This window comes from Manihot esculenta, chromosome 12 (genome assembly GCF_001659605.2).
Source record: "Manihot esculenta cultivar AM560-2 chromosome 12, M.esculenta_v8, whole genome shotgun sequence".
NCBI lineage: Eukaryota > Viridiplantae > Streptophyta > Magnoliopsida > Malpighiales > Euphorbiaceae > Manihot > Manihot esculenta.
In genome coordinates, this window is record NC_035172.2 from 2,337,699 (window position 1) to 2,475,432 (window position 137,734).

Consider the following 137,734-nt stretch of genomic DNA (forward strand, 5'->3'; position numbering starts at 1 on the left):
TTTGAAAACTCTTCCCAATTCATGCTGTCCACTCTCGGGTTCACATAGTTCTTGAACCACTCCCGTGCCTTCTTGCACTTAAGCGTGAACCCGGCCATCTGAATGGCTCTACTGTCGTCAGCCCCTATCTCATCTGTAATTGCCTTGACCCGCTCCAAGTACACGAACGGATCATCACCGGTTTCAAACTGGGGAGCACCCAACTTCATATAATCGGTCATCTTGACCTTGCTCCCTCCAGATGAGGTAGGTTTGGGTACTTGTGTTTCCGGGACAGTAGATACTGGTGGTGGTGGAGGTACAACATCCCCTGGGGTAGGGTTTGCTGTACTGGTATAGGGAGGTGGAGGTGGGTACATGGGATACTGAGAGTATGGTGGGTAGTAAGGTGGGTATGGCATATGTGGAGGATAAGGGCTAAAACTGGGGTAATCCGATGTACCTCCCATCGAATACCCTGGATGGTGTGAATAGGGTGGGTAGTGATGTGGCTGGACATAACTCGAGGCCTGAGTGCCTCCTTCTGATTCTCCCATGCCCTCTTCCGGCATGCTCACACCGAGACTGCCATCCCTCCTCTGGTCTACTTCCATATCCTCAGACATTCCTCCCTGCACTGTTCCCCTTACTGATCTGCTTCTTCCCAGATCTAAAGACCTTCTAGGGTCTCTAGCTACTCTGTCTCTGTTGGACCTACTGGACATTGCCCTAGGCAATGCTGGAGGACGGGCATCAGTGCCCTCGTCCTGAGGTGGCACTCCAGTCAATCGTGCAGATCGACGAGTTCCTCTCATTCTATCTTCTGAAAAACAGCACATAGCATAAACAATCATTAGCATCATATGGTTCATGTGGAAACACATGAACCCTCATCACATACATAGCATCACATCATAGCATTTATGCACATGCATATCATCATGGCATATCATATCATCATATTGACAGGACTCTACATCCTATCCTAGTGGACATGATTTTCCTAGTGTGCTTGACCTTCTAGAACATCTATGAGCCCGACACTCTAGGTCCGATCATATGAACCTAGGGCTCTGATACCACTCTGTAACGACCCGGAAATCCGACCCGTTACCGGCGCTAGGGTCCAGTTCGGCTTAAGGCCGCCGGGACCCGTAGCAAGCCTACATACATCCTGTATACCTGTTTAATCCCATACATGATCAACAAACATACTTAAGAATTAAAACTTTTCTTTTTCTTCATACACCAAACTCAACCTGTGCATGCACTGTATTCATCATATACATAAACATTAATCCCTCTGTGGGATTTCATCAAAGCCTCAATGGCAATATAAAATCTGTGTTGAGTTGGTTCACATACACATCATATAATAAGATCATGTACATACCAAGGGATTAACATATACTATGGTCAAGCACAAATCTATCCTCAATAACATAATTACATAAACATAACTGTTCAAACTTTACATTACATTCTTATCATATGTCATGTCCACATACTCTAGCTATTACATACATATGACTTGACTTCACTCTAGCTGACTTCTTGATCTCTCCTGTACCTGCAACTCTGGGGATAATGGGAGTGGGGTGAGCTAAAAGCCCAGTGAGCAGAAACTAAAAACATTTGTTTTAATTCCTCCATTTTTAGGTATATTATTATTCATTTTATTATTATTATCATATAACTTTTATTTTCATTCTTTTTCTTATTCATGCTTTCATGTATGCGTCATAACACAAACATTTCACAACAAGGATGAACTTGTCACCATTTAGCCCCTATCCTTCTTACTTATACATGCCGGGGGCGTAGAGCCGTAGCAGGCACACCCGGACTTCCATCATCAATCATAGTGCCAGGGGCGTAGAGCCGTAGCAGGCACACCTGGACTCACATAGGCTATCATGTCATACGAGGGCTAATGGATCATTCAATGTTCATCCACATCAACAACAAATTATGCAATGCAACATATTCGTGCATTCTAATGCAAGCAACCTAATATTGCATGGCATAATGATGCATGGGCAATGCTTTATGATTCATTCATTTATTCATTTACTTTAAAACTTAAGGGGTTGTTCCACTCACCTGGTAACTGAAGCTTTGACAACGAACTCTGAACAACTATCTCACAACCGGGGGTCTCGGTTCCTCGGGTCCGAACCTACACAGGCGGACTCAAATGAGGCACCAAACATACATGAACGTGACTCTGAAAAGCTCCCCAAAAACCCCCTAAAACATCCTGAAAACATCACATGAAAACATGCAAGAAATGGCTGAACAGGGCACTTTTGGCGGCAGGTTCGGCGGCCGAAAGTCCCTCTGCAGCCGAAAGTCATGCAGGTTCGGCGGCACTTTCGGCGGCCGAACCTCCCAGACAGAGACGAACCTTGAGTTTCGGGGGCAGGCTTCGGCAGCCGAAACTGCCTCCACAAGGGGGTTCGGCGGCCGAAAGTCACTTCGGCGGCCGAACCTGAGTTTCTGCCGAAGGGCAGAAACTTGGTTCCCTTGTGTCCACAACCTCCAAAACACCTCAAAACCTGCATAAACTTGCTTCTACTCATGCATACACATCATAACAGTTCCTAGGGGCCTCATACAAACATATACCCCAACTACAACACTTCAAGCAAGCCACATTGTTCAAAAAAATCACATAAACCTAACATATGCTCAACTAACTCTAACATGCTTCTCTACCCCTTAAAACTTCATGAAACTCATTTAAAACATACATTGAGCTTAAGATCGGCTCTTACCTCTTGAAGATCAAGGAAGAGACGACTCAACTCGGAGATCCAAGCACGAGAGCTCCTGAGTTTCCAAAGCTCCAAAACTTGCCTTTAAAGCTTAAAACTTGCAATGTGGGTTTAAAACTCAAGAAAGATGGAGGAGATCTAGTGAAAGAACACAAGATTTGAGGAGAGGAAGATCGGAAGCTTGTTGTGGCCGAAAATGGGAGAAAACCTCGCCCATTTCGGCTAAGGGTCCCTTTTATAGTGGCTGGCCAGGCCACGTTCGGGGGCCGAAGGTGCCTCCGCATGCATGCAAGGTTCGGCGGCCGAACTTGGAGTTCGGTGGCCGAACCTGCATTTCCCTCACTCGAAACTTTCGGGCGCCTAAAGTCCCTCCGAAAACATGCATGTTCGGCGGCCGAACCTCAAAGTTCGGCGGCCGAACCTGGGTTTTCCTCCAAAGATTTTTCATGTAAAAAGCTCATTTAATTCTTACTTAAAAACATGAAATACATGAAAACATTTCATAAAATCATGGTTTTACCCTTCTAGAGGTTTCCGACATCCGAGGTCCCACCGGACGGTAGGGATTCCGATACCGGAGTCTAGCCGGGTATTACAACCAGGTTCGGCCGCCGAAAGTCAAGTTCGGCAGCCGAACATGGCATGCATGCGGAAGCACTTTCGGCCCCCGAACGTGGCCTGGCCAGCCACTATATAAAAGGGTCACTTAGCCGAAATGGGCGAGCTTTCCCCCATTTTCGGCCACAGCTAGCTTCCGACCTCCCTCTCCCCAGATCTAGTGTTTTTCCTTCAAATCCCCACCATTTTTCTTGAGTTTTAAGCTTGCATTGAAGATTTTGAACTTTTGAAACAAGTTTTGGAGCTTTGGGAACTCAGGAGCTCATTTTCGTGGACCTCCAAGTTTAGGTCGTCTTCCTCTCGATCTTCAAGAGGTAAGGGCCGATCTTAAGCTCCTTATATGTTTTAAAGAAGTTTTATGAAGTTTTATGGGGTAGAAATGCATGTTTAAGTTAGTTGAGCTATGTTAGGTTTTATGGGATTTTTGAGCAATGTGGCATGTTTGAGTATATTTGAAGTGTTGTAGTTGGGGTATATGCTTGTTTGAGGCCCCTAGGAGCTTGTATGCATGTTTTGGCTGAGTGGTATGCATGATTTGAGCTTGGGAGGCGAAATGTGCATAGGAGAGCTGAGTTTCTGCCATTCTGGGAGAAACCAAGTTCGGCCGCCGAAGGGACTTTCGGCCGCCGAACCCCCTTGTGGAGGCAGGCCTTTCGGCTGCCGAAGTTGCCCCCGAAAGGAGACTTTCGTCTCTGTCTGGGACTTTCGGCCGCCGAAGGTGCCGCCGAACATGCATGAGTTTCGTCTCTGTCTGGGAGTTTCGGCCGCCGAAGGTGCCGCCGAACCTGCCTGACTTTCGGCTCTGGAGGGACTTTCGGCCGCCGAACCTGCCGCCGAAAGTGTCCTGTTCAGCCATTTCTTGCATGTTTTTATGTGACTGTTTCATGATGTTTTAGGGGGTTTTTGGGGAGTATATTAGAGTTATGTTTTTGTATGTTTGGTCCCTCATTGGAGTCCACCTGTGTAGGTTCGGACCCGAGGAACCGAGGACCCCAGCAGTGAGCCAGCTGCTACAGAGTTTGTCAGAGCTAGCCAGAGGTGAGTGGAATAAACCTTAAGTTTTAAAATAAAGGAAATATGAATTTTGAGCATGATTCATGCATCATGAATTTGCCATGAGATATAGTAGGTTGTTGCATTAGTATTCACGAATATGTTGCATTGCATTTATGATGTTGATGTTGATGTGGATTGGTTATTGGATGATCCTTTAGTCCTCATATGATATGATGATGTTATGGCATGATATAGTATGGAAGTCCAGGTTGTACCCATTCTACGTCCCTGGCACGATGTAAGAGGAAGTCCAGGTTGTACCCATTCTACGTCCCTGGCACAGTTGGACTGTATGATATGTTATGTTAAGGGAAAGACCGGTTGACCCATTCTACGTCCCGGCACAGTTGGACCTATGTAGAGGACTATAGGTGACAATACCATCCGAGATGTGATTTGTTGTGATGTGTTGCATTCCATGAAAGCATGAAATTTTAATATATTATTTTCTATTATTCTGCTCACTGGGCTTTGTAGCTCACCCCTCTCCCCTAACCCCAGATGTGCAGGTACAGGGTAGACCAGAAGGTTAGCCAGAGTTTTTGACGTATGTTGATGTAATAGTTAGATTGTGGACATGACAAATGTATTATGATGTAATGTAAGAGATTACAGTATGTTATGTAATGAGGTACATTGAGGTTATAGATGTGCTTGACCCTATGAGTATTGTAATCCCTTTGATACATGATCTATAGAAATGTTTTATAAATGTTTATGTTTAAACCAACTTATCTCATGTTATATCGCCCGTTGGGGCATTGATGAGATCCCACAGAGGGATCATGATTATGATCATGCCTATGTACATGTATGTTCAGGTTGAGTTGGTGTATGAGAAATGAATGAAAGAAAAGCTTTAAAATTTCATGCATGTTGTTGATCATGTAGGGGATTATACAGGTTTACAGGTTATATGACAGGCTTGCTACGGGTCCCGGCGGCCTTAAGTCAACCCGGATCCTAGCGCCGGTAGCGGTCCGATTTTCGAGTCGTTACAGTATAGAAGAAAAGAGAGGTATCGGTTTTGGAGCCCTTGAACCCGAAGTGAAGCAAAGCATCAGTCAATCGTTGATTCCACATACGTGGAGATTGTTTTAAACCATATAAAGAACGCTTTAGATGACAAACATGATTCGGATTATGAGGATCAATGAAGCCTTGTGGTTGGATCATAAAGACATCTTCGTCGAGATTGCCATGAAAAAAGGCGTTAGAAATATCCATTTGTTCAACAAACCAGTCATGTTGTAGAGCCAAAGCTAACATCAATCGAATGGTAGATGGCTTGACAACCGGGCTGTAGGTGTCATCAAAATCAATTCCAGGCCTCTGATGGTAACCCTTTGCTACTAAGCGTGCTTTGTACCGATCAACAGAACCATCGATTTTTAACTTGGTGCGATAAACCCACTTGCACCCAATGACATTTTGAGTTGGAGTTGGTGGAACAAGTTGCCAAGTACCATTCGAAATGAGTGCATTATACTCCTCTTGCATTGCCAATCGCCATCTAGAGTCCTTGCTTGCTTGAGTGAAAGTAGTTGGTGTTGAGGTAGAATCAACCGAAACAGCCAAGGAGAAAGGTTGTCTCGGTTTAAGGTTCCCAGTTTGAATTCTGGTGACCATATGATGGCGTCGAGTAGTAACTGGTTCAGGAGAGGCAGCTTCGACAAGACCAACAGGTAGTGACTCAACCAATTGTAGAGGTGGAGGATTAGATTCGGCTGCTAGGGAAGTCTCGGCAGTTTCTTGAGATGGTGTAGGCGGTTGTGAATGGGCAGCCAAATGTAAATCCATACCATTGGAAAGTACCTCCTGAATTGGGTATTGAACCCGCTCTTGAATAGCAGCCGTAGATAAGGAAAAAACCGGTGCAGAAGCTGATGGTGAAGGGACAGTGGTACGAGTTGCCGATTGACCAATGAATGGGAAAACCTGTTCATCAAAGACAACATGACGTGAGATAAAGAATTTGGAAGAAGACATATCAAGACAAATGTAACCTTTATGTTGTCTACTATAGCCAAGAAAAACACAAGGTTTAGAACGGGGTTCTAATTTAGTTTTGGCATATGGACGTAACCAAGGGTAACACAAACAACCAAAAACTCTAAGACTTTTGAAGTTTGGCCGAACATGAAAAAGTATCTCAAAGGGTGATTTGTGATTAAGATTTGGTGTAGGCAATCGGTTTATGGTATAAACGGCAGTAGCAAAAGCATTTGTCCAATATTTGTGTGGTACGCCGGAATGAGCGAGGAGAGCTCTTCCTGTTTCAACAATATGCCGATGCTTTCTCTCAGCGCATCCATTTTGCTCCGGTGTGTATGGACAAGAGATTCTCTGAGATATACCATTATCACGAAGATAACTTGTCAACGCTTGAAATTCGCCACCCCAGTCTGCCTGAAACATCTGAATAGAACGATCAAAGTGTTTTTCCACTATTGTGCGAAATTGCTGGAATATTGATAGAACTTCAGATTTATGTTGCAAAAAATAAATCCAAGTATATTTGGAATAATGATCATAAAAAATAACATAATATCTGAAATTGTCAGCGGAAGAAACCGGAGCTGGGCCCCATAAGTCAGAACAAATTAACTCCAAAGGTGCTTTCGCCGTAAATTCAGAATTAACAAAAGGAAGCTTATGACTCTTAGACATTGAACAAGCAGAACATAGAGATTTAGGTAACATAGATGACGAAATTAAACTGGACTCGACTGCCTTCCGAATGGTAGGAAAATTGGCATGTCCTAAACGAGCATGCCATGTAGTAAAAGACGCAGCATGGGCTTGAATATTGTTGAGTGTTGTGGCGGATAATGGATAAAGCCCCCCTTTACTCGATCCTTTGTGCAGAATTTCCCTCGTTACCAAATCCTTTATATCAAAAAAGTCAGAGAAAAATTCGACAGATACACGGTTAGAAACACAAAAGGAATAAACTGATAAAAGATTTTGAATGGCATTAGGAACACAAAGAATATCACGTAGATTAAACTTGCGATGAGAAACATTAATGGAGGAATGACCAACATGAGAAATTGGGAGTTTGGAACCATTACCTAAAGCGACTTCCTCGGGACCAGTATATTCAGAGTGAATTGCTAGGTTATCCAAATCATTGGTCAGATGATGTGTAGTACCACTGTCCATTAACCACGGAGCTGAAGGGTGCACTCGGTTAGACGCCATATTGGCTGCTGGCCGAACTTGATTCTTGGTACTGCCATTATCAGTTTTGGGAGAAGGCCATATGCGAGCCACATGGCCAAAACCATTACAATTATAACATTGAAGATTGGAATTGTCTTGAGGAAGTGAATTCAAACCTCCATAAGATTGTTGTCCACGACTATTACCAAAAGAGTATTGGTTCGAATAATTATTGTAAGAGAATGGATAATTATTCGAAGAATACCCTCTGCTAGAATTTTCAGAATAATAACCTCTACCGGAGGAGTTTCTACCACGACCACGTCCTCGGCCTCGCCCTCTCCCTCGGGCATTGTACTGACTTTGCGAAAACTGGGCTGATGGAGCCACAACAGCAACTTTCTCTTCTTTCTTTAATCTGCGTTCTTCAGTCAACAAATGAGCATGTAATTCGTCAAAGGCGATTGTAGCATCACTTTGATCAAGCAAACGAACAAAACTGCTATAAGTTGGGCCAAGCCCATTACAAGCAAATTCAACCAAGTCTTCGTCAGAAACTGACTGTCCTAAAGCAGTCAATCGATCGGACAATAGTTTAATATTCGACATACACTCATCGATAGACAGAGAATCTCGTTGAAGATTATGGAGCTGTCCTCTTAACTCACGAATCTGAGCACGGTTTCCAGACGCATAAACCGTTTGAAGTTTTGTCCAGGCTTCATTGGCAGTTGTAAGTCCAACAATCTTAGAAAGAACTCGTTCGGATAGTGATGACGCTATCCAACTAAACACGAGCCGATCAGTGGTCTCCCATTGGCTGTAATTTGGGTTTGTTGTTCCATCCGAATTTGTTTTCGCTGGAGGTGGAGTACTGAGATCAAGATGATGCTTCAAGCCGCAACCGCTAACCATGAGAAGAAATTGCGTCTTCCATAACAAGTAATTATCTGAGGTAAGCTTAATTGAGATTTGATGATTAAGCTGGGGTGAACTCGCAGAACTAGAACTAGAGCTTGACGCCATGATTAGAAATTCTAAGATCTGAAAAAAATAATGGTGTTTAAACCCTATTGGGCTCTGATACCATAATACATTGGGCAATCAGAAATATCTTTATTGATTACAGAATAGGTATTTATACATACAAGTGTGACTTGGTTAACAAGTATTTGAAATCTATACAAACTAGGAAACCGAATTCTATACAAATTAGGAAAATAGAATCATAATCCTTATCAGAAAAGACTAGGAAAATGCAAGTACTAAATCTCAAAAGAGATTTTGAGTATGAAAGAAAATGAAACCATACAATAATATTCTAACTGCTAATAATGGTGGAGAATAAAATTCGATTATTAGGGGAAGATCTACCTCATAGAGAATCGTGGAGAAAATATTTATAAATTTGACTGAAAGATTTAAGTTAAAAAATTGATACTTTGCAGACACAGACACAGGAACAAAGAAGAGTTATGAGAAAGAAGAGTTATGAGAAAGGGCGAGAATGAACATACAATTGAAGGAGTTTATTTTGTAAAAGATGCAAAAGAAAAAAGGAAAAAATTTTCGGTGTAACCATTGCAAACTCTGGTCATGAAGAAAAAGACGGTTGGGATAAAGGAAAATCACAGTATTTCAACTGTAAAAGATTTAATCATTTACAAAAAATTATAAATTTAAAAATTAAAAAAAAAAAGTAAATTTGATTGAAATAGTTAAAGTAGAAACTTTATTTTGAGTTATTTTGAGTTGATCAGTGAAAAGTGCATTAAGAAATTTTATTTTTTTGAAAGAAGTGCTCAACATATGAGATGCGTTGGGAGAAGTGTTTCAGAAATTAATAGTTGAAGGAAGGTGCTCCATAAAATTTAAATTTTTTAGAAAATTTTAAATTAATAGAAAATGTTGAGATTTAATTCAAAATTTTAAATATTTATTTTGATTCTCGGTTATGATTTTTTATTATTTTAGATTTTTAATTATTATTTTATTAAGATTTTTAAAATTTTAAAAATCTTGTTATAGTCTATATAAAGACATCTGAATTTCAATTTTAATTATTTAGTTAAGTATTCAATTCCTACTTCTCTTTTTCTTTTTATCCCATCTAGAACAGAGGAAAGCCGACCACGACTAACAAAGAGAGACGAAGCCCTAGCAAAAAAAAGAAAAAATAGGTCATTCCCTGTTCATGTCTCTCCCGACGAAACATTTGCAACAATTCATCAACCTATCACAAATGCTTACCCTGTAAGGTTATTCAAGTGTCACGGACAGAATGTTAGCGTCACCTTCAGTACGTAACATAAGGAACTACTGCATATCTCTCTGAATATTGTAATGACTTTTGTTGAAAAATCATCTTCTTAATTATCCTCTTTCGTTAATTAAAAATCGTTATTAAATTATTTTTTCTGGAATTTTTTGGCTTAAAGAAATTACTCTTTCAATTTTTTATTTTTACTTTTTCAAAAAAATTGCACTTGTTAAGACATTTCCTCTGAAGGTGGTTTTTTTTTTTTAATTGTAAAACTTTAGCATGATAATTATCTGAGATATAAATAATAGAACATAGTGAAAGAGACGAACCTTTTAGCTATAGTACCTTAGGTAGACTATTGTATTGGATCTTAGCTAGACCACTGTGTTGTACTGCCGTGGTATCAAAACTTCAAACTTAATATTAGCAAATTTTATTTGCACTTGTCGCCTGACCAAACTCGAGAGTGCTTTATGTAACCAGAGATCTGTCTGAATCAGATAGATGAGTAAATAACAAAGAAAGCAACACATGAAGCAAATTGGCACTAGTCATTTTAGTTGCACCCATTGAAATATGAAACTACGGGAACCTCAGATGGTGAAGTTTTTTACATCTTTCTTAGCATGCCTGTACCTACATAAACAATAAGAATCCAATGTAAGATAATCAAAACATAAATGGGATAAGACTGTGATTGTAATTTAGGTTTTGAGATTAAAACATTCTGCAATAATGCAATGAGAGCATTTATTCCTGGCAGCAGCTGTGTTATGAATACGTACTTTTTCTTGATAAACATGCAATTAGAGAATTCACCATTTTTGTATAACAAAACTTCCCAACTCATAAATTTCTAACACCTATAAATCTCCCTCTCCCCCATGATTCACAAGCACAAAGGCTTCTCTTTCCTTCTATCTCTCACACAATGGCAACGCTGAACCAGCTGTTTGACCTTCCAGAGCAGATTTGCTACGTCCAATGTGGGTTCTGTGACACCATTTTACTGGTAGAGTTTCAAGAAATAAGATTTAGTGGAAATTCATTTGTTTATTATTTTGTGTTTTCTATACCTAACCTTTTCTCTGTTTCAAGTATAGGTTAGTGTCCCATGCAGCAGCCTGTCCATGGTGGTGACTGTGAGATGTGGGCACTGCACCACCCTCCTATCCGTCAACATGATGAAAGTCTCTTTTGTCCCTTTCCAGTTTTTAGCTTCTCTCAGCCATGATCATGTGCGATAGATACTAAGTTCCACGGATCTTTTTTGGTTTTCTTGAGACCTAATTCTATTAATGTGCCAAGTTTAGAATTAATATTACTTATAACTTAAAAGTTTGTGACCCTTTCTGTATCTCCAGCAAGAAGAAGAAACCAGTCCAGAAGAAGTGTATGCGCAAAGAGCCTTGGAAATACAGAGATCATCATCCATGGTGGCCTTTTCGGACAACGAATTAGAGGATGACAAGAACCCAGTGAACCGTGCCATTAATAAACGTAAGCTTAGTTTGGTTATAAGCAATCAAACATATACATCTACATATACATATATATGTAGTGCCCAAGTAATTCTTTGAACTCTCATACCTGGTCTAACAGCTCCAGAGAAAAGGCAAAGAGCACCATCAGCTTACAACCGTTTCATCAAGTAAGGAACTAAAATTATAGTTAATTATTGAATAAAGACAATGTTGGTTTAATGATTTAGCTGTGGGATTCTCATGCACGTGTTTATAGCAGAGAAGAGATCAGAAGGCTCAAAGCTGAAAATCCAAGCATGGCTCACAAGGAAGCCTTCAGTACAGCTGCAAAAAATGTAATAAGTTCTATTTCAAACCATGTTTTTTGAGATTGTATCTGCATGACACAAACAAAGGAAGAAAATAAAGTTTCAATCCTGGACTTGTTTGATTTTCAGTGGGCCAATTTTCCCCCAGTTCATTCCAAAGAAGGTGGAGAAAGTGGTGGCCAGGAAGAAGAGAAGGCAACATGGAGTTGTGAAGCAATTAAGGTAAAATACCATTTTCTCCACCAAGGTTTAGTATTAGTTGTATCATAAAAGTCACTCCTTTATTCCATTCAATCTGAAACTTTTTAAGAAAAATTGTGTTACATTCAATCTGAAACCTTTTAGAATTTTAAAAGCAATTAATTTTTTTATTACTATTTTTCCCTTATTAATATTAGATATCATCAATTATTCACAAAGAGTATAAATGCTCATTAATCAATATTAAAATTATTAAGGTAAATTTATAATTAAAATTTTATAAAAACAAGGTAAAACAATCATTAAAGTTTCATATTGAGTGAAATGGAGAAAGTAATTATAATCATTAAATTCTGTGAATAATAAATTGGTAGTTTCATGGAACTCAGTTCATGAGATGGTGATAATTAATTACTAACCTTAATCACATCCTGAATTGTCATTGGCACTCCTGTAAAATTCAAGATTGAAGATTTGAGCTGAAGTGGGAAGAAATGATTGGTTTTGCTGAAAACCCATTAATGGACAGTGGTGACACAACACAGGAAGGGTTACTGATATTTTGTCTCTCAGTTCTTGATGAATTCCAAAGCCAGTCATTTTCTACCCAAGTTAAAGCCAGTACATTTCAAAATTTATGAAATAACCTATTTAGGGTTTTTGAACACACTGTAAAGACAGCTTTAACTCAATATGTTTTTAGTAATTTATGCCACTGAAGTAGATTCATAATTTTCTGTTTTGATAAGTTTCAGGTCAACACTGGAGGCAAAGGTTTCCATGAAAGGAAGGTTCCAAGGCATTCCATTTGGGCAAACACACCCTTCGAGTGAAGAAGAAGGAGGAGGAGGAGGAGGCTAAAATAAATTGCCATAAGAAGAAAACTGTTCACTTCTAGGGTTAGGGTTGGTGTCTGAATCATATGCCTTGTAGAGGGTAGATGCTCTTGGAAATGAGATTTTCACCGTACTGTGAGTTGTGAAAGATTGACTTTAACATACTTGAAGTTTTTAATGTGTGCTTCATTGTTAGTTGTGCATTCTGTCAGGGGCAACTTTACGTTTGGTCCAAAGGCCTAGCTTCTTTAGCTTTCTTTCTTATTACTGCGTTTTGAGGTCCATATATACAACGGTATATCATAGGTTATAAAATTATTACTTTGATATTACTAAGAAAATAGTTTAACGTTATAAATTCAATTTTTCACTATATATATAATAATAAATTTAATAATTTATTTTATATTTAATAAATTATATATAATATTAACGGTATTTTTTATTCGTTACAAAAAGATAAATATATTATTATTTTATATTATAATAGCTGAAAAACATATATAATAATTTTTAAATTTTGAACTGATCTTAAACTCATTTTTATAGTTATAATTTTGTCCGACTATAATATTTTTGCAATAAAATTTGATAATTTAAAAGAAAAGAAAATGGAGAGAGAGGGAAATTTCTATTTCTAAATGGAAATTAATCATAGGCTAATGCTAATTATCCTAGCTAGAATATCCTAAAGACTATACCAACCTTAATATCCATAATGTATTCTATAGAGGTCTTATTCATCAATCACTTGACTTTGATTACATTCTTATAGCAGAAAACCAACTAGCTAGCTAATTGATCATTCCCTCGTCCAGCACGTATTGGCAAATATAGGAGTCTCATTTACTTCAATTCCACTGTTTCCTTCTATCCAATCTGGAAACCCTTTGAGAAAACCTATCTGAAAATTGCAAAGAAAAAAAAAAAAGAGGTGAACCCATCTTATTAAATAAATAGACAATCAACAAGAAAGACATATATGATCTTGGCACAATATAGATAACATGATCATATATAGCTAACAAACAAAATGCATGGAAAAAGAGAATTGCAAAATTTAATGTCTTACTTGGGAAAGGCCTGGAAGAAGTAGAACGGAAATATGCATGAAAGAAGTCCTTATTTTCTTTTTGTAGTTCTCTCCACACTGCAAAGCACAAAGCACATATAACTCCACTGTTACAGTCTTCCCACAATAGTACCGTTGCTCAAGGATTTTATATATATATATATATATATATATATATAGAAAGAGAGAGAGAGAGAGAGAGAGAGAAACCTGTAAGTGTAACAAGAGGCCGAATATTGGCATGTTCCGCCAGTGCCTTGATGCATTGTTCTCTGCTCATGTTGAGCAGCAAGCATCTCTCTATAAGATGTTGAACCTGTTTTTTATACACACACATGCATGCAAAAACGCAAGTGATCAATGAGTAGCTATGGTGGTAAAGTGTCATTGATGTATTGATATTGAGGACTCACCATTCTAATGTAGCTATGTGGGTGGCAATGCAAACAAGGAAGGAGATGCTGGTGCTGGTGGGTCTGATGCATCTTTTTTCTCCTGAATAGAAATGGACAAATCAAAGAGAAGAGAAGAAAAAAGCAGCAGAAAAATAATAAGACAAAGAACAATAAGCAAAAAGTGCAAGGGAAGGAAAGATATTAGTAGTTTGGACGATACGATTTGTGTGATGGCACAAACAATGTTAAGAAGAGAGAGCGACTATTATCCAGTGGATATCTGAGCGAAGGGCCAAAAAAGCACAAGAAATCCAAATGATAGATTCACCTCATCTTCAGCAGATAAGAGAAGTTATGGCATTTGGGTATTCAAAAAAAATGTGTTTTCACAGATGACATTTCGTGGCCAAGCTCACAGCCACTTGATCTTTTGAAGCTGTAACTAGCAGCATGCCTTGCTCATCTTTCAATTTCCTGCCTATTATGGGTCCTACTCCTGCGAGTGCCTTGAATGAGTCGTGGTCCCTGGCGCAAAATGGTTCATATATAGATGTGTAGAAGCTTGAAGCTTAATCTTGTGAATAATTCTAATCATGGAAACCATAGTGTACAAGCAACTTCCACGTTGTTGTCTTGTCTTGTCTTTTAATTAGAGAATTCCACACAAACTGATAATAACATTGAATTTAAATGGCTTGGAGATTATTCATTTTTCAATTATTGGCAGATAATTGCAATTTTAGATCCAGTCAACTTTGCCCTGTTATAGCCTTACGGTGGAACTGTTATTCCATGTGGGACATAAAATAATAATTCAATAGTAACCTCACACTTAAGGTACAATTTAAAAAAAAATTTAATATTTACATATTTAATTTAATAATAAATATATTTAAATAAATATAATACGGCTTATATTTTTCACTTCAATTCTTAGAAATTGAAAAAAAAGCATTGATCGGAAAATATAGATGTAACTAATTTTATGAGGCCAATTATTAATTACTTATTTGTCAATTGTTTTTTTATATAAATCTATCACAGGTAAATTCACGTGAAATCATAATGCTATAATATAATTTCTCCTTCCCAGACACCTTAGTCAACTTTTGACGAAGTTAATCGTCGGGGTTTTAGGTTTCCGTTTAACAAATTAATTACTTATTCAATAATATATATATATATATATATATATATATATATATATATATATATATATATATATATATATATATATATATATATATATATTAAAATTTATAAATTAATTTAAAATAATAAATGTGATTTTATTATAATTATTTAAAAGTTAATTTTAATTAGTCTAATAAAATAAATATGAAAATATATAATAAAAAAGGAGCGTAAGTATTTTTATTAAAATAAAAGTAATTAATGTTAATATTTTTATTGCACTCACACGTAAATACATTTAAATAAATTTAAAAAATTTTAATTCTATTTCTCTAATTCTATTTTCATTTCAAAACAAAAAATATTAATAATTTATCAAAATAAAAGTAATTAATGTTAATATTTTTATAAAATAAAGGTAATTAATGTTAATATTAAAGAATAAAAAATATATTTTTTAATTTAATAAATATCAAGTCAGTAAAATAATTTAAAAATATATTATTACAGATAAAAGAATATTTTATATTTTTTAATTAGAAGGTAAAAGTGTTTTATATTATATCATGGAATTTGTATATTTTACTATTAAAACTCTAAATTAATTTACCGTTTATGTAAATTACCAAAATTTATTTTGATTGGGGGTAATAAAGCTGCATAGTGGCATGGATAGTTTCTCTCCAAAGGAAATTTAAATATGATCAATCAGCTATGGAGCGAATCGTTTGATCAGTTCGGTTTAAAATTAAATTAAATTAAATTAAATAAATTAAAAATTAAAATTTTAATATTTATAAAAATCAAAATAAATCGATTTTAATCAAGATTTGAATTGAATCTAACCGATTTAATTCAATTTGATTCGATTCGATTTAATTAATTTTATTTTTTAATAAATTTTTTACTTTTTATACTTTATTTTTAATATTTTAAAATTTAATTGAAATATTTTAATTTTAATATAATCTAATATCTTTATATTATTGAAAATAATATATTATTATCACTAATCGGTTTGGTTCAATTTTTTTAATTTCTTCTTATTAAAATCGAACTAAATCGAAATAAATGAAATTTTTAAAATTAAAATTAAAATCAAATTGAAATAAATAAAAAATTAAATTAAAATTTTAAATTAATTTAATTTGATTAATTTATTCTATTTGAACCAAATACCGCGGTAGATATATTGGCCAACCCTATTCCATTTTTGAATGCCTGGGAATTAAAATGTAATTCGTAGTCCTATTTGTTTTTAGAAAATAATTGATCTTAATCAACGTGCAACATTCGTTATAATATAAATAAATTATATATAGATATATATTTATTTTATATATAATTATTATTTAAATATTTTGTATATTACTTTTTATTTTTAATATTATTTAATATCTAAATATGTTATTTTAATATTTATATATAATTTAAAATTTAAATTTTTTTATTAATGTTAAATTAATTTAAATAATGAAATAATTATCTACTTAATTTATCATTTACTATAAATTTAAATTCAATTATAAAGTTATCATCTACTTATAAATTTTAAATTTTATTAACTTTAAATTAATTTAAATAATAAAATCATTATCTACTTAAATTCAAAATTTTACATATTATATATTTATAATTAAAATTTTTAAATGTTAAAATTTATATTAAATTCAATAAATTATTTTTATTATAATAAATAATTTAATTCTACTAACTTTAAAACTAATAACATGAAAAATTAATTTCACTTAATATAATAAACTTATAAACTTATAGTAATTATTACTTATAGCTATATTAATATTTATATTATTTTAATTTATTTATAAAATATTTTTTAATTTTTATTATAAATTATAATTCATCAGTCATTATAATATATATATATTTTTTTAAATTTAATTTATATAATTCATTAATTTTAAATGCAATATTATAAAATATATTTATAATATATTTCTCAATTGTAATATAACTATGTTACAAAATAAACTTGAATATTTTTTTATTTCCTTTTATTTCTGAATATTAATTTTATTTAGATACTTCTTACTTTAAAATTTTTATTAATAAAACTAATTTAAATAATAAAATTATTATTTATTTTAAAATTTTAAATTTTAAATAATAATATTATCAACTATAAATTAATTAAAGACTATTGTAAATAAATAAAAGATCTAAGTGCATTATTGATAATTTTAATATTTATATATATAGTATAGAATAAAAATATATAAATATATAAATAATTATTATATTAAAAGAGATTATTTAACTAATATAATTTTTTTACAATAAAATAAAATGTATACTTACACTATATTATATTATTAAATTGTAAATTAATAATTTTTTAAAATTATGTTTTAATAAAATTTAATTAATTACATATATAATAATTAGTTTAACTTAAATTAATTTAAAAAGTAATTAAATATTACTTAATAATAAAATTTAAATTTAAAAAAGATATTAATCTAATCAATTCAAAATTTAATTTTTATTTTTTTAATTGTTATTTAATCAAAATAAAAGTAAATACATTATAATCATATTGAACTAAGGATAATTTAAAAACAAAAAATTATTCCCCTCCTTCAATTATAAGGTATATTTTATAATTTCATTCTATAATAATATATTAAAATTATAATATTATTTATGAAAAAAATAAATATAAAATTAATTCAATTAATTTTTAATTTATTATTTATATATAATAAATTAATTTATAATAATGAAATTTATAAAAATATAAAAAAAAATTCATAAAAAAAAGAACCAATGAAAATACAATGTTACAAGATGATTTCATTCTTTTTGATCGATGCATAATATATATATTTTATTCTTTTTATATAAAATCACCTGCTTGTAATTCACGTAAATATAATTACTGTATTAATTAATCACAGATTTCATAGTATTTATATACAAAAATAATATAGAGATAATAACTGATATATTTAAAGATAATAATAAAGTTAATTGAGTAATCTAATATAATTTAATCTACAAATTTTAATCGATAAATTTTTTTGTATTTTACTATTAGATTTAATTAAAAATTAATTAAATTAAAATATCAAATAATGGTAAATTTATTTTTAAATTTTTTATTCCATTAATATTTTACTAATTAAATTTAACTTTATATTTTAATTTCTACATAAAAAATATGAATTTATTATTTTCATAATTATTTAATATTTAAACATGTTATTTAGTAATTTTAATTTTAAAATTAATTTAATTTAATTTTTATTAATTTAAATTATTTTATTAATTTAAATTATTCTTTTAAATTTTTTTAATAAAACTCTAAAATTATTTTTTTTTAAAAAGTAAATCTACTAATTTTATTAATAAAATTTCACCATATATAGAAAAATATCATTCCAAATAGATAAAGACAATTATACCTAATAGATTCTTTAATTAAAGTATGAGCAGTTAGATGAACCTTCTAACAGAAATCTCAGTTCTAGAGTCTAACAAAAATTTATAATCATTCAAAATCAAATACCTGCATAAGATAATTTGATAAAAATACTACTCAAGTACATGTCCAAACCCCTATATAAGATAATTTTGAAAAGATACTCCTCGTTCTTTCTCATCTATCGATCATAAATCATTAAAGGTTTTCGGCCACATAGTTGAAATATTTTTCATGTCATACTTTTTATACTGGTCAACAAAATCTCCAACCAATTTAACCAACGTCTCCTTATAATAACCAGAATGAAGGTATTTAATCAGAACACAAAAATCAAAATGAATTAGAGAGATATGGAAAGGATTTTCATTATTTTGTATCTCATCTTAAACAAGCAGAAATCGATTGTACAACCAAAGGCCCATTCCCTATATTTTCAAAATTAACATTATTAAAAAATCGAAACAGATATATTTTTGCCTCTAATTCCATAATAAATATCCCTCTAAAGGATGCTATAAATCTGCCAAAGAGATATGCATATTTTGAAAATTGATTGGATTGCATGAGAGAAACATTCATACCGTACATAAATCATAAGTGACGATCGGAATATCTCTGAAACTCTTAATAGGCACAATAACTAGGGGTGAGCTGTATTCGGTTCAAATCGAAAAAACCCACCGAATCGAATTAATTTTAAAATTCAGTTCAGTTTTTTATTCAATTCGGTTCGGTTTTTAATTTTAAAAATTTCAGTTATTTCATTTCGGTTCGGTTTTGATCAGAAAAAAATCAAAAAAATCGAACCAAACCGATTAGTGATAATAATTATTTTTAATAATATAGAGAAATTAAATTATATTAAGATTAAAATATTTTAATTAAATTTTAAAATATTAAAAATAAAGTGTAAAAAATAAAAAATTTATTAAAAATCGAAACCGATCAAATTGAATCGAATCATACCGGTTCGGTTTGATTTGATTTCTGACTAAAATCAGTTCGGTTCGATTTTTATAAATACTAAAATTTCAATTTTCGGTTTATTCGATTTGGTTCGATTTTGAACCGAATTGACCGAATGCTCACCCCTAACAATAACATTTTTTTTTATCGATATTGACGTTTCCATGAGAAAGAAAAAAAAAAGAAATTAAATTTAAGGATAAGAAAAATACGAAAATATCAAGTCACAAATAGATTACATAGAAAATTTGCATCAAAAATATTCTTTGTGTTAAATTTAACTCTAAAATTAATTTAAATAATATAAAATCATCCTCTAATTTATATTTTTATTTAAAAATTTAGTATTAATATATTTTATATATATCTTTCAAGATTTTCCTAATTAACTATAAAATTAATTCAGATAATAAAATTATTATATATTTTAAATAATAAAATTATTAACTATAAAATAATTAAAAACTATCGTAAATAAATAAAAGAGCTAATGATGTTATTAGAAATCTCAATATTCTCCCAATTCACACATTTATATATAATATAAATATAATTTTGAAAAATATTTTTTATGAAAAATATTTTCATAAAATAATTTATTTTTTATTATTTAATTTTAATTAAAAAAATAAAATTTGAGTTTGGGGTTTTATTATTAAAATTGTTAAAACTTTGTTATCAAGGTTCAAGTTTTTCTTTGTGCTTGATGTGTAAGCAAGCTAACATATTTTTGCTAAAATCAATGGAATTTAGTACACACAACACTCCATTTTATTATTTAGTTTGATTATGCTTATCAATGAAATTTTTTCTTTTTTTATCTATATATATACACACTCAATAAATTTATTTTCATATATACTCAATAAATAATATATTCATAACAGCATAATTTTATTCTGTTATAAATTGGGTTAAAATCCTTCTTTTTAGAAATTAAGTTTGAGTATGTTGAATTGAATTTTTTTTTTTTAAATTACGTTGAATTGAAGTTAATTCAATTGAAAAAAAAAAAAAATCAAGACCCAACAGCCTGTAAACTGCGTGCCTTTTCTTCACAGCAGCCTTCTCAATCATTCCCATTATAATGCAACTTTGGTTGATTTGGTCAACCAACACATTGCCCGTCATTACAAATCACAATTATGGGTTGACGCCTTCATGGGAAAGATTAAATAAATGCATTCATACGTTAATGACTTATTACAATTTAGTAGTCCAATTAACTTGGTGTAAATAAAAACTCGTACTTCATTATGTTTTAAAATTTAAATATTAAGGTGTTTGAATCTATTTGATCGAGTTATTTGAATTAAATATTAAAGTGTATAAATCTATTTAATTGAGTTATTTGAATCGAAAACTAGAATATTAAAATATTTTAATGGTATATGTTTCACTTGATTTTAACGAATTATTAGTAGTAATTTTTTTTCATTTAGTATGAAAGGACCAATACACGCAATTAGTATTTTGTTAGGGCCTGGAATTAGGTACGTGGTGATTAATTAGTAAAATTAGCAGGATTTTGTTTAATATGAAATACAAAGCAATGGATTTATCTCATAAAAGAACCCACCCAAACCTCGTCGTTTTGCTCACCCGCCAAATTTGCCCGCCAACAAACAACGAACAAACCAGGCCCACTAATGAATATGGGACCCACCACACCCCCACTCTTTTCCCGCTTCTTATTAAATTCCTTTTCTCGATGGCCCTCTCACCCACCACTTCCAACTCCTCCTCACGATTCTCACGTTAATTTATTTATTACTAAAATTTTCAAACTGCACAAATTAATTTATTTTATTAATTAAAAAATTTAACAATAAAAATCCAAATTACAAACAAGAAAAGGAAATTTAAATTTAAATTCATAATAATTTGTATATTTCTTAATTTGTTTGTTTGTTAGTTTTTGTTGTGGTGAGAGTTTCCAGAAGAAGAAGAAAACAAAGCACAAGTAGAGAGGGAAAGAAAAGATGCCCTCTCTCTCTCTCTCCTTCCCGCAGAAGATGTGGGACCCTTTCTTCCCTCTGTAATTTAAATTTTAATTTTGAATCTAATAACCTTAAATTAATTTTATATTCAGATTTTTATAAAATTAAATAGGAATATTAACGTAAATATGGAACTTATATATAAAAAATTATATAGTTTTTTTTTTTTTGAAAAATTGGTTTGCGTAACCACAAGGCACAAGCGGAGCAGCGATACCATCATCATCATCATCACCGACTGCACCAGCGTTTCAATTTTCTTTTTCTTCATTTATTCTTCCTTTCAATTATTTCTTCATCTCTCTTTCTATATTCTCTTCTAGCCGTTCATTGTTATTAATCTCTCTTCCGTTACCATCTATGCTCTGATTCCGTTTCTAGATGCTCTTCCCTTTCAGATCCATATGATCGCCTCTTCTTCCTGATTCTGTCTCCGACGAAGGATTTTTTTTTCCTTATTTTCAGGTTTTTTTTTTGTTTATTGACCTTTGTTTCTGACATCTTTGCATTTTTTTTTTCACTTTGATTTTTTTTAAGGTGGTGTTTGTTTTGTATGATCTGCAGGCATTTTTGTGTTCTGGAAGCGGTTTCTCTATCAGTTTTGCTTATTGAGGTTATTTGATCTATTCCTTCTTTGTTTAGTGTTTTTGATGGTTATAAATTATTTTCCTTGTCATGCGTTACCAAGGATTTGTTATTGTTATTATTGTTTTTGGCTGGGGATGTTTGGAGATTCATGTGAATCATGATAGAGATATAAATATTTCTGTTTTGAGTTTGTTAGATTTGTTTTGGATTTTCCTTTTATTTCTGTATATAGTTATCATCTTCTGAAATAGCGCAAATAGCATCAAAATCTTACCTTTTTTACTGTAATTTCTGTTAGGATCGCTTCCAATTGATACTCTTCCTTTTTTTCTCTCAATCGCTTGTCATATATCTAATCTCCTTGTTTTTCTGTATTTCATATTTGGGAAAGGCTATATATTGTTGATTATTTTTCGGTTAATCATTTTGTTTTTTATGTTTTAAATAGAGTGCTTGATCTCATTTTGAATATCGTCATTATCTTCTCCTAGTTACATCCTATGTTAATAGTATGATCCCATAGGTACAATGCCTGTTTCTTTATCATTATGACTTATTGAATATTGTTTGCTATTCAACGGAGAGAAATCTTTTTGGTTAGTTACTTATCATTCTTTGGTTTACTTGCTCTTTAAGGTGGTACATGATTGCCTGCAGACTGTAAATTCTTTTTGAGTTTGTCCTTGAACAGTGGTTAATACATTTTTAGGGTCTTCAGATGCTTGTGGCGTGATTCTGGGAATCAGTTTAACATAGCTAATTGTTAAATCTAAGATTTCTTACAATAGATATGAATAAGCAAGGGTAAGTCTGCATGCCTATATGAGTGATGATACTGCCATTGGAATCTTTTATTGAATAATATGGGCATGCTGCTAATGCTCCATCTTTATGACCAAGAAATTCAATATTTTCAATGTAATGCCACATGCTGGTGGCCTTGAATTTAGTCTTTTTTATTTCTTTTCCATACAGTGAATATTTGATGCCATGTCTCTTGAATTGCCTCTGAAACTTATGAGATGTCCCTCACCTGTCTTTGCTGTAACGTAGCAAGACATTATAATAATTTGAGCAATACATTAACCACCAAACTTCATGTGATTTAACTTTGCATATCACTTTTATATGAGACCTCTTATTTATTCCAAATGTTATTTGTGCTCATTCATTGATGATTATCTCATATCCATTGTTCTACTCTAATTTCTCCATGTCTACAATTTTCTTTTAATCATTACAGGAGAAAGAGAGCATTTTGATTCTTGTTATTCTGCATTAAGTGTGCCACATGGTGAAGTCTGGAATATTTTGTTCTTCGTTGAAAAATTCACATTTTAGTAGGTTGAATTATTTTTCCTATTAGAATTTCATTCTCTTTTTTTTTTTTTCATTTAGCAAAAATATAGTCTTTATTCTTTAGTATTTTGTGTTAATGCTATGTTGTAGTTTCATCTATTGTGGTAGAATTTATATCTGTTTCCTACTTTACTAATAAGAAAGGTTTACAGTTTCTTATTTACTTTTGGTGCCAGTATTAAAGTAACCATATTGTGCTTTGCAATTTAGTGACTTTGCTGAGTTAAAGTATTCTGCTTTTACATTGAGGTTACCCCAAACTTTTGACAAAATTCAATGTATTATGATGTAGTCATCATGAGAATTCAGTTTTGCCATCTTGTTGCTGATGATGATTCTACCTCCAATTTTGCAGGTGAAATATCACTTTATTTTACGATTGTTGGGTCACTATATTTTATGTTAAATTAAAAAATGTTGGGAGGCAACAACAATAATCCTCTACTTCCTGTTTTTGTGGATGATAGTCGTATACCCTATCAGACTAATCCATCAAATCAGCTGCAGCTATTTGGTAACTGTAAGTTCTAATCTATACAAAATAAAGTTCTGCTTATTCTTACTACATGAATGTGGGCTGTATTTGTTACACAAATGTGTATTACAGTTGATGTTTTTATTAGTTACTATACCTTGTAGAATGTTATCTTGTTTATTTAGGAACTTGTATGGTAAGTGCTATCCAGAAGCAATTGTCTTTTCCATCATGCCTTACTAGATAGAAGAATATCTCAAACGTGGTTAAATTCTGAAATAAGGATATCTGATAAAAACTGCAGTGAGAATGAAAAGCTAGGAATTTAAATGTCTGCTTGTGATGTGTTAGCTTTCTGAAATTTTATTTTTCAGTTCCTGCAGCATTGTGATTGCAGTTACCTTTTCTTTTCCTAAAGGAAAATAGTTATCCAATAATTACTGTTGATATCATTGCAGATGTTCTGATTAATTTTATCTGTGCAATAAATGTATGTTTTGTGAATTACCCTAAGTATGTTGAATGAACAAGTAATACCTTGTTCGGGAAATTTTCTAGAGGGAAGGAAAAATAGGTGGAAAATAAAGAAAATTTTCTATTTGTTATTTTTCTTATTTATCTTTTTATAGGTGGAAAAAAACAGGAGGGATTTTTGGAAGGAGATAAAGTCGAAGGAAATAATTATATTTTTATAAATTTACAACAATAGCTTTTTTTGTCTTTTAATTGTTTATATAGGGGTATATATGTAATTCTATACATTTCTTCTTTATTTTGTCTCCAATTAGTGGAAAAATAAAAGTTATTTTCCCTACCTCCTTTATTTTCTCCTTTCTTTCCAAAAAAAGAAACGTGAAAATCTCCCATTATTTTCCTTAGTTATTTTCCTTCCCTCCTTTCCATATATCCAAATATAGTGTAAAGAACATCAAACTTTTGTTTGAATTTCAATTATAACTCATCTTATCAATTTTGTCAGTTATATGAGTAACCTTTCATTTGGTGCGTCAATTGCGGCCAACATTGAAAAACATATCTCGGTATCTAAACAGTGTATACATTGTTTAACAACTCCTCCTTGTCATAACATCTAATATGGTACAATTTAAGTGTAAGACCTGCAGAAACGATTTGTTATCATTACAATCTTAAATAAAAATTGAAACAGCTGTTTCTTCTCTCTCTACTGCTTCCTTTAATGTGCTTTGTGAAATTCGTATAAATATTTGTAGGTTTTGGCTTATGCTTTTTCAAGTTGTGGAAAGGTTTATAATTGACATAATTAAATATTAACTATTATTGCAAATCCATAGTTGCATTCAGTGCAAGGGATCAGAGTTTTAAGTTTATATCTCTGATTGTTGAAGTTCATACAATGCCATGGATAAAAGGTAGGTAAGAAAGGAAACAAAAATTAAGATTGGAAGATAGCGGTTTTCCATTATATCCTCTCTCTCTCTCTCTCTGATTGTTGAAGTTCATACAATGCCATGGATAAAAGGTAGGTAAGAAAGGAAACAAAAATTAAGATTGGAAGATAGCGGTTCTCCATTATATCCTCTCTCTCTCTCTCTCTCTCTCTCTGCATTTATCTAAATACATACGTATGGGCTTGTTTGTCATTACTATTGGAGTTGTTGTTGAGAAAAAGACATCTTTTAATATGTTAGTTAAAGGGTATTGGAAGTTGGTTTAATGTTAAATTTCACATTTTATTTGCAAGAATTACAGAATAACTAAATTGCTTTTTTCAATATCCAAAATGGTGCTTCTCTAAGATTTTTTTTTTGTCTCCCAACTGCAATCCCAAATAGCCATAATTTAGTATGACTTATCTAATATGTTTTTTTTTTCCAGTTCCAGCTGGATGCAGTGTTGATCCAGTGAATTGTTTTGGGAATGAACATATGACCCCTATGCTTCACCCCAATAAGAGAGCCAGGGAAACAGAAGATTTCAGTAGACAGCAAAAACTACAGATTTCCTTAAATTACAACATGTGTCAGGAGGAAGCTGCCCGATCAGCTAGCGTACCAAATCCAAATCCTGTATCAACTGGGTTACGGTTGTCTTATGATGATGATGAACGAAATTCTTCTGTAACTTCTGCAAGTGGAAGTATGACAGTGGCACCATCAGTCATCCTGTCCCTTGGTGAGAATATTAGGACTGAGCTTGATCGGCAGAAAGAAGAATTTGATCAGTATATTAAAATTCAGGTACCAATACTAGTCTCCAGTAATATATTGCATAGGGAGATCTGTGGATGCCGTTGTGTAATGAGTTATGCTGCATGTTAGTGGTTAATGAATTCTTGTGTGCATTGCTTGCTTTTATTCCTCCACATAAACCTCAATTCTGTTCTTCACTTCATTGTTGTTTTTCCTGAATAATCTTTTTGAACCTCAATCCTCTCTTTACCCATTTTGATGTCTTTGAAATTGGAATCGTTTCTCTTCCACAAAAATCCTCTGATACTGGGACATGCAGGTGTTGTTTTGATGAATCCAATAGAGTTAACCCACTTTTTGGTGGGTCACATGGATGTTTATGGTATTGTACTGGGGTACTACTGCTGGTATACACCCCTCTTGATACGCGTCCTCCTATAGTACCTAATGATTTACATAATAATTTATATAATATTTCAATGCTTGCTTTTGGCAGTTAATTAATAGGTAATTGTTTTCAAACAGGCAGAGCATTTGTCTACGGGGGTGAGGGACATGAAGCAGAGGCATATTGCTTCTTTTCTTGCTGCCATTGAGAAGGGTGTAAGCAAGAAGCTGCGGGAAAAAGACGTAGAAATAGAAAATATGAATCGTAAAAACAAGGAGTTAGTTGAGAGAATAAAGCAGGTGGCCATGGAAGCTCAGAATTGGCATTACAGAGCAAAATACAACGAGTCAATTGTGAATGTTCTCAAGAGCAACCTCCAGCAGGCAATTTCACAGGGTGCTGACCAAGGGAAGGAAGGATTTGGAGACAGTGAGGTCGATGATGCTGCTTCTTACATTGCTCCTAGCAACTACCTGAACATTCCAGGTGGGAATGCAAGACCTCTGACCAGGAATTGCCAAGGCTTGATTGAACATGTAACCTGCAGGGCATGCAAGTCAAAGGAGGTAAGCATGTTGTTGATGCCTTGTAGGCATTTATGTTTATGTAGAGATTGCGACATGTTAATCAATGTTTGCCCTGTATGCCAGTTGATCAAAACTTCTAGCGTTCAAGTGTACTTGTCGTAAATTATCAAGTAAATCACTGAAAAGTTACCTGCAATCTTCTTGCTGTGACAGTTTTCTTCCCTGACATGCGAGTTGTACGTGGAGTAAACTCTATTTCATGAAATGTAGTATGGAAAATTATCTTTTGGTACTGCCACCTTCTGTCCTTCTCCCTTCCCCCCTCCCTCTATGCTTCCCCGGCTGATGAGTTTATTATGAGGGTGCTTTTTTTTTTCCCAAGATAATTTCAATGGTTTCATTGGTAAATGACAAAGCCTGATTCTAAACGAGCAATGATGAGACAGGGCCATCATACATAAGGCGTAGAGGGCAAAACAAACCAACCAACCAACCCATCAAAATAGGCCTACAAACCATGGCACTTAGCCCATCGGTAAACCTAAATCCGAATGACACTCAAAATCATATCAATGTGTTTGGATGGGCAAGAAAGTGGTAATTAATGTAAGCATTGAAAAAATGCTTGGGCGCACTTTGAATCCTCACTTCGATAGTTTGCCTAAGTGTTTAAATGATGTTAGCACGGTTAAAAAAAAAAAAAAGCAAGCATTGAAAAATAAAATTTATTAATTCTAAAATTTGTACAATAATATTGCAGTATGAATATAGAATATATTAACAAAAAATAAGTTTTGTGCAAAAGTTGGGGGCAAAAAGTTCAATGTACTAAAGAACAGCATTTAAATAGAATCTGATTATAATTTACATATGTAGCAGGCATGACTCTGAAAGCAATTGCTGTTTAATTGAAATGGTGGCTGATTTTCTCCATTACAAAGTTCCATCAGATTCTTCTTCTATTGTCAACTCGTGATTTCTTGGATGCAGGAGCAGCTTGTAGGTGCTCGGTACTTGATTGAATCTAAAAGATATATAGAAGTTTAGTTATTTTTTTGGTTCAACCCCCCATCCCTTAAGACTCACCAATGAGCTATTGAAAAGACAGTTCGAAGATTAATCACCTTATTGAGCTTTTCTCTGACCAGCCTAACAGTCTGATTCATAGAGTAGGAAGGAAAATATTCCTGGCAAACAATAACAATATTGAGAACTATAAAACAGCCCTAATCAAACTTAATCTCCAGACTGATTACAAATAAAAGAATCACTAATTTCTCATCCTTACAACATCCCATATCTTGTTTAACATCCACATCAAGGGTTAGAACAAGTGCTAAATAATCTGACAAATGATCACAACATGTAGCTTTGAGAATAAAGCATTGGACCTATACAAAATAAACCCCTGATAATCACAAGAGTAAAATAATGGCAAGTTTTGATGCTTTTATCTTATTACACAAGTGTGGACATAAATTTATTCTCAGAATAAGTGCTCCACATTTTCCCCCTATGCATGATCATGTTTCAGGTCTATGACTATCACCATTGATAGATGAATTATCAATGACAATGGCACCATGTAAATGTGCTTGAAGATAGCAATCATCAATTTCCAACATAATAAAATGATTTAGTCAGTTGACATGAACAATGTTTCTAAAATATAAAAGGTTGGATTTGCAACTACGCTCAGTTCCAATCAACCTGTTCAAATTAATTAGATGCATTTAGCAACAGACATCAAGGATATCCTTACGTAGGCAATTTCACGTCAGAAACCAGTTCTGCTATTCAAAATGCAATTGCAGAACACCCAAAGAAAAAAGAAAAAGAAACAGAGTTCCAGGGTGCCGGTAAAAGAGCAGCAACAAACCTGATCAGAGGAAACCTGAGTAATGGGAGGATCATTTATCTGAGACTTATTTTGTGATCCTCCAGCGTTCCTACAGAAAGAAAGACAACTTATCAAATCCAATTGGGCAAAACCTAAACAACCACAACAAAAACACTTTTATAGAGGAATGCAAGTTTAAAGAACCTACCAAAATTGATCGGAGTTTGTATGCTGAGAAATGTAGTTTGTTTGTGATGTAGCTGCAACCGATGAAGCCTCACTTGAAGAACCCGCATTATGAACCCTAGGCCCCGATCTTCCAGCTGAAATGAGAAAGACCACATACATGAGAAGTGTACCACTAACAAAGGCAACCTAACAAACACAAAACAGGATTAGGATTTCTTCATTAGCATGTATATATACAGAAACTCACGGTTCAATCTCGCAAGAACTTCCTTTCTTCTCCCTTCTAACTTGTCTTTGGTATCAGAGGGGCTCTCGAAATGAGGTGCATATGATACCTGCAATCGATTCCCCAGAAAAACAAACTCATCCAATTTTCGCTTTGCAAACCTGTAAACTAACAGAGCTTCAATAACATGTCACGCCCAATAACCACACTGAGGAGAAAGGATTAAATATCCCCATTTCAATCACCTGGCATTGCTGACCAAACGAAATTTGATCCAGTAAACATCTGTAAATTGATCACAGTCTTCTGCATCCATGGGTTTAAAGCTAAAAGCAATTGAAATTAACACCAGCAAAATACACATAAGTTGAAATTAACAGGGAAAGAAAAAAACAGAGGGAAAGAGAACTTACTTACTCTTCAACGTCTCCATAGGAAGCAAAAAGGTTGCACAAATCATCGCCGCAACCCAAAGCGGGAACATTTCTGACAATCAAATATCTAACCCCAGAAACGCATAAAAGAATTAAAAATGAAACTATAGGAATTTGAATGGCATTAGAGACACAAATATACACCTTGATTCATCGCAGACTGTGTAAACGCGAATTGCAGGAGGTTCGTCTTTGTATCGAGGCATTATCTGGCGTTTTCCCCTTCCAAAACGTCAAAATAATTCGTAATTAGCAACAGCCCTTCTTTTGCCTTTGAACTCAGGGAAACAAGCCAATGCACATAAAGACGGACATGGGAGTACAAGATGAAGCTGAAGATGGAGGGTGTGCCCCAAAACGACAGTCCAACGATGTAGCCCATGAACAGAGAGGGAACCCTTTGGATCAAATGGGCCTTTACGGGGCTTGGGTCCATAAATATTAGACCTGAATGGAACCTGTTTTGACTGACTTGAGCTGCATAAATCCACTCAAATTCTTTTAAAATTAAATTAAAATTACATAAATGTACTTTTCGTTCATACTTACTGCAAGCATATTAATTTAATTTAAAATTAAATTGAATTAAATAAATTAAAATTTAAAATTTTAATATTTATAAAAATAAAATAAAATTATTTTAATTAAAAATTAAATCTAAATTTTTAATAAATTTTTCATTTTTTATATTTTTAATATTTTAAAATTTAATTAAAATATTTTAATTTTAAAATAATTTACTTTTTTATGGATTTGATTTTTTTATTTTTTTAATTAAAATGAATTAAATTAAAATAATTAAAATTTTTAAAATTAAAAATAGAATAAATTGAAATGTTTTTTTGTGTTTTTTTTCTGATTTTGGTTGATTATAGTACTTTGATGTTCGAGGGAGTTTCTTGTGCGATATGTTTTTGTTTCTGTGGTCTAGGGCTTTGTTCTCTCTCTGAGGGGCTTTCTATGCGTGGATGACGACAACTCGAAGTTGCCACCGCTGCTTCCAATGAAACTTGTACCTAGCATACTCATTGTGGGCTATGTTGTCTCATCTCTTTAGTTTGTGAGTTCGGTTGCTTCTGCTTGTTTGTATGTCGGCTTGGCTTTTTCTCTGATTTTCTGGCACATATTCTTTCTTGAAGATTATGGATGATCTGTGTAAGTCGTCGTTAAATTTGACTGTCGTGGTTTCGGTTGGCTGTTGATTCGTGCTATGTCTCCAATGGGTTTGCTGGAATGGCCATTGGGGAAGACTCTGGAATTTCTATAGGGCTTGGGTTGTGATTTGGTTGGTTTTGGCTGGGCTGATTAGTTTTTAGTTCTCTAGTTTGAGCTGGCTTTTGTGTATTTGAGATCTTCTTGAAACACTTCTTGTAAATTGCTTTTGTCGGCCTTGAGAAAATGCAATCACAGGTGCATTGGTAAAAAAGGAAAAACTAAATGAGAAATATTTGTTTTTACCAAAAATAAAAATTCATTAAAAAGCCTGAAACGCCCGGTACAAGATCCGGCTTTACCACAGAAGGGTTACAGGCCAGCCTTTCTTTATTTCTTCTTGGCCGGGTGGTGTTAGATGAGAAATGTTCAATAAGATAATGTAGACATCAAATACTCTTCTCTCTGTTTCCTTGATAAGCGTTTATTGCATTGTTGGAGGAACCACAGCTGTATAGGTGTAGCAATTCAAAGTGGGCAGCAAACCAGCAATCCCACAATCCGGCAACATCACGTTAAGTTGATATCGATGTTTAAGTCAATGGTCTTTCTGGCCTTTTCATAATCCCATTCCATACGCCGATTTTAGCTCGCGAGGCTCATAAGCAAATGCAAAGCATCAAATGGCTGCCTCTAGTCCGTACCATAACAACTTTAGCACCGAAGTACCTTCCCATGTCATCGTCAACCAGTACACTACTGTTGGATTCTTACTGTAAATCCAATACCCATGAGGTCGTTTACACTAAAAACAGGAGTATCGATAAGATGATAAGATCTGGGAACTTTGATGTTGCTCATGACATATTCGATGAAATGATTACACGTGATGTTGTTACATATAACTTGCTGATTTCTGGGCATGGTAAATATGGAATCCCCGAACAGGCTCTTTATTTTTACTCTGAAATGGTTTCAGAAGATATCAGAGAAAGCCCATCAACGTTTCCTTCTGTTTTAAGTATATGTAGTGACTTGGGGTTTTACAGAGAAGGGATTCAAGTTCACTGTAGAATTTTAAAAGTTGGGTTTGGTTTCAATTTGTACATTGGCGGTTCACTTGTTGGTCTTTATATGCGTATGGGACTTGATGATTTAGCTTTACGTTTGTTTGGTGAACTGAACGAGAGAAATTTAGCGACATGGAATTTGGTTTTACGCGGCATTTGTGAACTAGGTCGATTTGATGACTTGTTAGGATTGTACAGTGAAATGCAACTGGACAATATGGAGGCAAATGGGCTTAGTTTTTGCTATTTGATCCGTGGATGTTCTAACGGGAGATTTTTCAATGAAGGGAGGCAGCTTCATTGTCATGTGATTAAGCTTGGATGGGCAAACTCAAATATTTTTGTAGCTAATGCTGTGGTGGATTTCTACTCTGCATGTGGGAGTTTAAATGAAGCAAAGAAGTCGTTCCTAGCTATTCCATTTGAGGATGTTATATCGTGGAATTCAATTTTATCTGTGTATGCGGACAATGGATTATTTTCTGAAGCTCTTGACTTATTTTACACGATGCAGTTTTGGGGCAAGAAACCATCAATTCGTTCGTTTGTCGCATTATTAAATCTATCTAGTATTAATGGCAATATTCTATTTGGAAAGCAGATCCACTGTTGTGTCTTGAAGATGGGCTTTGACAATGGGAGTGTGCATGTACAATCTGCATTAATTGACATGTATGGAAAATGTGGAGAAATTACGAATTCGGTATCTGTATATGAAAGTCTTCCAAAAACAACTACTGAGTGTTGTAACTCATTAATGACCTCTTTGTTGCACTGTGGCATTGTTGATGACGTGGTTGAGATGTTTGGTTTGATGGTTGATGAAGGAATTGGAATTGATGAGGTTACATTTTCTACGACATTGAAAGCATTTTCAAAGTCAGTGTTAGCAAGCTTGGCCGGCTGCAGATTGCTGCAGTGTTGTGCAATAAAATTAGGTTTTGAATCTAATGTTTCAGTTTCTTGTTCATTGATTGACGCATATTCAAGGTCTGGTCATGTTCAACTTGCACTGCAGGTTTTTCAACAACTTCCTTCCTCAAATGTTTTCTGTTTCACATCAATCATTAATGGATTTGCCCGGAATGGATTGGGAAGAGAATGCCTTGAGATGCTTGAAGCCATGATCCAAAAGGGTTTAAAACCTGATAAAGTGACTTTCTTGTGTGTGTTGACTGGGTGCAGTCATTCTGGGTTGGTGGAAGAAGGAAGATTGGTTTTCAATTCAATGAAATCTCTACATGGGATTTCCCCAGACACAGAGCACTTTTCATGTATGGTAGATCTGTTAGGACGAGCAGGTCTGTTGGATGAAGCTGAAGAACTGCTGCAACAGGCACCAGAAAGTGGTGACTGTGTGATGTGGAGCTCACTGTTGCAAAGTTGTAGGTTTTATACAAATGAAATTGTGGGAAAAATAGCAGCGAAAGTATTACTGGAACTTGATCCTAACGATTTTGCAGTTCATTTGCAAGTATCTAAATTTTTTTCTGAAATTGGAGAATTTGAAGCCTCAATACAGATTAGAGAGGTTGCTATGGCAAGGAAGATGTCAAAGGAAATTGGTCACAGTTTAATTGATTTGAATATTTGCTATTAATATTTGGTCTTCTGAACAAATAGCAAATCAGCCATCAGTCCTGGGGCATCAGATAGCGCCGGTCCAGTAATACCAAATTTCATTTACATGAGGTGAACCTTTATTGTGAAGTCCACATCTTCTTCATAGATCAGTTGTGGAAAGGTTTCTTTTGCTTGAAGCATATAGTGTGTGCATGTAGTGGACTATGAGGATCTGCTTTTTTGTTGGCCTGTTAGGTCCAATAAGGCAATTGACCTCCTTGCATTTTTAGGATTATGGTCTTATTTCTTATCACATATTGCACATTCCTATGATATTTAATTTTTCATTTTGAAATGAGGTTGCCTGGAAAGCAATTTCTTTTGCATAAAATATTTTACCCCTTTGTCATGTTGAGAGAACACAAATCTCTTCTCTTTGAATGGTTAGCTTCTCTGTAATGGTTGAAGAGTAAAGCAAACAACTTTAAAAAATTTCCTTGTACTTTAAGCGTTGGCATATAGAAAATGTTGTTCCTTAATACACTTTAAAGCCAAGCCATATAGCCCACAAAACCCTTCATTTACAAATCTAATCTGGTCATATAAATTGTTACCCAATGTTTTATGTGTTTATTCAAATCATTCAGTCTTGAAACAGCCAGAGCAGACAAAATCATGGATAAAATATTCATAATTTTCTTTCTTGGTTTGCTGTCAGTGGTTTATACAGTTGCAGGAAACATGGTATATAACAATATTGGCATGCTTGAGGAACTTGAAGGCTTTGAAATAGATGAAGAAAGCGAGGTGGAACTTTTTTATACCCCTTCCTGGACAAGTGAACGTGGAAGCAAGGTACTTGTGAATGTCGATAGCTTTGGTGCAATTGGAGATGGAATTTCTGATGATACCCAGGTGCATATTTATTCCTTAAAGTGATTGAAAAGGTTCCCAGTATTTGTTTCACTTTGTTGATTGAGTTTTATATGTCAAGTAGACATATGAATGCAAGAAGTCCTCCAGTTTTGCAGTTTAGTAGCCAGCCAACGATTTACCATTAGTATGATAGATTATTGCCCTTTTCTCTTCCTTATTCAATCTATCACGGTTAAACTTGGAACTGATGCTTATGCAGCAGTTTTTTCTTGCCAAAATTGAACTTCTAATGAAATTATTACTTGGGTTTTCTTTCTTCTTTGAGATGAAGTTCTCTGATTTGTCATTACAGGCCTTTGTCAAAGCTTGGCAGATGGCCTGTGCTACACCAAAATCAGTTCTTTTGGTTCCTCCAGGTCGCCGCTACTTAGTTAATGCAACAAAATTTAAGGGGCCTTGTGAGGATAGGTTGGTCATCCAGGTAATGTCAATGCAATTTGAAATTTAAGGTACCTAGACTGCAGGACTAGAAGTTGCTTACTGTTAAAAATGCTTTGTTGATTGGCTTATTATTAGCAAGAGTATCTTCAAATTTTTAACATTTCATTTCCATCATGATCATACAGATAGATGGAACTATAGTAGCACCTGATGAACCTATGAACTGGGATCCTAAACTTCCACGTCTGTGGCTTGATTTCTCTAGACTGAATGGAGTTCTTTTCCAAGGGAATGGAGTTATTGATGGGTCAGGCAGCAAATGGTGGGAGTCATCTTGTAAAAAGAATAAGTCTAATGTAATTTATCTTGATTACTCTGTTGCTTTGTCTGTGCTTGAGTATTTCAAATCAACAAATAAAACTTTAATGCATGTTTCTCTTTCTTCATTTCTTTACAGCCTTGCAGAGGAGCACCAACTGTAAGAATATTTTCCCTTAAATATTACTCATTCTCTGAAACAAACACGCAAAGTTTCTAGGACTAGAACTACTACACGTGCATAATGTGAGATTTAACAGATGAGGTTTTGCAGGCAGTAACTATTGATTCAAGCTCATCTGTAAAGGTAAGAGGCTTGACTATCCAAAATAGCCAACAGATGCATTTTGTGATTTCCCGGTGTGCATCAGTGCGAGTATCTGAAGTACTAGTTTCAGCTCCAGAAGATAGCCCTAATACTGATGGAATTCATATTACTGAATCAACCAATGTTGTTCTTCAAGATTGCAAAATTGGAACAGGTTTTTGAACCTAATCTTATTCTTCTATATTTCATTTTCTCTTGCACAAGAGATAAATTCTAAAATGGAAATCAACCAACAGCGTTTTATACATTTAAAAGATTTTGTTTCAAAAAATAAGAGATGAACCTTAAGGTAAGGATTAAGAGGAAACATGAAAAGACTCTAATGACGGAAAATGCATTCATTAGGACTGCATCTGTGAAGTTCCTAGGGGAAAATAATTGCACTATTGGATGGTTTTTGATATCACAGGTAAATATACTGAAAGATAGTCTGGTCATGTTACTTGTGATATTCAGGTGATGATTGCATCTCAATTGTCAATGGTAGCTCTGGCATCAAGATGAAGAGAATTTATTGTGGACCAGGACATGGAGTCAGGTACCATTTGATCATTCTTCTGTCCCACGCGGTATATAAAGAGGTAGAATTGCCATCTCACTTTCGCTATTGACTTTTTCTTTCGGGTGCAAAATTCTGTACTCAGTATTGGAAGCCTTGGGAAGGACAACTCCACTGGCATAGTAACAAAAGTGGTCTTGGATACAGCATTCCTCAAGGAGGCAACCAATGGTCTCAGGATCAAGACTTGGCAGGTAATTATACGGTACATTCTGGTGGGAAGTCATTATGTTTCAAAAACAGTGTAATAAATTTCCGTGCCATTTTTTTTAAAAATTATTTTAGGCAAGTAGTTTAACTGTGCATCTGGAAGCTTCACTAAAACTCATTCTGTTCTACTGCAGGGAGGCAATGGTTATGTTCGTGGAATTCGGTTTGAAAATGTAAGGATGGAAGATGTTGCAAATCCCATCATTATTGATCAATTCTACTGTGATTCTCCAAAAGCCTGCCAAAACCAGGTTGGTAACTTTTTGTAAATTCCCTTTCATGACTTCAGCTATTACCATTTCACATTGTGGTTTCCAAAAACTCACGAGTTAGTGCTCCTAAGTCCTAACTTCATCCAATTAGAAATCCTGACAAGTACCTTCTTATGCTCTACCTTGTTAGACATCTGCTGTAAAAATAAGTGAGATCATGTACCGGAACATTACTGGCACCACAAAGAGTGCAAAGGCCATGAAATTTGCCTGCAGTGATACAGTCCCTTGTAGCAACATAGTCCTCAGTAACATCAACTTGGAGAAGAAAGACGGCACAGTGGAGACTTACTGCAACGCTGCTCAAGGATTTGGATATGGTATTATTCATCCATCAGCCGACTGCCTAACTTCCCAAGACAAAGGCTATTTTGGTGTTGGCCTCACAAGTATTGCTGAAGACAATGTTACTGATCGGACTGACATTGCAGAGCTTGCAGAATCAAGCGGTGACGCTATTGTTCACACTGAACTCTGACACGGCTACTTTCAGAAATTAAAACAACCACATTATAGTAATTAATATAGCAATATACTAAATTGGGCAAGTGGAATGTAGTTGTAGAAATTTCTTGGAGGAGGATACACTGTTCATGTCGAATTTTATGGGAATTTTAAGGAGGATATTTAGCTATACATACAAATTGCTCTCAAAATTATACTTGTAGAAATCAATAATGCAATTGATATTGAAGGGAAAATATAAAGTAAATGAGATTTATACTATTTTGTTCATTAAATGCTGTGTTCTTTCTTCCTCTGTGTGCGCAAAATGTTTCTTCATATTCTATACATTGTTCACACATGCATAGACGCATAGGCCCTCATGTTAATGTTTGGAATCAAGAAATTTGCACAAATTTTTTTTTTTGTCAATTTCATGTTTAGAATGAAAGGATTGCAATTCTTTTTAACTTGCAAAAGAAAATTGTTTCATAAGAAAATAGAATTTATTGATTTTTCATTCTACACATGAAGAAAATCTTGCAGCATCACTATAAAAAACAGTTCTGATATACAAGATTTATCGTCACCTTTTTTTATTTGGAACCACATATTGTCGTTTCAATTGGAATCTTTTATTTGGTATGTTAATTATAAAGAACGACAAACTGATTCTAATCATTAGCTTAACAATCCATTAAAGAGTGATTAATGGGGATTTTCATCATCTTCATTTATATATATGAAAATCGGATTGGAAGTATTGAGAGAGACAGAATCGAAAATTCCAAATAGGAAAACCAAGAAGCCAGCACAGATTTTCTCAGTTTGTAACATCTGGGATTAATTAAGTGGAAGCTTAGGGTTAAAAGGTCATTCTTAATTGGCCAAATTCCAAAGAAGATTATTTTCTGTGTTTGGAATTTGAGCTGCATGCTAAAACAAAGAAACTAGAAGCTGCCACCTAATCTCTAGTACAAGAAAAAAAACAAGTGCATTATTGTGTGTTGATTAGATGATTCTTTTTGAATAGAAGTGGTTAATGATGGCTTTCCCCCTTTTTTTTTTTTTTTTTCTAATGACATATTTTTGAATTTATTAATAATGCAATATAAAATATTTAACTAAAAGAATATATCCCATAAAAAAATATTCTCTCATTCCTATAAAAGAATACACTTTATTATTTTTCCAATAAACAAGAGCAAATAAGGATTCTTACTTGTCCTCTCTCTTCCTCTCTATACACTCTACATTTCTCTCTTTAACTAAGCCTCACTGACTTGGGGCACAGAAAGGAGAGAGAGAGAGGCCTTTCCTTCATGAGGGGAAAACAAGAATTTAGAAAAATGAAGAGATAAAGTGAACACAAGCCAAGAATTTGGGGCTCAAAGCAATCCGTGACATTATTGTTTTGCAAATTAAGGCTTTTAACAGCCATGAATTGAGGGCCTTTGTAATAAAAAAACAAACAAAATGATGAAGACAAAAGTGGGTTTTGTCTTTCTGAATAAATTATTTAAGAAAAATGGGTGTCTTTTCTACTAATTCATAAATTCACATGCATACTATTTTCTGGCAACATGATCACTGAACACCCAGAAAAAAATTATGGGTTTGGTTTATTAGATTCAGATGCATTGTTCTTTGTGAATTGAAAAATTATTATAGTCCTCATCATGTGTCAATTTTCTAGAATGATCCGTGACCTTTCTTTGAAAAAAAGTTTTGATTTTTGAAAATTAACAATTGAACTTTTAGGTTGTATTACATAATTTATTTTTGACTTTCACACAAGCCTGAGGATTGCAATATGGAATTGCCCTGTGGATGCCCTTGTTTCAGGCTCTTATCTATTTAAGCTTTGTGGTCCAAACCTCAAAATTCCTTCTTACATGATTTTTGTTTCTTTCACAATCTCTTCAAATTGATATATATAAAACTTTTTAAATGAAAAAAAAATACAAAAATTATTTCAATATATAGTATTGATGAGATAAGCTATTGTGCTTACTTTCTAAATATATTCTCATCTTTCTTTATAAGAAAAGAAAATAAGTAAATTATTGTGAAAAGCATTGAAATGATATTTAAAAGTAGAAAAGAGTATTAAATCTTTTGCTTTACTTAATAAAAGTTGAAGAATATTTGATTAGTGTAACCCCTTTTCTCATTCTATTAAAATTCTTCTCACTGGTTTCCTTGCAAATTTATTAGTAATTTAAAAAATTAAAATTAATATTATAAAATAATTAATTTAAATTATTTAATAATTTCGTATTAATTATTATATATAATTTTAATTATGTAAACGGTATAAATGCAGCCGAATCTCACAGAAAGACACTGGGATTGCAACATTAATTACCATAAAACTTGTGTCGGTGAAAGTGTTAAAGATAAAAGAAAAATGAAAGGATGGAGTTTGCATGCCTCATTTAGTAAGTGAAGAATTGCCTCATGTAAATTAATAATGCAACAAAAAGAAGAAATCTTAGCTAATCATTATAGAGTAACAAAGTTCACAAGAGGACTCAAAGTTCACGAGCAAATTTGGACAAAAAGACGGCTCTAACAAGGTCCCACATCAATCGTTTTTCTTCATATAAAAATTTAATATTTAATTTCAAAAAAAGGAAAATTATATATTTTTTTAATATAAAATATGTGATATCTAAAATCAATTAATTAAGATTTAGCCGAATAAAGTTACTAAAAAGATCAAAATGCTCCTTCTTTTATATATATATATATAATTTGGATAATTCATAAAAGAGGAAAATATTGTTTGTTATGGTCCAATATTAAAATTTAAATTCGTGCAGAGAATAAGTTTATTTAAAAATTCTTGACTTACTTGTTAGGCAATTCTCCCATATATTAATTTTTTTTTTAATATTAAAATGTACAAGTGTTCTATTTGTGTTGTGATCTAACTACTAAGGTACTGAATGCCAAAAAACATTGATTTTGCCAACTAACTAAATTCAATTTAATTATTTATATTATGATTTCTATTCACTTCTCTCAATTATAAGTTTTTTTTTTTTTACCTGCAAATCATTCTATTATATAACTGCAAAATTTTTTTAAAAAAATTAATTTTAAATTGAAATGTTGCAAAATTTTTATTCTAAAAAAGAGGCTATAGATGGTGAATTGTCGATGTATAATGGGTAGGATAGGAACCAATAAAAATTATGTGGTGAGAAATCTGAAATCTAAAATCTGGAAGTGGAAGGAAAGGGACCAGAGGAAGGGGTCAAAGACTTGCAGATAAACTTGTAGGCTAATGAAAATGAGGTGAGGAGTGGTCTCCAACAAAGGGTGTTTTTGTAAATTCACAGATGTCTTCAGTTATGCATACGTGGCACCAACAGGAACTCTTAAAGTCTAAGCAAGAGATGATTTGTAAGATCTATACTATTATTTTGAGAATGCAGTTGCTGATATGGCAGCTTTTGCAATTTTCAAGATTAGCTGTTTCCCCATGTTTATTTTAAGTGCACACTGCAGAGGGTAACAGATTTGATTCGAATTGATTTTATTTAAAATTATCTCAATCAGAAATGGTTTTGATTTGAAGTGGTTCTGATTTTTTTAAATAGGTTCGATTCAAAACAATGGTCCGGTTCAGCTCAAGATTCAAAGAAGAAAGAGACCCAGATCAATATGAGACAGTTCTGATTTGATTTGATTTGGGTTTTGACCCTACTAATTTCAGACCCCACCGGGATGATGGCCGGAATAAGTACCAATATTGTCTAATGACAGAGGCAAAACCAGGGGCGCATAGAGGTTTCTTTCATAGCTACTATTTTTGTAATTTGGAGTCATCTGCATTCAATCATATGTACTTTTTGCTGCTGCTTCTCCTTCTTCTTCTTCTATTTTTCCAAATAAATAAAATACATTTAATAAAAAACTCAAGGAAAAATGAATTTAAATATTTAATCCATTTCCAATACAGGAAAAGTTTGTGGACACTTGTTGCAATCTGTGAATTCTGATAAGGGGGTGTTAAGAAGTGCAGTTGCAGGGCTTAGAGTTTTGTAGCCATGGTTGAAGGGTTGAAGCAGAGGACAAAGAAGAAAACTGAAGCCCGTGAACGCTGCATGTGACCATAAAAGAGCTGTTATAATCAGTGCCCTTGTAGACCCACTCACGTGTGCTCTTTTGGCTCTTTATTTCAATTCATATACTAGTTTTAAGCTTTGAAGACTTTACAATACCCATTAAAGCTAAATCAATACAACAAAAGCAAGTGTAACTTTGACATTCATAGCAAAATGCTGGTGAGAGCAGCTCTGTTTTTTCCCCTAAGTTCTTTGCTTACACTCTTACTCCAATACAATTCACTCCCATTTGAGTTCCAACTCAAGATTTATAGTCCTGGAGATTACTCAATACTGCTAAAATGCGAAATTTATTAGTAAAAAATTATAAATTTTATCTTTCAATTTAAATTTACTATTGAACAATTATTAAAATACTAAATAAGACTATCGCTTATCAGAATTTAAAGTGTGAATTAATCAATTTAATCTTATTTCAGTTTATTTGATATTTTAATGATAGGTTAGGAGCAAATTTGGATAAAAATATGAATTTTGATATTTTTAACCTTTATAAAGTTTATGGGCAAATTTGACATTTTTGCTGAACAACTTACATTAACTGATTGGATGTGTCACATGCAACAACCTATTGACATGTGGCATAAGGAGAGAGCTAAATTATTCCCAACCAGAATTCACAGAGGGAAAAAGGCACCTATTTAATTAAACAGCCTGAAAGAGGAGAGAATGAACATTAATTCCTATTAATAGTATTATTAGAAGATTCATAATAATTATGTTTTTGTTTAGGCCTGCAATAGCCTTTTAAGCTTTAGAGTGTTTTCCCTATATAAACTCAACCTTCACTTATTTCTGGCAGTCTCAAGAAGTCTCTTGTTTCTCAAACCTCTCTCTCTCTCCCTCTCACATATCTACACTGAAAATGAGTGGCTTTAGTTTTAGAAGACTCTCATTCATGCTCTGCATTGCTTTTCTAGTATGGTGTTCAAGTCTTGATGCTTGCATGGCTAGGAGAGGCAAGCATTGGAGGCAAAACAGAGCTACCTCTGCTTCTCTGTATAAGAAGAAAGGGAAATCTCATGGCAGCAGCCACCACAACCACAATGGAGGATCAAAACCAAAAACAAAACCAAAAATTCCATCACATAAAGCACCATTGCCTCCTCCTCCTTCACCGCCACCAAAAGAAGACGCGCCGCCATCAAGCTCACCAACCAAAGGCTCTGCAACCTTTAATGTGCTTGACTTTGGAGCTAAGGGAGATGGAAAGAGTGATGATACAAAGGTTAACTTCCAATTCCCATTTATAATTTCAAGCTTAAATGTCTGAAGTGCTTGGTAAGAAGAAAATTGCATGAAAAACAATTAACAAGTATAATTCCCACAAATTTGAACTAATCAAATTTTTCTTTAATATTAGGTGCGCAGTTTAATCTTTTTTCGCTTCTTTCTAGTGATAGGACTGTGGACAACTAGATAGAATTTTCTCTATCCATTAACCCAACCCCTTTCCAGTGGCTTGAGTTCGAGACAACAAATTAGAATTTGACATTTTAACCTCTAGAGTGTCCTTTTAGAGGGCCATGGCCCAGCATAGCGCCCATAGTCCCAATGAAAATTACGTACACACTCATAGGGAAAGATCATACCAATAGCATACAGAATTTTTTTTTTTGTCTCGACATGCATGTCAGCTTCAACTGCCTTCATTCACATGCAAACAGAGCATTTCTTCATATTCCTCAAACAAGATGTTTTAACTAAAAAACCATGTATATTCACAAGCAATGTAACTAATTAACACTAGAAGAACATTTCCTCTAGAGACGCATAGCTCTCACGTTTCGCACGAATTCAACAAGCAAAGAGAATGAAGGCCAAACCCACCAAATTTAGATCTCGTGAGCTTGGAAAAGGAAGACATACCTAGGCCTTACCATAATATTATTTTAAAACAATTTGATTTACCCCAGGTTCAGAAAGCTTACACGTGAAAACAACAAGGGAAACCTAACAAGTAAATAGCATACAAATGAAAAGACAACAGAGGCACAAAACTGAGGGGTCCACTCAACCCCACCCCCACTAAAAAAATAAAAATTCTCGTTACAGCCGTTTGTTCATGGTCCCAACTCCCACCAATAATTGTATACAGTTATGCACAAACCAACACAAAAACCAACTGTAATTCTCTGCATATTTCATTGTTACCTAGTAAAATATGGTTTGTTATGGTGCACCGCAGGCATTCCAATCCGCATGGGCAGCTGCTTGTAAGGTGGAGGCATCAACGGTGCTCGTTCCATCAAAATATGTATTCCTTGTGGGACCTGTTTCTTTCTCTGGTCCATACTGTCAAGCAAACATTGTATTTCAGGTAAAAGTGACAAATAAATTAATAAAAATGCATTCAAATCTGTGTTGCTCAGAATCCAATACGACACATCCATGTCTGTTTTAAATGTCCAATATGCGTCCCACATGGGTATGCTATCATAAAGTGAAAAGTTATAGCAACACAGATTCTAACAACATACTCGAGAAAATTTACCCATGTCTGATGTGCAATTATGCATCCCACATGCGTATGCTATTGGAAAGAGAAGAGTTGGAGCGGCAGAAATACTAACATAAAGAAGAAAACTACAGTAATGCACTCAATAGTGATAAACTAAATAGCTTGAATTTTTCTCAGCTGGATGGCACAATGGTTGCTCCAACAAACTCCAATATCTGGGGCAAAGGTCTTCTGTGGTGGATTGAATTCACGAAGCTTAAAGGTATTACAGTTCAAGGAACAGGCACCATTGATGGGAGTGGTTCAGTATGGTGGCAAGATTACCCATTTGATGATCCTTTAGATGATGAGACAAAACTCATTATCCCACTAAACAACACAGTAGAAGAACACCCACCAATACCGGTAATGACCTTCAATTTGTACTTCAGCTACAACACTCTCTATTATATTTGCATCTAATCATGTTTCTCTCCAAATTGTGTGGCAGATAAGAAATGAATTCAGTAAGAAAATGCCAAGCATCAAGCCTACAGTAAGGACCACTCAGCGACAATGAGGATTTCTATTATAGATCAAGACCATTTAGTCCCATAACATGACTGGCTTTCTTTCTTTTCACAGGCATTAAGATTTTATGGAAGTTTCAATGCTACGGTATCAGGCATTACAATTCAAAACAGTCCCCAGTGCCATCTCAAGTTCGACAACTGCATGGGAGTGGTGGTACATGATATAAGCATCTCATCACCCGGTGACAGTCCTAATACGGATGGAATCCACCTACAGAACACCAAAGATGTGCTAGTTCACAGCAGTAATCTTGCTTGCGGTAATTATATTACAGATGAATAAAATTTAATACGATGCTTAATTAAACAAATTGGGCCACAGGGTGAGTTAAGTCTTGACAACCCAGAGTAGGACCTCAGAGTTACAAAGGAGATTGCAGGTTCCACCACTACAGAAAAATCTTGGAAACTTTGACACCACTGTCACAATTACAACAGAAAAGGTCATATACGTTTAGATACCAGGGATAGAATTCTGATAAACAAAGATATAACTTTATCCTTCTAGTTGAACTGTTTTGTCAAACCGTCAATAACCACTAGTTACTTGAATGTAGACACCAAAAATACTTGATGTGTTGAACAATATAGGCATAGTCATTTGACCCATATCGTATTCTATATCCTCCTTGGGATCCAATATAGGATTAGGTTGGATCCTAAAGACAACAAGAACACGTCTTTTCTTGAGCCCCTCAAGTTTTCTTTTGTCCTTATCAGCAATTACCCTTTCTCTGCTTGAGCACTTCTCAAGCGAAGACCTGACAAGCTTTAGCACAACATAGCAACAGGTTCACATGCCAAGTTCCTAGTGAAACAAGCCTTACAAAACTAGCAATGACTGCATCTTATGAGAAGATCAGATCTCAAATTTATAGCTAAAGTTTATCAATGATCTTAAAACCAATTAGTCTGCAATAAATATTGAACATAGAAGGATGTCCATGTCAAATTTATCCTGACAAAAAAAAAATCAAAATGTCATGTTTTATGCAGGAGATGACTGCATTTCCATACAGACTGGATGCTCAAATGTATACGTACACAATGTGAATTGTGGGCCAGGACATGGAATCAGCATTGGAAGTCTGGGAAAGGATAATACCAAAGCCTGTGTCTCCAACATCACTGTTCGAGATGTCATGATGCACAATACAATGACTGGGGTTAGAATTAAGACATGGCAGGTATTCATAACATCTGTGCTCCCATTTTATTAAAATTTTGCGGAGTTTAAATTTGCTTTTACAAACCAAAACACATTAAAAGTAAAGCATCAGACTAAACAAGAATAATATATTATATAATTGAAATGTAGAGATAAAAAAGAAGATATCCACTTTCATAATGTTTTCGACATTTACACTCCATTTCAAGGTACTTGGAACATTCCGAGTACCTGTTTTATTCGCAATTATTGAAATATGAAAAAATTTCAAAGAAAATCAAAATTTGAGATTATGATTTCAGTCTTGAAAATGGAAGAAGTGTTCCAACAGAAACTTTCAAAATATTCCAAGCTTCAACAGCACAATTTGTGTACATACCCAAATTCATCCTTTAAACTAGTGCCAGACAAAAGTAAAATTTATTTCCAATTCAATCAAGTTACTAATAGTGCTCCTCACACATTATTTTGAACATTGCATTGTAGGGTGGATCAGGCTCGGTACAGGGGGTACTCTTCTCGAACATTCAAGTTTCTGAGGTTCAACTTCCAATTGTTATTGACCAATTCTATTGCGACAAAAGAACATGCAAAAACCAAACGTCAGCTGTGGCTCTATCAGGAATCAATTATGAAAAAATTAGAGGGACATACACAGTAAAGCCTGTACACTTTGCCTGCAGTGATGCCCTGCCATGTCTAGACGTAAGCCTAACCACCATAGAGCTAAAACCATTGCAAGAACACTATCATATGTATGATCCCTTCTGTTGGCAAACTTTTGGAGAGTTGAATACTCCTACTACCCCTCCAATTGACTGTCTACAGATTGGTAAGCCATCAAGCAACCGGCCTCAGTCAGATCATGATGCCTGCTGAGCTTCACACTTTCACCCACTTTATTATGGTGTATTGACTTGTGTGGTCGGCATGATTTCCCAACCCCTATCACACCATTGCTTATTAGGTAAAGGATATATATATAATTTAGGCAGTCCTATTTTAAAAGAATTCTTCTTCAGCAGGATTACATTGAATACGATTGTGTGAGTGTACAGGCAGTATTATGAGTTAGAGTCTGATAGTAGAGTATTAGGTAGTCTTGTTTCCCATAATGGATTGTTTAGTTGTGAGAGAGTATACTAAGTGCTTGATTGCTGGGTGTGCAATAAATAATTATCATCAATGAAAATTCGAAATTTCAATGTCACAATGACAAAAGAGTAACCTCAAGAGGAAACAATGTCAATAGATAATTAACATTAAATTCACATCCGGTACTAAGAATTGAAGAAGGAAATCAATGCTAACAATTGATCATAATAGGAGGACCTGCATAATCAATAAATAATCAATTCTAAGAATTCAGAAAACGCATCCATATGAACCGTGAGACACCTCATATTCTGTCTATGTTAGATTCAACTCATTTTGCTCGTCATCCAGCGTGCAACTTCAATCTACCACCGTACCCTTCTTTATCCAGGCTCAAAAGCACATTTCCCACTAACAGAATGAGTAGTCACCGAAAACAGATTTAAAGACACGGTTGAATGTTATAAAAATATCCTCAAATTGAACAATAACTTTCGCACTCATGGTTCAATAAAATCTGTCATCTTAAAGAAAGATAGATTGAACTGGCTCTGTCGTTCGTGGAAATTCCTTTTTAAAGAAATATGCAGAATCCAGCTTTAAATGCTTTAGCCTCTAAGTAATAGTTCAGTAAGCACTTCTAGAACTGTTGATCTTGACAAGCCTAGAGACGCATCCATTTTTCTTTTATCGGATAGACCCATCCAATTGAACCATCAATAAATGAATAGAGCTTTTTTTTTTTTTTTGGATTCAATCAAACGACTTAAATATCACAAACCCACAAAACTCAGCAACTCGAGCATTAACTTACAATGTATATGAAGTTTTTCTTCTTCTTCATCATCTCCCACTTGGTTGCTACGCGTGAGATGATCTTCAAGGCAAGAAGAAGTGGCCCATTATTTCTTCTTCTTCGCTGCAATTTTTACGGTTTGTCCACCAAATCGGAACCACTACCAGCCATTTTCTCTTACTTTCCTTTCTCCAAATGACGACGTTTCTTCTCTACTCCGCCTGAAGATCCGCCCTACAATCTTAAAAGGAAGACTAGCCGCCATTTTTTCAACGTCTTCAAAAGTCAAAACCAATAAAGAATGCTCGTTTTGGCATTCAGGCTCTCTAGTGCCACAGTGAACCGTAGCACATTTCCTTATAGCTTGTTCAATTCCAATGGTGATAGTCTCAGCGTCGGAGGTGGGCTCGATTAGGTTGTCCAACACTTCCACGACCATAACTATCACAGAATCTATGGAGAAGTCTGGTCCACAACCACAAAGCAGGCCGTTCGGAGAAATGCCAATGATGGGTCCGAGAAGGAGTTCACTGCCGTTATACATGAGAAAGCTGTTGGTGAAGCAATTGCAATGGAGTTTGCCTGATTTTTACTACGAAACATCTTAGAATTCGGGCTTTTTGCTTTTTCAAGTTAAAAAAAAAAAAAAATTTCTCAAATACTGATCCGGCAAAAACTCAGGATAAATTTTGACTTTACCGGACTTCAAAAGTGCAGTAAAGCTTACCGCACTAAGAATAATTGAAAAAAAAAAATAAATACATTAAAGTGCGGTAACGTGTAATGCGGCCGCCGCACAATCAATTTGAGAAATATAAATTTAATTTTTATTTAATTAATTTTATTTAATTAATTATATATTAAATTTATATAAATATAATTATATTAATATTAATTAATAAATTTTTATTTAATTAATTATTATATTTTATTAATTTAATTAATTATATATTAAATTTATAAATTATAATTATAAAAATTATATTAATATTAATTAATTTTTATTTAATTAATTATTATATTTTATTTTATTAATTTAATTAACTTTATATTTAATTTATAAAATTTAGTTATAAAAATTATATTAATATTAATATTAATTAATTTAAATTATTTATAATATAATATTATATTTATCATATTTGCTATTTAATTTTATTGATTTATATAATTTAATTAATACTAAAAATATATATTAATGTATTAATATAATATTCATAGACTTAATTTGATAGTATGTACATTTAAATAAATTTAAAAAATTAAAAATCTCATATTTTACTCCCCAATCTTCAATATCCAATATATTTGCCAATGATATATATAATTTATTTTATTAATTATATTTATCAATGAAAAAAATATAAAAAATTAAATAAAAAAATATATCTAAATATTTAAAAATAATAATATAATAAAAATAAATTAATATATATATAAATAATAATGTCAAAAAATAATATTAAAAATGAATAAATATATTTCCGTATTATATAGATATCCTTTTTTTTATTTATAAAATATTTTAATATAAAATAAAATAAAATTTAATTTTTTATAATTTTTATAATTTATAAATATTTATAAATTAATTATAATAAAAATAATAAAATAAAATAATAAATATAAAAAATATAATATTTTATTATAAATAAATTAAAATAATTAATATTTATAATAATATTAATATAATTTTTATAATTATATTTATATAAATTTAATATATAATTAAATAAATAAAATTAATTAAATAAAAATTAAATTTATATTTTTCAAATTGATTGTGCGGGACACTCACGCATTACCGCACGTTAAAAGTGCGGTAATATATTTAATTTTTTTTTCAATTATACTTATCTTACCGCACTTTAAACGTGCGGTAAGCTCTACCGCATTTTTGAAGTGCGGTAAAATTAAAATTTACTCTTTGAGAAATAATTTTTATCGGGCTAAAATTTAAAAAAAGAATTTTTTTTTAACTTGAAAAAGCAAAAACCCCTTAGAATTCTCGATTTTAATAGCTATAGGGTCTTGTATTCATTTTAAAATTTAGCACCATTATCGAAATTCGAAATATCAGAAAGGTAATAATCAGGGAGCCCATTTTTTTCGGAGCAATCCATAGCTAAACAGAGTTTTACTCTCATCGCGATTTTAGTGCCAATAAAATTTCGAATCCGATGAGTGGAAGACTCGAATTTCGAATTTCGAATTTCGAATTCCGATTCTCTATATTCAGTAATTTGGATGAAACTACACCACTCAAGGAATTGACTGTTCCTTAAACTTGGAAATCTTAGGATTTCTATGCTTAATTGATCTTGATAAATAAAAAAAACCATAAATAAATTTTGGCAACGAGATGTAAATTTGCCGCCGTACAAGAAAAATAAATTGTAGTCGTTAAATTTTAGCCATTGATCCAAGGGTCCAATTATTAAAGATGCTTACGTGGCACTCTTAAATAAAATCAGCTGTCTTCCTTTTAATTTACTTCCTCTGCAGTTATGATACGCATACGCTAGCTCTATTTTCTTTCCCGTTTCTGTTTTTCCGCTCAGGCTCTGGCACGCCTCAGCTCTTCAGAAATCCCAATTCCACGCTCACAAATCTTTCTAATCATGAAAATCAATTAATCAGAGAGCAAAGAAAAGCATGAGTGGAAACGAGTTTCGATTCTTCTTGTCCTGCGACATCAATCTTCCGGTGACCTTTCGCGTCGAGAGATTAGAAGGATTGTTGCCTTCTACCAAATCTCCCAATTCAGGTCAGCCTTTTGTTTTCTGATTCTAATTGGACAATTTCCTGTTTTAATCTAAGCTATATACGCAGTATCTTTCCTTAATTGATTTCACTTTGATTATCCTGCAGTAATTGATCCCGCAACAGAGGAGAGAAGATCAGAGCTCTACGTGGAGTGTGCATTGTATATTGATGGTGCTCCATTTGGCCTTCCCGTAAGAACAAGGTAAAACGTGAAACTGATTATCTTCTTTTTTGTGCGTGTGCGCTCTCTTTTCCTTCCTTCCCTTTTCGAGCTTAAACAGTTGTTTCCGGTTTACTAGGTTGGAGTCTGCTGGACCATCCTATTGCTGGAATGAGCTGATTACACTTAGTACTAAATATCGAGATTTAACTGCACACTCGCAGCTTGCTGTAACAGTAGGTGTTCAATTTCTTGCACAAGCTCCTTTTCTTGTGTATACCATGAAGTCATATCTGTGATATGCAAGTTTGTATGCGTGAGCATGGATGTTGTGAATGTGTTTATGAAGTTAACCAATGGTCCCTTTATTGTATTCTTCAGTGTCTACGCTTTAGTTGATCTGCAATTGGGAAATTAATTAGGTTTTAGAAAAAAGTCATTTCCTTTATGTTATTTGGCATTTTGTCACTTTTCTTCACATCTTTGGGATTTCAGTTCTCATTGATTGTCAATCTACTTGGAAATTTAGGTTTGGGATGTTTCACGGGGGAAAGATGAGGGATTAATTGGTGGGGCTACTCTTCTTCTTTTCAACAGTAAAATGCAACTCAAAACAGGCAAGCAAAAACTTAGGCTTTGGCCAGGAAAAGAAGCTGATGGATCATTTCCGACAAATACTCCTGGAAAGGTTCCTGATTACAGCAATACAGATCTGAGATGTTTCTCTGATATAATTTCTGGTATATTTTTTACTCCATGTATATTGTAATAGGTACCCAGGCATGAGCGTGGGGAGTTGGAGCGTCTAGAAAAGCTTGTGAACAAATATGAGAGGGGACAGATTCAGGCCATTGATTGGCTTGACCGTCTAACGTTCAAAGCTATGGACAAAACCAAGGAACGTGAGAGCTGTAGAAATGGAAGTTCTCATTTATACTTGGTCATTGATTTCTGCAGTTTTGAACATCGAGTTGTTTTTCAGGTATTGCCTATCTACAGTTATCAGGTTGATTTTTAGCTGATTTTATTGGTTTGGATATGCTCTAAGACCATAATAATATTGAAAAACTATATACACTTACGTTTTTTTTTTTTTTTCTAAGTTATCTGATAACATAGAGCTCTGTCAGTGTCTCTTATGTTGTTTATTTTTCTGATTCAGTGTGTTTGAGCCTGGGGCATGTTGTCACAATTCTGGCACAAACACAATTAAGGCAAACTTGAACCCAATAACTTAGCAAGTTAGCATTATGTCCTGGTCAAGTTCATGTCGTACAATTGTCTCTTACGTTATGATTAGTGTCTTAATCTTTTCATGAAAGATATCTTAGACTGGTTATATAATATATATCTGGTCATGCAAACATGATTGTTTCATTTAATCATGAAATGCTGGTTTTAAACTGCAGGACATGGTTAACTCTTTTTTGTTTAAAATGTAGGAGTCAGGAGCAAATTTCTTATTACCATCTCCTATAGCTTCAACAAATGAACTTGTTATTGTGTGGGACCCAGAACTGGGAAAGATAAATCCCTCTGAGCACAAGCAGCTAAAGTTAGCTAGGAGTCTAACCCGTGGTACCATTGACAGGGATCTGAAGCCAAGCTCCAATGAACGAAAGTAAGCTTAAAAATTCCTGTTGTAGAAAGTCCAAATGATTGCTTGTAAACTCTAGTTGGAATTATTTGAAGTTTATTATACTTCTCTATTCAGTTTTGTCTTTGGCATATACTGAAGCATCTTACTTACGCATTGACAGTGTCTATGTGGGTTGTATCTGCAATTTAGTGCCTCATTAGTTATTGTTCATGTTTCATATTGATACATTTAACCAAATTTATACAAAGAATTCCATTTGAGTTTTTGTGCAGTGTGATAGCCTTATTTATCTGGGAATAACTGATGACTCTTAAAAGTTTTCTAGGTTTTAATGTGTCATCTTGTATTGATTAGGTCATTTGTACTATATTTTCTCAGGTCAATACAAAGAATTCTAAAATACCCGCCGACAAGGACTTTGAATGGAGATGAGAGACAGCTCCTTTGGAAATTCCGTTTCTCCTTGATGTCTGAGAAGAGGGCACTCACAAAATTTTTGCGATGTGTTGAATGGAGTGATGTTCAGGTTAGCATTACTTTTTATTTTCTCTTTGGATCATATGCATTATATAGGTCAACTAGCTAAAATTTGTTTTACTTTATCTTCTATTACAAAATTCCTTCTCATACACAAAACTTTGGATCTTGGCTTCATAAAAAATCATGGAGGTCGAAAAAGATGGCAAGGTTTTGCACCAGATATTGCTGCAGTAGTTGTTTAGACTTTAGAGTAATTGGTCATATCATCATTTCTTGATTTTGAATATAGTGATTTGCATCTGCTACTCCACCCTTTTACTTTATGCCTTTTATGTTGTTAGTGAACAAGATTTGAATATTTTTTAAGATAGTGATGCATTTTCAGGAAGCAAAACAAGCATTAGAAATGATGGGTAGATGGGAAATGATTGATGTCTGTGATGCATTGGAGCTTCTGTCACCGGTTTTTGAAAGAGAAGAGGTAGGGGTTAATTACTTGTCATTTATTGCTTACAATATTCAAAAGAGTTATTGTTAGTCCTTAGTAGTCTTTTCCTTGGTATGATCTTGGTTTGACAGTTTCTCCAAAAATTTCCTCATGGAGTGTATTTCAAAATTGTCTGAAATTTTTCTTCCGTTGGCTTTAATTGGGGGCCACCATAACTGGATGGTGGCCTCGGAAACATTCAAAATTATTTCAAAAGAGCATCACAAAATTTGGACTCCTGCATTCTAGCGTTTAAAGCCTAGTTGGCATATAATATCCCAGAATTATGAATGTTTCAATTATCCTGACATAAGTATAACTAGCATTGTGGGATTTAATTGCATATACTCAAGAGTCTAGACTGAATAGTGGCTCATTGAAATTCTGGTTTAACAGGTTCGTGCATATGCTGTCAGTGTTCTGGAAAGAGCGGATGATGAAGAGCTCCAGTGTTACTTGCTTGAACTAGTTCAAGCTCTTCGGTTTGAGCGCTCTGATAAATCTCGCCTTTCTCAATTCCTTGTCCAACGCTGTAAGCAGTATACTATAAATACATGTGTAATGCAATTATTTGCAAGTGCATGATTGTGATGTTTTGTGTGTGTACATGTACTTGCATGTATAGCTATAGTTATCAAGGCTTTCAAACCCCTTGCAGTCTTTGAATCGGTGAAGGTGGGTCAAAGGTTTAAGGTTGAATTGGGATTCAGCTGGTATGTTATTCATCATGATATTATTCAATAAAGATTAAATATATGATATGCAATTAATAATCTTTTAAATTAATAATAATATATTAATTATATCAAAATTTAGTAAGCAAATTATTAAATTAAACCTATTAAATTTCAATATGTAATTTCCTTTTAAAAATGTATATCAAAATAAAAAATTAGAAGAAATTGATATATTTTCACATTATAAAAGAAATTCGAATGAAAATAGTTAAATAACTAAATTTAAAAAATTGTTCCAAAGTAAGTATATGTACAATAGATGTGTGCATTACGTAGTTTTATTATAAATTATAACGAAATTGACTCATATTAAAACAAGTGTTATTTGAGGATTATTTTATACTAGAAGAAATAGTTTAATTATTTTATTGCATTATTAAAGGATCTGCATAGTTCAAATGTTCTTTGGCTTAAACATTAGCGGGGCCTTCTCAAGTTCAACTCCTTATGCCAACGAAAGAATTGTTATTATTATTTTTTTTCACATGAGACATGTTGTCTTTTAAGAAACAATAATATTGTATTTTGACAATTAATAGTTTATATATATGTGTCTGTGTGTGTGTGTGTTCAAATCTTTGCACTAAATTGCTTACATTGTTTTTTTTTTTTTAAATGAGGGTTATGCAGTAGCTAGATTAAGTGCCATGTTGCCCTTCTGGAAACCCACCCAATTCGTTAAATGCAATCCTGCCTGTTCTGAGGGTTTTAATGTTTTTTTTTGGTTCTGTCAAAGAGGTTTTAATGGGTTTTCAATAAAGGGATTCAGGGATAAGCAGGACCAGCCAAAGGACCTGTTTCTGGTTGAACCAGCTGGGCTGGTCAGAGTTTGACAGCTATGGTTAATATAGTGCAGTTCAGGTAGTTACTTAGTCATGTCTCAGACTTTTTTTAGGTTTTGACAGCATTGAACAACATCGAGTTGGCAAGCTTTCTCCGTTGGTATGTCGCTGTGGAACTTTATGATCCTGCATATGCCAAACGTTTTTATTGTACTTACGAGATCCTGGAAGAGAATATGATGAAGGTGTGAATCCTTAGATATTCATTAATCATATCTGCAATTTGTTTTCCAAAATATCATTGCCAATTCTTTCTCTCCATTTAAGTTGTAACAATTATAGAAACTGTATAAAGGTTGGTATTAAATAGTAGTAAGCACAGCAGATCATGGAGGAATCTGCAGTTTTTTCTGAAATTGCCAAAAACTGTTTTGGCTGGAACTTGCATCTCTTTGTATGAAGATGAAGCAAATCGATTTGTCAACTGGGGCTCTCCTTTTAATGCTTCTACCGCATAAGCAAATAAACCATGGATTTATGATGATTAGTTGATTGTACCTTTAATTGTTAATCTATTTCTCTTACTTGATGATATTTTTCTTCATCACAGTTGGCTGGCGATCCAAATGGAGAAGAAGATGGATTCAAGTTGTGGCAGAGTTTGGTACGTCAAACAGAATTGACGGCCCAGTTGTGTTCTATAACGAGAGATGTAAGAAATGTGCGAGGAAATACCCAAAAAAAAATTGAAAAGCTTAGACAACTTCTCTCTGGTCTTCTTAGTGAACTTACCTATTTTGAAGAGGTAAGTGTTGAATGGGAAAGTACTTTCTGTCAGTGATCACAATGTTTAATAAGCTTTTATAGCCTCCTCACCATTTCATCCTTGTAGAAGTTGAGTTTTAGATTGCTGCTAAAAGTTTATCTATTCTGTTCAACTAATGCATATATATTTTCAGCCAATTCGATCACCACTTGCTCCTGGCGTCCTCATCACTGGGATTGTACCATCAGAGTCGTCAATATTTAAAAGCGCACTGCATCCACTGCGTCTGACTTTCCGAACACAATGTGGTGGAACTTGCAAAATCATATTTAAGAAGGGGGATGATATTCGGCAAGACCAATTGGTAAATGCTCAAGACTTGCTAAGAATAGTTAACACTTAGTAAATGCTTATGGCATCTGTCTCTCTCACATACACACGCGCATGGACATGTGCTCACCGTGTGTACTTTCAGGAGTATTTGTGGTGATGGGTGTTGAGAGGAGTTCTTGTTATATGCAATGTATTTAATACATATGGTTTTGTATAGGTTGTTCAAATGGTATCTCTAATGGACCGACTACTTAAACTCGAAAATCTTGATCTGCACTTAACTCCATATAAGGTGCTTGCTACTGGACAAGATGAAGGCATGCTCGAATTCATACCATCCCGATCATTAGCTCAGGTATTTTATAATCTGATTGGTGCTTCTCTAGTGTGGGTGTGATCATTAACTCAACCTGTCTCAACTTAAACCTTGATAAGCTATAGAATAGGAAAATTTTTTTGCAATCATTACTAAGATGCATCATGTCTTCAAAATCCAGATTCTCTCGGAGCATCGGAGCATTATAAGCTATTTGCAGAAGTTTCATCCTGATGACCATGGACCATTTGGGATTACAGCCACCTGTCTTGAAACATTTATTAAAAGCTGCGCTGGCTACTCTGTCATCACATACATATTGGGCATTGGAGACCGGTAATCATCTAGTCATGTACATTAAAAAGTTTAGATATGCACCATGCGACTTGGATGAGCGCTTTAATCTTTCCATTTCGTAGTAAGCCTGTCGGGAAGAGTGTGGTGGGAAGCTGTGTCCCTCTTTCTTCAAATTTGCAAACACTATAGACCACGTTATTAAGTGTTTTGGGTGTTCTTGTGGAAACCAAACTTACATGGTCTGGTGTGCAAATTGAAGTAACTGTTACCTTGGTTTGCAGGCACCTTGACAACCTTCTCCTTAGGGATGATGGGCGTCTTTTCCACGTCGATTTTGGTTTTATTCTTGGACGGGATCCTAAACCATTTCCTCCACCAATGAAGCTCTGTAAGGAAATGGTTGAGGCTATGGGTGGCGCAGAAAGGTATTTTTCTCCTTTTATTTTCCCTAATTCTTTTAGTTTTCTCATTTAGATATTTTTTCAGAGCTAATTATTGATATTGACAACTGAGAATTAATAGAAAATTTGATATTTGATTCTCTTCTCTTTTGGGTATTATTTGTGTTCTACATCATTAAGATAAGTAGATTTATCCATATGATCAAAGATGCAACTGCTGACCACATTATGTGCAGATGTTTGATTACTTGTGCCTACTTTTCTTTGTGCAGCCAATATTATACCAGGTTCAAATCATATTGTTGTGAAGCATACAACATCCTCCGAAAATCTAGCAACCTAATCTTGAATCTTTTTCATCTAATCGCGGGTTCCAATATCCCAGACATAGCTTCTGATCCTGAAAAGAGCATTCTTAAGGTAATGTTCTTACTTAGTGATCTGTTCATTTGAACTGGAGCATGTTTTATGTTTGTTCTTATTATCAGAGCTGTGTTGATGGTTTCAGCTTCAAGAGAAGTTTCGGTTGGATCTGGATGATGAGGCTGCCATTCACTTTTTCCAGGATCTTATTAATGAGAGTGTTAGTGCATTGTTTCCACAAATGGTTGAGACCATTCATCGGTGGGCGCAGTACTGGCGCTAACCCCAGAAGTAAAATAGGTTTCAATCATCCATGCTTTTGTAAATAGCTATGTAAGATTTAGATGTTTTTATTTATGGTCCTAAAAGTAGTGTTGCTAAGAATCACTAATAATTTTTTCATATTTAATTTAGCTTAATTTCAACTTCTCATTTAGAAGATTCAATTCAAGTTCATTTTTTTTTATATATATATAATTTAGATAAAAAAGAATTCATGATCATTTGTCCACGAGTCTGTATCTGTACCTATTTGGAAATAGGGATTCAAGGTGAGGTGCTATTCCATTACTCGTTTTCAAGAAGATGACGTTTTACCAAATTAAACCCCTTTCTTTTGGAGAAATAAATAAATAAATAAATAAACCTCGTGTTATTTCCGAAACTTTGAATATTTGCGTGGTTAAATACAAAAGATGTTTCTGTTTGATTTTTTTTTTTTTTTTTTTTTTCTCGGGTGAAGTTTATTTGACATTACCTCAAATCTAGAATGATTATGTATCCATTCTTCAAATGGTTCTTGCGGTTTAGAAAATTTTTCCAAAAGCAATTTAGGGCTCATTTGTTTTTACAAAAAATCTTTTAAAGAAAACATTTTTTTATACTTTCTAATGTATCTTAGAAAAATAGATTAATAAAAAATACTTTTCACGTAATTTTTAAAGAATATTGTTAACGAGTATGAGTCATTTTTCAGACAAGATTATTTTGTTAATGCCAGTAAACCTTGTATAGATAATATTATTGACTAATTAAAATATCGAGATTTGGAAAGAATAAAGAAATGATGAACATAATTGGTAATTGTTAAATTCATTCATATATGAAATTAGATTTATAATAATTAAGAATCTCTACAATTATGTGATACTTTTTAATTCTTTTCACCCCTTAATCTAGTACAAGTAGTCTTTTCTTCTTGTGAGCTTTAATTTACAGAGGTTTTTTCTTTTTCTTTTTTTTTTTTATGTTTTTACATTAAGTATTGATATATATTACAATCAAAAACAAAATTAAGGCATTTAAAACGAATTTTTAATATTAATATATTTAAAATAAATAATTTTTATAGTCTTTCCAACAGAATTAAACTCTTATTGAAATGGATGGATCCAGCTTGTATCTGATTTCCTTTCGATAATTAATCAGAATGATTAAAATTAAGGTGAATTTATTGTAATGGATTTTATAATTTAAAAATAAAAATATGCACCACATTTTTTTTTTGCCATGCATTAAAGATTTTTAACGCCTTGCATTCTACATTCATTAGCTCAATACTTGGAGTGACAAAAAAAGTTATTGATGATCGCTGGATTTCTTCACCCCTGTCTGAGACTAGGCCCACGACACCAAGTCCTCTCCTAGGGACCTTCAAGCCTCATCACATGCATCAAGTCTGGCCCACTCAGCCTGAAGATCGGACTCCCATCAATCTCCTCAATCAGGCCGGCCTAACCCTTTGGGCCCGATGAATAAAATCCTCTCCGGGTTCAGCCCATATCATATCATTCGGTCTGGCCCAGAATCAGGAAGAAGACCTACCCCTCCTTCACTTGGGACCACCCGTACGCACGTCCGGGAGAATCAGGGGCCGTTACGCATTGGACAGAGATCCGATTCCCTCGTATGTCCGTATCAACGTAGCAAGGACAGGTGGTCCAATGATACACGTTCTGTTAACACGTCACTAGCAGACAAAAGGAAACATATAAAAGGAGAAATACTCTCCTCTAGGTCTAAGTTTTCCCAGTTTTACAGAACCCATTGTAAAACCCTATTTTCTGGATCTCAGATCATCAATTGGGGCCGTCTGTGGGAATGAAGGAGATCTTTTCATCACCGGAGTTCCACTCTCACAAATACCCACTGAGATCCACAATGGCTAATCACAACGAAAACAACGTCACTCCAAATGACCTGAGCTCTGCCCAAGAGGGGGCAGCAGTTCTCCTTTTCTAGTCCTACAACGCCAAACAACCAAACACCAATCCCTTTCAACCCCTCGCCAAGCCTGGCGGGGAATGCTTCCGCCGCTACCTTGTCCAACCAAGACCTCCAAACCATGGTCCTCCAACTACAGAGCACCACCCACTGGTTGGGGCAGATAATGCAGCAACGGGGCCTTAGCACTCCCGCAAACGTGTCACCAGTGGTAGAAGAACCCCAGACCAACGAACCTCAGCCTACCTTCAACCACCTCAGAACTGTTAGCCAAGAAACCGGAGACGGGAGGAGGAGAGCCGAAGAAGAGGAAGAGCCGGAAGCTCGAGTTCATGGAAGGAGGGTGAGGGAGCTGATAGAGAATGATGAAGTCGATAGCTACTCCGCTGGAACCACCGGAAGAGTGGGGAGTGGGACATGGGAAGAGGAGGGCCGTCAGGAGAGGAAGCCCAGGCAGGAAGGGGAGAGTGTAGACCAGAAGTTGCAAAAGATGAGAGAGCAACTCTTGGCCGAGCTAGGAACGAAGGATCAGAAACAGACCCTCCTGTCCACCTCTTCGCCCTTCTCGAAGTGGGTGCAGCAAGAGACTGTCCCCAAGAAGTTTAGATGCTGCCTATGGCCGCATACAACGGGGCTGGGAACCCTAGGGAGCATGTCTTGAACTACAAGACTTTCATGGAGCTGCAAACTTTGTCAGACGCCCTGATGTGCAAGGTATTTCCTACGACGCTCTCGGGGCCAGCACGGGCGTGGTTCAACAGCCTTGAGGCAGGAAGTATTAGTAGCTTTGGAGATCTGGCCACCCGCTTCATCAGCCGGTTTATCGCCGGGGTGCCCGCAGATAGGAAGACGAGTTACCTGGAGACGGTCAGACAGAGGAGAGACGAATCACTCAAGGAATACGTCGCCCGTTTCAACACGGAAGCCTTGCAAATTTCCGAGCTCGATGAAGGAAAGGCTGTAGAAGCCATGCAGAAGGGGACGACCTCAGCCGAGTTCTTTGGTTCACTGAGCAGGAAGCCTCCGACCTCACTGGCCAAGCTAATGAAGCAGGCTGAAAAATACATAAGGCAGGATGATGCCTTAGTGACAAGCAGGTTCGCCAAAGGAGCGACAAATAAGGGGAAAGAACCGTAGGAGGGAAGGCCGGAGAGGCACGAGAAAAAGCATGGCAAGAGACCTGAACCGTATAGACAACCCTGGGAGCGCAGGGACCAAAGACCTCTCCCTCCTTGGGCCTCAGAACAAAGGTCACTCCCCCCGTGGGTTCCGAAAACACCGACCCTTCTCAATGTCTCTAGAACCGAGGTGCTTATGGCTGTCCAGGGCAAGGAGTTCCTCCAATAGCCTAGGCCTATGAAAATGGAAGCAAGCCAGCGAGATCCTGACAAATATTATCAATACCATCGCACACACGGCCACGACACCAATAACTACTTCCAGTTGATTACGGAGATCGAAAGGTGGATAAAAAGAGGGCACCTCAAGAACTTCGTAAGGAAACCGGAGGGACAGAGGCCTCAGCCCAATCCGGCAGCACAAGTGCCAAGGAAGACAGGAACTGGACCAATGAATGATGGGACTAGTGGGACCATCAACATGATTGTTGGGGGAACAGGAGGTCGGATGAGCCGTAGGGGAAAAAAGAGGAGTCGAGAGGGAGAGAGCAGCGGTGTCGAGGTCATGCAAGTAGTTGAGCACTCTCCAGTAACCATCACCTTCTCTCCGGAGGATGCCCAGGGTGTTCAGATGCCCCATGACGACGCCCTTGTCGTTGAAGCCATCATTCACAACTATCGAGTCAAGAAGATTTTAGTGGATGAAGGAGCAAGGTGAACTTATTACCCTACCGGGTTTTCCAATAGATGGGAATCCCCGAGGAACAGCTAGTTCGAGATCAGGCACCGGTCAAGGGGATTGGAGGGGTACCAGTACCCGTAGAAGGGAAAGTGAAGTTGACTCTCACCCTAGGCAAAGCACCAAGAACTCGCACCCATTATGCGGTGTTCTTAGTGGTTAAACTCCCGTTGAGCTACAACGCCATCTTGGGGAGGCCTACCTTGTTTGACTTCGAGGCAGTCACCAGTATCAGATATCTGGCGTTGAAGTTCCCAACTGAGGCAGGAGTAGAAGTAGTCCGGGGAAGCCAGGAGGAAGCGAGAGCAGTATACTTAGCCACAGTGGCGGAGCCGAGCTCGGCGGCAGAGAGACTCGACTCAGAGGTGTTAGAGGTCAGGGACGAGGAGAAAGAAACCAGAACAGAGCCGGTCGGAAAACTGGAGACTTTTCCTTTATCAGAAGCAAAAACAGATAAAATCTTCAGTCTCAATGCTGGCCTCACTGAAGAACAAAAAACTGAAGTCATGACCTTGATCCGAGGCCACGCATCGAGCTTCGCCTGGAAGCCTTCTGACATGCCCGGGATTGACCCTGAGGTGATGACCCATAAGCTGAACGTTCTCTCCAACGCTAGACCGGTAAAGCAGAAGAAGAGGGTGGTAGGAAGGGAGAAGCAACAGGCCATCAGGGAGGAAGTGTAGAAGTTAGAAGAGGCAGGCTTTATTAGGGAAGTCATATACCTGCAGTGGTTAGCAAATCCTGTATTAGTCAAAAAAGCCAATGGCAAATATAGGATGTACATAGATTTTACCGACCTGAATCAGGCTTGTCCAAAAGATTGTTACCCCCTCCCCGATATTAATAAAATGGTCGACTCTACGGCCGATTTCGATTACATGTCTTCTTTGGATGCTATGTCTGGCTATCACCAAATCCCAATGGACAGGTCAGATGAAGAAAAGACTTCGTTCATAACAGAAGAAGGGACCTATTGCTATAAAGCCATGCCCTTCGGGCTGAAAAACGCCGGGGCAACATATTAAAGACTAATGAACAAGGTCTTTAAAGATCATATCGGCAGAAATGTAGAGATGTATGTAGATGATATGGTGGTCAAAAGCCCCACTTTCCAGCATCATATGAAAGATCTGAGAGAAGTATTCGATGTGCTAAAACAGTATAGAATGAGGCTGAACCCAGCAAAGTGTGTTTTCTTCATCAGAGGAGGAAAGTTCCTGGGATACATGGTGAATGGGAAAGGCATCGAGCCCAATCCAGAGAAAATAGAAGCTATACTGAATATGCCAGAGCCAACCCGTGTAAGGGATGTTTAGAGATTAACTGGGAGAGTAGTGGCGTTAAATCGCTTTATGTCCAGGTCGGCAGAGAAATGCTTGCCGTTCTTTAAGAAGTTGAGGAAGGTACCAAACTTTGAATGGACGGAAGACTGCCGAGAGGCTTTCGAAGAGCTTAAAGGCTACCTCAGCTCCCTCCATGTACTCAGTAGCCCCTTGAAAGGAGAGAAACTTTTGATATACTTGGCAGCCTCTGAACAAGCGATTAGTGTAGTATTGGTAAGGGTAGATGAAGGAGAACAAAAGCCGGTATTTTACGTCAGCAAGGTACTTAAGGGTGCCGAGACCAGATACCTGAACATTGAAAAGGTGGCGTATGCTCTGTTGCTAGCAGTCCAGAAGTTTAGGGTCTATCTGGAAAGCCATCAAGGTATAGTGATGACGGACCAACCTCTGAAGAAGGTTCTGCGCAGGCCAGAAACATCAGGTCGGATGCTCGCTTGGTCCATGGAAATTAGCCCTTACTGCCTAGAATATCGACCTCGGACCTCTATAAAATCTCAGGCCCTTGCTGACTTCATAGCGGAATGCTCGTTCAACGAGGAACAGGGAGAGTCATCTTCTGAAGCGTCGGGGAGTGGGAGAAAAGAAGAGCATCTCCAAGAATTTGACTGGAAGTTGTATGTAGACGGGACATCAAGCGCCGGGGGCAGTGGCGCCGGGATAATGCTTAAAGGACCTGGAGAGTTTAAGGTCTGCTACGCCCTACGCCTAGAATTCAAGGCTTCCAATAACGTGGCAGAGTATGAAGCTTTAATAAATGGGATGCTGGTGGCAATGGAGGTAGGGGTAACCGACCTCGAAGTGAATAGTGACTCCCAGCTAGTGATCAATCAGGTAACTGGGGTATATTAGGCCAGAGATCCAACCATGCAGGATTATTTAGCAAAGGTAAAAGCCATAGAAGCCGAACTCAAGGGTCGGGGAACCATCGTCAAATACCAAAGAATACCTCGAGAGAGAAATGAGGAAGCGGACCTGCTTAGTCGGTTGTCCAAGGAAGAATTAGAACAGCTCCCTAACGAAGTATACATACAGCATGTCAACACACCTGCTTTTAATGAAATAGCCACTGTGTTGCAGGTAGAACAAGGCCAGACCTGGATGACCCCATACCTGGAGTATCTAGAAAAAGGAAAGCTCCCTGAAGACAAGGATGAAGCAAGAAAGATAGCAGCTCGAGCCGCTAACTACCAAGCAGTAAGGGGGACATTATACAGAAGAGGGAAGTCCAGCCCCTAGCTCCGGTGTGTAAGCCCGGAGGAGGCAATGAAGGTGATGGAAGAGATATACAGAGGAATATGCGGAGCTCACGAAGGGGCAGGAACACTGGCTAATAAAATATTCAGGCAAGGATACTACTGGCCCACTGTCAAAAAAGAGGCAGAGGAGTTCGTCTGGAAATGCGATGTATGCCAGAGGTTTGCTAACGCCATCAATATCCCGGCCACTCCTCAATCCAGCATATCCAGCCCGTGGCCGTTCTCACAATGGGGAATAGACATCCTAGAGCCCTTTCCCAAGACCACGGGGCAGAGAAAATTCGTGGTAGTGGCTGTGGAGTACTTCTCAAAATGGCCAGAGGCGGAGGCAATTCCTACAATCACAGCCCGCCAGATGATAGATTTCGTATGGGGGCACATCATCTGCAGATTTGGCATCCCTAGGGTGCTCGTTTCAGACAATGGCAGGCAATTCGACTGCAACGCCTTCAGAGCATTTACGGCCAACATGGGCATATGGCACAAGTTCTCCTCAGTGGCCCATCCTCAGACCAACGGCCAAACAGAGGTCACCAACAGAGCTATCCTCTAGGGATTGAAGAAACGGCTGGATGGGGCAAATGCGAACTGCGCGGAAGAGCTCAACAGCATCCTGTGGGCACTCCGAACTACCCCTAGAATGTCCACTAAGGAAACACCCTTTGCACTCACTTTTGGCACAAAGGCCGTAGTCCCAGTCGAGCTGCAAATCCCCACTCATCGAGTCCAATTTGCTAACGCGAGCACTAACGATGATAAGTTGAGGAGCCACCTGGATGCCCTCGAAGAGGTTAGGGAGGAAGCCCAAGTCCGAACTGCCACTTACCAATAACGAGCAGTTTGCTACTACAACCAAAGGGTTAGGGAAAGAAGCCTAAAGGTGGGAGACCTAGCCCTGAGAAACCTGGAGGCTACGGGAAAGAGAGCGGCAATAGGCAAGTTAGCACCGACCTGGGAGGGCCCCTTCAGAGTGGCAAAAGTGGTCAGGCCAGGAGTATACCGAATTGAAGATATGCAGGGAAACCCTGAGCCCCATGCCTGGAATATCCAACACTTGAAAAGATACTTTCCTTGAGGTATCATTAAATGCAAAAGACTTATTGTATTTTAAAAGCATGGTAATAAAATAGGCGATGCTTATCGTCTCAATTCATTATTTGTCTCTACTCACATTGCTCTCATGAAAGAAACAAAAGGAAAAAATGAAACAGGCATAAATACCCAAGCCCTCAGTTAGGTACAAAACCAGCTGAGATGACGAAGCGACAGTAAGGCCAATGAGCCTGAATCTTGCCCAAGACCTCAGTTAGGCACAAAACCAGCTGAGATGACGAAGCGACAGTAAGGCCAATGAGCCTGAATCTTGCCCAAAACCTCAGTTAGGCACGAAACCAACTGAAATGACGAAGCGACAGTAAGGCCAATGAGCCTGAACCTTGCGCAAGACCCTAAAAAGGAGCAAAAACGGCCGGCGGGATCAACAAGATCTCCCCGGAGCAAAAACGGCCAGGATCCCGTAAGATCTCCTGGAGTAAAAACGGCCGGCGGGATCAACAAGATCTCCCCAGAGCAAAAACGGCCAAGATCCCATAAGATCTCCTGGAGCAAAAACGGCTGGCGGGATCAACAAGATCTCTCCGGAGCAAAAACGGCCAGGATCTCGTAAGATCTCCTGGAGCAAAAACGGCCGGCGGGATCAACAAGATCTCCTCGGAACAAAAATGACCTGGAGCCTTGAAGCACAGCCCGTATGAGGCTCGTCAAAAAAGCAAGAAATTAAGCGCTGACTTCACAAAAAAGAAGGAGAATTTTCGAACTCATGAGCCCGTCACACAAACAACGCAAAAGCTGTAGCACAAAAATCCAAGCAAATAACAAAAATTCGAGCTCCTTAATCAGCTAAACGGACGAACTCACGACAAAAGCAAATGATCCCACCCACAGCTTGGATCAACTCATAATAAACAAACGCTTAGCAAAAATGACCCTGGGAGAGGAAAATGACAACACAGCTGAACTCCCCCTCCCAGTGGGGCATACAGCCCACACCACACCAACTGACAAAGGATAACCTCAAAGGAGACCAGATACCCGAACTCATTACCAGACATAGAGGTAAAATCGTCTAAAATAAAGCAGCGCCATTTCAAATGAAGTTTAGGGATTTACCCCCTCACCACTCACGTCATAAATGCTGAGGAGGTAAAAGAGGCAATTCGAGGAGAAATCCAAAGGCATGAGCAGATGAAACCCCAGTTTCAGCTCTTATCAAATTGGAACTAAGGACAAAAAGGACAGCTCTGCTTATCACCTTCAAAGGTACGCGATCTGACCTATTACTATTAAACAAAGGCTGTATGACCGAGCTCATAATAACGAAGTAATAAGAGAAAAATGAGGATGTCCTTGCAAGAATCATAAGAACTTGCAGGTCGAGAGTCCAATCCCATGTTAAAAACAGAGCTCATGGGTAGGATAGTCCAGCCCGAAAAGAGCTTACAGATAAGAATACCTTAGCAAAATAGATGAGTCTATAAGCCAAAAGTTCAGTCAATTAGTAGAATTTTAGCTCTGATGAGTTTGAAAGCAAAAAGAAGAAAACAAGCAAAATAAATAAAAATGAAATTTCATTCAAAGAAAAAGAAGAGTTACAGTCTAATCACCCACACTACTGAAGAAAAAACCGTCCTCAAAGGAATTACATGCCTAGGTACATTATCATCTACATCACTATCACCTACACTATTATTTTAGCTTTCAATGAATCCTTACAATTCGGAAGATGAGCTTCACGAGTCTGTGGGATTTCCCTCTTCTCTTTTAGCTCGGCAGACTCCCTATACTCCTTTAGACGCTCCTTACATTCCAGCTGAACTCTGCCTCGATATTATAGGAGAATTGAACAAGTTGATACCCATGAGCATCTCTCACTGTTCCATCATACGCTGTGTGTATATCACGCATGAAAAACATAAGTCTTCAAGTTAAAGTCCCTGAAAGATTAGCCTTGTCGACTGGTTACTGAATGAACAAAACATTCCACGGGAAGATTGACGAGGCATTTTGGAGAGCAATGGAACAAGTGAATGTTGCAAACCTACACACATACTATGTTGGACTAATTTTAGCAGATTACCCTTGCTTATGTTACATGTGTGAACAACATCTTATATCCCACAATAAGCCTCAGAAACCATGTTATTCCATGAGTTTGAGTCAGGAGCAGACATCAGGGGCACCACGAGAACCTTCTCCTCCTCCCCGAGAGAAAGAAAGACAGGAGCCGGTCTTCTAGAAGTCCAAGACTTCTTTGGAGCGCGAACCAGGACAAGCACTTTGATGAGAATGGGACGCTTGCCTCCGACCTTCTCCGCTACACCCCCATCATCCACAAAGCTGAGTTCCCTATCCTCGGCAGTCGGACCGACCTCGGAAGGGACCCCATGGACATTCCTCATAAAGGCAATCTCAGCCCTGCTAGCAAGGGTCCCCATCTCAGCTATGAAGGCCTCAAGCCTCTCTCCAGAAGCATCGCCAAAAGACGGGGCAGGCTTCACTCCCGTCAACCCGGAGTCCTCGCTCGGCCTTGAAGCCCGAGGGAACCTGAGAGCTTGAACAACTAGAGCGGCTGAGACCGACCTGTCAATGTTTGGCAGCCTTGAAGATTTGGCCCCTCGAGAACTCGACTTTGGAGATAAGGCAGAGGCAAGAGGAGGAGGTCGGCCGGGCGACCTGGACGATATGACTTCGGCCACTTGTTGGGTGACCCCTCCCGCTGATCGCCCTACTAGGAGGACGTCCGAGGCAACGTTCAGAATCCCCCTGGGCAGCGTGAGAATCTTAGGTGACTTAATCAGATCCATCTTCATTTCAAAAGCTGCAAAACATCCAAAATCGGGGCAAGTCAGAACGATTCTCAATGAAAATCACGAAAGTAAGATTAAAACAGACCTCTATGAGAGGCAAAGTAATAGAACTTTAGCTCGCCTTGACCAGCCCGGAAAAAGTATCAAACAGATGCCCTGTGAATGTGAAACCCTCGTTCAGACAGATATATTCGAAAAAAGACATGAAGAAAAGGAAATTAGTAGTCAACACTCGAGGAGCAATCCAGGAATGCTAGAAAACCCCGCGGAAGAAAGGAGATAAGAGAAAGGAGTTCACGTCTTTTTGAAGATCGATTATACCGGAGGTATATGGATCGGAAGAAAAGATCCTCCCATCCCGGAGAGGGTCCTGAAGGGAAAGAAGGGGGTGATATCAAGATATACCCTGAGAAGGAGGTTTTTATGCTGGACGGGACGATGCTAGACTCTAGGCTAGCAGTGTCAGGATCCTTAAAAGCTATTCATAGGAGAGGAAGAAAACCGTACCTTGAAGGTAAAAGTAGGGAAGTGAAGATGGCAATATGTACGAAAAACAGAGGAAAGCCAAAAGTGGAAAAAGACAAAGGGGATTCGAAAGTCAAAATGACAAAAAGATGAAAGGATGTTATGAGGGAAGCTGTACATAAACAGGCGCGGTCATAAAGATTCTTGGGATTTACCCCCTCGTCAGTCGAGGCAATAACTGACGAGGAGGTAAAGGGGCAATTGATGACCGCTGGATTTCTTCACCCTGGTCTGGGGTCAGGCCCATGACACCAAGTCCTCTCCTAGGGACCTTCAAGCCTCATCACATGCATCAAGTCCTTCCCACTCAGCCTGAAGGTCGGACTCCCATCAATCTCCTCAATCAGGCCGGCCTAACCCTTTGGGCCCAATGAATAAAATCCTCTCCGGGTTCAGCCCATATCATATCATTCGGTCTGGCCCAGAATCAGGAAGAAAACCTACCCCTCCTTCACTTGGGACCACCCGTACGCGCGTCCGGGAGAATCAAGGGCCGTTACGCATTGGACAGAGATTTGATTCCCTCGTACGTCCGTATCAACGTAGCAGGGACAGGTGGTCCAATGATACACGTTCTGTTAACACGTTACTAGCAGACAAAAGGAAATATATAAAAGGAGAAATACTCTCCTCTAGATCTAAATTTTCTCAGTTTTACAGAACCTATTGTAAAACTCTATTTTCTGGATCTCAGATCATCAGTTATAAAGGAAAAAGTAAAACATAAATCAATAATGATTAAAAAAAATAAATTTTATTCCCATATTTAAATATATAAAAAAAAAGTTGAGAAAAGTTATTTTATGAGTAGTAAAATTATCATTTTATCATTATAATTAAAAAAATTATGCAATGTAGAATTACATAAGTCATTTTAAATGTTTTATTTAAATAAATAATATTTTATACTTGTTATTTTTCTTTTATTTTCTTGTCATTATTTTATTTAATAAAATCTATATATTATTCTCTGTATTTTTTTTAAAAAAATTAGATACTTACATCCTATTTATTTCATAAAAAATATTTTTATATTCTAAAAATTAATTAGTAATTTTTTTTTTATCCTATCTTCATACGGGTTTGAATTTGAAGCCGCGATGACCGGTTCTTTTATTTATTTATTTTTTGAATCGCGGTGACCGGTTTATTTTGCTCTTGTTAAGTCATTGCATTCAGAACGTGGACGCGTGGCGTTCACATTTGGTAAGAAAGATCAATCGAACACCTGATCTGACCACCATGACCAACCGACCAGGCATAGTTACGTTATTACCCCTTAGGAGCCAGCCGATGTCGCAGCTCCTAATCAATAATTTGTTCAAAAAGTAAGGGCATTTCCGTTAATTCAAAATACAACAGCAATCACCTCCTTCCATAACGCGTTGGTATTAAGCTTCGTTTTTCAATTTCTCCTACTCATTCTCGCGCGCTAGCTCTCTCTGCGATTTTCCGACTGAGTCAAATATCTCCAGAAAGGTAATTTCAGCGATTTATGATTGATATCATCCAATTTAATTTGTTTCGTCTCGGAAAGTCCTTGCAAATTTGAATTTTTGGAATTCGCTCTTCATGTTGTTTAGGGTTGTTTGCGGTTTTCCAATTTGTAACAGTTGTTTGTTTTTTCATCTCGTTGGAGGATTGAATACAGGGATTTACTTAGATCCTTAGTACTAAATCGTCTCTAGAACTTCCATTGACTGGAAGTTGCTACTGGGTACTTTTGGATATTTGTGGATCTAAAATTTGGAGCTGATTTACATGCTTTTATTGTGTTTAGGGATCAACAGCTGAGAGCAGAAATGGGGTTGACATTCACGAAGCTTTTCAGCCGGCTTTTTGCCAAGAAGGAAATGCGAATTCTGATGGTGGGTCTTGATGCAGCTGGTAAGACTACGATCCTGTACAAGCTCAAACTTGGAGAGATCGTCACCACTATTCCCACTATTGGTGAGTGCTTTGTGCTGCTGTCCCATGTTCTTTAGCTGTCGAGAATGTTGAAAGTACAATGCTTTATGGATTTTGTTGTAGATTTAAGTTAATCATTTGGAGCAACTTAGTCCTGGATTGCTTGATTTGCCATTATTTCTCCATGAAATTGTGTCTTATCATTGTAGTTGCTTATTCTACTAATTAACTTCTCTACAATTTTTACCTTGTGGGAGGCAGAGAGACGTCTTCCTCAAATTTCCTTCAGGACTCAAAAACTCAAGCATTTATTTGAGTTCAGTAGTCTAATTTAAAATTTAAGTTTGTAAGGGGAGGGAAATAGAACGCTTAAACCAAAACTTAGTAAGTCTATTCAAAATTGCATATTTTAGCTGTTTAATCCATATTTGAACAAGTTATAACCCATGTTTATGAATATGATATCCAGAACCCTGTACCAAAGAATATCATATATTGAAACTAAACAGCATGTCCAAATCCATTCATCTTCAATGCTTTCCTATCCGAATGCGACCTTAGGGATGGTCATCTCAAATACATACATATGCTCTGTACAAATGTGTTCACATGAATGTTATCCATAGTCCATATGCATGTAAGTCCACATGCTATATACGTACATGCACATGCTAATATCTCTAACATGTATGCATTATGGGAACAACTGAAGTTGGTTGAGATGGGTTTTCAACTGGAAATTTTAGATGACTTCAGGTTGCTGAATGGGTACTTCAAATAGCAAGATTTTGCAAAGAAAATAGCATTTCTTTTGGGACTCTCTGTCTCTCAGGGTAGAATATTGCTCTTCACCTTTCAAAATATTTGAGCATTGGCATGTTTAACAAAAGCATTTCTATAAATAGAGGATTATTATGTCTCATATGTTTATCTTTGTATAATTTGAATATAAAATTTGGAAACCCATCTAGTAAAATGTGGATAAGAGGGGAATCTAATGTCAAATGTGTGCTTTCAAATTCATCATAATCAACTTTGGAAATGCAGTTCACAGTGCTTGATGTTTTGTGCTTATGATGCACCCCCTGGTCTCTATGGTCTGTTGATCTATACTATTTAATTTAATTTCTTTATTTCTTCTCAATCTTATCTGCCTTTAATTCTATTGGAAAAAATTTAAGCATGCAATTTGCAAATAAGCAAATACTATTTCTGTAGGATTTAATGTGGAGACTGTGGAATACAAAAACATCAGTTTCACTGTGTGGGATGTTGGTGGTCAGGACAAGGTATGAGATTTTTAACGTATATTTCCATCTTTTTAACGGCAATGTGATATTGTATTTTGGCAATCTCAATGATATGGTTCTCTTTTCCCTTCAGTCCTTGTCTTGCATTAGGCTCACTTGTGGAATGACTAATTTTGTTTTGAAATAATTATGTAGAGGTTAGTACAGATTTGTAATTCTTTTATCATTTGAATTGAATACTATTTTGTTGTATAGATTCGTCCCTTGTGGAGGCACTACTTCCAAAACACCCAGGGTCTCATATTCGTGGTGGACAGCAATGACAGAGACCGTGTTGTGGAGGCAAGGGATGAGTTGCACAGAATGTTGAATGAGGTATACTCATTCTAACACACCTTTTTTAGAGTAATAATAAGAGCTATATTTAGTTATTTACCATCAATCAAATTGAGACCATGTATAGAAGCCGAACATTTTTCATAGCAATGCAATAATTAAACAGATAATAAAGTTTCCCATCTGTTTTTGGTCATTGATTATGTCTGTGTTAACCAACTCTTTGTACTTCCTCCTCTCATTGAAAGCAATATTTAGCTCTAATTGATTGAGATCAAAAGTTATAGGGGCCAAACAAATTCATAGCAATGTAAAAACTAAATGGATGTTAAACCCAATGACAGAAAAATTTATGTGAATGCATAAAAAATGTGATGGCTACCTTATTAGAGATCTTTTAGTTCTGATTACGAGTGGTCACCGGTTTCAGGATGAGCTGCGAGATGCACTGTTGCTTGTATTTGCTAATAAGCAGGATCTTCCAAATGCAATGAATGCTGCTGAGATCACTGACAAGCTTGGGCTACACTCCCTCCGTCAGCGTCACTGGTAAACTTCCTAATTTTTGTTGTCCTGTTACTTCCACGAGATCATTGTTATGCTGCTAATTACCTTTGCCCTTTCTGGGTACAACTAATAATACTTTTGACTTTGTCTTATGACCCTTAGATTTAATATTTGTATCAAAATTCTTGCAGAGTCTATTAAGGAATACTCACTTAAAATAATGAATGCTTGAGCAAATATTTGATCAAATGTTAAGCTTGTTTTGCATAAGAGCGAATTATAATAGTTGCACCCCTTTTTTGATTGGATATTATGGATGTTCAAATATGCTTTGTGGTCCTTCAGGTACATCCAGAGCACCTGTGCTACCTCTGGTGAGGGCCTTTATGAGGGCTTGGACTGGCTCTCCAATAATATTGCTAACAAGGTAAAGATGAATGACTTTCTGTTCAACAAAAATTATGTGCATTTAGTATGTAATAATAAGCTAGCAATCTGTTGGAACTGCCAATTTTCATGTCTGCAAGTCAAGAATTTTGTGTAATGATTATGCTGTACGGTGTCAATGGTTAGGCAACTGCAATGAATTTCTGGTTTTATAACATATGCATTTTCCAATTCTCCATGCAATTGTCATTGCTCCATTTCTGTTTAAAATTCTTTGGTGGTTGAGAAAATGGTAAAGATAATGAATTGCTCTATTTAGTAAGTTTGAGTTTTTAATGGAATATTGTCCTTTTTTCCCAACGTTGTAATTGGACTTGTGCCATCATTTCTTGCAGGCGTAAAACAAACGATGAGACTTTTTGTGGAATGAGAATTCTGGATGCAGGGTGAATATTATCTAGTGGATTTGATTTTCTTTTTGAGAGAACTGGATTGTGTTTACATCGCTTTTCTTTTTGGGATGATCCTTACATTTAGGACCCTTTAGATGGTTATATATTGTTGTAGAATATTGGGTGGATGTACTATTGAGCATCTTTGATGCAATGTTTCTAGCTGTAATTGAAATGTATTTTACTGCACCATTTTTTTTTTTGGGCATTTCTACTTGGTGTAATGCAACGGTTTCGTATATTACATTTTGATGCATAAAATTCATTCTTGAGTAACGTGGTAAAGGAGCAAAGGGAACTCCTATGGCTACAAGTGTTTAATGCATATAGCCATGTAGTTTTAATTCAGTTTCTGGGGTTGTAATATTTTTTGGGTAGCAGTTTCATGGTGTACAAGGGATTGTAAAATCTTCGTTTTTCTCACTCTTCTGTGCACTGGATTTGATTGCACTATCATTCAATTATTGATTGCACTATCATTAAATTACGGGTCAAGTTTAGGATTATGCAACAAATAGTATCAGTTGAAAAACCTCTCCTACGTACATGCTACAGCCCTGTGTTGTAACAAACACACTGACGACTCCTTTCGTAACAAACACACTGACGACTACTTTTGAAAACTGGGTTATGGGTGAATTAACAAAGAAATTAACTTGAAAAATCCAGAAAATAAGAAAATAAGGAAAGGTGTATCTTCTGTAATTTTTCTGGGTTATGGGTGAATTAACAGAGCGACTCCCAGGTCGCTTTCTTTCTCCTCGTCCTTCATTTCCCGTGGCTTGGAGCCCCCCGACGGCCCGACCTTTTCTGTCTTTCACCAGTTTTTTTCTGGTCCCTGGCAATAACAATTAGTGAGAACTTTAGCGCAACATTCAATGATTACAAAAGCACGTCATCTCCATTTCTCGATGATTATATCCATTTCCAACAATCTGATAACTATGTTCACTGGTTGGATGTCTCCTTCACTTCAGTGTTCCACTGGAAAATCTACCTTGGATCTTTTCCCATTAAAGTGGAAAAAGCAAGATTCTTATTCAATTAGGTTTCTGTTGTAACTTTCAAAACTTTTTGTGCCTGCTCTTCCAGAAAGTAATGTTAGAATTTAAGAATCATATGCGTGCAAGTACCCTTTGGCAGATAATTTGCATAGCAGAGCGAGAATTATAGGTTATATGGAAATTTATCATTTAGTCCTTGTTTTTTATGAAATTAACTAATTAATTTCTCTATTTTCAAAAATAAATTAAAAAGTAATATCTTTTCAAATCATTAACTATTTTTAGAAGTAAAAATCATTAACCATTTAATTTTTCAGTTTATTTAAACTATTAGTATGTAGAAATTACTGAAAAATTCTTTATTTCTAATTAGTATTTGTAATTTTAAAATATAACTTTTTTTTTTGAATTTGAAAATATAACTATTTAATTCATATAATTTCAGAATAACAATTATTTAATTCTTATAATTAATAAGAGAGATTAATATTTAATATATTTTTTAAAATAAAGAGAATAGATAATTAGTTTCACTAAATTATAAAAATTAAATAATAATATTTTTTTAAAAATGGAAAATTAGAAGGCCATGATAAGGTGTGGGGTCCCTGGAGTAGGTGATGGTGGAATGAGTTTTAAGTCGTATGGCTATCCTGCCACTAGAGAGGTATGAACTCCCAAGAAGGATCATGTTTGCATCCTCCTTCCATTTTTTTAATTAAGAATAAATATCTAATTATACCAAAAGCTTTATTATAATTTATAATTTAAATAATCTTATTATCTAAATCTAATACTAATTAATTAAAATTATTTTATTTTTAAAATAAAATTAATAAAATTATTTTATATATATATAAAAGTTAAAGAAGATGAAAATAATTAAATTATTAAAATTACTTATGATAATTTAAAATTATTACAATAGAACTAATTTTAGTTAAAAATTAATATAAATTTACTATTTAGGATTAAAAAATTTAAAGTTATTATTCATATATTTAAACTTTAATTTTATTATATTTTTTTATATAAAATTATATAAAAATTAAAATTTTATTATTTACAAAATAAATTACAAGTATTAAAACGAGTATAAAAACGTATTAGATAAAACTTAATAACACTAAATTTTCGTTGTCTCATAAATTACTAATGGATTTGAAAGTTTATTAATAATTATATAACTTCAATTTTTTTTTTCTTTTACTTAATTATAAATCATGAGCAAATTTAAAATTCCAACAGATTTCTATTCATTAATCACATCCGTGGCTGTATAATATTGTCGTAAAGATAACGAGTAAGTTCAATCCGTGGCTAATTGATGGATTATCCAGTACTCTCTTCTAAATATAGATTCAAAAATTTTTAAATCTTATAAAACTTTCCATTATCTTTAAAACCCTCCATTGAACTCGCAAAAAACTCTATCAGCTGGTAATGGCGATTATATCAAAGGGGTGGTCGGATTGGCTAAAGGTTTACGCAACGTGAAGACTGCATAACCTCTTGTGGTTGCAATCTTGGCTGATGTGCCTGAGGAACATCGCCAAATCAATTGAGGTCTCAAGGCTGCAAATCAATTCGAGAATATAGACCATCTGTTCGAGACACCAAATGGCTACTTCTATGCAGTGATGGATTGCTTCTGTGAGAAAACATGGAGTCATACTCTATTGGCTACTGCCAACAGTGCCCTAATAAGGTCCAATGGCCTGCAGAGACAGGCCCTTCTCCTCCCTTGTATTTCAACGCCGGTATGTTCATCTTCGAGCCTAGCCGCTTGACCTATGTTCATCTTCGACCCTTCAATACTCTATTGCAGAGCAAGTCAGTTTTCATCCTAATAATCTAAGCGCTGCATTATGATTATATAGTTTTTGATGGAATAAATTAAAATAACAGGATTTCTTGAATATGTTCTTCGAGAAGATTTACAAGCCACTTCCTCAGGTTTTAGCCATGTTGTGGCGGCGCCATCCTGAGAACGTGGAGGTCGAACAGGTCAGGGTGGCCCATTACTGTGCTGCTGTTAGTATCATGATTTTATACCTTTTAATTCAATTCTTATGGTTAATTTTATGCTTAGTGGCAGTGGGTTTTGTTCTTCAATTAATCTACATTAAGAGAAAATTATGTATATATAGGGCTCAAAACCATGGGAAGGAAGCTAACATGGAGAGGGAGGACATCAAGATGGTAGTGAAAAAATGGTGGGATATACACAACGACGAGTCGCTTGCAGATTTGAAAGCTGAAAACTCAGTACCAGCAGAAGAAGAGACTTTCTCAAGGCTGAAAACTCAGTAGCAGCAGAAGAAGAGACTTTCTCAAGGCTGAATCTACCATTTCCTACATCCCTGTAATAAAATAAATACACACAATAGAATCACTGTAAATTTCCTTTTTTTTTTCTAAGATTGATAATTTCATTAAAAAGGCTTAGTCTTAGAGTTACATACTCGATTATACCCAAAAAAAAAAAAAAACTCTAAAGTTATTATAGAAATTTTATATTACAAGTAATCACTGTAAATTTTATTATTATTAAAGCAGCTGCAGAGATAATTAACAAACTAATGAATTTAATCTCTTACTAATTATTTTTAAAATATTTACCTTCGTATTCTATATATAAAAAAAAACTAATGAATTTAATTTTTATTTAGTAATTAATAAATTTAGAAAAGTCAAAGGAGAAAAAGGCACGGAAAGCAATAAAAAAAAATTAAAAGAAAAGAAATTTGCAGGCGGGACAAAAAAAAAACAGCAATTTTCCAGGAGTTGTCTTTCTATATTGAATCCACGCAACTGTCTTCTTGCCAAAGACACTGACTTCTGCGAATAATAATCCTCCATTTATATAGGTGCTGGAAGAAGAATAATCTTAGTTTCTGGACAACAAGTCTATCTGATACTCAGAAAAGACTCAGCTCAAATTCTTTGCAGGGAAGTGGAGGAAAATGGATCCAAGACAAAATCAAATTGAAGTGATTTCAGAACCCAGACAATCCCTTGGTCAAATATCTCATTTGGCTCTCGATATTGGAGGTGATCTTGCAGCTCTAACATCTCTGTTATAATTTTTATTCTTCAGTTCAAGTTTGATGCACTTCTGTTTGCTTTTTAAATTTTCTATTGCTTGGAATTTGGGTTTCTTAAACAATCACTCACATTACTTTAGTCTCTATTTTGAATTTTGTCTTTTATGGCTTTTTTCAATTGGTTCCATTTTTAAAATTCAATCAGTTGGAATATGAGGAGAAGCATTTGAGTGACATGAAAATGCAGTACTCTTGCTTAAATGATTATTTTTTAATCATGGTTTGCTCACTATGATAACAAATTCTCGCTTCCAGGATCTCTGATCAAGGTGGTTTATTTCTCCGTAAGTAGAGATGATTGTACTGATCGTGAAGGGGAGAGCTCTGCAAATGATACGCTTGGAGTTTTCAAAGGTGACAAGCATCCTATTCTTGAAGGAAGACTCCATTTTGCGAAGTTTGAGACGAGCAACATCAATGATTGTTTGGAGTTTATCAGTTCCAGGAAACTTCACCTGGGTGGTATGTATTTTCTTTATGGGTTTCTATTTATTGCGACTCTGGATGGATTTCCTAGCTGATGACTTTGTTGCATTCAAGTTTGTTCTTGTACTCAAATTTGCTGGTTCAGTAGAACAATGCATTCACTGGATCTGCTTCAGAGTTGCATCATTCTAGATTTCTATTTTATTAATCTAGCTCTGAATTTGTGTTGGTTGTGAACGGCTATGTTGTCAACCTTACTGTTGAGCTTGAGATTAGCTTGTTTAGTTGGAAAACAAGCTTCATTGAGTCCGTCTAGTGAATTAGGACTTTTGTTTGGTTGCTTTGGGCTGCTTTTGGATTAATACAAACATAATTTTTTATATGACAAAGGGAGTTCCAGCATTCTGGAGCTACCAAGAAAGGGTGGATTTTTAAATCACACAAGTAAAAAATATATTTCAAACCAGTTTGTGACATTTTTTTAGAGAATTAGGAATCAGCATGAGGATTGAGGAGCCATTTCATGTAAATGTATTTTTGTTAATTTGTATGCCAGTGTGTGTTTATATGTTAAGGGAGTACTATTTTAGAAAAGTGCATGCTCTGATTTAAAAAAAAATAACAACTTTAAACAATTATTTGAAGCTTTAATTTAAAAAAAAAATCCAATAGCTGGGTGTATAATCATTATTAGAGTTGCTTCATATGTACTTTTTTTTTTGTCTGCTGCTGTTCATTTGCTTATAAATGGAGATAAACTCAGGTTTCCAGCATCATGAAAATCTTGCCAAGGACAAGAACTTAATTAAGGTACGATTAATTTTTACTTGTTGGCAAACTGTGATTTCTGAAGTTGAATGACTAGAAGTTAGAGTCTAGACCTTGCTGTCATAATTTAAACAAATATAATGATTAAGAAATGAATGTACTTTTTAGCAACATTCGAGCTTATGGCATCTAGTTAAAATAGTGCAAATCTTTTGACTACTTCTATTTGTGTGAAGGCCACTGGTGGTGGGGCAAACAAGTTTGCTGAGCTTTTCAAGGAAAAGCTTGGGATTGATCTTGACAAAGAAGATGAAATGGATTGTCTTGTGGCAGGAGCAACTTTTTTGCTTAAGGTGAGATGTTAAAGCCACATACATTTGGTATGGGCAAGTTGGTACATTTACTTTGAATCTTATGAAGTCCTTTGGTGTGACAGAGTTTCCTGCCCTGTATCTATCTTGACACTTCTGTTTCTTGTTAGGTCCAATTGTACATCCACATAAATATACGAGTCTGCATGTATTGCATAGAGCTTTTTGTTTGTAATTTTTGTTTTTTTTTTTCTTTTTGTTGATAATGTCTTGTAGATTGTATATGTCTTCTGTAGTATTTTTATTTTAAAATTTTCTTTCTTTTGGTAAAAACATGTTTACATTTCATGTTTGCAATCCAAGGATATTACTTGAGCAGCATTCCGGGAATATGCGACTCCATGACTGAGCATTGAATCAATTTTCTAATTGAACAATAGGTTTGAATGTCATTAATACATGCTGTTCCCGAAAGCTATTGAAGCAATGGAAGAATAATAATCTTCAATTTGCATTATACATTAGGTGACAATTTCATAAGGTAGTTTATTGTTTATTTTAGTCAAAATTGATAGGGTAGTTTATTCGTCGTATAGCATTTGTCTTATCCTTCAGAGAGGATAAAGCAAGTAATGTTCATACAGTATTGTTCATATATTCATTGTCAAAATTGATTAAAAAACCTCCAACTTTTGTTTCTTTTTCGTTATCCATGCATCTAAAATAATAGTTAAATAAGGTGCTAATGGTATAACACAGTTGGCTTTAGAAATTTTATCACTGTATCTGTGCTCTACTTCTCCTTCACTCTTCAAGTAAAAAGGAAAGGTTCTTTGGGCATTCACGTGTCGGTGGTGGGAGGATGATGTTCTTGCCCTGTACTACATGCATACATCACTATTGTATTTTAATTTTTTCTTAGGATTCATTTGGATGCAAATTGAAAAGAAGGGGTGTTTGAATTTGACATTAATGTCTTTTTTATGATTTTCCTCTAGAAATGTAAATTCAAGCCTATCTGAATGAACCTTATTATTTTTGTTGTCACATTTCCCAGTAGTTTCTTGTTTATCTGACAAATGTTTAACCTACATAGCGATTGTGTTTTGAGTAGGCATTTCACCATGAAGCTTACACATACATGGATGGTAAGAAGCACTTTGTGCAGATTGACCAAAGTAATCTGTACCCATATCTACTCGTGAATATAGGATCTGGTGTTAGCATGATTAAGGTATTCTTATCAGATTAGATTAGTTTCATTCACAAGGATTTGTTTTGTATATCTAAACTTTCAACCTTTCTATATTGTGGTTTTATAGGTGGATGGAGAAGATAAATTTGAGCGAGTTAGCGGAACAAATGTTGGAGGTGGCACCTTCTGGGGTTTGGGAAGGTTATTAACAAAATGTAAGAGGTAATTTGTTTCTATTTTCTACTTTGCATAATTTAATATTCTCTCATTATGTGGTTTGATAGTTCCTCATTAAGGTGATGTAAACGTTTTCTTAGTTTTGATGAGTTGTTGGAGCTAAGTCATCGGGGAAATAATCGGGTAATAGACATGCTTGTTGGAGACATCAATGGTGGAATGGATTATTCAAAGGTATGAACTTTGGGATGATGAGTCATTGCTGCTTCATATATTTTTGTTCATCATTTTGATGTATTCACTCAGGATTACTACAATCTCCTGCTTTCCTTGTCAATTTGCATCTTATAATGCCTAACTGCGTCATTTGTTTAACTATGATGACAGATTGGCCTTTCGTCAACAACTATTGCATCCAGCTTTGGGAAGGCTGTTTCTAATAATAAAGAGCTTGAAGATTACAAACCTGAAGACATAGCTCAGTCTCTTCTTAGAATGATTTCATATAATATTGGGCAGGTAATTTTCAGTTTGACTGGTCTCTTGTATGCAGCAGATTGAATATTATGTTGTCAAGTGTTATGGAAGAGCCATAATTAGACAGAAAACAGAGGAAAGGGGAGATGGAAATAGAAGGGGGAGAGGGAAAGAAGAACAGAAGGAGAAGAAGGAAAGGAAGAGATGGGGAAAGGAAAAGAGAGAATTTAGAGAGGGAAGAATTCTTTGTATGATTTGATTGCCATCCAATTTACATCTCAATTATCTATTTATACAATCACAACTATAACAATCCAAACATGAAACGTGGTGAGCTCTTTCTGGAAGAATGAAAATCAATGGTCGAAGCAGTTCCACATCAACATTTATTTTTTTGCATCTTTTTCTTTTAGTCTAAAATTTGTCATTTGTGCATATTTTGCTTTATGCAGTGCTTGATATGCTATCACTTCTGTGATGACCAGCAGTCAATCAAATTAGTAGGATTTGCATACTGTTTCTCATACCCTATTTTTATCTCTCTGCCTCTAGATCTCTCACTTGAATGCGCTTCAATTCGGGCTCAAGAGGATATTTTTTGGAGGATTTTTCATACAGGATCAACCTCACACCATGGACACAATTTCAGTTGCAGTTCATTTCTGGTAATTTCTGGGTCTCCGTTCCTTGCGTTGACATCTAATATGGAAACATCCTGAAGTTTCCGTGCGTTCCCTTCTCTTAGGAGTTTGATGCATTTTCTATATATATATATATATATAGACTTGTTTTTTCCCTGCTGCTCTCATGAGTTCCTTCTAAGAATGCTTAACCATTTCCATTTTCCTTTGGATTTGCTAAGGTCTAAAGGAGAGGCAAAAGCAATGTTTTTGCGGCATGAAGGGTTTCTGGGAGCTATAGGTGCATACATGAGCTATCCAAAGAATAAATTGGCGCATAATCAATCCATGCAAATCCCACTCGCTGCATCGTATGCTGCAGATCCAAACTATAACCCACTAAATGCAGATAAAGAAAGTATGGAGTGCAGTGTCTATGCTGCTTAAAACAGGCAGTTGTTTTTTTACTTAGGTATCAATACGACCTTGTTGGTGCCTCATGTGCAAGTTACAGAAATCTGTAGAATCTGTAACATAGACGTGCCAAGACCAATAATTGTAAGAAATATCATAGGACTAAGATATGAAGTATTGGAAGCATAAAAGAGGATCAAGTCATCAAAATAAACCCTTGTTTCTTTACCTGATTCATCTGATTGCTTGTGCAACATATGTTTAGATGTTATTGTAATTTAAAAGCATATTATTTTTCTCCATTTTTAAGCTCATGATGAGCTTATAATCCAATTGAAAAGCTCATAAGACATACCCTTTCGCTTATAATCCATTTGTTCAATTTGAATTGTTATAATTTCCAAATAATATGCCAGCACTGTTGTATATTTCAATTTTATAAGTCGTGTTATAGTAATATACCAATCTAACAAAATTATAATCTCCAGTTACTGAGGCCGAATGTACTTGAATGTAAAGGAAACTATCATCAGGTTAGGGATGGTTGGGTTTCTGCAAAGATTTGTATCTTATTACCTGAGAAACAAGCAACTGCAAGTGCTGTCACTTAGAAGTCTCCAACAGGTTTTTTGTCATCTTCTCATGCATGAAGGCGGCATGTATTTGGCACGTGATTTGGTTGTAGGGTGCAATAAAAAAAAGTCTCTAGTCTTCACAGTGGGAAGCAGAAATCAGGAGTGTCGTCTGCCATCATCCAATTGGGACAGCAAGCAGCTGGGTATTGACAGGCGATCCTGAATGACAGATTTTCAAGCATATTAAGCAACCCAAATGCTAACCATCTTTTAATAAGATACACAGCAAATGAAACAGTAATCAGTAAAGAAAAAAGTTGACAAATTGCTTGTGAACGCCATATCCAAATAGAGCAATAGAGCAGCAGAAAGTGCTGATACTGGGATTACGATTAATCGACACAACCTAACAGCTGAAGAGTGGTGGAAAAGAATCACAATCTTTATATAGATAAATACTTAGAAGTACTGCTATGCAGTTCCATATTACAAGAAATACAACAGGAATACAGAATAAAACCTAACATTTAATTAGATCATTCAGCTGTCAACAATCTTCTATGATGCTTCTTTGCATTTCTCCTATGCTGTGCCCATCTCTCTTTAATATCACATGACTTGTCATTTTGGTGCTCATCATCAAAGTTCTGAGATGTTTCAGATCCTTTGGGCCCTGCAGTACTAAAATCCCCTCTGATTCTGGCAGCTTCAGCAATCAGATCATTTACAATCATTTCAGTAGTCTTTGTGGTGATTCCCCTTAGGTACCAGGAAATGGGTGGTGGTGGAACTAGTGTTGGCTGGATTATCTGCTCCAAGCTCACCTTTGATCCTATTCTTCCTTTGTGTCCTGTACATGAATAATATTCTGCCCATGTTTTAGGTTTGAATGGATGGCAGAGAGATTCATCAATGAACAGGGATTCTACTCTCCAGCATCCTTCAAATTTTTTCATGAACCCAGTTTTCACTTGCTTGAATTTCATCTGTCAAGCAAATCATCAGATATGAGAGAACCATCAATCTGCTTGGATGCCTTTTTATGTGCTTATCATAAACAAGGTGATACAGGATAAATATGCCAATATGTGATCCATGGATAAGACCTTGAGCTAAAGAATTTTTACATCACAATTCCAGATCAACGGTAAAAGATGAGCATAGGAAGAAAATCAAATATTAATGCCATTGGAAGAGCTAATATACAAGGTAAGATACCCCAATCAAGTAGAATTATAGGAGCTTTAGGGAGAGGTATGTTCAGCCAGCCTCATTTTTGGAAATTAAATCCCAAAAGAATAGATGTATCAGTTTCCTAGGCAATGAATTTATAGGTTTGATTTAACAAAAGGACCACAAAACTAGTAAATTATATTGAATGATTTCAGAATTTTTTGTCAGGAACAGGAAGCCAAACAAAATGCAGACAATATAACTCAAAGGGTTAAGTTAATCCAATATAATAATTTCAATTTGCACTGAATCTTTTCTAATACACACCCTTGCCTCTTAGCATTGCAACATCAGAGATAAATAAGAGATGTGCTTCTTAGGTTAAGAAAGTATTTGAACATATGGCACTAACATAATAGGCAATGTAAATGAGCTTTCTTCAGTGAGCTGGGTTAAACATAGATTTCATATTAGTTGTAACAACAATCGTAATAATACAAAGATAAACATAAATCCTTTACCATCAGATCTTCTCTGTTCTGATCAACTAAAACATGGACTGAAATGGTCCCAGACCACCACAGAAATCTCCATATAGCTGCTTGTTCCACTTCAACCAACTGCCTTGGACCTTCATCAAGCAGAACTTTCCTTGATATCACTTCCTGCACAGAAAGTAGATTTCCCCCCTCCAATCTAAATAGAAATTTTGATGAAATGCTAAAACTTTCAAATAAGAAAAAATAGTCACAAGAACAAGTATTGTGAAATATAAACAAGTTAATTTATAACTTTGACTACCTAATAAGCTCTCTGAGGAATCACATTTGTTAATTGAGAAGAAATAATAGATAATCAAACATTCAGCTTTACCTTGATGTTTTTGAAAACTCTCCTATTGTCAGGGTCAGTCACAATATCATACACTGCATCTGGAGGCAGCCCAACGTTAACATTCACATTGATGTTGCAGAGAGAACCTTTTGGTACAGTGACCTGCCAAGAATAATATCAACTCCAAGCATATAGCGATAAAATCATCTCTAGAAAATAAGCGACATGTTTTCCAGCTATTACTTTTCCCTCAGCCCAGTGACTTGGGAGCTATTAAGTTGAGCATACATAACAACATAAATATATAACACACAACATCGTGCATCAAAACCCTCCATGCAAAAGTAATGAGAAGTGCTAGTACTGAGAGGAAAGTGTATGAGAGTCCTTGAAGAAGATCATGATCCACCTAAATAGTTTCAAGTGCTCTTTCTCTTATTATAGATTTATATTCCAAGCCAATTATCACCAGTCCTAAGTAAATAAAGTCCACAGAAAATAGCATCTATTTCTCCACTTAACTCTCCCTTACCTTTATTTCTGGAGGCTGATCAACCCAGGAAGGATTTTGTCTCCAAGTTTGTAACTGCCTCTCAAGATCAATCCTCAAAGCAGCAGATGATCCTTCTTCCTTCCTCACTACGGGTACTTCCTCTTTATCTTTTGCTAACTTCCTGAGCTGTGACTGTAACAAAAAATTGAATTTCACTTTTCTCCTCTATCTCCCACAGTCAATAATTTATTATATATAGTCCCATAATAAAAAGTACAAAACCTTTAAACAATTCTGAAGCTTGTTTGGTAGCTGTACAAAAAATGATGGATCAAATGCCTTGTGTGTTCCGTGTTTCATGCTGTTGGTGTTGGGGGCTTCCATTCTTGTCCCTTTTACATCAGTCTCACACATTAAAGCCTGAAATGAATGCAAATGGGAGTGCTTATGCTATAAATAGATTTATTATACATCTATGCTACTCAAACTTCCAAAACATTTTGATGAGAGCAGATGTATTATGGAGGACAGAATACATTATATACAAACATCTAAGATTGGCTTATGCTGATGAGGAAAATCATGCGCTGAGATACCAGTGAAAATGGCCAATTGGATTGCAGAACAACAAAATTCCATTGGGTACCAGAAATGTAAGTAAAGTTAAAAAATAAACTATTTAGAATATACGAACAGCTTAATCAAGTAAATGGTGTAACAAACAACACCCAGTTAACCAGAATTTTATAAAACAGCAATTAGACAGACATGTAAGAAACTCTAATCAAATTATAACAGTGTAATCTCTAATTTCAAATCAAGCAAGCAAGCAATAGAACTCTAGCAGTCCTTAATCACATATCACTGAAACCCAATTATGCTTTAGAGCTTTATATTAAAACCCAGGCAAATATATTCAAAAAAACAAACAAATGCAAGTCATTTAAAAGCACTAAGCAATCAAATCATCCTCCAAGCTGGCACCAAAATCAAGACAATAACTTTAACAACCACAATCAATCACAACAGACTCATGAAAGAAACAGACCAGAGAATAAAAATCCCAACAACCCCGAAAAGAACAAAAAGAGCAAGAATTAGAAGAGCAGCAGAAATTTAATAATGTCGAGAGAATAGATTAACTTACAGATGGGATCTAAAACCACAAGAATATCGTTTAAACTATGGGATCTCCTGACTCCCTCCCTCCTTAATTTCCTTGTTGATAATTCAGAGGTTAAGCAGCACGTGATGGAAACGCAATTGCGGATCGTGTAAATGGGAAAATATAAAGAGCGGTTTAAAGGAGCAAAGTCTAAAAAGCTTTCCTTTATGACGATCGACCTCCGAAGTTTACAGAGCGTAGGATGGCAAAATCTGATGGCAATGTTTTTCTCACATGGATGTATCGTATCCCTACACGTGGAACTGTTGTAAGTTCCGGGTAAAGCTGGTATTGTCAAGACCGTTATTGATTTTCTTTCCTTGTTTGATTTCTTATTTTTGATTTGTCCAAATCTTTTCTCTATTCATGGGCAGCATTTAGAAAATTACACCATTTGAAAATTGGGTTTCTAATAAGCAATTTCGTTTTCACAGTTGCAGCAAACACAATGAGCAAGAAATTTGGCAAACAAAAAATCAGCAGGAAATTAAACCGTCTTAATTACAGATTAAAAATAGTTTTATAATAAAATAAAATTAAAAATAATTTTATAATAAAATAACATGGATTTATATTAGCTCCTCTTCCTTCAATAGTTTACTTTCAGCGTCCTCTCCTTCATCCTTCATAAGACCTAAAGTACTGATGCCTCTTTTGTTACGCTTTCTCTTCTTTCTATGTGGACTTTCTTATGGCATATGACGGAATGTCTTCTCCTTGATGGACCATAGGTGGCGACAATTACAGTTTGGGCAGAGGCTTCATCCCCAATAAATGATGAAACACTACACTGGCCTTGTTAGTTGAAACTCTTATTCTGGCTAAGAAATCTAGGTCCTGGCCATGTGACCGTGGCTGCAATCCTCTGATCTACTGAACCTTCGAAGTCCACCATTACTAATGTGGAGATTCTCTTGAGGTTGAAGGCGAGGGCTGGATGTCCCTATAGCCTCTGGGTGCCATTTTCAGCTAATATTGCTTCGTTTCTTAATGCCAATTGTGCGATCTGTTTGCCAATTTCTAGGTGTGAATCTGTTGGTTTTTGTACAAAGAAGAGAAATGAAGAGAAAAATCTATTCATTGTCATAAAGTTATAGATATTTAAGCAAATGCAAAAAGCTGCTAATTACATATTAAAATATTATAGCAGACAGTAATTTTTTCATATTTAGCGAGTATATTTTCACTTAAACAACACTTAGGCTATATTTCACCATACCATACTAAGCTAAGATTACAAGTAAAGCAAAGATAATAAATAAAAAAAGAAAAGACATAATTTTCTGATACTTACAGCAGCAAAAATGTCACTGCCATTTTCACTCCTCTTGACATTTTTGTTGGAAGCACCAAGGCTCCTCGTCAATGTTTCAAATCTGATTTTAGGCAATTCTTTGGTTAAGATATCAGCAACTTGAACTTCAGAATCACAATGAGTGAGTTTCACTTCTTCTTCTTCTTTCTTTGCTTCTCTAATAAAATGAAATTTGATTTTGATATGTTTGATTCTACCATGAAAAAACTGGGTTTTTTGTCATTGCTATAGCTGATTGATTATCACAAAAGATCACAGATCACAGTAGCTTTCCTTTGTTCCTGCTTCAAATCTTTCATAATCTTTTTAAGCCAAATGGCCTGATTCACGGTAGCAGCAACAGAAATATATTGAGCTACCACTTCATGCTTTCTTGAACTCTAGCTAACAGCTCCTGAACCAATAGAGAACATGAATCCTGAGGTGCTCTTCATTTTATCAACTAAGTCTCCCCAATCACTGTCTGTATACCCAATAAGCTTCACTTCTTGACCAGCCTTGAACCAAATGCCCAAATTACTGGTTCCCTTCACATACCTGAGAACCCTTTTTGCAGCCTTGAAGTGTCTTTGGCTAGGATTATGCATGAACCTAGATAATAGGCTGGTTACAAACATAATATCAAGTCTGGAAGCTGGTAAATACAATAAATATCCAATTACACTTCTGTAAATTCCTGAATCTATTTTTTCTGAATCATTTTCCTTGCTCAATTTCTCATTTTGGGCCAAAGGAGTGTTGACACTACTGTAATTTTTCATCCCAAACTTCTTAAGTACTTGATCAAGCATAAATTAGCCGCATTTTTATTATCCTTTTTATTGCTTATTTACACATTTTTTAGTTTAATTTATGGTTTTTATCTTATTTTTACAGAAAAGGAAGAAATTAGAAAATTGGAGAAAAAGTGCAGAAAATTGACAGAAAAGTGATTGGGTCAGTGATTTGCCCAAAACACTCAAATCACAGGCAGAAGTGATATGGACAGTGATTTGCCCAAGACACTCGAAGACACTGGCCAAATCACTCGCAGAAGACAGAGAGCAGAAAACTGGACTGACTCACAGAAAAGTGATTGGGCAAATCACTGACCCAATCACTTGAAGAAACTGGTCAAATCACCGGGCAAATCACTTTGACAGCAGAAACTGACAGCAGAGCGGGAAATTGGGCAGAAAACAGAAATCCGAATTTTCAGATGTCCAAATCCAACCCAATCACTACCAACATAAAACCAAGAGCCACGAAAGAGCTTCTCATCCAAGGAATTCCAATTGCAATTAAATTCAACATCAAAAGAGGAGTCAAACACCAAATCAAAAAGGGATTTCAAAACCCTAGATAGATAGAATTCTTCAGCTATAAAAGGAGAGCCTCCAAACCAGCAAAAGCATCTTGAGATCAGCAACTCAACTCGTCAGAAACCCTCCAGAAATTCTGCAGTTTCTTCCCTTTTCTTTTCTTTTTCATCTTTTGTGTATTTAGTCTACCATGTGTGGCTAATTTTCATCTTTTCTAGTTGAAGTTGAGAATATTCAGATTTGCGATGAATTGGGAGGTTTAATACTCCATTGTTGAACTCTTGTTTATTTCAATATTTATGCAATCTGATCTTTTCCATAATTATTACTTTGCTTTTAGAATCAATAAGGGCCCATTGCTTTTAAATTGCTTAAGTGATAAATTGTTTGAATGATTTAGGTCCGTAATTGCTTAAATTGTTTGAACATAAATATAATCAATTGCATAACCTAGCCTTGACCACGCGGTTGGCAAGGGTAGAATTGGGTTTCTCTAAGTCTTAATGCGATCAACGGTTGTTCGATGCTAAATGCCCCAAAGACGTTCTTTGGCAACTTGTTGATCAGTGTTTGATTAGCGAACGTTTCCTAATCAAACTAGAACTAAGGAGGAATTTGGATTGTGAGAAGCGTCTTCCACAACCAAAACTGATTTATTGAAATCAAATAGGAGTCTTTAATAATCAATGATCAATTCTGAACAAACTGAATCAGACTCACACTTCAGCTAGAATCTCTTTCTCATTGAAATTCCTTTTCAATTAAATTATTGTTCTCTTTTGCTTTTAGATTTTAACTCATCAAAACAAACCCCCCTCTTTTACTTACTTGTTATTACTTGCCTTAGTCATTATTAGGAAGATACTTGGTGTCAATTCCCTGTGGTTCGACCCTATTGCCACTATTTACAAATTTATTTGTGATTGATAATAGGTTATTTTTTACGGTTTCGACAACCGCTTATCAGTACTTCATTTGCATATTTTTCTTGACAAATGAAGGTTCCATGACTTGTTTGATGAACCTCCAATCCAAGGAAGAAGGTCATTTCTCCAAGATCAGTCATCTCAAATACACACTACATTTCATTCTTGAATTGTTGTACCAACTCATTGTTATTTTCTGTGATCAAAAGGTCATCCACATACAAGGAAACAATTAGCAAATCTTCATTCTCAGCTTTAACATACAAAGTAGCTTCACTAGAACTTCTTGTAAAACACAATTTCAATAAATGATCATCCATTCTGCTGTACCAGGCTCTAGGGGCCTGTTTCAACCCATATAAACCTTTCTTGAAGAAGAAAACTTTATCTTTTTGTCCCTTCTTAATGAAACCAGGTGGTTGCTCTATAAAAATCTCCTCTTGTAGATGACCATTTAGAAATGCAGATTTCACATCAAGCTGATAAATCTTCCAACATTTTTTAGCAGCCAAGGCAATAAGAAGCCTTATTGTATCATACCTTGCTACTGGAGCAAAGGTATCTGTGTAATCCACTCTAAACTGTTGTGAATAGCCTTTCACAACTAATCTTGCTTTGTGCTTATTTATAGAATCATCTGAGTTGAGTTTGGTTCTATAAACCCACTTTACACCAATTACCTTCTTGTTTCTTGGTCTGTCAACCAAGTTCCACATTTCATTTTTATTGATCGTTTTCAGCTCTCCTTGCATTGCATTCATCCAATTTGGAGATTGCATTGCCTCTTCTAGACTTGTTGGCTCCAACAAGGCTATATTAGACCTCTCATAAATTTCTTCTAGAGACCTGGTACCTCTAACTGCAAAATCTGAATCTGTGTCACTTCCATAATCTACATCTTCTTGTTCATGAGCTGGTTCTTGATTGAGAGAATCAACCCTCTGAATTTGATTATTGTTCATAAGTTCCACTTGTGCCTTTTCTCAATCCCAGTAAGCTTCTTCATCCACTTTCAGATCTCTACAAACTATTACACTCTTTGTCTCCATGTTGAACACCCTATATCCTTTTACATTGCTGCCATAGCCCAGAAAAATTCCAACCTCAGACTTGTGATCCAACTTATCTCTTTTCACAGCCGGAATATGAGCATAGCATATGCTCCCAAAGACTTTTAAATGTTCAATGCAAGGTTTAACTCCAAACCAGGCTTCAAAAGGAGTTTGTTCTTTTAAAGCCTTCGTTGGTAGTCTATTAAATAGATAGACTGATGTATTTACTGCCTCAGCCTAGAATTTTTTTGGTAATTTTTTTTTCAAACATTAAGCATCTAGCCATCTCCATAACAGTCTTTTTTTTTTCTCTCACTTACTCCATTCTGCTGTGGAGTGTAACTAGTTGTAAATTGATGCTGAATTCCTGCCTCTTCACAAACTTTACTGAAATTCTTGTTAGCATACTCAGTTCCATTATCAGTTCTGAGTATTTTGATTTTTGAGTTGCATTGATTCTCAGCTGCAGTTTTGAACTTTTGAAACATTCGTAGCACTTATTATTTTTATTGCAAGAAATACACCCAACAGAACCTGGAAAAATTATCAATGAAAAGGACAAAGTACTTGCTCCCATTGAGTAAAGGAGAACTCATGGGACCACAAACATCACTGTGAACAAACTGCAACTTCTCTACTGCCCTCCATGATTGATTAATAGGAAAAGAAATTCTGGTTTGCTTTCCAAATTGACACACATCACACATCACACATCACACACTTCAATTGTGGAAAGCACAACAGGTATGTTTTGAACTAAACACTTGTCATACATGTGTTTAAGTGCATGAAAGTTGAAGTCTCCAAATCTTGGGCTTTTTACTGTTTCAAGTTGAAAAAAAAAATCTCAAACCTTGGTTCGGAAAATTTTTTTTTTGAAACTAGGATGAAAATTAATTCTACCGCATTTTAAAAGCGCAATAGAGCCTACCGCACTCTTAGAATACAGTAAAAAAAATAAATTAAAAAAAATTATATTACCGCACTTGAAAAGTGCAGTAATGTGCATTTAAGGTGCGGTATTCCACATTTTAAATTTTAATTTTAATTTAATTAATATTATATTATATTTTATTAATTTAATTTATTTAATTGTATATTAAATTTATATAAATATAATTATAAAAATTATATTAATATTATTATAAATGTTAATTATTTTAATTTATTTATAATATAACATTATATTTTTTATATTTTTTATTTTATTTTATTATTTTTATTATTATAAAAAATCTAAAAAATTATACAATTAATGACACCTAGAAAGAAATTTCAGACTTTTTATTATTTCAAAGTTTAAAAAAAATTCTAAAACCTATTAGTGTTTCAAGAATTAAATATTTATAAATTAATTATAATAAAAATAATAAAATAGAATAATAAATATGAAAGATATAATATCTTATTATAAATAAATTAAAATAATTAATATTTATAATAATATTAATATAATTTTTAGAATGATATTTATATAAATTTAATATACAATTAATTAAATTATATAATTAATAAATAAATTGATAAATATAATAATACATTACTAATAATTTAAAATAAATTATATTAATATTAATATAATTTTTATAATTATATTTATATAAATTTAATAAATAATTAAATTAATAAAATTAATAAAATATAATATAATATTAATTAAATTAAAATTAAAATTCAAAATGCGGAATACCATACCGCACTTCAAATGCACAAATGCGGTAATGTAATTTTTTTTAATTTATTCTTTTCTAACGCACTCTAGTGCGGTAAGTTTTACCGCACTTTTAAAGTACAGTAGAGTCAATTTTTATCCTGATTTCGAAAAAACAAAAAATTTCAAACCAAGGTTTGAGAATTTTTTTTTTTTTTCCAACTTGAAACTGTAAAAAGCCCCCAAATCTTCTATGCCAAAGTGCAAACTCATCAACAGAACTAGAGAATGCATGTGCATTTAACTTATTCCACCTTAAGGAAAAGCTTATATCTTTCATTTTAACTCGCATCAATTCATTTTCAGCAGGATCCATGATTGTGCATGTCTTATTTTTGAACAATAAAGAATATTGTTTCTCAAGCATCTAACCAACACTCAGTAAGTTCTGGTCTATATCAGGTACATACAAGACTTCAGAAATTAGTTTTGTACCTGTTGGAGTTTCAACTGAGATTTTACCTGTGCCCTTGACTTCCAGAAATTCTCCACTTCCTATCTTTACTCTAGAATTGTTGGCCTTGTCAAGCTTCTTGAACGTCGCAATCTCAGATGTTATATGATGAGTGCAGCCACTGTCAATGAGCCAGGAATCAATTCTGGTTCTAGCTGCACAACAAATTGCAATAAAGAGCTTTGCCTCATCTTGCTCCTGACTTTCTACAGTTTGAACTTGATATTCTTCTTGGCTTGGCTTTGACTTGCAAACTTTTTCAATGTGTCCAAATTTTTTACAAGACCTGCATTGAACACCAGGTTTGTAGTAGCAAAATTTCTCCAAATAATTAGTTTGTTTGCAATTTGGACATGGAGGAAACTTCCCTTTCCTTTCTGCATTCTTTCTGTTGTCAACTTCTTTTTTATTCCTTCTATCATTAAATTTTCTTCCTTTTGAGTTGAACTGAACTTTCTCTTTGCTTTTCATGACAAGAGCTGCCTCAATATTGTCTTCCTGCCTCAAATTCCTTCTTTGTTCTGTTGTTTGTAGTGCATTAACAAGCTCTACTAGTGAAATTTGTGTAAGATCCTTTGAGTCTTCAAGAGATGAAATTTTGGCTTCAAACCTCTCAGGAAGACTTACAAGAACCTTCTCTACAACTCTCTTGTCTAGAAAATCTTCACCAAAGATCCTGATCTGGTTCACAACCCTCAAAACTTTGTCAAAGAATTCCTTCACATTCTCTGTTTCTTTCATCTTCAAAGCTTCAAACTCTCTTCTTAGATTCAAGACTTGCATTTGTCTTATTTTTTTCACTATCTTAAAACTCCTCTTTAAGTCTGTTCTAAACTTCTTTTCATGTTTCACATGCCATAATGCGTGTGAATATTGACTCAGACACAGCTGAGTGTATATAAGAGAGTGCTTTGAATTTCTTTGCCACTTCTTCAGCATGGTGCTTCATTTGTGTGACTGTGGGATTAGTCCTCAATGAAGGAGGATCAGCTCCTGTTCTACTGCTTCCCATAAATCTAAGCCTTTCAACAAGGCTTTCATTCTCACAGCTCAAAGTTGATAGTTGTCACCATTGAAAACTGGTGGTGAAAGTGCTCCAGCATTGCTTGAAGCCATTTTCTGTTTGAAACAGGTTTTTTGGTGGGGTTTTCTCACTTGTTTTCTCTCAATTCCACTGTCCCTCTAAGAACAAAAGAGCTCTGATACCATTTGTTGATTTTTAGACAAAGAAGTGAAGAGAAAAATCTATTTATTGCTGTAACATTACAGATATTTAAGCAAATGCAAAAAGCTGCTAGTCACATGTTAAAATATTGTAGTAGCAGTAACTTTCCCATACTTAGCTAGTATACTTTCATCTAAACAACACTTTGACTATACTTCACCATGCCATGCTAAGATTACAAGTAAAGCAAAGATAATAAACTAAAAAATAAAGGACATAATTTTCTAATACTTGCATCAGCAAAAATGTCACTGCCATCTTCAGAATCTCACCATGGCTAGCTGCCTAAAATGATCTTGAAATCGTGATTTTTCTTGAAGCTCTACCTCATCACCACCATGTCGATACCTCATCTCCACCATCCTTTTTACTCTTCTGTTATGAAATTTAAAAAGTAGGATTTACGGTTATCGTGTAAGATTTATACCTCATCACCACCATGTCAACACCTCATCTCCACCATCCTTTCTACTCTTCACTCTTCTGAGATCTATAATCTATGGTTGTGTAAGTTTGGCCACCTCTAACCCTTTTGCTATTCGTTTCTATCATTCAAATCCATACTTATTAATGGGTCAGAATCAGTTATTTAATCTGTCCGGTATGCTTTTCGTCACTGGACTGAACATATCGCGTGTAGCTGATTTATTTTAAAAAAGACATTGTAAAACTTGAATATATATTTCTATCTAAAGTTTAAAAATATGGTCTCAGATATAGAAAGTTCGACGGTCATCATTCACCCACACAAAAAGATCTACATTTTAAATCTCAATGTACACATCTTCAGCTGCAACATAAGCTAAACATTTTAATCCTAAGGTTAATTTTGTAATTTCTTAATAGTATGATTCATTTGACTAAAAGATCTACTATTAACTAGAAGGATTTAATGGTTGTATTGGAACTAAAAATTATAAAAATTAACTAATTAATTTTAGTAAAATTTAGGGATTCTACAATAATTTACCAAAAAAAATATTATTTCTATGTATCTTTGATGTAAAAATATTAAGTTAACATACCTATTGAGATCCGTATTTGTAGGAATATTTTCAAATTTTCTGATAACTGTGTCAACTGTCATTTAAGTGCATATTCCAGCACAAGTTTGACGAAAGAAATACTGGAAAGTTCATTAGATAGACATTTAAAGATAACATATCTTCATATAAAAGTTTCACAAACACACCAGAATTTATTCGCATGCATACATATGCTTTCATAGCAACTTCACATATATACTTAATTTCTCAGGCCTTTCGGCATACATCTCCATCGCAGATCCATCCCTCCTTTTCCTTCCCAGCCTTGCTATTTTCCTCTTTATTTAAAGCACACTTAGGGTGAAGATCAAAGTCGCATGCCCTACAATAGAAAGACAACCCATACCCCATCTTCCTACATCCATTGCACACAAATCCACTGCGGTTTGTGCGAACAAGCTCGTGCTCAGGATGAAGTTCATGCTTCACTTTCTCAGGCCACCGTTTTGCTGTTTCCTCCAACTTTTCCTCCAACTTTTCTTCCAGTTGCTTCAGATGATCTTCAGTGAATGGATATGCATCTGCCCCATAAGCTGCTATGTGTTCTCTAGCTTCCCTGGTGATTGTCTGCCCTGTAGGACTAATAGCTATGGCTGCAGGAATGCCTTTTATTTTGAATTTTCGTTGCAGGATTGATTTCCTTTCATCACCAAATGGCAGGGCTAACCATGGCATTTCTGCATAGAATTCATCGAACGAAGATTGATCACGGTCACTTGAAATGAATATTACCTCAAATGCATTGTCCTTGGCCTTGATTTCATGGTATGCTTCAATCAGCTTTGGTAAAAAAGCTCGACAGGGTGGGCACCATTTGGCTGAGAAATAGAGAAGAACATTCTTCCCTACTAGTTCTGATACAGCAACCTGAACAAGCATAATTCAACTCAATTGTTAGTAAATTTTCAAGAAGGTTTTTCCAGACAGGCAACATTAAGGGATTTTACCTTAATACCACTCTTTTCTATTACAAAATCTTTGTCCCTATGAACCAAAACAGACTCTAGTGTCTGTGATTCAAGTCTTGCCTTCTCAATCTCAGCAAGTTCAACCAGCTTCTCTGGTGTAAATGGGTAGGCTTCAATGCCATGATCTTGAATAAGCTCAGTTACATTTTGGTTCAAAGTCTTCCCATCTTGCCCAATTATGACTAGAGTAGGAAGAGCTCTTAGCTCAAAGTAACGTGCCAATTTCTCACGGCTCTTGTCCTCAAATGGTATTGCTAACCAAGGGATTGTTTCAAGAATTTGTTTGAATTCCTTCTCATCATAGTCTATAGATATCAACACCACCTCAAAGTTCTCACCTTTCTCCTTCAGATTCTTATATATCTCCACAAGTTTGGGAGTGAATTCGAGGCACAGCCTGTGAGAAGAAACTGAGAAGTACAGACCCACCATTTTCCCTTCAAGCTCAGACACAGCAACCTGCCAATGCAAATTGTAACATTATATATAACAGAACCAGTAACACAGATGCAAAGAAAACATTTACCTTCGTTCCATCCTTTGAAATCAAGTAATCGCGGGAGCTTGAAACCAAGATCGAGCTCAAGGTCTGATTCTTCTTAGCATTCTCTTCTTCCTGTCGAAAGTAATCAACCCTTTCTGCAGTAAACGGATACCCATCTGCGCCATAGTCCCTGACGATTTTGACACCTTGATCACAAGACACCTTGCCATCAGTGTCAAGAACGACAAGATTAGGAATCCCTCTTACTTTAAACAACTCCTTGAGCTGTTTCCGGATTCCGTCATCAGAAAATGGAATGGCAAGCCATGGCATTTTGGAGAAGTAATCATTGAAAGATGATTCATCCCTATCAGAAGAAATGAAAACTACTTCAAAATCTCCTTTTGATGAGAGCTTCTCGTAGACTTCAACCAAGTTTGGGGTAAAATGGCGACATGGTCCACACCATGAGCCAGAGAAATATAATCCCACAATTTTTCCAACCAATCTGCTGATTTTAACCTATCAGTTTGTCAAAAATCAAATCATTTTATTGCTACTGCTTGATTCATCAGGAAAAAAAAAAGACTTCAACAGCGTATGTGTATGCAGAGAGCGTACCTGATCGCCATTGTTACGGATCAGAAAGTCTCGGTCTTCGGTGGAGAGAAGTGAAAACAGATCATGAGAAACATCACCAACAAGCTCGTTAGCCATTTTTTTTCCCTCTCTCTTTTCTGTTGAACTGCAGAAACAAAAGATAGACTTGTGAATGTGTCTCGGTCTTTTCTTATAAGACAATGAATTAACAGTTTTCTTCTTTGCTTAATCCGCTGGATTTTTAAGTAGTAAATTCAAGACTTGGTGGCTAAGATATCCAATCAAGTTTTATCTTTTTCTTTTTCATTCTTTTTTGTCTAAAAAGAGAAGACTTCTGAGTCCACTCCATTGGGGCTTTTTGCAAAATTAGGGTGGGAGTTATTTTTATTTTCGGATTTGGGGATGAGAAGATTTTATTTGCGATTTTGGGGTTTGACTGCCAGGTGGCAGTCGAATAGGACGTCTGGCGCCTCTTTGAGTATGGCGCCACTTTAAATGGCGCCAGACTCTTTTTTTTTTATTTTTAAATGTGATCTGCCGCCACTTAAAGTGGCGTCAGATAATTTTTTTTAAAATTATTTTTTTTATTATTTTTAATTATTAATATATTATAATAAAATATTTATATTATATTATTTTTTTATTTATATTATATTTTTATAATAATAAATATTTTTTATAATTTTAATATATTAATATTTAAAAAATTTTATTATTAATATTTAAATAAAAAATTACTGAAATTATATTTCAAAATTATAAAATTGATATTATATTGCAATTAGATGGATAAATTTTTTTATTATTTTAATATATTAATACAATAATTCTGCAATTAAATAGTATTAATATTTTTATATACGTTTAATGTTATTTCATAATTTTATAAAATATTAAGACTAGTTATAAATAATTATTATATTTTATAAAAATATTTTTAATATGTAATAATACTATAAAAATTAATAGTAAAGTGATTCCACACAAAAATATTTAGAATTATAATATTATACTGCTATTAAATCTGTATAAAATAGCTTTATTAAATTAATTACTTAATTTAATTATTTTTTATTTTTAATAAATTATAAACAATTCGTATAAAATATTTAAAATTATTATATTATTTTATTATTAAATGTTATATGAGCACTGAGTTGTTTACAATTTATTAAAAAAAAATTAATTAATTTAATCACAAAATAAATTAATTAGATCTATTATATTTAATAAATTATAAATAATCAAAGTGATCGTATATAATATTTAATTATTATTTTTTATTAATTATTTAAATTATATTATTGTTTATAATTATAAAAATAAATAAATAAATATTAATATTTAAAATTATAAAAATTAAATTTACTTTTTATTAACTGCTATTTAGAATTATAGAATATTATTATAAACCAATTAAATGTTGCATGCGGTCACCTGATTGTTTATAATTTATCAAATATAATAAATTTAATTAATTTACTTTGAATTAGATTAATTAATTATTTTTTTAATAAATTATAAATAACTCAATTCTCATATAATATTTAACAGTAAGATAATATAATAATTATTTATAATTACAATAATTTATAACTACAATAATTATTTATAACTACGCTTAGTATTTTGTAAAGTTATAAAATAACATTAAACGTATACAGAATATTTATACTATTTAATTGCAGAATTAATATATTAATATATTAAAATAATAAAAAAATTTATTACTCGATAAATGTATACGATATGATTGAATTATTTTTATACATCTAACCGCAACATAATATCAATTTTATAATCCTGAAATATAATTTCAATAATTTTTTATTTAAATATTAATAATAAAATTTTTTAAATATTAATATATTAAAATTATAAAAAATATTTATTATTATAAAAATATAATATAAATAAAAAAACTAATATAATATAAATATTTTATTATAATATATTAATAATTAAAAATAATAAAAAAAACAATTTAAAAAAAAAATTGTCTGGCGTCACTTTAAGTGGTGCCAGACCACATGGAAAAACCAAAAACAAAAGAGCCTAGCGCCACTTAAAGTGGCGTCAGGCCACATTTAAAAAAAAAAAAAAAAGAGCCTGGCGCCACTTTAAGTGGCGCCAGGCTTTGGCGCCTGTCAAAGAGGCGCCAGGCGTCCTTTTCGACTGCCACGTGGCAGTCAAACCCCAAAATCGCAAATAAAATCTTCCCAATCCTAAATCCGAAAATAAAAATAGCTCCCACCCTAATTTTGCAAAAAGCCCCTCCATTGGCAGGCTGCAATGTAATTATTGTTTAAGACCCGATCATGATCCAAAATACAAATATATATCTTATTTTATACAAAAAAAGAAAATTAGGGTTTATAACAAACCGTTTTTTCGCCCACATAGATCCATAAACTACAGGATTTTGTCTTGATAAAAAAACAAACAAAATTTCACTTCATCATCAATAAATATTATAAAATGTAAGACCATAGCACAGGACTCTTAACAGGTTGCCCCAAGCTGCTAAATTAAATAAGAAATTATGATTATTATTGTTGTTATTGCCACTCTACATTATCAACTGGCAGAGTAGAATTGCTGACATAGTAATCAAACTTTATTTTAAGAATATTATCAACTGGCAGAGTAATAGAGTTGTTAACCAAACTTTATTTTAAGAAGGTTTTATTATTTGCCTGATTAGTGGTTAATCCTCCAAAATTAGCCACTTATATTTTTCTCAATGATGAAAGACATATCCAGATGAACATTGGATTTTCTACGACTGCCGAACTTTTTATATCTGGAATAAAATAACGCTGGCCCAAAATCCATCATTCCTCATTCAAATGGACCGGCCTCACACTGTAGATCCTGGCCTCACACTATAGATCCTAGTCTAGTAACGTGAAGCGAGCCGGACCGATCACACACACAGACCCATTCGAAAGAAATCTAGTTCAGCGATGTGACAAAAGCCCGCATACGCACCAAGAAGAATTAAAGAGCCGCTTAATATGAAGAAGGGTCTGACAAATCTGTATATATGGATCTGAGTGACAAAGGATATGTGACATTGAAATAGAGAAGCGGTTAAACGTCACTAGCGGACAAAAGGAGAAATGTCTTCTTATTCATTCAAACTCACACAATACTGTAAACGTTATTTTCTGAATCTCAGAACATCGTATCCTTTAAAGTTAAAAATTCTATCGATATTTAACTGAAATTCAATCACTACGTCATTAAGAAATATTACATACATGTTATGGAATTACTATTCTTTTATTTTGTAATAGTGTACTAATTAAATTACATCAGAATTAGCAACTTGATATATTTTATAATCAAATTATTTAATAAGTTGATAGGTTTAGATTACAATGATGTTGATAATTTAGAATAATTAAATACCTATTGAAAAAAGAAAAGGAAATGCAGGAACTTTCAATGCAAATGACTCCATTGACAATAATGTAATGCATACAATTCATCTCAAGAGAAAAGGAAAACAAAATGACGTACACACAAGCATCTATATATTATTGACCTCAGCTAGAAGACATAAAAACTTATTTCTCAAGCTTTGTAACAGACCTCTCCATCACAGACCCATCCTTCTCCAGGTTTTGGTTCATCCTTCTGCTCATCTTTAGTTTCCTCACCTTCTTTCACTGCACATTTTGGATGAAGATCAAAGTCGCACTCTTGACAGTAATATGACCAGATATTTCCTTCATCACCACAGCCATCACAGTTATAAACCATTCGACGCGCGAGCACCAGTTCATGTTCCTCATGAAGTGCATGCTTAATCTTCTCAGGTAACCCCTTTGCCATCTCCTCAAATTTTGCTTCCATCCCCTTCAAATGCTCGTCAGTGAAGGGATAAGCATCAGCACCATGAAGCATAACAAGCATTCTGGCTTCTTTTGTGATGGTTTGACCAGATGGTCCAAGAGCTACAAGCATAGGAATGCCTTGAACTTTGAATTTGCGGCTTAAAGATGCCTTCCTCTCATCTCCAAAGGGAAGGGCCAACCATGGCATCTCCGCAAAGAATTCATCAAAAGACTCTTGGTCACTGTCGCTAGATATGAAAATCACTTCAAACGCATCATCTTTCGCTTTAATCTTATGGTATGCTTCAATGAGCTTAGGTAAAAAGGCTCTGCATGGCGGGCACCATTGTGCTGAGAAATAAAGGAGAATGTTCTTTCCAACCAGATCAGACACCGGAATCTGAAATAGAAGATGAGCCACAAAAACCAAAGCAGGAAACTGAGAACCTCAACTGTGAGCAGGAAATTAGTTTAAGGAAAAATTGGAGATATATATAAGATGGTGCTTATATAGAGTTAAGTATCTAGAAAGTAGGATTTTTACCTTTGCTCCATCTTTCCTAATGACAAAATTGCGATCCCCTGAAACCAAAACTGATTCCAGGGTTTGTGAAGCTTCTCTAGCTTTCTCTATCTCTGCAAGTTCCGCAAACTTTTCAGGGGTGAAAGGATATGCCTCAAGTCCATGCTCTTCAATGGCTTCAGCAATATTGGAATGGAGAGTTTTTCCATCTGGTCCAATAACAACCAGAGTGGGCACTGTTGAGAGTTCAAAATACCGGACCAACTTCTCACAGCACTTGTCCTTGAAAGGCAATGCTAGCCATGGCATGTTTTGTAAGGATTGCTGGAAAGCTTCTTCTTCATCATCAAGTGAAATGAACACAACCTCAAATTTCTCTCCCTTCTCTTTCAATTTATCATAAACTTCAGCAAGCTTTGGAGTAAATTCGTCACAGCGCTTGAATGAAGACAGTGAGAAGTAAAGGCCCACTGTCTTCCCTTCAAGTTCAGAGACAAGTATCTGGCACATAAAGAAAAGTACATTATGTCAGCTGAAAACTAATGGATCAGCTCATCTACACAAATTCATGCATTTCAAATAACAAGCCTAATAATCGAGATAACCTTCTTCCCGTCAGATGAAATTACATAGTCACGAGAATGGGAAACCAAGATAGATCTCAAAGATTGATTCCTCCTGGCTGCTTCTTCTTGCTCTTTTAATTCTTTGATTTTTTCTGGTGTAAAAGGATAACCTTCAACTCCATACTCCCGAATGATCTCAACACCACTTTCACAAGAAACTTTCCCATTTTCATCAAGGATCACAAGGTGAGGTATTCCCTGCACCTTGAATAGCTCATCCAAGCGATCACGTGTCTCTGAATCAGAGAAAGGAATTGCAAGCCATGGCATCTTCGAGAAATACTGTTTGAAGGATTCATCATCTTCATCAGCTGAGATAAAAACAACCTCAAAGTCACCTTTTGGAGCAAGTTCATTGTAAGCTTCCACCAAGGTTGGGGTGAATCGCTGACATGGGCCACACCATGATGCTGAAAAATATAATGCCAGCTTCTTTCCCTTCAAGCTGTCAATCTTGACCTGTAAAATATGGCATTTTATAAATGAATCCTCATTCATCCCAGCAACATGAACAGAAGCTACAGTGATTACTTTGTTAATAGACTCCTTTCTTGCTTAAATGCAACATATGCAATAACTAGTCAATTAAAATTAAGGCAAGACAGACATAAAGCCAATAAACAAAAACTCAAGGTTTAATCCTAAGAAACAGAGCCCATTAAAACTAGTTTATGCTTGAATAGATAGAATGATTCAACAAATATTATAACTTCAAAGTTTAAGACATAATTTGATCTCAAAACGATGTATGATTACTTTAACTACAACAACCACCACCACCACCCCCTCTTCTTTTTCTAACCGTTAAACCAATCCACCAGCAAACAACCGAAACGATTGCTACTATTTACACAGAAAATCATTATAAAGAAACCAGTTAATCACCTCTCATAAAAAAAGACACTAATAAAACACTCATCAGACAAGTAATCTCAAGAAACAGATAGAGACCCAGTTAAAACAAAGTCAAGAAGGAACTAAAAGTATATCTTTTTCCACACAAAACAATCATCAAACAGACAGTAACAAGAAAGAAAGAAACGAAGAGAGGGTGAGTCAGCTGACCTGAACATCATTGTTTCGAATAAGGTAATCTCTCTCAGAAGAGGAGAGGAGAGAGGCAATATCATGAGAATCGGCGGTAGCCATGTTAGCAAATTGCTGGAACGGGATGAGAGATGTAGAGATTGGAAGCAGACAGAAAATTGTTCGAGCAAGCTGTGGAAGTGACGCCTGTATATAAAGGGAATAGGGAAGGATAAGAAAAAAACTAGAGATTTTTTGCTTCGGGAATAAGAAAAGTTTGACCGATTGGAGCTATGCGTGAAAACTCCGTGTTCCTATATGAGCAATTTCTTTTCTTCCTCCTTACTCTTCTTTGTGCTCACTTCCTCTCTCTTTTTTTCTTCATTTTGTCTTTATTCTTTCACTTTTGTTCCTCCTTTCTTTGGCAGTTTTCATTAGTAGTCCATCAACTTTATCATGTTTACAATTCAATTACTCAATTTTAATTTTTTTTTATTAAAACTCCTTTAATTTTAATTTAAGTATTACTAAAATCTTTTTAATTTGCTATTGTATGTTTTCATATTAATTCAATTAAAATATTTTTTTCTCTGTAATTAAAATTTAATAGATTATAAATATAATATATTTACACTAATTATATTATATAAATTTTTTTATTATTTTTAATAATTAAATATGAAATTTTAATTACTTTTTATATTTTAAAATAAAATATAATAATATTTTAATAGTGTAGTATTATTTTTAAAAATACTCTATATTATATATATATATAATAACACTTTTATATATTTTGCAATTATCATTTATTTTATATATTCAAATAATGTTGGTATAAAATAAATTATAAATTGTTAAAAGTTATATAATAAGCGGAAAATGTGGTCCTGCTAAGAAAAATGGAGATTTAAATATTTTAATATTTAGACTATTATTAAAGTTTGTTCTTTCGTATATTAAATTTTGATACACAGAATATTAAATATTTTCTCACGTTATTGGTGAAATCATCGAAGTTCGTTCTCTCGTATATTAAATTTTGATACACAGAATGACAGAATATTAAATATTTTCCCACGTTATTGGTGAAATCATTGATTCATCAGCGGATGATATCAATTATTAAATGATGGGTGATATGATCGGTCAATTTTTAAAAAATATTATATTTATTTTTATTTTATTATAATATAAAAAATAAATAATTATAAAAATAAAATACTGTTATTCTCTGCAATTAAAATTTTAAATAATTTATTGCAGCCTTTTTATAATATTAATACTTTTTTATTATAATACTGATTTGAATATTGAGATATTACATTTATTTTAAATATATTCAATTTTATTAAATATTAAAATATATTTTAAAAAATTTTTGAAAAATAATAAATAGAGTTTTAATTTATATGTTATTATAATTTAAAAAAAATAAATAATAAAAAAATGTAAAAATTATAGACGGATAAGTACTATTTATTTAAAATTACAAATTTCATTTAAATCTATAATTATTAATAAAATTAAATAAAAAATTTTATGTCAATACAATCTTTTGAACACCGCAACTAACTTAAAAATTATTTTTTAATTAAGTGTTAATAGATTTTTTAGCCTCATTTTTCATCCCAATATATATATTTTAACATTGTACTATAAAATATTTAAATGATAAAATTTTAAATTATTTATATTTTTTTAATTAAATATTAAAAATTAAAGAATTAAAACTTAAAATCTTTTAAATTTATTTAGATACACTTATCATTAAATTCAGTTAAATTATATAAGTTAAAAAGTAAATTTAATTTTAAATTTATATTAAAATTTAAAATAATTATCTCATTTATTTTAAAAAAAATTGTTTACCTATGATAATATTAGCTTCATTATAAACAATAGTAACAAACATTTTAATTAAAAGTAGGTAACTAACTTTCAACAACAACCTCCTCATTTACTTAAATTTTAATTTTAATTTTAAATTGAAATTAGATTTAACATTCGATCGGTTCGATTTAAAAACGAATCGAACTGAATAAATTAAAAATTAAAATTTTAATATTTATAAAAATTAAACCGAATCAATTTTAATCAAAAATTAAATTGAACCAAATCAGTCTGATTCGATTTTATTTATCGATTTCAATTTTTAATAATTTTTTTTAATTTTTATATTTTATTTTTAATATTTTAAAATTTAATTAAATTATTTTAATTTTAATATGATTAAATTTCTCCATATTATTATCACTCATTGATTCGATTCAATTTTTTTTTATTTTTTTCGATTAAAATTAAATCAAATCGAAATAACTAAAATTTTTAAAATTAAAAATAAATAAAAAATCAAATTAAATTTTTTAAATTAATTCGATTACATTAATTTTTTCAATTTAAATCAAGTAAATCATTTTAATTTTTATATATTATTATTTTGAAATATTTAGGTTAATTTCCATTACTGGTTTCTCAAAACATGATAAAATTATTTGGTAATAAAAAAAAAACTCTTTAAATGTATGTAAAGCTATATTTATTTAGTAATCACTTAAAAAAAATGTTTTAATTTAAAATAAATTAATTTACACTTTCTCCAAAAACTACAGCTTTGAAGGATGCTTGGCGATAAAGTCTTGCAGAGAGTAGACGAACATTCCAGAGAATTGGTACATTTTGGCTTCTTCCAAGCAATAACATCACACTTATTATCCGGAAAAAATTTACTTAAATTCAATTTATTATGAAGCAAAAACACGAATATATAATTTTTATATAAAAAATAAATATAAATCATAATTTTTATTTCCTTAAAATTTTATTTAAATGGAAAATTATCTTGACATAAACAACCTATTAAAAATCATATTTCTATATTATAAAATCACTAAACTAATTTTATTTTTTCCTTTGCTTACTTTTTTTTTTAACTCTAAAACTATCTCAAAAAATCAGAACTTTATGTTCCGTAATTTTTTAAATTTGATATTTAGTATAAAGTACTATAAATATTTTATGATAATTTAATAGTTATATTTTTATTTATTATAAAAATTAAAAAAGAATTCTGTTCAAAATTTTACAAGTTAATTTTATTAAAAAAATCATAATATTTATTTTTAACGCTATATTATTGATTTTTTAATTTATAATTATAAAACAAATTTATCAATCAAATCATAAAAATTAACATTATCAATTAAGAGAATATTTTTGAAATGACTTATTTCAATCAAATTTTTACATCGATGACACGTGTACTTAAGAAAATAATTAGATATGTAAGTCAAGTTAAGCAATGCAATGCAATGCACGTGCTCGAAGTCAAGTCAATGAATGAATTTTATTTTTTTTATTATTATTATTAGAATTATTAATCTTATATTGGCCAAAAAGGGAGTATTGATAAATAATATTTTCCACGTCATAGAACGCCGGAAGGTCTGTGGACTGACTTAGCTTTTCTCAAAAAAAAAAAAAAAAAAAAAGAAAATCTTTTCTACACCGACATAGCATGTCTGTCTGCAATTTTTATTTTTATATTTTATATATATTTCTTTCATAGCAAAAAATCTCTAAAATTTTAATTTAATTAATTTTTTAATAATTATTTTATTTAAAATAAAAATATTCAATTCTTTCTAATTTAAAAGATATATTTTTTATGAATATATTATTATAATAGGAGAAGTATTTCTCATATAACAAAATATTGTATATAAATCGTAATATAGCACCTGGCGGCGCATAGATAATTCCTAACAGTTCACCCGGTCCAAAAAGAAATAGGCCCAAAGGCAATAGCCCACATAAAATGAAATCCTACAGCTTAGACGGGGTATTCGACCCGGAAAACTGAGATGAAGCAATGCAGGCAGCCTTGCCACTTGTGCAGCCACCATTTTATATGGGCCTGTGCTGCTGCCCTGCAACTTGGATCAACACTTTGGTACTATACCCCTTTAGGTATACAGAGAAATTCAGAAATGGATCCAAAGTGGGGCAAAGGAGCATTGAACCCTGGAAAAAATACAATAAAAATGAAGATGTAATGGTTGTTTTGACTCCCAAAAAAAAAATTAAGTTAAATTGTTAAAATCTTTAGTATGTGAAATGCAAATTTTTGATTTTTTAAAATTTATAAAATTATACATTTTAATCTTTTAATTACATTTTAGTCCTTCTCTTTTTAAATATATTGTATATTATGAATACAAATAAGAAGATAATGATTCATATTGTAATATTATTGGGGTAATTATATATATAAATAAAGTCTCTCAATAGCTACCTAAAATTAAAAGTATTAAGGCATCTCATTCTTTAATTCTCTCCCATGTTCTCTCAAACTCTATTATTTCTTTAACTCCAAAGTTAACTTAATTGATAAGTATATTTATTCTTAGCTTTTTATTTAGAATATTTGAATAATCAAGTTAAACAATAAATTAGTGAAATGTTTTTTTCTTTTTTAAATTTCTAAAAATCTCAATTTAGATAAAATTTTCCCCAACATTATCTTTTTTTTCCTTATCCTTAGGTGTTTGAGATGGTGTCTATCCAAAGACTCCAAAATCTTAGTTTCTCAAATAACAAAGCAATTGCAAGTGCCTTAATGTTAAACAACACAAAGAATATAGCTTTAATAAAGAAAGTTCTTCCCTTTATTGAATTTCAAAAGCTACATACACATTCATTTTGAAACTAACCAAACTGATCAAATTACACATAAACCTCATCTCAGGGCAATTTCTTGCTTGCAACATGACTCCACCTTGATCTCTCCCTTAATGTTCACTCAAAGAACATCACCTCCATAACTCATATACTATCCCAAACCCTTCACATCTCTTCTCCCACAACCCAAACCAAGAAAGAAAAGGAAAAAAAAATGTCCACACAACCACAACAACAACCCGTCGTCGTTTACCCCAACACCGTTTCTGGGCAGCCACCTCCGGCTTCCCACTCCCATTCAAACGGATCATTTGGGACTGTTTTTATAGTTCTCGCAGTGATTGTTGTTATATCAGCTATTGCCTGTTGCCTTGGCAGGCTCTGCAACAAGCGTCAAGGGAACAGACAGAGTAAACCCAGTAAGCAGAGCCAGCAAAACCCTAGTTTTCGCCAGAAAGAAAGGGGAAGGGAGAGAGAAAGAGAAGGGGATGTTGAGTTTGGGTTTGAGAAGGGATTCCAAACAGAGAGGCCAAGTGGTGGAAATGGAGATGGTAGAGGAGGACACAAGCTTTCTGAAAATGGCCATATGAAAGCTGAAAGTTATCCTGCTGATGATGCCCACCTAAAGCCTGGTGCTTAATGATCATGATGATGTTTTTATTTTATTCTCTTCATGTATGTTACTTCCTCTGTTGATTGTCATTTCTATCAAAATCCTCCTTTCTCTCTCTCTCTTTTTTTCTCCTTAATTTTCTTATATATATTTCAACAAAAGGTGTTTTTATCTTTCTGTTATTGTCTTTAATCAATGGTTCAGATCAGTCCTTGCAGATCATTGTACTGTTTGGGAAAAGTACAAACGTATGCTGCAGCCGTACAAATATTCCTTTCACTATTAACAACCGAATAATAAAATAAAATTCTATTTAATTTTTTAGTACATAAAACCTCATTACGTAGTAATTTGATTTTTAAAAAATTACATTAAAATTTTATTTAAATTTTAAAAAATTTATTATAATTTTTTGTTAATCTTAATTATTAAAAGTTTAAAATACTCTTAAATTAATTAGTAGATATTTTTATAAAATTAAAAAATTAAATAAATTTTTTATTAATATCATGAATGTTGAATAGTTAAATATTTAATTACTAAATTAATAAATTGAGGAAATTTTTTAAAAATTTTAAAATATTTTAATATATTTTTTAAAATTAATTAATTAATTAATTAATTAATTAATTTTTTAATATTAAATAGATTAAATGGAAAATTTTTTAATAATAATAAAAATTCAAAAGAATAAAAGTCCAAATCAGTATTTAAATTTTTAATAAAGTCTAGATAAGTTCAATTCAATTTTTTTTTAGTCAAACAAATGTCTAAATTTTATTTTTAGACTTAAATAAGTTTTAATATAATAAAATATTTTTTAATTTAAAATATAAAAATTAATATTTTTTAATTAATATAAAAATTTTAAAAATACATAGAAATAGTAAATTATTTTTAATATTACAAAAATAATATTTTATTATTAATAATTAATATTTTATAGATTAGAACTTATTTAACTTTAGGTAAATTTTAGGAATTTATTTAAAAAAAATTGAATTGGGTTTATTTATATTTTAATTAAAAGTTTAAGGGCTGATTTCAAACTTTTTCTTTTCTATTCACAAATCTCCGCGATTCAAACACTGTTCCGCACTTCGTAAATTTTCTCTGACGGATACTTTGATTCGAGTAGGAGAAATGTTTATTCACGTCAAATTCCAGTAAATCGCATTGATGATAATTTAATGCTATTTCTATTAAAAAAAAATTATTTTTTTAAATAAAAATAAAGAGAATAAGACATGATATTTTTCATATTTATTCAGATTTATCACACAATTTAATTTTTTTTATATATTTAAACATATAAATATTATAATTTTAATAATAATATATTTTATATTATTAAAATATAGTTAAAGATTTATATGACATAGTTTTATTTTTAATAAATAAATTTACATTTTATATTGTTATATTAAAATTAAAAAAAAAAAAAAAAAAAAAAAAAAAAAGAAACAACCCGTCCATTCGTCCAAGCTAGAAACATTCCACCACGGCCTGAGTCTTTCTGGGACTGGAATAGGTTCATTATGTTTTGTTAATATGAAATATAAATAATAATCTTATAATTAAATCTTTAAAGGTTGTAGATTGATCCCATTGCTAATTTTAAAGGAGAAAAAGATGAACAAGATAAACACTGAAAGCGAAGCAGAAACATTCCTTTTTAACAAAATATAAATGATGATTAAGGTGCAGTTACAGTTATGGGTACCTTTCAATCCACTGGCCTTTGAACAATTCGATGGCCGTTTTCTTTCCACTTTCTGACTCATGATGATTTTCTTCGCCAGTCAAAAAACTCTCTCTCTCTCTCTCTCTCTCTCTGTTCAGGAATCAGATTCCTCTCTGTCACAGATTTGCTATTTGATTAGGATGATTCTCTCTTTCTCCCCCCTTATAAACACCCCCCCAAACCAAAAAAAAAAAAAAGTTTGTTACTCTTGTCGCGTACCAGTAATTGGGCTTATTCATTGATCTTCTCCTTTTAAGAAAACATTGTCTCTATCTGATTTTATTAAGAGAGGAAGGGAGACTTGTTGGGGAAGAAGGAGACATGAGAAGTTTGGAGGGAGCACTAGAATGGCTCAGACCCTTTGTTGCCTCTAAGGCTTGGGACTACTGTGTTGTTTGGAAGTTGGGCGATGACCCTTCAAGGTGCATTTGCTTTAATTTTTAATGCTTACCCATTTATATTTCTCTCATGTTTCGGATGTTTTAATAGGTTTATTCAGTGGATGGGTTGCTGTTGCGGTGGCGGTGGTAATGTCAAAGAGGAAAGAGGAGGAGAGAACAACTCGGCTGCTCTTTGCCGGGATTTGTATTTTAAACATCCAATCAGGACCAAGGCATGTGAGGCTCTTGCTTGTTTCCCTTCTTTCATGCCTTTGTATTCTGGGTACTCTCTCTCCCTCTGATGCTCTGATCAATTTTGTTAACTTGTTTTGGATGCATTTGGTAATGTTAACCCAATTGAAAATCTGATGTGGGATTGGAAGCAGGATTCACGGAGAGGTGGTGACATCAACTCAATCAAAGTGGATTACCCATGCCAATGCCTCCGACTCGAATCTCTCTCCCGTGATTTCTTCTAACTTTACCTCTCTCCATTTCTCGTTTAATGCTTTCAAATGGGTTACCTCTTATGCCATTCGTTTTCTAATAAAAGTGATGAAATGAAAAATTGTACCCGTCGTCTCATGGTTTGTAGTTTTGATTGCCAATAAACAAAGGTAAGCTCAACACAATTGAAGGCATACTGTAGTTGAAGAAGTTTCTATGAGAAACCTCTTCTGTTTATTCTCATCAGGAACAAGAAATTAGTCTTTGAATTTGTCTATCATATAATTAACTTAAGAAATGAATTTGGCAGGAGTTGATTGGCACTCGAGTTCTAATTCCTGTATTTGGAGGACTTATTGAGCTTTTTGCAGGACAACATGTAAGGTTTTTTATGCCTTTCGTTTTACTAAATTTTGATACTATGATTAAAATATCCTCCTCTAGTCAATTGAAAAAAATGTTCATTTCCTCAGATAGCAAAAGATCAGAAGATTATAGAATTTATTACGGCTCACTTTAATGTCCTAAAACAAGAGGCCTCAATTGCACATGACTATGCCAGCATCAATGAGCTGTATCTTGATTCATTTCCTGAACATAACTTGCAAAACTTGCAGCCTCCCAGCCACTTGTCAAGCTTGATTCCTCCAATACACATTCATCACCCATTAAACCAACCCAATAATCACTCTAGCTTTGAAGGATCTTCCAGTGTTTCCAATCCTTCGAATGAGCATTCATCATTTGACTCTCATTCTGGTGGTTATCTATCTCGGAAAGGAATTTTGAAGCAATCAATAGGAAAACCCTATGGCAAAAGAAAATCCGGGTATGATGAGGACTTATTGAAGCAACAAGCAGGTCTAATCCCAGAGAGTAACAATGAAGTTGCAAAAGTGATCCAGAGGTCTGAAAGAGATCATTTCAGATCTAAGAATCTTGTCACTGAGAGGAACAGGAGGAACAGGATGAAAGATGGGCTCTTTACTCTGCGAGCTCTAGTCCCCAAGATATCCAAGGTTAAGATAGCTACATCTGTTGGCTACCATAAGGATCCTTTTCCGTCCTTGAATTTCTGATCAATTGTGTCTGGCTCTTTGAATTTCCCTTTTATTTTTCCATGACTAGATGAATAAAGCTGCTATCCTTGGGGATGCAATTGATTACATTGGTGAGTTGCAAAATGAGGAGAAGAAACTCCAGGATGAGCTAAAGGAAATTGAAGAACAGGAATGCAAAAATAGCACAGAAAAAATAATTACTTCAAGGTTGGAGTCGTTACGCGAAGACAGCAAATATCTGCCTCCTACTGAGAAAAACCAGTATTCCTCTGGTTTTGGTGATAAGAAAAAGACAGAGGTATGAAGCAACAAGATATGATTCCACTGTTTTCTTGGCTCCTGAACCTCTATCTATGTTTGGCTTTGATAGAATAACTATTGATGCGATCTTGGGAAGAAAAAAGCACGAGTCCTGTAATTACTACAATGTTCTTGACATGCTGCATCAAGTTTTGCATTTGTTATTTTCTCAGGTGCAGATAGAATTAAACCAGATTGGCAAAAGAGAATTCCTGATTAAGCTCTTCTATGAGCATAAGCGAGGAGGGTTTGGGAAGTTGATGGATGCTATTCATTCATTAGGTCTTCAAGTTGTTGATGCTAATATGACAACATTTAATGGCAAGGTTCTGAACATTCTCAAGGTTGAGGTGAGATTTACAAATCCCCTCTTCTTTTCTGCTCTATTTTTGCTCAATTATTTCGAACATGTGTCAAGTTGTATCTGTTTTTTGCAAGGCTACTGTGAAGGACATTCAACCAAGGAAATTGAAAGAGTCATTGCTGAAGCTGGGAGGTTAGACAATTCAGACATATACAATGTAAGCTCAGGTTACAGAAATTGAACAGTATAAGTAAATTGGGGGCTTCTCCATTCATCTATGTTCCGCTAAGGCTGTTGTAGTAATCTACCCAAATTAGCTTTGATATTCAAATATAACAACCTTGTGAAACTGTTATTGACTGATACAGAATTATATTTCCCCCTCTAGCTTTCCCCACTTAAGAGCAGATATTTCATCAATGGGGATCTTGTATATAACCTTTCTTACTTCTCTCACCGTTATAAAGGAAGATCATAGAAAATTGATTGTAGAAATATTTCCAGGGTGTGCTTATAACGTCTACACGGATATGCGGGGTAAAATCATAGTAGAATCCACATCAAATTTCATGATTTTACATTATATGGCCATATAGATGTGATTTAGGCATATATTTTTGCAAAATATCCTTTTTTTTTTCCGCCAATGAGAATGAAATACTTGGTTTTATGAAAAATATAAAATACCAAAAGCAGAATGACTATTCCTAACCTTTCAGAAATAAAATATAAAATTGAAGGGTGGTGATTGTCCGAATCATAGAGAATAAACCATCCAAATTCAATAAATATAAATAGTTTTTAAAAAAAAATTAAAAAAATAAACAAGAAAGTAAAAAAATCACCAATACTAGTGGCTTGAATGGGTTGATGTTGAGCAAACAGCTTTTAAAGTAACAAAAATAAATACGATGGTAAACAATACTCTAATTTTGGGTACGTTTACGTGCTAAATTTGAAATGACTTACAGTTCGAACTTTGGAGGAGCCTGCGACAATCCTGTTAAAAATCCATGAAATATGAGCATCAATTTCATCTCCAAAAAGTTTTGATAAAAAATCACCAAAAGGCTGAGTTGGATTAACAGGTTTGGTCTATCCGTCAATTTTCCAGTTGATGCATAGGTACCTGAAAGCCAAAATTGAACCATAATAAGGAGCTGGTAACGCGTCAATTTTTCTCCTCACCTCTTTCTTTTTCTTCTTTTGTTTTTAACGAGGAGAAGAGGTTTTTTTTTTTTTCTCTTACGCAGGAGTCAAGATTGTCATAAATACATTTTAATAAATTTTTAAAAATATAAAAATTGATTTGTTAATAATATTTAAATAATAAATAAAAAATTTATTTGAAATTAAATTAGATTTTAAAAAATTTTTATTATATTTTATTTATTTTTAACGAAAAAATAGATGAATATAAAAATAATAATATTTTAATAAATTTTTAAAAATATTAATTTATTAATAAACGATAATATATAAAAATTAAATAGTAAATTTTTTGTAATAATAATAATTTTTTTTTCTAAATAATAAAATTTATATCCTACGTCACAAAAGAAAATAAATCCTCGCTCAATATTTTTCCAAAGGATGAAGCTCTTCTTTTCCAAATTTCTATTATACCTCACAGTCATACACTAAAAATGGTTATTTCTTATTTTTGAAGAATAAGGATTAGGAATTGGACTTCCAAACCGACGTTAATTAATATGAATTTGGTTGACGTAGCAAAAGTCACAGCTCTGTTTTCCCGCACAACATGCATGGCGTTAAGATTCAACCCGATAAGCTTCCATTCGAAGTAAGCCATAAGCACAATCTTTACACGTCCTCTAAATTCTATAATCACGTATTAATAAATAATTTAGTTTAATTTTTATGTAAAATTCTCGAAATGCCATCTAATTTTTATACCACCCACCCACTCCTTTTGATCAGTTGGAGGCTAATTATATAATTTTGCCGCCTCTTCATATACCCAAATTCAACTTGAAGAAGAAAGACGTAAGAGCGCCTCCGATTTCGATTAGGATTAGATACTGCGGCACGAAAGGTATTGTACAACCGCCAAAAATAACCAACTATAAATTCAACATGAAAGGGTGGTTTTTCAATCTCAACAATTCTTGTAGATGATACCCTTTTGCTTCTCTCTGTGCATAGACAAATACCCGTTTTTGTTTTTGTTTTTTTTCTGTAATTTTTGTTTCTTCACAAAGTAATCATGTTAACCAATCAATACTTCCAAACAACTAACCTTCAGGTAGTTTCTCTTCTTGATTCTCGGTCTATCTGCTGCTTGATTTGTTTTCGGCTGCGTGTTATCAATGGGGAACGATTCTTTCTCTATGTTGGAATTGTGGGATGTTTAGTTTTAAGCTTGTTTGTTAGCAAATACTTCAATTTTTTTTTTTAATTGGCTTTGTGGGTTTTCGGTTTTTTGAATGTGTTGTTTGTGAATTCTGCTGAACAGAGTGAGGAACTTGAAGTTGAAGATCGAGAGTCTGTGGTAGTTGACAATGATGACGATTTGGATGCTGATGCTGAGAACGGTGAGGCTCATTCGGGGGATAACAATGAGAGTTTCGCAGATTTTACTCGCAATGGAATGTTCAAGATTGGAGAAGGAAGCCGTGAGCATGACTTAATCAAGAAGACTTTGCTTGAGGGTATGGGAAGACATGCAAATTTCACGAGGATTGTGGCTATACACAAGAACTCCGTCTCTGGTTCAGCAGGAAAAGCTCGGTGGTTGGCTTTCAGGATTTTTTCTCAGGCGGTGGCTGAAAGGCGGGGTGGAAATTCTAATCTGCGGTTTGCTTGGTATGGTGCTTCGAGGGCGGAGATTTGTCAAGTCATATCCCATGGATTTAGTCACTCTGGTGAAACCGCTAATGCTCAATCTCATGGGATTGGCATCTCTCTGTCTCCTGCAAAATTTTCCATTGATAGGTGTGTTTGATTTGATTAATTATAATTTTCACTGAATTGCTTGGTATTCTGGTGATGCTCTGTTTGATTGCCGAGAATCTTAAGGAATAAGGAAGAAACTGAAATTGCTAATAAATATATTTCTAGTTTCAGAACAAGAAATACAGAAGCAATCATCTTTCAAAAATAAGTCTAATCATCATCATTTTGGCCTAGGGTAGAAAAATGGCGAAGTGATGTTGAAAATATTCCAATTGCTGTACTTTTCCTCAGGTTTCTCAGCAACCAAACAAGAGCAAAACTGAAGAAAATTAGAATGGTGATGATTTTACTTTGTTCTTTGTATTTCACAGTGTGGAATCTTCGGCTGCAGATGAAAATGGTCTAACGCATATATTGTTGTGCCGTGTAATACTGGGAAAGATGGAAATGATTCCTGCTGGTTCCAGGCAATTTCAACCAAGTTCAACAGAGTTCGATTCTGGCGTTGACAATATTGTAGAGCCTAGAAGATTCACTGTGTGGAATGCTTTCATGAATTCTCACATCTTCCCCAATTACATCATCAGTATTCAGGCTCCTTCCGTAGCTGGTAAGAAAAGTCAGAATTTTTCTTTCTTTCTTTTTTTTTTTTTTTTTTTTTCCCAATTTAGCCATATATTTCTAATTGCTTCCTGTCTGTGGATGAAGGCAGTGACAGATCTAAGGGGGGACTGATAGTGGCTGCCGCCCCCTGAAATTTTAGTTTTTACATGTAAATACGTTGAATATGAGTTCATGTTTAGTAAATTACTACATTAGCCCTCTTGATTCTTAATAAAACTTATAAATGGTTAACTTTAATGGCGAAGTATATACTTTGGCGCCTTTTAAATGTACATGCTGCATTCATCACTGGATGAAGGCCTAACTAATTGTGTGTGAATTATTGTTCAGATATGAAGACAAACCAAGTGAGGCCTCTAAGACCCACTTCACCATGGATGAGCTTTCCTGTTTTGTTGTCTATATTGTCAAAGTTTTTGGATTCTTCTTAGATGGCTTTGATTTCCAAATGCCATGATGACTTTAAAGTAAGTATATTATAACCATATCTATTTTAACCTCAACTTCAGTTTCCTTTCCAGAATTTCTCTCTGCATTTATTTATTATCTTGTGTGTGTGTGTGTATGCTTATTTCTGCAATATGTTAAACTTGCAGAAAAGTAAGATTAACCGTCTGCAACTAATCCGAATGGTGAGGCTGATATGCGGAGACAGGCTGTTGGTTGACATAATTAAATCTTGTAAGGAAAAGGTACGACTTCGTCTGTCAATTCTCTAATCTCAGGGGCATAATCCAAAATATTAAGGTGTTTTGTCCTGCTTTATTCTTGTTTAATGGATTCCATTACTTCCAATATTAGTAGACCACACTGTTGGGGAGTGGTTCATGTTGACAGTCAGATTTCTTGATAGCATAATAGAAATAGTAATAGATATAACTGTTATTTTCTAATCCAAAGCTGGCAGCCTTTGATGTTTCAATAGCAATATGAAAAGAGAACATATATAGGCATAGCTGCAATCTTGAGTTTTGAACCATTGGTTAGGTTTGGTAGATGGAGAAGTATGACTACGAAAATCTTTAAATGCTTTCCTACCTATGCAACGCGTGGCTGGAGTTCTGGACACAGTTGCTAGTCTGTGTGAAAGCAAGAAGCCGAACCTTTTTTTTTTTTTTTTCTATAGGTTAAATTGCATAGAACTCTTGAGATTTGTTTTTTAAAATATACTTGGATACTTATTATTTCATAACCGACACAACTGCTTGATATTTTTACAGGGTATATTTTATAGGGTAAATACATGTGAAATCGCTACATTTTAATAAAATTAACTATTTAGTCATTATTTTTAAACTCAAACAAATATTGTCTTTGTATTTATAAATATCAAATGCTTTAGTTCTTTTGTTAAAAGAAAAACGTTAATCTAACTGCTACGATAAGTTGACTAACATTTTGCTTTAATAGAAGAATTAAAATGTTTGATTTTACAAAATATAGAGATATTTTGATTGAGTTTAAAAATAATGATAGAGTAGTTAATCTTGATGAAATATGAGAACTTGATATTAATTTAACCTCATTTTTATATGGGCTAATGTTTTAAATTTAGTTGCATATTTAGTATTTGAATGACAGAAAAATTTAATTAAAGTTTCAAATTTAGTTTTAGTTTTATCTTTACATTATTATATTGTAAAATGTTTTAATTCCTTAAACTCAATATTGTATCTTTCACTAGAGGAAGAAAGAATCACTCCATACATTGTATGGACCAGGGAATCCAATTTTTGTTGAAATAGATATCTAAAGCAACACTTAACAGGGAAAAAGAAAAAAGGAAAGGAATAGATACTTTGTAATTGCTTAGTTGGGGAACCTTTGACAATATGAACATGGAATCCACTAAGAGCTTATTATATTAAAAGTTTAAAAATTCTTATTCTAATGCAGCTTGTGATCAGAGCATCTACCAGCATTGGCAGCAAAAATTTGACATTCATCTAATCTGCAGCCAGCTTTTTGACAACATCTAGAATCTGAAGGCAGCAGCAACAGCAACTGATACAAGAAGAAAATGTAGTTGATCTGACATTGATCATTCTTTTAGAATATTTGACAAACAGTTGTTATAGACGTAGTAGCAATTAGGCTTTTTGTCATAGTTACTGACCTTAAAACCTGGGGGAAACAACCTCAGTTTCCACCAGTTGTCAATATACAATATAGTTTCTTGGATTTTATTTCGTGTACCAATAGACAAGATTTGTCTGATTGGGATTTAAAAACTTCTGTTTGCCATTTATCCTACCCAGTGATCAGTTCAGGTTTCCAGAGCGCCTGAGCCACCGAACACGTAATTTACAGAGAAATGGAAAATTTTGGTAGGAAGTTTCTCACCATTGGTCTTCACTCTCCAATCATGCAAGCTGCCGAATATGATCATGAATTTGCAGCCACAAGCTCTTGAACATCCGACAAGAGTTGAATAATGGGGAGGGACACCTATTGGGCCTTCATTGAACCCACCAAGTCAAGGCCCGATGACATGACAATGGAAGATCAAGCCGATGACCCAGTCAGTTTTTTCCCAAATTAAAGCCCAGCCCATATCTTATCTTCCGGAATAGAAGGAAAAATAATCAAAATAAAGTTATATATATAATTCTACTGAATAAAAAAAAAAAAAAAAATGTTTTCTCACAGAATTACATCTTATAAAACAATTAGTCTACATGACTGTTGTCTAAAAGAAAAGCTTCAAGATTGATTTTTCAGTTTTCGTTTAAAATTTTTATGAAAAATCATTGAATAAAAAAAATAATTTAATGAATAAAAACATATTACTCATCTCAAAATACAAATTCGAATTTCACACTCATAATCTTTATTTAAGAAAAAGATGTCTAGTTTTCTTTATTCCTGAAAATGACTAACTCGTTATGGAATCAATAATAAATTAGTTATTTAATTTTAGTTATGCACGCAACCCCAGAATTCTTAAATTAACTAAATTACATTCAGTTTTTTAAATATATTGGTGTCCTTCGCCTCTTAGGTCTTTAATCAAATATTTTTCTTGTTCCACTTGGATTAGCCCCCATCCAATACTTGATTAAATCAATAAACTAAAGCTACTACTTAATTAATTAATGGATAATACCCACATCATCCATACAATTTAGATTAATTTTATTTACTTTTTATCAATTATTTTATTTCTAGAATTTTAATTTTAGTTTTGGTCTGTAATTAAAAAATTCAAGTCCACTAGACCTCTCTATGTACACCACCTCACAAGGGCTTTTTTTTTTATTTTAAAAAATGAAGTTATATTTGATTTAATTTTGTAATTTATATATTTTTCTATTAATGAAAATCATTAGTGATATTCAATTATGCTGCAGTTTGATCATTTTATAGATTAATTAGGACAATATATTATTATCAAGTTTTTAAATTTTTAAGAAATGCATTGTTTTTTTTTTAATTTTAAAATAATTTAATTAAATATTCATATATTTTAATTCTTCTACTAAATAAAATTTCATTAATCAATCTGTTATTTTTAACTAAATAATATATATATTTAAAATTATAAATATTAAATAATATATATAATAAAATTATACAAATTAAAAAATATAAATACTCAATACAATTAATAATTTCTTTAATAAAATGAATAAATAATTTAATTTGTATAAAATATAAGAACAGTTTTAATCAATTAATTCTAATATATAAATAACTAATAAATTTTTTAAAAATTCAACAAGCTAATAGTAATCCTTCTTTAATATAATTAGATATTATAATGATAGATGAGTAAGGAATCATCGTAAACAAGGATACGTTCCTCCTATTTTTATTTTATTTTTTTTAAAAGTAAAAATAATAAAAAAATAGTGTCAGAATTGATAACTTTTCAATAAGTATTTAATTTTAAATTAAATTCATAATCTTTTATTTAGAATTAAAGATTTCATAAAAATTTAATCTAAATTTTTTATTTAAAATAAAAAATTTATTTATTTTTTAAGAAAATAAAATTATGCCACTATGATTATTCATTTGAATTCTTGCTCGTGAAATAAATCAGTTTGTTAAGGTAGATGGCCAAGCAAGCCGTTATGTCAGTTGACATTTGATAGGACAGGAACTTTGGTCAGTTCATAAGTTGAAATTCAGATTCAAAGGACATCTATTAATAAAACAAAACCATAGTTTCAATACGAGTTCATTGTAATGTAAAGACCACACACGGTCAACTCTTTGACAACGATTTATTTTCTTTTTAAATCAAAATTAGGTGTTAATTTTTTTTATTTAATATAAGACATTTAATTAATAATTAAATCATTTAACTTTTACATTTACAGAAAAACACCTATAATTTTTTTAATATTTATAATTTATTAATAAAAATCATTAAAAATTTATATAATTTGATATCTTTTGTAAAATTAAAATTTAATTTTTATAAATAAAATAAATATTCGTTGCAATCATTTTACCACTTAACGAATGAATGTAAAATTAAATTAAAAAAAATGAAAGTTAAATAAAATTATTATTTATTTTGATTTTAAAATATAAAATATAATTATGAAAACTAGAAAAAACAATAAACAATATAGAGATAGTTATGAATAATTAAGAATTCATCGATTGAAAATCTACAATTTTTAGAAGGTTCTTGCTTATAGCATTTGATCTCCAAAATTGAACTATTCTCTTATCGTAGCTTAGGCAGAAAGAGAGAGCCAAGTTGGTGTTGGTGGGCTATAAGAGTTTTCCATTTAAAAAGTGTTGGATTTGTCAACGAAACACTTTTTAATCATGGAATATCCACCACCTATTTGAAGAAATAACCAAATCAAATCTTCGTCTTTGGTCTCTTTAGACTTTAGAATGTAAACATGCTCAACCATGAACCATGTGGAAAATCCGAAAAATTTTTAGTCATTTAGTCTTTTGAACCTTTCTTTTTGCAGTATAATTTAAAATTAAATTTAATCTGAGTTTAATGAAATTAATCTTAAATTAAAATTAAATTTAGGATTAAAGTAGCCAGAATTTGAAATTTAATCTCATTTTTCTTAGAACATTGGATTCTACTATCCCATAATTCTATAAATTACAACTATTCCTCACATTTTAATTTAATTATTCTCACATTTTAATTTAATTGGTGTAGTCCAGGGAAAACTATATAATATATTAAACTGATTTTTTTTCAATAAACTATTAACTTTAAGTTCTATTTTTTATTAAAAAACTTGAGAATATCAAAATTTATTATTACAATGTGAAATAATCAAAATTATATATAATATCAGTAATTTAATATATCAATATAATAATCATATAAAATAAAATATGATTATAGAATAAAGCACATGACAAAAATTTGATAAGCTGACACAGTATAGAAATCTTATCTAGAAAGAGTTGAACACTATAATAATCGATACTTAAAATATCATGACTCGCCCTATTCTGTATCGACCGAATTCATAAAATAAAATTACCGTTAAAAAATATAATTTAATATATTCTCACTACGCTTATAATTGCGGAATACCTTATCCCCTAATTAGTATAAATTTCTAATAAATTTAATAACTAACTCTATTCTATTTTCTTACAGTATAGAAAGAAATATGTACAAAATTAAAATTACGTATTATTACACACTCATTTTAAATTTAAAAAAAATCTATTGCATTTATTTTTTTAATAAATTATTAATTTAAACATTGGAGTGACTGGACACCAAACAATTAATGCACTCATATAATCAATCAATGCACTATTTTTTTTTTATAAATTGAACAATGGTAATTCAATTCTATCTCCAATCATATTTTAAAAATTTAATTTTCAAATAGTTATTTTCTCAAAACTTTACTATTTGATTTACAAACTCCTTCTTAATAATTAACACATGCCACATGCACAAAAACCTATTTATAAGATAACACAAATTCACGTCGATGCGATACAAAGAGAGCCATGCTTGTCTGAAAAGAGAGAAAGCTGCCACATAAAATACCATTAAAAAAGAAACCTTCGGCCTCAAGTAACTAACAACTATAGAAAAATAAGTCCCTCTCTTTAAAAGTAGAGAGGGCCATTTCAATTAGACATGCAATGAAAATGAAATGATAAGAAACATTGATTACGACTCACCAAAGCACTTGCCACACAAACCAAAACGACTGAGGTAGTTGTGCATATGGATTTAAAGCTAGCCCTTTGCCAATTCTCTTTCCTGTATTCCTGCAAGCCTCACAGCCATATATGCAACAGAGAAGTTGTCTGATTTTAATGCATTAACAGTTTTTTTTTTTTTAAAAAAAAATCAATTTTCAAGTGATGGTTTGGAGCATAGCGTTTGGATTTAAACTTGAAAATGACCAAAGGTTCCTGTCCTAGCCATACAGGACAACTTGGGTTGGCCATCCACATCCTGTCTGTGACTGTCTGTTCGCTTCTCAGTATCAAATCCACGTGTACTCTGCCTTGTTCCATCATTCCCTCTCTACTGTACTTGTCATATGCATCTATATCTTAATTTACTCAAATTTTAACGGTTAATTATTTTATTATTTAATTTATATGATTTAAAAATTCTATTAGTTAATAATTTAATTTTAAAAAATATATTATTTAGAAAATTTATGACAAAGTCTCATGATACATATATTAACACAAATTATCAAATTTTTCTGTTTAAAATCGAAAGTTTTAAAACATTATTTAAAATTGGATATTTTATTAAAATTTATTATAATTGCTAAATTTCCTTAAGTTTTCAAATTTTAGTATTTATTTTTTGAAATAAATTAGTAATTTAGTCATTTTGTTCATAGAAACATTTTAATTATTAAAGGTTCTATAAAAGACATACCCAACATTATCAAATTGGCAAATATCTCCTTTTTTTTTCCTCCAAAGACATCCCATTTATATTTCTCGTCTCTCTCTTTTGCCCCATCCCTATTTATATCTCTCCATATTGATTATTTAGAATTTTATTTGTTTATATTAATAAATATTATATTGTATATATAAAAAAAATAAGTGTTATATGTAGTTTAATTTTAATAATTCATCAGGCAAACGATGAACTCATTAGTCCTTCTATTTGAAGAGTGATTTTTTTTTATCACAATTCAGCTTTAATAAAATTATTATAATTTTAATTTAAATCCATCACTTCTGAAATAAAAAAGGTAAAATTAAAGATAGGAGGCTTTGGGTTGTGAACAAAAATGAGCCAGCATAACTGGACCAGCCAGTCTAGCCAGATATGGAAGTAGGTGGAGTTGGTTATGTGAATAAAAGATAGAAAAAATATTAAGGGAGGGAGGGGGCATCTACTAGAAGAAAATATTAAGGTTTTTTATAATAAATTATAAAGGTAAAATAACAATTTAACCATGTAAAATAAATAAATAAATAAATAAATACTCCATAAAAAAATATAAAAAGAAAATAATTAATTCCTTGAAAATATTAAAAATGAGTTTTAGGAAATAATAGTACTGAAAAAAGAAATAGAAATAGAAATAGAAAAAAACGTGGGCAACAGACAAGGCTCCGCGTAAAACGTTGCTTGTCAATTACTTACCTAGTAATACCAATATTCTAATTTCTCAAGCTGCAGGAGAACCGTCAAGATTCAAAAACCTTTCTCTCCACCTAAATATATCGCGATATTTTCCAAACTCTACCGCCAGACATTTCGATCCCCCTTTCCACGCTCTTTCTCTCGCTCTTGTTTATACAATATATAAACCATAAACGGGTTGCGGCCTCGAGCACAGAAAAATTTGAAACAATCTTCGTACTTCTCTCCTTGCACCCAACGCAACCGCCGCCCACCGCCACCACTATCATTAAAACCTTGTCTCTTTCACTCGTCTGTAACACCTACTAGGCCAATTTGGAAGACTGGACGAAAGTGAAGCGCCTTCTGTGTAGGTAGAGAAATGCAGGTGATGAGTTCGAAATCGGCTGTCTCCGTACATCAAGGTTCCAATTCTTGCTCCGCTACCGAGTTGGCGGAGATTGCCGGTAAATTTGAGGAGGATTTTAGCTTGAAATTGAAACTAAATGAAGCTACAGAAAATGAATTAGAGAGCTTAAAGGATGAGAAACCGCTGCATGAAGAAGAGAGACAGGTTGAAGAGGAGGACGAGGAGTTTAGTTTTGCTTGCTTGAATCCTGATGGATCGCCGATAACCGCCGACTGCATTTTCCAAGACGGTCAGATCCGTCCCTTTTTTCCTTTGTTCAACAGAGACCTCTTATTTGCCGATGATTCGGAAGCTAAAAGCTCCTCCGTGTCAGCTCTCCGGCTTCCGTTGAGGAAGGTGTATGTGGAAGAGCGAGTCCAAGCGTCGTCAGCTTCATCCTCGGAAGCGGATGAACCGGAGGGGCCGTTCTGCGTTTGGGAAAGGAAAGCCGTCGAGGCGTCCCCGGAGGTCTGCAAAAAAAGCAACTCTACCGGATTTTCAAAGCTAAGGAGGTTTCGAGAACTGGTACTCCGAAGCAACAGCGACGGAAAGGACGCATTCGTCTTCTTAAATCACCAGAACCATAACAATAATCCTTCAAGTATAACAGAATCAGCCAGTACCAAAACTAAAAAGGCTAAGGAAAGCGAAAAAGGCGTCGAGAAAAAGCGAACGCCAGTGGCGAAGAACGGAGGAAAGGCACCGTCGGCTCACGAGAGGCTCTACTTGAGCAATAGAGCCATGAAAGAGGAGCATAAACGGAAATCGTATCTACCGTATCGTGTCGGGTTTTTCACTTATGCAAACGGGCTGACCGGAAATGTGCATCCGTATTAAGTTCGTAGCAGGGAGCCAGGATCATTATCGAGTGTCCACTTTCTTTTCTTTCTTCTACAGACTTAATTAATTAATTTATTGTTATTATTATTATTTTAAAATTTAAACTGTAAAGTGGGTTATATATTAGAAGTTATGTCCTTCATAGAGTTGGTTATAACTGGAATGATTCTATAATCTTGTGATTTTGATGGGCTAGTATTTAAGCTGATATTTTAATTTTAACTATAATTTTCTCCATTATTTTTTGTTATTCTCTGGTTTAGGTTGGTTTACGTAAGCAGATGATCAGATTCTTATTGTGCTAAAACGCAATAATAAAAAAATAATCCGACATTAAATATTGTTTTGGGTACATGAATCGGTTTTCTTCCCTCACAAAACTCCATAGAGTCGTGTCGGAAAAAGTCTTGAGTTGCTCTCTTTCCCTTTTTTTAGTGCTAGAGTTGGCAGGAAGAAAGAAAAATTGGCAATCAAGGAACTTGCGAATTGCAATGCCTATCCTACTTCTGTTTGTCAAAATTTAGAGAGAAGACTTTTCCAAGGTAATTAGGTGAAAGCAGCAGGCGAGAAAGAAGAACCGGATTGGAATTGGTAGGTAAAGAAAAGTTCCTATAACAAGATAAATTTGTCAAAAAGGTAAAGAAGTTTTAAAGAAAATGGAGCTTGAAACTGCTGCTCGGATTTGACATAACATTCCTCTGTTTTCAGGGAAAAGAAGGTAGGGATGGGTGGTTCACACCTCACAAAGACAAAAGACATTACTGCTACACTACATGACAAACGAAAGCCTGTAGAACAATATTGCTAAGTTCTATGAGCATCTACTATCCATGGAGGGACCATCTTTAACTTTTAATGCAAAAGAATCCAACAACAGTTTTCTCTTCCCACAAGCTCCCACGAAATCCTTTCTTGCTTGCTTAGATAATTATCCTTAATGACACAAAGATACCTAGTTAGTCTTCATTAATCTTTAAAAAAAACATGATGAACCCTAAGTCAAAAAGATGAAGATTTTGACCCATTGAAGATGGATACCAAATTATTGCTTGAAAGGACCTCAGTTATTTACACCAACACAAGCATCAACTTAGCATTATGTTTTGTCCTTGTGTATTGACATTATGATATGTAATGTCTTGGCCAAAATTTTTTACAGTGATGAAGGCCATGTCCCATTTGTTCATGCCCTCCCATTTACACAAGCAGTTGAAGATGAACGAACTGCACATATCAGCGCAAGTCGAAGATTTCAAACCTCAGATTTGAATTTGTGTATACATTGGAGCAATGCTCATAAATGGGGCTTCCATTCGGAGGTTCGCTGTGAGGATGAAATCCTGTCTCCTGACACTCCTTCAGTACATTCATTCCACTTGGGTCTGATAGCCGGAATATTCCATAGCTCCTGCATGCAAAAATGAGAGAGAGAGAGAGACCAAAATTGTTAATAAAGAAAATCATCTCCAATTTTTTACAGAGACTTGTACTTGGGCATTAATGAAGGCATCTATAACTTTATTTTGTGCTGCTGATTTTTTTTTCCCTATACACCCTTACTAGACATCAAGTAAGGGTAAATAGTGTTTCCAAACTCATCTTGGTAAAGTCAACTACAATGAGAGTGGAATTGGAAAAGTGATAAGACAAGAATGAACAAATTGTCTTGTGCAAGAGTCTACATTAGTAAGGACTTGAAAACTGCTCATTAGAAATGCTATCATGCAACCATGTCAGTGCTAACAAACACCATATGCACTAAACGCTACAATAGAAAACCTTGCATTGGGATAAGGTACTGTGAGTGCCATTTGCATAAATGTGAATAATTTTGGGTATTGAATGGGGAGAAAAGGAAGGGGGTGGGGGACATCTTCATATCAAATTATCAATCTCCTAAGTTTCAACCTGACAACTGTTTTAAGTGTTTTCTAGAAGTTGCAAACCTTGAGGAATCAGTTGGAGCCATGACAATGGCAAACGCCTCTGGTACCATTACCTGAAAGCAGAAAGAACAGAAATGGAGATTGTCAAATTTTAACAGCAACAAGAAATACTGTATCGGAAACAAGAGGGTCAAAGATTCGAGTTAATTTCCTTATTTAATAGTATTTCATCTATTTCACATGAAAACTACTGCCTTTAACTATCAGAAAAGAATAATGTCCCTACTGACCATTGAAACTAACATGACATGATAATTACCAGCGAAACAACAGATGAGTTGATTACCTGATACGAGTATTGAGTGTGTAGATCTATTGATGACATGAAACAACTTTGAGAAGGATGTGTCTGAAAATACATAATAAAATAAGCATTAACTCTGAGGGCATTTAAAAGCTAGCATTACAAATTAGAAAAGATGCATTTTAAAGAAGCACTCAAAAGGAACAAACATACATGAATCCATCCCACAGGAACAAGTGATTGTTCATTCTGTATGGTAAAAAATTCTTCCTCTTTTAGAGCCTCACACTGTTATCCATGAGTAGAAGTAAAGAGGTTAGGCCCTATAAAAAAGTGGAGCCAACTGACATATAAAACCCAATAAAGAAAGGACTCACAGAATTGGAAGTTGATTTTTGTTTGGGTATTATCAGGGTGGTAACATAGTAAGTTCCCTTTTCCTGTGCATTAATGACGGAATCATATGTATGAGATTCTGTCAGATTCATTGTCTCCCAAATCAATTTTCATTACCCTAACAACCAAGGGGAACCACAGAATGAAAATACAGAAATGCTTTCTAACAGTCCACAAAATTGCTAGTAAGTTGTTAATCCAGCAACGTTGTGCATGGCAATCCTAAATGGCAGAAAATCAAGAACCAGAATGAAGAATATAACTATACAAGCACCAGCTAATGCATGTTAGCAACAGACGCAATAATTGACTTTGGTTATTAAAAGCTAAAGTCAATATCCAAGATGACTTGACAGTTATCTAATGTGATACCATAAGTCAATTATCCCACTTTATCAGTGAAGGTCACTGACTGCTACGGGCTGTGACACCAGCAGTGAATTATATCACTGGATCAGTGAAGAATTGGATTTCACGTTGAAGCAGCCATTGAAGACATTGACCATAATGGAAATTCCAGCATATGATTTTTTTGTACATGCAATGTTTCTAAGACAATAGCAAACACTTGGCGAGGGTAAGGGAGATGACAAAAATGATAAAGTTGGAAATAAAAGGGTTCATGAACATTGTCAAACCTAGTTAAGGAACAATACATGTTTGTACAGAAAACATAAACCATTAACATTTTTAAGAAGCCTAGATGGACATCAGCAACACCAATAAAATAAAACAATGCTCTTCAGTTATAGAATAAATGGGCAAAAGCATTGATCTTACAAGGAAAGCACCCAGAACCCCACAGGTCTCAAGATCCTTCTCTGTATTTTCTCTGGCAAGTTCAAGAAAATTGTCCATCAACCGAGCTGACTGAGAAAAAACACAAAAAAACAAGAAGGATGACTCATCAATCAAATAAACACTTAAATTTAATAATTCTGAAAAACAACAAATAATTGTCAAGTGGAGAAAAAAAAGGATTACACTGAAGACTATTTATATTGTAAACCATCATCCTAAGTTCTTACAATATGTATATCTTGCAGGACGTTAGATGCTGCTGGCTGATTGTATGAACTTGTATCTGAATTAGCAACTGGTATAGGTAAAACATGAGCATGTTTAAGTGGCTTCTCCACACATGAGAGTATGGGAGAAGGAGAAGACTGAGTGACAGTATGAACAGAGATATGCTGGAATTTGCCGTCTGTCTGAAACAGATTCTGACAGGGAAATTCAAGTGTGTACAAACAGAGGCTAGAATCCAATGAATACAAAGATGCTAGTTCAGCTTCATCTCCATTGGTGAAATTTAATCTGTAATACAACCAAATTAAAATTTTATGCCGGATGAAAAATAGTTCATACACACGTCACTTTTAGCTAATTAAGCCCAAAACACAAACTTTCTCGGTTTTGCTGTTTCAAAGCATGTAGATATACAAGGAAAAATATCATACCTTTGATCTCTTTCTTCTGCCATCCCACAATTCTTAGCCTGTGTCATAATGAATACAAAATAAGATTAAAAATATATTAAAATGGGATGTGAAGTGCACATAATAATCTCCAACTTTTTTCTCAAGTCACAAACCTTAAAACTAAAGGACATCCTTAATAAAGAGATGCTTGAACAGCTAAACAAGTCTTAAAATCCTCCTTTGCAGTTGAAACTATTCATCCTCAGAAGCAATCAGTTCTGATGGATTACTAATTCTCTTATCTAGTAAGCAGAAACCACAAAGATTGGTAATCCTTTCTCACTCTCTATCTCTCTCGTATCCTATAGATTCTATGCAAGCAAAAAGCTAACCTTGAAACCTGAAGGTCTTGAATGATGACCAATCACCGATTTCAACCTGAAAATCTTTGATGAAATTATCTTAGCAGGTTAATTTATCAGGAAAAAAAGACGATAGAACTTGAAGAAGGAAAGGGCTTTTATGAGATTGGGTACCTGCAAAGCTATATATGCTGCTGGTTGTGGCCTTTTATCGAGCACAGATGGATTAATTTTCTGTGTTACTGATGGGGAAAAGGAGAGGAAAAGGGAAACAAAAAGCTTCAAGAAGAAGGCCAACAAATGGAGGAATTGGGTGATTAGATAAGGATACAATCCGAGTTGATTTGTCTGTTTCTTGTCTTTAGCGGGCGATTCAGTTGATGGGTGCTGGAAATTGAGGTCGAATCAGGTGTGAGCTTCTGTTTGTTGCAAATTTTTTGTGAAAAAGACCCCCTTTTTATCTGTTTGATTGGATTCCCACACTGCAAGTGGATGCAGCTGCTTCATTTGTGAATAATAATGGTAATAGCAAAAAGCAATGTACAAAACTATATTACACAATTCATGATAGAGACGAGATTTCTGGCAGATCAAATGCAATGTTGATCTTTTGGAGATAAACCACCTTTTGGTATGAATTTTATATTTTGTATTGCTCTTTATTATGATATTAATTTAGATTTTTTTATTTAACATTCTAATTTTAAATTAGACACTCTTTGTTAAGTTTTTTTCCCATTTTATGATATTTTGTATTTCAAATATATATATATATATATATACACACACAATTGAACTTTGGAACATAGTTTCTCTTTTGTTTGGTTGAGCGAGAGGGCAATGGCCCTTGATTGACTGCTTTCTGTCATGCAAGAAATTGAATTACTTAACAACTTCCATTTACTAAATGAATTGGGCCCAATGTCCGTATCCTGGTTGTGTTAGTAGAGCTAACGCCATGGCCCATGGATGCCAATGTGGCCTTAACTTTGGTAATTTAAATTAGCCCTTTGATTCAGTAGCATTGTTGATTTCTCCCCTTGGATTTTGTTGGTGACAGAGTTTGAACTTACCCAGCTGGCTCTGGGCTTCCATCTGCAGGTTGGGTTTGGTTGAAGAGGCTTTTGACGATTAGTTGGATGAAAAAGAAAGGCTTGCAATGTGTCATGTCACCTGATTTAACTCTAACAGACAATAAAGCAAACAACTAATGTCCACAACATCAAATTCTCATCTATCAGGCAACCATACATGATGCTCTTATTACATAGGTTGCTTTTAATATCTCTATCTTTTATCAATTTTATCAGTTTTAGAAATATTTTAATAATACACAAAAAAAATTTAATCTAATTATAATAATGATATTTATTTATATAAAATAATTATAAATATATTTTTATTTAACTTTAAAACATAAATTTCTCATTACTGGTAAAAAAATATATTTTTAGTATAGATAAAAATGTGATTTGACAGGAGAAGAATGAGAAGCGTGAAAATGTATGTGGGAGGGATGAAATCCAAGACTTTGGGAGCCAAACGATGACCATTGGGAAATGGGGAGGACTTACCTGGGGTCGGCTATATCCTAAGCTGTCTCTATCTTCTCTAGGACCAGTCAATTGGTCCACTTTGGACTTGTTTTCTCAATTACATATTCTAATCCTCCCTTAAACAATATTCCATCCATTTATCATTTAAATTTTTTACACAATAATTTAACAATTCATTGAATTGTCCAAATTACAGTAAATTAATTTTAAAAAATTAATTTTTATATCTAATTTCCATAATATTTTCTTTATTAACAATGGTAAAAAATATAAAATAAGTAATTTAATTTAGTCATTAAAATTTCAAAAATAGTATTAATAAAAATTTAAATAGTAAAATTAATTTATTTTATTAATTAAATTGCTATTATTAAATATTACAATTTAACAATTATTTGATTGTCCAAATTTAATTAAATAATTTATTTAGTTTGTCCTTTTGCACTTTCTCTTCATGGAAATGATGAATTGCTGAGCGTTGCATCCACGTTTGTTCTCGGCACGCGTTACAGTTGTGCGTTCTCTCCGTTGACTTACTCGCCGAAACTCCCGGCGCTAGCCATTCAAATACCGTCACCTTCTTTCTTTAATTTTTTCCAATTTTCGGCATCCATTATTGAACTTGTCCAAATACCGTTGGATCATCCTACGTCACCATCTACGCTCCCAATAAATTGCACTATCTTTATATTAAAGAGAAATAATTTGTTTAGTATATTAAATTAATAATATTAAGATATATAATTAAAAAGATAAAAACTTTCCATTAAAATTATATTTATTATACTGAAATAATATATTAAATCAATAATATTAAGATATATAATTAAAAAAATTAAAACTTTCCATTAAATGTGACATCATCTCAGATTTGGCCTTTCGATAAGAGGATGAGAGCTGAAGAGAAAATTGTGAGAATGAGAGTGAAAGTGGGAGACAAACGGGAGAAAATGAGGTTGGGAATTGGGAAAGGGTTATGTATTAACTAAAACTTGAAAGTTTAATGTACAAAATCAATTGGTTTGGTTGAATTAATTTGGTTTTTAACTGAAATAATCGAATTAATCAAAAATTAATTTTTAAAAAATTATAATCAAAATTAAATCAATTAATTAAATTAAAAAAATAAATTAAATTGATTTGATTTAATTTATCTATTAAAATTATTGTATGCTCATCAAGGATGTGGTTAAGAAAAGCAAATGAAAAGAATAAAGGGGCATGTGAGTAATTATTATATAAATATTCATAATATAAGTATATGAATTTTTTTATAATTTTAAATTGCAAATTTATATAAATTGAATTTAAATAAATATTTTTTATAAGATGATTATTTTTGACAGATTTACATAAAATTAAATTTAGATCAACATAAATTCCACAATTACTGCATGTATATTAAAAGGGAGAGTTTTTTAATATATAATTAGAGGTAGAAATGCGCGTTGTCAGAGTTTAAAGACAGGACATATCCTTCGACAATTTTATGAAGACATGTTAATTTACATTAAACAGAGAGCGGAGGAACCGTGAATTGGTAAGATTCTTAGAAATTATTAACTCTCTCGTGATGAGAGTATTAAACTCTTCAAACCATGTTCTTTCTACCTACCACAGCGTGACTAAAGCTGTAATTTTTAGATGTGGGAGGAGCTGGTAAAGTTTTCGATTAAATGCCTAAGAAGGATTGTTTCGAAGTTGATTTTCTTTTCTCTTGATGATAGTGATTGATTGCGATAATTAAGGGTTAAGGGATAGGATGAGCTTGCTAATTAATTATATTTGGTGTGATGGATATGATTTTCAATTTGAGAATATAATATATAATTATGCATTTCTTCGTTGGACCTGCTGATTGATCTTTCAATTAAAGGTATCGGCTAAACATTCTTGTAAGTGAGGGCACTGGATGAGCCCTACTGGAGGAGTACATTTTTTTTTAAAAAATTAAATTTAATCAAAAATTTTATTATCGCATGTAAAAAAAAAAAGAAGAATAAGTGGAAGATAAACAGAAGAATAGAACCAATTTTACTTTGATTTAATTTAACTTAATTGATTTTTGAAATTGATTTATATATTATTATTAGCAATAACCGAATTCATTGTAAATTTGATTAAAAATTAATTTAAATTAATTCAATTGATCTCAAATTTAATTATTATTTTTTGAATAAAATTTAAATTTATTTAATTATATATTTTTTAATTAATAATTTATATAAAAAATAATTTTTATTAATAATTTTTATTTAAAAAATTTAATATTTATAAAAATATTTAAATTTTAAATGAAAAAATTTATAAAAAAAATTATAAATATTATTATAAAATATATTTTTTATATCAAATTAATTATTTCCGGTGCCGCTACCTCTATATAACTTTTGTGTTTTTCAGTGAAAGGGTGACCTGAGGTCGTGAATAGGAGTTGATTAGTTGGCTAATTCCTTCCCAAACAGAGAACAGAATCTAGAGAAAAAAAAAAGGTCCGTAGTCTTAGCTATGCACCGATCCCGAATCGGATTTTAACTTTATGATGATTTTTTATCTTTTCTTTCCCACTCTTTCTAATCCAATTCGTTCCACAGTTCATCTTCCTCTCCTTTGGCTTTCATCATCATATTTAAACATTTTCACGATCATGTGGTTTTGAAGTTTTTGATTTTGATTTGTTTATATGGGTTAAGAATTTTCTGGTTTTCCTCAGTTTCTGTGACAGCTTCTGTAATCGATTCACTGTAATTTAGCTATTGATCACGATCATAGTTTTGGAGTTTTTGGTTTTGATTTGTGTGTTTTTATTGTGTGGAATCATCGGCAGGCATGGCAAACGACTCGTACCAGGAAGCTGTTGCAGGACTGTCCAAACTTCTCAGGTAAATGTTCCATTTGATGCGATGCGTTTCATATGCATTTTAAGTCTTTCCTGTAAGCAAAATCATTGCCATTTTCTTTTTCTTGATCCTTCCACAACGACCTGTGGACGCGTTATTGAATGAGCGGCTTAGATCAGAGCTCTGTGAAGATGGGTCCTCCTTTACACCTAACTATTAATCAAGTAGTGTTGTCGTTTCTTTTTTCGAAATTTTAGTGAGAGAGCTGACCTTGGGAGCGTCGCCGCCGCGAAAATCAAGCAGATAACAGCTGAGTTAGAGGCGGCCTCCACGGCGGCTTTTAACCCGGACGAAAAAATAAAAGCCGGATTTATCCACTTCAAGACGGAGAAATATGAGTATGTAGTTTTCCTTGACTTGGTTGTTAGTCGGTGGAATATATTGTCCTGACGATCATTTTCATTAGTTAAAAGCAGACATATTTTATTAATGCAGCCAATTAAATTACTTTGTTTAATTATTTATATTTATTTACAATAATATAAATATAAAGCTAATTAAAAATTAAATAATGTAAACGTCGCTGTTGCATGTTTGTAGTAGAAATTCAGCAAATTTTTTTTCTCACTTCCTCTCTCTTATTGGAGGTGTGTTTAACACTTTTATGGCAAACAATAGAATCGCTGTTTGAAATGAAAACTTTTTAAAATCCAAACATTGAAATGCTAAAGAATTGGGCTGATGATGCCACTTGTCTTTTTTCAGCAAGGATCCCACCCTGTACGGTGCCCTCGCCAAAGGCCAGAGCCCCAAGGTTAGTGTATATTGGAATTTCTTTGTTGTTTCATGGTAGCTACTAATGCGGGCGCGTATGTTTATTAGCCGAGATTTATGATAATTTTAAATTTTATAGTATTTGTAAATAACGTAGACTTGGTCAAAATGTAAATGGACAATTAAGTTAATATATATATATATATATATATTTTTTTTTTTTTTCAATTGTTTTCTTATTTTTATATAGCATGCAGAAATTTGCAATTAGCCATAAACAAAAAAAAAATACTATTTTTTTATTTTTTTTGTCAAATATACTATTTTTCTATTTATTTACCATTTCTTTTAATATACTAATTTTTCAGCCATTTCCACTTATAGAATTTTTTCCGACGTCTTCTAAATTTTGGTCCTATTTGCAAACTCATTCTACCGTCTCTTTCCCGTTCTGCTTTGATTTGGAAAAGAAAAGGCCAATAATACATAGCTTGGAAAAATTTTTGTCTCCCTCTTTTTGTTTTGTTTTTTTTTTTTTTTGAAATGGGGATGGGGATTCGAACCTGAGATCTATCAGATTTAACCGGATGCACTTACCATCAGGCTAAGCCTGGGAGTGCTTGTTTTGTTTGTCGTGCTTACTTTGGTTATTGAGTATGTTTTTTTTTCTTGGTGTAATTAACTCTAATTAGAATTTAAGTCTAAAATTTCTAAGTTTTAAAGATAACTTCAATATCAATAAATTAAAGGTCATTGATCTATATATGCTGCACTTTAATTACATTTATATAAATAATATTTAAGTTGAAATCTACGTGTCCTCCTTTGAAAATTTTGTCGTGACAAAAAAAATGTGGGGTCTGAAATGAGTTAGGGACATGGTGTTCTAGCTATTTATCCACCTAATCAAGTGGGGTTTCTATATAATGGCTACTTTGTCCTTATCTTTTTCTTCATTCAATTTAGGGAATCATTATGGCGCCGTCACACTAAGCTAACCAAACATTTTTGTATTTGCAGTTTTTGGTATTTGCTTGCTCAGATTCTCGAGTTTGTCCTTCTCATATCCTCAATTTCCAACCAGGAGAGGCCTTTGTGGTTCGCAATATTGCCAACATGGTCGCACCATATGATAAGGTCTCCTTAATATTAATCCTTTTCATAGAAATCAAGCTAATAACATTATCTATTTCAGATAAAATATATAGCTTATTTCCATTACATTTTCTGGATTTAGTTAATTATCTTAATCACTGTACAAGATTAGTCTACTGTAAATGCATGGGATAACCTCTTAATTATCTGTTTGTCCCTCAGAAAAAGCACTCAGGAGTGGGGGCAGCCATTGAATATGCAGTGCTGCATCTAAAGGTGAACAGTCGATTAACTTTTAACACACTACTGTATTAATTCTTTAATGGTGTGGCTCTTTTATATCCAACTATGGTGGAGGACAACATGAAGTCTAGTCATTGTACTACATACTTTATACCTATGTTTCACTGATAATGCAAGTTGCCAAATGGCCCCAGGCCAGCCACTAAACTGAAAGAGATTGATGTCTTCCATCCATATTTGGTTTAATTTCTACTAGCCATTTGGTATTTGCTGCAATTCTCGTTGCCTGCATTGCATATAAAAAAAGGATAAATATTGTTGTAAGTTCTATTATTAAATCGGCTTCTTATCATTTCTTCTTCTAATCTTGAGAGATCAGGTGGAGAATATAGTGGTCATTGGCCACAGCTGCTGTGGTGGTATTAAGGGGCTCATGTCTATCCCAGATGATGGGACCACTTCTAGGTAAGCCTCCAACCATATTTACAATACTATGTGCTTAATTTTTAGAATAAATTAAGAAGTTAAATAAATTAACATAATCAATAAGCATTATTACTTTGTATTTTGGCTTTCTTGAAGTTGTAAAAGCTAGGTCCCCTCCCATGTGCTGCTGTTTCATTTCTTATATTTGTCACACTTCATTCATTATTAGTTTCTCGCCAGTCGTGTCTATTCCAGATGAAAATATAGCTTGGAAAATAATAATAGTTTATTAAGCTAGTGCCATATTCTTGGAGAGGAATCTAAAAAGCAAAAGCAAAAGCAAAAGAAAAAAAAACCAGTAGCTTTCGAACTTCATATTTGCTTTGACATAATTACAGTATTGTACTATCCGTAGCTGCTTTTCTTTCCCCGGCAGATGGTGGATTATTCTTTACTTTTAAAGAAAGTTTATGAGATACCATTTGTTTAAATCCTTACTACCTAGTGTGCCTTGACACACAGAGACACACATTAGAAATTTATATGTATAAAATGGAGTGATCGGCTGCAACTTTCTTAAAGCCCACTGAAAAGGCTTCTGTAAGAAACGGATCTTTTTCGGTGTTATATTTATGTGTTTATTAATATGTGCAGCGAATTCATAGAAAACTGGGTCCAAATCTGTTCGACTGCAAAGGCCAAGGTTAAGTCAGACTGCAGCAACTTGAGTTTTGAAGAGCAATGCCACAATTGCGAGAAGGCAAGTTATGTTTATTTGTAGTTTATTATTATTATTATTATTATTATTGTCACTTTTGATTTAAGGGGAAACCTTCAGAAAAATAATTAAGATTACAAGGAAGAAGGTTCCCTTGATAGTGTATGGTCAACCCTCTTTCTTTTTTTCAAAGATACCTTTATCTCAGAAGTCTATGTTTAAAGGCTACCGACAAAATGCAACTTGGCATCAGATTCTAGTGTAGCCATGTGACTCGTAGCACAAGGCTGACGAAGCCTATGAATGTGCGCAAGGAACAGAACAGATTGATAATGGAGGATTAAATTTAAAGTTGATCATATGTTCATCAAAAGTTTGTCAGTTGAGTAAGGTGCTTAACTGGAGTTGTTTTGCTGACAAAAATGCAGGAGGCTGTGAACGTATCACTGGGAAACCTTTTGACATATCCATTCGTTAGAGAAGGATTGCTGAAAGAGACTCTGGCAGTGAAAGGTGCTCACTATGATTTTGTGAAGGGGAATTTTGCGCTATGGGATCTTGATTTCAAGATTACACCCTTAGTAGCTGTATGAGCTATGGGATCTTGATTTCCTTTCACCTCAGATATATGTATACAAAAGCTTTTTCTTGCAGTGAATGCTGCAAATTTCTTAATGAATAATATCTTTGATAAGATGGATGAAACTGTGGCTTATGCCTTAGTATTTAATTTGTCTAATAATTGTAATTTATCTTAAGGTCATTTTTGCCTTCAAAAATGTAGTTTGTAACATTTATGCTTCAGAGTAATATGGTACAAAGCTTTCAAATATTTTCTCCATGAGTATTTAGTACTAAGTATTATTACTTCTGGGAAGTAACATTTTGTATCTCAGTATTACTGCTGGGAAGTAACATTTTGTATCTCTAAAAGACTTAGGTTCAATTAATGTTTTTTTTTTAGAATTTCGCTCAAAATATTTTTTTCTGTAAATTTTGAATATTAAATGATATATAAATAAATTTTGTTACTCATAGAGGTTGATTTTCTAAAAAATTTAAAACGCGGATTTTTATTATAAAAAAATTATTAAAATTGAAATCCATTTTTTATAGGTAAGAAGCACCAACAATTGGCGCACTTAATAATTTTCAATGATTTAATAGTTAAATGTGACAACTTGCCCATGACTAAATTGGTAAAAAGTTGTAAAGACTAACAAGTTTGATTTAATTTTAAA

General features: G+C 33.8%; 19 protein-coding genes across 35 annotated transcripts; 13 read left to right on the top strand and 6 right to left on the bottom strand.

Moving 5' to 3' along the window:
* The first annotated feature begins 10,789 nt into the window (after positions 1-10,789).
* LOC110627391 (axial regulator YABBY 4) lies at positions 10,790-12,684 on the top strand. The gene is made up of 7 exons (XM_021773682.1): positions 10,790-10,870; positions 10,962-11,096; positions 11,223-11,358; positions 11,461-11,509; positions 11,602-11,677; positions 11,780-11,872; positions 12,607-12,684. The coding sequence occupies exons 1-7, from the start codon at positions 10,790-10,792 to the stop codon at positions 12,682-12,684; spliced, it is 648 nt and encodes a 215-aa protein (XP_021629374.1).
* Positions 12,685-13,303: 619 nt separating this feature from the next.
* Positions 13,304-14,559, bottom strand: LOC110628724. Of its 2 annotated transcripts, none has more exons than XM_021775519.2 (5): positions 14,483-14,559; positions 14,173-14,254; positions 13,970-14,075; positions 13,760-13,837; positions 13,304-13,591 (listed from the first exon to the last, which is right to left on the bottom strand). In XM_021775519.2, exons 1-5 carry the CDS (start codon positions 14,485-14,487, stop codon positions 13,539-13,541), a joined length of 324 nt encoding a protein of 107 aa, XP_021631211.1. In that variant the 5' UTR covers positions 14,488-14,559; the 3' UTR covers positions 13,304-13,538. The 2 variants fall into 2 exon arrangements, with proteins under 2 accessions (XP_021631211.1, XP_043805050.1); XM_043949115.1 differs by having other exon boundaries at positions 14,375-14,505.
* A 7,206-nt stretch (positions 14,560-21,765) lies between these two features.
* On the top strand, positions 21,766-27,505 carry LOC110628314 (probable BOI-related E3 ubiquitin-protein ligase 2). Of its 5 annotated transcripts, XM_021774924.2 has the most exons (6): positions 21,852-22,164; positions 22,264-22,312; positions 23,939-24,001; positions 24,114-24,166; positions 25,979-26,340; positions 26,818-27,505. In XM_021774924.2, exons 5-6 carry the CDS (start codon positions 26,029-26,031, stop codon positions 27,367-27,369), a joined length of 864 nt encoding a protein of 287 aa, XP_021630616.1. In that variant the 5' UTR covers positions 21,852-22,164; positions 22,264-22,312; positions 23,939-24,001; positions 24,114-24,166; positions 25,979-26,028; the 3' UTR covers positions 27,370-27,505. The 5 variants fall into 5 exon arrangements, with proteins under 5 accessions (XP_021630613.1, XP_043804834.1, XP_021630616.1 ...); XM_021774921.2 differs by lacking the exon at positions 23,939-24,001 and having other exon boundaries at positions 21,766-22,164; positions 24,002-24,166; XM_021774922.2 differs by lacking the exon at positions 23,939-24,001.
* A 413-nt stretch (positions 27,506-27,918) lies between these two features.
* On the bottom strand, positions 27,919-30,210 carry LOC110628315 (RNA-binding protein 48). Of its 2 annotated transcripts, none has more exons than XM_021774925.2 (8): positions 30,041-30,210; positions 29,880-29,963; positions 29,708-29,788; positions 29,484-29,623; positions 29,256-29,370; positions 29,087-29,156; positions 28,332-28,394; positions 27,919-28,231 (listed from the first exon to the last, which is right to left on the bottom strand). In XM_021774925.2, exons 1-8 carry the CDS (start codon positions 30,100-30,102, stop codon positions 28,154-28,156), a joined length of 693 nt encoding a protein of 230 aa, XP_021630617.1. In that variant the 5' UTR covers positions 30,103-30,210; the 3' UTR covers positions 27,919-28,153. The 2 variants fall into 2 exon arrangements, with proteins under 2 accessions (XP_021630617.1, XP_021630618.1); XM_021774926.2 differs by having other exon boundaries at positions 29,876-29,963; positions 30,041-30,181.
* A 553-nt stretch (positions 30,211-30,763) lies between these two features.
* LOC122721372 (pentatricopeptide repeat-containing protein At4g33990) lies at positions 30,764-33,718 on the top strand. Its single transcript, XM_043948964.1, has one exon. The coding sequence runs from the start codon at positions 31,718-31,720 to the stop codon at positions 33,716-33,718; it is 2,001 nt and encodes a 666-aa protein (XP_043804899.1). The 5' UTR covers positions 30,764-31,717.
* A 177-nt stretch (positions 33,719-33,895) lies between these two features.
* Positions 33,896-37,425, top strand: LOC110628585 (probable polygalacturonase At1g80170). Of its 2 annotated transcripts, XM_021775330.2 has the most exons (9): positions 33,896-34,596; positions 34,910-35,038; positions 35,184-35,354; positions 35,456-35,476; positions 35,591-35,798; positions 36,101-36,182; positions 36,289-36,397; positions 36,548-36,664; positions 36,816-37,425. In XM_021775330.2, the coding sequence occupies exons 1-9, from the start codon at positions 34,306-34,308 to the stop codon at positions 37,161-37,163; spliced, it is 1,476 nt and encodes a 491-aa protein (XP_021631022.1). In that variant the 5' UTR covers positions 33,896-34,305; the 3' UTR covers positions 37,164-37,425. The 2 variants fall into 2 exon arrangements, with proteins under 2 accessions (XP_021631022.1, XP_021631024.1); XM_021775332.2 differs by lacking the exon at positions 34,910-35,038.
* Positions 37,426-42,020: 4,595 nt separating this feature from the next.
* LOC110627693 (polygalacturonase At1g48100) lies at positions 42,021-46,676 on the top strand. The gene is made up of 7 exons (XM_021774042.2): positions 42,021-42,493; positions 43,454-43,585; positions 43,904-44,131; positions 44,217-44,261; positions 44,351-44,558; positions 45,295-45,485; positions 45,953-46,676. Exons 1-7 carry the CDS (start codon positions 42,131-42,133, stop codon positions 46,343-46,345), a joined length of 1,560 nt encoding a protein of 519 aa, XP_021629734.1. The 5' UTR covers positions 42,021-42,130; the 3' UTR covers positions 46,346-46,676.
* Positions 46,677-49,852: 3,176 nt separating this feature from the next.
* On the top strand, positions 49,853-57,291 carry LOC110628260 (phosphatidylinositol 3-kinase, root isoform). Its single transcript, XM_021774836.2, has 17 exons — positions 49,853-50,124; positions 50,229-50,325; positions 50,423-50,519; positions 50,813-50,971; positions 51,056-51,265; positions 51,726-51,904; positions 52,262-52,409; positions 52,749-52,844; positions 53,247-53,382; positions 54,493-54,614; positions 54,980-55,174; positions 55,329-55,499; positions 55,686-55,823; positions 55,966-56,120; positions 56,363-56,506; positions 56,755-56,902; positions 56,991-57,291. The coding sequence occupies exons 1-17, from the start codon at positions 50,013-50,015 to the stop codon at positions 57,126-57,128; spliced, it is 2,445 nt and encodes an 814-aa protein (XP_021630528.1). The 5' UTR covers positions 49,853-50,012; the 3' UTR covers positions 57,129-57,291.
* An 11,812-nt stretch (positions 57,292-69,103) lies between these two features.
* LOC110628738 (ADP-ribosylation factor 2) lies at positions 69,104-72,947 on the top strand. The gene is made up of 7 exons (XM_021775538.2): positions 69,104-69,394; positions 69,696-69,865; positions 71,042-71,112; positions 71,329-71,448; positions 71,840-71,958; positions 72,262-72,343; positions 72,699-72,947. The coding sequence occupies exons 2-7, from the start codon at positions 69,718-69,720 to the stop codon at positions 72,702-72,704; spliced, it is 546 nt and encodes a 181-aa protein (XP_021631230.1). The 5' UTR covers positions 69,104-69,394; positions 69,696-69,717; the 3' UTR covers positions 72,705-72,947.
* Positions 72,948-75,095: 2,148 nt separating this feature from the next.
* On the top strand, positions 75,096-81,556 carry LOC110628289 (pantothenate kinase 1). Of its 4 annotated transcripts, none has more exons than XM_021774890.2 (13): positions 75,096-75,592; positions 75,668-75,793; positions 75,910-76,124; positions 76,630-76,813; positions 77,122-77,328; positions 78,056-78,102; positions 78,297-78,413; positions 79,486-79,605; positions 79,694-79,788; positions 79,884-79,977; positions 80,131-80,262; positions 80,773-80,885; positions 81,083-81,556. In XM_021774890.2, exons 4-13 carry the CDS (start codon positions 76,726-76,728, stop codon positions 81,285-81,287), a joined length of 1,218 nt encoding a protein of 405 aa, XP_021630582.1. In that variant the 5' UTR covers positions 75,096-75,592; positions 75,668-75,793; positions 75,910-76,124; positions 76,630-76,725; the 3' UTR covers positions 81,288-81,556. The 4 variants fall into 4 exon arrangements, with proteins under 4 accessions (XP_021630582.1, XP_043804958.1, XP_043804957.1 ...); XM_043949023.1 differs by having other exon boundaries at positions 75,668-75,766; XM_043949022.1 differs by having other exon boundaries at positions 75,096-75,519.
* A 694-nt stretch (positions 81,557-82,250) lies between these two features.
* On the bottom strand, positions 82,251-85,745 carry LOC110628290. The gene is made up of 6 exons (XM_021774891.2): positions 85,477-85,745; positions 84,612-84,749; positions 84,369-84,521; positions 83,876-83,998; positions 83,524-83,667; positions 82,251-82,815 (listed from the first exon to the last, which is right to left on the bottom strand). The coding sequence occupies exons 2-6, from the start codon at positions 84,741-84,743 to the stop codon at positions 82,366-82,368; spliced, it is 1,002 nt and encodes a 333-aa protein (XP_021630583.1). The 5' UTR covers positions 84,744-84,749; positions 85,477-85,745; the 3' UTR covers positions 82,251-82,365.
* Positions 85,746-94,588: 8,843 nt separating this feature from the next.
* On the bottom strand, positions 94,589-96,799 carry LOC110628520 (probable nucleoredoxin 1). Its single transcript, XM_021775220.2, has 4 exons — positions 96,598-96,799; positions 96,019-96,498; positions 95,472-95,951; positions 94,589-95,391 (listed from the first exon to the last, which is right to left on the bottom strand). Exons 1-4 carry the CDS (start codon positions 96,691-96,693, stop codon positions 94,732-94,734), a joined length of 1,716 nt encoding a protein of 571 aa, XP_021630912.1. The 5' UTR covers positions 96,694-96,799; the 3' UTR covers positions 94,589-94,731.
* Positions 96,800-100,012: 3,213 nt separating this feature from the next.
* Positions 100,013-102,958, bottom strand: LOC110628220 (probable nucleoredoxin 1). The gene is made up of 4 exons (XM_021774769.2): positions 102,633-102,958; positions 101,547-102,026; positions 100,963-101,442; positions 100,013-100,818 (listed from the first exon to the last, which is right to left on the bottom strand). The coding sequence occupies exons 1-4, from the start codon at positions 102,714-102,716 to the stop codon at positions 100,156-100,158; spliced, it is 1,707 nt and encodes a 568-aa protein (XP_021630461.1). The 5' UTR covers positions 102,717-102,958; the 3' UTR covers positions 100,013-100,155.
* Positions 102,959-107,487: 4,529 nt separating this feature from the next.
* Positions 107,488-107,913, top strand: LOC122721366. The gene has a single exon (XM_043948948.1). The coding sequence runs from the start codon at positions 107,488-107,490 to the stop codon at positions 107,911-107,913; it is 426 nt and encodes a 141-aa protein (XP_043804883.1).
* Positions 107,914-109,517: 1,604 nt separating this feature from the next.
* On the top strand, positions 109,518-112,507 carry LOC110628382 (transcription factor bHLH90). 2 transcript variants are annotated; one of them, XM_043948866.1, is made up of 8 exons: positions 109,518-110,052; positions 110,120-110,293; positions 110,394-110,475; positions 110,768-110,836; positions 110,931-111,476; positions 111,586-111,816; positions 111,992-112,168; positions 112,257-112,507. In XM_043948866.1, the coding sequence occupies exons 1-8, from the start codon at positions 109,952-109,954 to the stop codon at positions 112,317-112,319; spliced, it is 1,443 nt and encodes a 480-aa protein (XP_043804801.1). In that variant the 5' UTR covers positions 109,518-109,951; the 3' UTR covers positions 112,320-112,507. The 2 variants fall into 2 exon arrangements, with proteins under 2 accessions (XP_043804801.1, XP_043804802.1); XM_043948867.1 differs by having other exon boundaries at positions 109,520-110,052; positions 110,397-110,475.
* A 1,624-nt stretch (positions 112,508-114,131) lies between these two features.
* Positions 114,132-117,897, top strand: LOC110627821 (probable inactive poly [ADP-ribose] polymerase SRO2). Its single transcript, XM_043948652.1, has 6 exons — positions 114,132-114,388; positions 114,599-115,077; positions 115,410-115,648; positions 115,993-116,129; positions 116,259-116,354; positions 117,559-117,897. Exons 1-4 carry the CDS (start codon positions 114,350-114,352, stop codon positions 116,091-116,093), a joined length of 858 nt encoding a protein of 285 aa, XP_043804587.1. The 5' UTR covers positions 114,132-114,349; the 3' UTR covers positions 116,094-116,129; positions 116,259-116,354; positions 117,559-117,897.
* Positions 117,898-123,281: 5,384 nt separating this feature from the next.
* Positions 123,282-124,712, top strand: LOC110628527. Its single transcript, XM_021775232.2, has one exon. The coding sequence runs from the start codon at positions 123,606-123,608 to the stop codon at positions 124,467-124,469; it is 864 nt and encodes a 287-aa protein (XP_021630924.1). The 5' UTR covers positions 123,282-123,605; the 3' UTR covers positions 124,470-124,712.
* Positions 124,713-125,410: 698 nt separating this feature from the next.
* Positions 125,411-129,313, bottom strand: LOC110628526 (AMSH-like ubiquitin thioesterase 2). Of its 5 annotated transcripts, none has more exons than XM_021775228.2 (11): positions 129,016-129,308; positions 128,872-128,917; positions 128,653-128,781; positions 128,519-128,556; positions 128,087-128,375; positions 127,839-127,928; positions 127,040-127,102; positions 126,876-126,950; positions 126,705-126,767; positions 126,419-126,471; positions 125,504-125,880 (listed from the first exon to the last, which is right to left on the bottom strand). In XM_021775228.2, the coding sequence occupies exons 3-11, from the start codon at positions 128,668-128,670 to the stop codon at positions 125,706-125,708; spliced, it is 864 nt and encodes a 287-aa protein (XP_021630920.1). In that variant the 5' UTR covers positions 128,671-128,781; positions 128,872-128,917; positions 129,016-129,308; the 3' UTR covers positions 125,504-125,705. The 5 variants fall into 5 exon arrangements, with proteins under 5 accessions (XP_021630923.1, XP_021630920.1, XP_021630919.1 ...); XM_021775227.2 differs by having other exon boundaries at positions 128,872-128,925; XM_021775231.2 differs by lacking the exon at positions 127,040-127,102 and having other exon boundaries at positions 125,411-125,880; positions 128,872-128,925; positions 129,016-129,313.
* Positions 129,314-132,785: 3,472 nt separating this feature from the next.
* Positions 132,786-137,325, top strand: LOC110627451 (carbonic anhydrase 2). Of its 2 annotated transcripts, none has more exons than XM_021773757.2 (9): positions 132,786-132,889; positions 133,225-133,279; positions 133,495-133,635; positions 134,003-134,051; positions 135,032-135,148; positions 135,329-135,382; positions 135,729-135,814; positions 136,430-136,535; positions 136,922-137,325. In XM_021773757.2, exons 2-9 carry the CDS (start codon positions 133,227-133,229, stop codon positions 137,084-137,086), a joined length of 771 nt encoding a protein of 256 aa, XP_021629449.1. In that variant the 5' UTR covers positions 132,786-132,889; positions 133,225-133,226; the 3' UTR covers positions 137,087-137,325. The 2 variants fall into 2 exon arrangements, with proteins under 2 accessions (XP_021629449.1, XP_021629450.1); XM_021773758.2 differs by having other exon boundaries at positions 132,796-132,888; positions 133,222-133,279.
* The last annotated feature ends 409 nt before the right edge of the window (positions 137,326-137,734 follow it).

Excerpts from the sequence above, each read along its gene's own strand:
- LOC110627391 (XM_021773682.1), top strand. The coding sequence starts at position 10,790 with ATGGCAACGCTGAACCAGCTGTTTGACCTTCCAGAGCAGATTTGCTAC. Across the intron at positions 11,359-11,460 it reads GAACCGTGCCATTAATAAAC|CTCCAGAGAAAAGGCAAAGA; the intron begins GTAAGCTTAGTT and ends CTGGTCTAACAG. Across the intron at positions 11,873-12,606 it reads GGAGTTGTGAAGCAATTAAG|GTCAACACTGGAGGCAAAGG; the intron begins GTAAAATACCAT and ends GATAAGTTTCAG.
- LOC110628724 (XM_021775519.2), bottom strand. Across the intron at positions 13,838-13,969 it reads GCCTCTTGTTACACTTACAG|TGTGGAGAGAACTACAAAAA; the intron begins GTTTCTCTCTCT and ends TGTGCTTTGCAG. Across the intron at positions 13,592-13,759 it reads TTCTTCCAGGCCTTTCCCAA|ATAGGTTTTCTCAAAGGGTT; the intron begins GTAAGACATTAA and ends TGCAATTTTCAG.
- LOC110628314 (XM_021774921.2), top strand. The coding sequence starts at position 24,061 with ATGTTGGGAGGCAACAACAATAATCCTCTACTTCCTGTTTTTGTGGAT. Across the intron at positions 24,167-25,978 it reads GCTGCAGCTATTTGGTAACT|TTCCAGCTGGATGCAGTGTT; the intron begins GTAAGTTCTAAT and ends TTTTTTTTCCAG. Across the intron at positions 26,341-26,817 it reads ATCAGTATATTAAAATTCAG|GCAGAGCATTTGTCTACGGG; the intron begins GTACCAATACTA and ends GTTTTCAAACAG.
- LOC110628315 (XM_021774925.2), bottom strand. The coding sequence starts at position 30,102 with ATGCCTCGATACAAAGACGAACCTCCTGCAATTCGCGTTTACACAGTC. Across the intron at positions 29,789-29,879 it reads TCCTATGGAGACGTTGAAGA|CTTTAAACCCATGGATGCAG; the intron begins GTAAGTAAGTTC and ends AATTGCTTTTAG. Across the intron at positions 29,624-29,707 it reads CGTTTGGTCAGCAATGCCAG|GTTTGCAAAGCGAAAATTGG; the intron begins GTGATTGAAATG and ends GTTAGTTTACAG.
- LOC122721372 (XM_043948964.1), top strand. The coding sequence starts at position 31,718 with ATGCAAAGCATCAAATGGCTGCCTCTAGTCCGTACCATAACAACTTTA.
- LOC110628585 (XM_021775330.2), top strand. The coding sequence starts at position 34,306 with ATGTGTTTATTCAAATCATTCAGTCTTGAAACAGCCAGAGCAGACAAA. Across the intron at positions 35,355-35,455 it reads GTAAAAAGAATAAGTCTAAT|CCTTGCAGAGGAGCACCAAC; the intron begins GTAATTTATCTT and ends ATTTCTTTACAG. Across the intron at positions 36,183-36,288 it reads GGACCAGGACATGGAGTCAG|TATTGGAAGCCTTGGGAAGG; the intron begins GTACCATTTGAT and ends TTCTGTACTCAG.
- LOC110627693 (XM_021774042.2), top strand. The coding sequence starts at position 42,131 with ATGAGTGGCTTTAGTTTTAGAAGACTCTCATTCATGCTCTGCATTGCT. Across the intron at positions 42,494-43,453 it reads GAAAGAGTGATGATACAAAG|GCATTCCAATCCGCATGGGC; the intron begins GTTAACTTCCAA and ends GGTGCACCGCAG. Across the intron at positions 43,586-43,903 it reads AAGCAAACATTGTATTTCAG|CTGGATGGCACAATGGTTGC; the intron begins GTAAAAGTGACA and ends AATTTTTCTCAG.
- LOC110628260 (XM_021774836.2), top strand. The coding sequence starts at position 50,013 with ATGAGTGGAAACGAGTTTCGATTCTTCTTGTCCTGCGACATCAATCTT. Across the intron at positions 51,905-52,261 it reads CCAAGCTCCAATGAACGAAA|GTCAATACAAAGAATTCTAA; the intron begins GTAAGCTTAAAA and ends ATATTTTCTCAG. Across the intron at positions 53,383-54,492 it reads TCAATTCCTTGTCCAACGCT|CATTGAACAACATCGAGTTG; the intron begins GTAAGCAGTATA and ends AGGTTTTGACAG.
- LOC110628738 (XM_021775538.2), top strand. The coding sequence starts at position 69,718 with ATGGGGTTGACATTCACGAAGCTTTTCAGCCGGCTTTTTGCCAAGAAG. Across the intron at positions 71,113-71,328 it reads ATGTTGGTGGTCAGGACAAG|ATTCGTCCCTTGTGGAGGCA; the intron begins GTATGAGATTTT and ends TTTGTTGTATAG. Across the intron at positions 71,959-72,261 it reads TCCCTCCGTCAGCGTCACTG|GTACATCCAGAGCACCTGTG; the intron begins GTAAACTTCCTA and ends GTGGTCCTTCAG.
- LOC110628289 (XM_021774890.2), top strand. The coding sequence starts at position 76,726 with ATGGATCCAAGACAAAATCAAATTGAAGTGATTTCAGAACCCAGACAA. Across the intron at positions 76,814-77,121 it reads TTTGGCTCTCGATATTGGAG|GATCTCTGATCAAGGTGGTT; the intron begins GTGATCTTGCAG and ends TCTCGCTTCCAG. Across the intron at positions 79,606-79,693 it reads CTGGTGTTAGCATGATTAAG|GTGGATGGAGAAGATAAATT; the intron begins GTATTCTTATCA and ends GTGGTTTTATAG.
- LOC110628290 (XM_021774891.2), bottom strand. The coding sequence starts at position 84,743 with ATGTGTGAGACTGATGTAAAAGGGACAAGAATGGAAGCCCCCAACACC. Across the intron at positions 84,522-84,611 it reads AGCTTCAGAATTGTTTAAAG|TCACAGCTCAGGAAGTTAGC; the intron begins GTTTTGTACTTT and ends TTTTTGTTACAG. Across the intron at positions 83,668-83,875 it reads GAGTTTTCAAAAACATCAAG|GAAGTGATATCAAGGAAAGT; the intron begins GTAAAGCTGAAT and ends CTTTCTGTGCAG.
- LOC110628520 (XM_021775220.2), bottom strand. The coding sequence starts at position 96,693 with ATGGCTAACGAGCTTGTTGGTGATGTTTCTCATGATCTGTTTTCACTT. Across the intron at positions 95,952-96,018 it reads TTTCAAAGGATGGAACGAAG|GTTGCTGTGTCTGAGCTTGA; the intron begins GTAAATGTTTTC and ends TTGCATTGGCAG. Across the intron at positions 95,392-95,471 it reads TAGAAAAGAGTGGTATTAAG|GTTGCTGTATCAGAACTAGT; the intron begins GTAAAATCCCTT and ends ATGCTTGTTCAG.
- LOC110628220 (XM_021774769.2), bottom strand. The coding sequence starts at position 102,716 with ATGGCTACCGCCGATTCTCATGATATTGCCTCTCTCCTCTCCTCTTCT. Across the intron at positions 102,027-102,632 it reads TTCGAAACAATGATGTTCAG|GTCAAGATTGACAGCTTGAA; the intron begins GTCAGCTGACTC and ends CATATTTTACAG. Across the intron at positions 101,443-101,546 it reads TTTCATCTGACGGGAAGAAG|ATACTTGTCTCTGAACTTGA; the intron begins GTTATCTCGATT and ends TTTATGTGCCAG.
- LOC122721366 (XM_043948948.1), top strand. The coding sequence starts at position 107,488 with ATGTCCACACAACCACAACAACAACCCGTCGTCGTTTACCCCAACACC.
- LOC110628382 (XM_043948866.1), top strand. The coding sequence starts at position 109,952 with ATGAGAAGTTTGGAGGGAGCACTAGAATGGCTCAGACCCTTTGTTGCC. Across the intron at positions 110,053-110,119 it reads TTGGGCGATGACCCTTCAAG|GTTTATTCAGTGGATGGGTT; the intron begins GTGCATTTGCTT and ends ATGTTTTAATAG. Across the intron at positions 110,837-110,930 it reads AGCTTTTTGCAGGACAACAT|ATAGCAAAAGATCAGAAGAT; the intron begins GTAAGGTTTTTT and ends TCATTTCCTCAG.
- LOC110627821 (XM_043948652.1), top strand. The coding sequence starts at position 114,350 with ATGTTAACCAATCAATACTTCCAAACAACTAACCTTCAG. Across the intron at positions 114,389-114,598 it reads TCCAAACAACTAACCTTCAG|AGTGAGGAACTTGAAGTTGA; the intron begins GTAGTTTCTCTT and ends TCTGCTGAACAG. Across the intron at positions 115,078-115,409 it reads GCAAAATTTTCCATTGATAG|TGTGGAATCTTCGGCTGCAG; the intron begins GTGTGTTTGATT and ends TGTATTTCACAG.
- LOC110628527 (XM_021775232.2), top strand. The coding sequence starts at position 123,606 with ATGCAGGTGATGAGTTCGAAATCGGCTGTCTCCGTACATCAAGGTTCC.
- LOC110628526 (XM_021775228.2), bottom strand. Across the intron at positions 127,929-128,086 it reads TCCTGCAAGATATACATATT|TCAGCTCGGTTGATGGACAA; the intron begins GTAAGAACTTAG and ends GTTTTTTCTCAG. Across the intron at positions 125,881-126,418 it reads GCTCCAACTGATTCCTCAAG|GAGCTATGGAATATTCCGGC; the intron begins GTTTGCAACTTC and ends TTTTGCATGCAG.
- LOC110627451 (XM_021773757.2), top strand. The coding sequence starts at position 133,227 with ATGGCAAACGACTCGTACCAGGAAGCTGTTGCAGGACTGTCCAAACTT. Across the intron at positions 133,636-134,002 it reads TTCAAGACGGAGAAATATGA|CAAGGATCCCACCCTGTACG; the intron begins GTATGTAGTTTT and ends GTCTTTTTTCAG. Across the intron at positions 135,815-136,429 it reads GATGATGGGACCACTTCTAG|CGAATTCATAGAAAACTGGG; the intron begins GTAAGCCTCCAA and ends TAATATGTGCAG.